We start from the raw sequence: 144,179 nt of genomic DNA, 5'->3' as shown, positions 1-144,179 counted from the left end.
AGAGGACATTCCGAAAACTGCTTTTCGGACACGTTATGGTCATTACGAATTTTTGGTCATGCCGTTTGGGTTGACAAATGCGCCAGCTGTATTCATGGACCTCATGAATCGAGTTTGTAGTCCATATTTAGATAAGTTTGTTATCGTTTTCATTGATGATATTCTTATCTATTCCAAGAGTGAGCAAGAGCATGAGCAGCATTTAAGGTTGATATTAGAGTTGTTGAGAAAAGAACAGCTATATGCTAAATTTTCTAAATGTGCTTTCTGGTTGAAAGAAGTGCAATTTCTTGGCCACGTTGTTAGTAGCAAAGGAATTCAGGTTGATCCAGCAAAAATTGAAGCCATTGAAAAATGGGAGACTCCTAAGACACCAACGCAGATACGTCAATTTTTGGGTTTAGCCGGTTATTATAGAAGGTTTATTCAAGATTTTTCCCGAATAGCTAAGCCGTTGACAGCGTTAACGCAAAAAGGGAAGAAATATGAATGGACTTCTGAGCAGGAGAGTGCATTTCAATTACTAAAGAAGAAGTTAACTACGGCGCCTATTTTATCGTTACCATAAGGGAACGATGATTTTGAAATATATTGTGACGCTTCGCGACAAGGTTTTGGTTGCGTTCTTATGCAACGAAAGAAAGTTATTGCATACGCATCCCGACAATTGAAGATTCACGAGCGGAATTATACGACGCATGATCTAGAACTGGGAGCAGTCGTGTTTGCATTGAAGATATGGAGACACTACTTGTATGGGGTTAAATGCACTGTGTTTACTGATCATAAAAGCCTTCAACATATTTTTGATCAGAAACAGCTGAACATGAGACAACGTAGGTGGGTCGAGTTAATAAACGACTATGATTGTGAAATTCGTTATCATCCCGGGAAGGCGAACGTGGTGGCCGATGCTTTAAGCAGAAAGGAACGAGAACCAATTCGAGTACGAGCGATGAACATAAAAATTTGCATGAATCTCAACTCACAAATCAAAGAAGTTCAACGAGAAGCACTTACTAAAGAAAATATAGGAAATGAAATAATGAAGAAGTATGAGAAGCAACTCGTTATGCGGGAAGATGGAATTCGATATTTTACAAATCGTATTTGGGTACCGAAGTTGGGTGGATTAAGGAAGTTGATATTAAATGAGGCACATAAGACAAGATACTCGATACATCCTGGAGTTGGAAAGATGTACCAAGATCTTAAGACACATTATTGGTGGCCTAATTTAAAGACAGACGTTGCAACATATGTTGGGGAATGTTTAACTTGTTCCAAAGTCAAAGCTGAACACCAGAAGCCGTCAGGGTTACTTCAACAACCAGAAATCCCAGAATGGAAATGGGATGGTATTACCATGGATTTCATCACGAAGTTACCAAAGACTGCCTGGGGATACGACACCATTTGGGTGATTGTTGATCGTCTCACCAAGTCTGCACACTTCTTGCCTATAAAGGAAACGGATAGAATGGAGAAACTATTACGATTGTATATAAAGGAAGTTGTTTCAAGGCATGGAATACCTATTTCCATTATATCCGATCGTGATAGTAGATTTACATCAAAGTTCTGGCAATCACTACAGGAGGCCCTAGGAACTCGTTTGGATATGAGTACCGCGTATCATCCGCAAACCGACGGGCAGAGTGAAAGAACGATTCAGACTCTTGAAGACATGCTCAGGGCATGTGTGATCGATTTTGGAAACGGATGGGATAAATATCTACCATTAGCAGAATTCTCGTATAATAATAGTTATCATGCGAGCATTAAAGCTGCGCCATTCGAAGCATTGTACGGAAGGAAGTGTAGATCTCCTATTTGTTGGAATGAAGTAGGAGATCGACAATTAACTGGTCCCGAGATCATACACGAAACGACTGAGAAGATAGTACAAATCAAGGAGAGATTGAAAACAGCCCGTAGTCGCCAAAAGAGCTACGCCGATGTTCGAAGGAAACCATTAGAGTTTCAGATCGGTGACATGGTTATGTTAAAGGTGTCACCTTGGAAAGGTGTAATACGTTTTGGAAAAAGGGGTAAACTAAACCCAAGGTATGTAGGCCCGTTCAAGATCATCGAACGCATTGGACCGGTAGCTTATCGACTCGAGTTACCGCAACAACTCGCCGGAGTACATAATACCTTTCACGTCTCAAACCTTAAGAAGTGTCTTGCAAAGGAAGACCTCACCATTCCTCTTGAAGAAATCCATGTCGACGAGAAACTACAATTCATCGAAGAACCAATCGAAATCATGGATCGTGAAGTTAAACGGCTCAAGCAGAGCAACATACCGATCGTTAAGGTTCGTTGGAATGCTCGAAGGGGTCCCGAGTTTACTTGGGAACGAGAGGATCAAATGAAACAAAAGTATCCACACTTGTTTCCCGATGACGCAAAATAGGTACAATTTTAAAATTTCGGGACGAAATTTATTTAACGGGTAGGTACTGTAATGACCCGCACTTTTTCGATCATTCTATACTTGTAAGATTAATATTTACATAAATTAAACCTTACCAACATGATAAGCAATCCAAATTGTTAAGATTTATGTTTTTGAAAAGAGTTTTACACAACGTTTGACCGTCTAGTTTGACCGATGATATCACGAACTATATAACATATGATAATTATACGTTTGTGTATATATATGTATATATACATATTTAACATGATCTAAGAATGTTTTAATATCTCATTTTGTATTAATAACAATAAGTTATATGTATATTTTGAAACTACTAACTTAAGTTTTCAAAACGATAACCATACGCAACATTATTTGACTTAAATACTTATGACCTATAATGTTTATACATATATCGTATAAGTAATGAATTTAATCACTTTTAAGAACTTAAATACATAAAACCATATAAGTGTATTCACAAAAGATAGCTATATTTGAATCCTCATTCCATTTTTCACAAAATTTCTATACGTATATCTAGAGTATATGTACTCGTATCATACGCAGCTTCTAGATGTATTTACTATTGGTATATACCAATAAAAATCTGCTCCTTAGCAGCCTTAAATGATTAAGAAACATGTGGAACCAACCATTTGTCAAGTAGCATGAATTATTTAGCAAGAAAACAAAGTTAGGTATCTTTTTTTTCCTTTATAACCTAAAAACGTTTTTATGCATGCACACCATTTCTTCACCCCATTTTCTCATACTTACACTTCCATTTCTCTCTCAAAATACTCTTAACTTCATACTTGATCATCTCCAAGCATTTTCTCCATCATTTAGCTTCAAAAACAACACTTAAATTGAAATGTCCCGTTCTTATTGATTAAAAACGTTCCATATTAATTGATTTCGTTGCGAGGTTTTGACCTCTATATGAGACGTTTTTCAAAGACTGCATTCATTTTTAAAACAAACCATAACCTTTATTTCATAAATAAAGGTTTAAAAAGCTTTACGTAGATTATCAAATAATGATAATCTAAAATATCCTGTTTACACACGACCATTACATAATGGTTTACAATACAAATATGTTACATCGAAATCAGTTTCTTGAATGCAGTTTTTACACAATATCATACAAACATGGACTCCAAATCTTGTCCTTATTTTAGTATGCAACAGCGGAAGCTCTTAATATTCACCTGAGAATAAACATGCTTTAAACGTCAACAAAAATGTTGGTGAGTTATAGGTTTAACCTATATATATCAAATCGTAACAATAGACCACAAGATTTCATATTTCAATACACATCCCATACATAGAGATAAAAATCATTCATATGGTGAACACCTGGTAACCGACAATAACAAGATGCATATATAAGAATATCCCCATCATTCCGGGACACCCTTCGGATATGATATAAATTTCGAAGTACTAAAGCATCCGGTACTTTGGATGGGGTTTGTTAGGCCCAATAGATCTATCTTTAGGATTCGCGTCAATTAGGGTGTCTGTTCCCTAATTCTTAGATTACCAGACTTAATAAAAAGGGGCATATTCGATTTCGATAATTCAACCATAGAATGTAGTTTCACGTACTTGTGTCTATTTTGTAAATCATTTATAAAACCTGCATGTATTCTCATCCCAAAAATATTAGATTTTAAAAGTGGGACTATAACTCACTTTCACAGATTTTTACTTCGTCGGGAAGTAAGACTTGGCCACTGGTTGATTCACGAACCTATAACAATATATACATATATATCAAAGTATGTTCAAAATATATTTACAACACTTTTAATATATTTTGATGTTTTAAGTTTATTAAGTCAGCTGTCCTCGTTAGTAACCTATAACTAGTTGTCCACAGTTAGATGTACAGAAATAAATCGATAAATATTATCTTGAATCAATTCACGACCCAGTGTATACGTATCTCAGTATTGATCACAACTCAAACTATATATATTTTGGAATCAACCTCAACCCTGTATAGCTAACTCCAACATTCACATATAGAGTGTCTATGGTTGTTCCGAAATATATATAGATGTGTCGACATGATAGGTCGAAACATTGTATACGTGTCTATGGTATCTCAAGATTACATAATATACAATACAAGTTGATTAAGTTATGGTTGGAATAGATTTGTTACCAATTTTCACGTAGCTAAAATGAGAAAAATTATCCAATCTTGTTTTACCCATAACTTCTTCATTTTAAATCCGTTTTGAGTGAATCAAATTGCTATGATTTCATATTGAACTCTATTTTATGAATCTAAACAGAAAAAGTATAGGTTTATAGTCGGAAAAATAAGTTACAAGTCGTTTTTGTAAAGGTAGTCATTTCAGTCGAAAGAACGACGTCTAGATGACCATTTTAGAAAACATACTTCCACTTTGAGTTTAACCATAATTTTTGGATATAGTTTCATGTTCATAATAAAAATCATTTTCTCAGAATAACAACTTTTAAATCAAAGTTTATCATAGTTTTTAATTAACTAACCCAAAACAGCCCGCGGTGTTACTACGACGGCGTAAATCCGGTTTTACGGTGTTTTTCGTGTTTCCAGGTTTTAAATCATTAAGTTAGCATATCATATAGATATAGAACATGTGTTTAGTTGATTTTAAAAGTCAAGTTAGAAGGATTAACTTTTGTTTGCGAACAAGTTTAGAATTAGCTAAACTATGTTCTAGTGATTACAAGTTTAAACCTTCGAATAAGATAGCTTTATATGTATGAATCGAATGATGTTATGAACATCATTACTACCTTAACTTCCTTGGATAAACCTACTGGAAAAGAGAAAAATGGATCTAGCTTCAATGGATCCTTGGATGGCTCGAAGTTCTTGAAGCAGAATCATGACACGAAAACAAGTTCAAGTAAGATCATCACTTGAAATAAGATTGTTATAGTTATAGAAATTGAACCAAAGTTTGATTATGATTATTACCTTGTATTAGAATGATAACCTACTGTAAGAAACAAAGATTTCTTGAGGTTGGATGATCACCTTACAAGATTGGAAGTGAGCTAGCAAACTTGAAAGTATTCTTGATTTTATGAAACTAGAACTTTTGGAATTTATGAAGAACACTTAGAACTTGAAGATAGAACTTGAGAGAGATCAATTAGATGAAGAAAATTGAAGAATGAAAGTGTTTGTAGGTGTTTTTGGTCGTTGGTTTATGGATTAGATATAAAGGATATGTAATTTTGTTTTCATGTAAATAAGTCATGAATGATTACTCATATTTTTGTAATTTTATGAGATATTTCATGCTAGTTGCCAAATGATGGTTCCCACATGTGTTAGGTGACTCACATGGGCTGCTAAGAGCTGATCATTGGAGTGTATATACCAATAGTACATACATCTAAAAGCTGTGTATTGTATGAGTACGAATACGGGTGCATACGAGTAGAATTGTTGATGAAACTGAACGAGGATGTAATTGTAAGCATTTTTGTTAAGTAGAAGTATTTTGATAAGTGTATTGAAGTCTTTCAAAAGTGTATAAATACATATTAAAACACTACATGTATATACATTTTAACTGAGTCGTTAAGTCATCGTTAGTCGTTACATGTAAGTGTTGTTTTGAAACCTTTAGGTTAACGATCTTGTTAATTGTTGTTAACCCAATGTTTATAATATCAAATGAGATTTTAAATTATTATATTATCATGATATTATCATGTATGAATATCTCTTAATATGATATATATACATTAAATGTCTTTACAACGATAATCGTTACATATATGTCTCGTTTAAAAATCATTAAGTTAGTAGTCTTGTTTTTACATATGTAGTTCATTGTTAATATACTTTATGATATGTTTTCTTATCATAGTATCATGTTAACTATATATATATCCATATATATGTCATCATATAGTTTTTACAAGTTTTAACGTTCGTGAATCACCGATCAACTTGGGTGGTCAATTGTCTATATGAAACATATTTCAATTAATCAAGTCTTAACAAGTTTGATTGCTTAACATGTTGGAAACATGTAATCATGTAAATATCAATCTCAATTAATATATATAAACATGAAAAAGTTCGGGTCACTACAGTACCTACCCGTTAAATAAATTTCGTCCCGAAATTTTAAGCTGTTGAAGGTGTTGACGAATCTTCTGGAAATAGATGCGGGTATTTCTTCTTCATCTGATCTTCACGCTCCCAGGTGAACTCGGGTCCTCTACGAGCATTCCATCGAACCTTAACAATTGGTATCTTGTTTTGCTTAAGTCTTTTAACCTCACGATCCATTATTTCGACGGGTTCTTCGATGAATTGAAGTTTTTCGTTGATTTGGATTTCATCTAACGGAATAGTGAGATCTTCTTTAGCAAAACATTTCTTTAAATTCGAGACGTGGAAAGTGTTATGTACAGCCGCGAGTTGTTGAGGTAACTCTAGTCGGTAAGCTACTGGTCCGACACGATCAATAATCTTGAATGGTCCAATATACCTTGGATTTAATTTCCCTCGTTTACCAAATCGAACAACGCCTTTCCAAGGTGCAACTTTAAGCATGACCATCTCTCCAATTTCAAATTCTATATCTTTTCTTTTAATGTCAGCGTAGCTCTTTTGTCGACTTTGGGCGGTTTTCAACCGTTGTTGAATTTGGATGATCTTCTCGGTAGTTTCTTGTATAATCTCCGGACCCGTAATCTGTCTATCCCCCACTTCACTCCAACAAATCAGAGACCTGCACTTTCTACCATAAAGTGCTTCAAACGGCGCCATCTCAATGCTTGAATGGTAGCTGTTGTTGTAGGAAAATTCTGTTAACGGTAGATGTCGATCCCAACTGTTTCCGAAATCAATAACACATGCTCGTAGCATGTCTTCAAGCGTTTGTATCGTCCTTTCGCTCTGCCCATCAGTTTGTGGATGATAGGCAGTACTCATGTCTAGACGAGTTCCTAATGCTTGCTGTAATGTCTGCCAGAATCTTGAAATAAATCTGCCATCCCTATCAGAGATAATAGAGATTGGTATTCCATGTCTGGAGACGACTTCCTTCAAATACAGTCGTGCTAACTTCTCCATCTTGTCATCTTCTCTTATTGGTAGGAAGTGTGCTGATTTGGTGAGACGATCAACTATTACCCAAATAGTATCAAAACCACTTGCAGTCCTTGGCAATTTAGTGATGAAATCCATGGTAATGTTTTCCCATTTCCATTCCGGGATTTCGGGTTGTTGAAGTAGACCTGATGGTTTCTGATGCTCAGCTTTGACCTTAGAACAAGTCAAACATTCTCCTACGTATTTAGCAACATCGGCTTTCATACCCGGCCACCAAAAATGTTTCTTGAGATCCTTGTACATCTTTCCCGTTCCAGGATGTATTGAGTATCTGGTTTTATGAGCTTCTCTAAATACCATTTCTCTCATATCTCCAAATTTTGGTACCCAAATCCTTTCAGCCCTATACCGGGTTCCGTCTTCCCGAATATTAAGATGCTTCTCCGATCCTTTGGGTATTTCATCCTTTAAATTTCCCTCTTTTAAAACTCCTTGTTGCGCCTCCTTTATTTGAGTAGTAATGTTATTATGAATCATTATATTCATAGATTTTACTCGAATGGGTTCTCTATCCCTCCTGCTCAAGGCATCGGCTACCACATTTGCCTTCCCCGGGTGGTAACGAATCTCAAAATCGTAATCATTCAATAATTCAATCCACCTACGCTGCCTCATATTCAGTTGTTTCTGATTAAATATGTGTTGAAGACTTTTGTGGTCGGTATATATAATACTTTTGACCCCATATAAGTAGTGCCTCCAAGTCTTTAATGCAAAAACAACCGCGCCTAATTCCAAATCATGCGTCGTATAATTTTGTTCGTGAATCTTCAATTGTCTAGACGCATAAGCAATCACCTTCGTTCGTTGCATTAATACACAACCGAGACCTTGCTTTGATGCGTCACAATAAATCACAAAATCATCATTCCCTTCAGGCAATGACAATATAGGTGCCGTAGTTAGCTTTTTCTTCAATAACTGAAACGCTTTCTCTTGTTCATCATTCCATTCAAATTTATTCCCTTTATGCGTTAATGCAGTCAAGGGTTTTGCTATTCTGGAAAAGTCTTGGATGAACCTTCTGTAGTAACCAGCTAGTCCTAAAAACTGGCGTATGTGTTTCGGAGTTTTCGGGGTTTCCCACTTTTCAACAGTTTCTATCTTTGCCGGATCCACCTTAATACCTTCTTTGTTCACTATGTGACCGAGGAATTGAACTTCTTCCAACCAAAATGCACACTTTGAAAACTTAGCGTACAATTCTTCCTTCCTCAATACTTCTAACACCTTTCTCAAATGTTCACCGTGTTCTTGGTCATTCTTTGAGTAAATAAGTATGTCATCAATGAAAACAATGACAAACTTGTCAAGGTATGGTCCACACACTCGGTTCATAAGGTCCATGAACACAGCTGGTGCATTAGTTAAACCAAACGGCATGACCATAAACTCGTAATGACCGTAACGTGTTCTGAAAGCAGTCTTTGGAATATCATCTTCTTTCACCCGCATTTGATGATACCCGGAATGTAAGTCAATCTTTGAATAAACAGACGAGCCTTGTAGTTGATCAAATAAGTCGTCGATTCTCGGTAGTGGGTAGCGGTTCTTGATGGTAAGTTTGTTCAACTCTCGGTAGTCGATACACAACCTGAATGTACCATCTTTCTTCTTGACAAACAAAACAGGAGCTCCCCACGGTGATGTGCTTGGTCGAATGAAACCACGCTCTAAAAGTTCTTGTAATTGGCTTTGCAGTTCTTTCATCTCGCTGGGTGCGAGTCTGTAAGGAGCACGAGCTATTGGTGCAGCTCCTGGTACAAGATCTATTTGAAATTCAACGGATCGATGTGGGGGTAATCCCGGTAATTCTTTCGGAAATACATCGGGAAATTCTTTTGCAATGGGAACATCATTGATGCTCTTTTCTTCAGTTTGTACTTTCTCGACGTGTGCTAGAACAGCATAGCAACCTTTTCTTATTAGTTTTTGTGCCTTCAAATTACTAATAAGATGTAGCTTCATGTTGCCCTTTTCTCCGTACACCATTAAGGGTTTTCCTTTTTCTCGTATAATGCGAATTGCATTTTTGTAACAAACGATCTCCGCTTTCACTTCTTTCAACCAGTCCATACCGATTATCACATCAAAACTCCCTAACTCTACTGGTATCAAATCAATCTTAAATGTTTCGCTAACCAGTTTAATTTCTCGATTCCGACATATATTATCTGCTGAAATTAATTTACCATTTGCTAATTCGAGTAAAAATTTACTATCCAAAGGCGTCAATGGACAACTTAATTTAGCACAAAAATCTCTACTCATATAGCTTCTATCCGCACCCGAATCAAATAAAACGTAAGCAGATTTATTGTCAATAAGAAACGTACCCGTAACAAGCTCCGGGTCTTCCTGTGCCTCTACCGCATTAATATTGAAAACTCTTCCACGACCTTGTCCATTCGTGTTCTCCTGGTTCGGGCAATTTCTAATAATGTGGCCTGGTTTTCCACATTTATAACAAACTACATTGGCATTGCTTGCTCCGACAATACTTGCTCCGCCATTACTCGTTCCGACACCATTTGTTCCTTTCGTTCTATTAACCCCTGGTCCGTAGACCTCACACTTCGCCGCGCTATGACCATTTCTTTTACACTTGTTGCAAAATTTGGTGCAGAACCCCGAGTGATTCTTTTCACACCTTTGGCATAGTTGCTTCTGATTGTTGTTGTTGTTGCGGTTATTATTGTTGTTGGGATGATTGTTGTAGTTGCTGTTGTTGTTGTTGTTGTTGGGCCGTTTGTTGTAGTTGCGATTGATGTTGCGATTGTTGGGATAATTGTTGCGATTATTGTTGTAATTGCTGTTGTTGTTGTATTGGTGATTCTTATCACCGTTTTCCTCCCACTTTCTTTTGACTTGCTTTACATTGGCCTCTTCAGCAGTCTGTTCTTTAATTCTTTCTTCAATCTGGTTCACTAGTTTGTGAGCCATTCTACATGCCTGTTGTATGGAGGCGGGCTCGTGTGAACTTATATCTTCTTGGATTCTTTCGGGTAATCCTTTCACAAACGCGTCGATCTTCTCTTCCTCATCTTCGAATGCTCCCGGACACAATAGGCACAATTCTGTGAATCGTCTTTCATACGTGGTAATATCAAATCCTTGGGTTCGTAACCCTCTAAGTTCTGTCTTGAGCTTATTGACCTCGGTTCTGGGACGGTACTTCTCGTTCATCAAGTGCTTGAATGCTGACCACGGTAGTGCGTACGCATCGTCTTGTCCCACTTGCTCTAGATAGGTATTCCACCATGTTAACGCAGAACCTGTGAAGGTATGCGTAGCGTACTTCACTTTGTCCTCTTCAGTACACTTACTTATGGCAAACACCGATTCGACCTTCTCGGTCCACCGTTTCAATCCGATCGGTCCTTCGGTTCCATCAAATTCCAAAGGTTTGCAGGCAGTGAATTCTTTGTAGGTGCATCCTACACGATTTCCTGTACTGCTAGATCCAAGGTTATTGTTGGTATGTAGCGCAGCCTGTACTGCGGCTATGTTTGAAGCTAGAAAAGTACGGAATTCCTCTTCATTCATATTCACGGTGTGTCGAGTAGTCGGTGCCATTTCCTTCAAAATAGTTAAATGGAACAAGTTAATCATACAGAATATTAAGAGTAGTTAATAGTATTTCGTAGCATAATATGAACTCATTTATAAAAGCTTTTTCTTCATATTAGCGTTTTATAAGTTTAAATTCGGGTAGTACCTACCCGTTAAGTTCATACTTAGTAGCTAATATACAATTCAACTACTACAATTCTATATGAAAAACTGATTGTAATAATATTTCGCGTTCAAACTTTTATACAATATTTTACAAACTTACAATACCGCTTATTTTACATAAAGCATGAAATATAGCACACAATAACTTTGATACAAGATAGTTGTGAAGACAATTCTAGCTAGTACACAAGTCGTTCGGCAAAGGCAATAAAGACACGTAATTCATACGTCCAGAAACAAGTCATGCATTCTGGTTTTACTAGGACTACTTCCCATCCTTGGTCTTGTGCAACATAACCGTTATGGCCGTTGATAAGACAGCGTGTTGTAACGTCATCAAAGGGACGAGGGTTACGTAATGTCCAACAGTCCCGTAATAATCTAAAAACCTCATTTCTTACCCCAATTACCGACTCCGTCACTTGTGGAAACGTTTTGTTTAATAGTTGTAGCCCGATGTTCTTGTTCTCACTTTGGTGAGAAGCGAACATTACTAATCCGTAAGCATAACATGCTTCTTTATGTTGCATGTTAGCCGCTTTTTCTAAATCACGAAGTCCAATATTCGGATATATTGAGTCAAAATAATTTCTTAACCCGTTGCGTAAAATAGCATTTGGGTTCCCCGCAATATATGCATCAAAGTAAACACATCGTAACTTATGGGTTTCCCAATGTGATATCCCCCATCTTTCAAACGAAAGTCTCTTATAAACCAAGACATTCTTGGAACGTTCTTCGAATGTCTTACAAACTGATCTCGCCTTAAATAGTTGTGCCGAAGAATTCTGGCCGACTCTAGACAAGATTTCATCAATCATGTCTCCGGGTAGGTCTCTTAAAATATTGGGTTGTCTATCCATTTTGTGTTTTTAAACTGTAAAATAGACAAGAGTTAGTTTCATAAAAAAATACTTATTAATACAAGCAATTTTTACATATATCATAAAGCATAAGAACACTATATTACATATATTACACCACACGAATACAACTATCTTATTCCGACTCGCTCGTTTCTTCTTCTTCGGTTTTGGTTCGTTTTGCCAAGTTTCTAGGGATATATGATGTTCCCCTAATACGAGCCGTCGTTGTCCACATTGGTTTAGAAAAACCTGGTGGTTTAGAGGTTCCCGGGTCATTGTTACAACTTAAGGACTTCGGGGGTTGACGATACATATAAAGTTCATCGGGGTTGGAATTAGATTTCTCTATTTTTATGCCCTTTCCCTTATTATTTTCTTTTGCCTTTTTAAATTCAGTTGGGGTAATTTCTATAACATCATCGGAATTCTCGTCGGAACCCGATTCATCGGAGAATTGGTAATCCTCCCAATATTTTGCTTCCTTGGCGGAAACACCATTGACCATAATTAACTTTGGTCGGTTGGTTGAGGATTTTCTTTTACTTAACCGTTTTATTATTTCCCCCACCGGTTCTATTTCTTCATCCGGTTCCGATTCTTCTTCCGGTTCCGATTCTTCTTCCGGTTCCGACTCTTCTTCCGGTTCCTCTTCGGGAATTTGTGAATCAGTCCACAAATCATTCCAATTTACATTTGACTCTTCATTATTATTAGGTGAGTCAATGGGACTTGTTCTAGAGGTAGACATCTATCACATAATATCAAACACGTTAAGAGATTAATATATCACATAATATTCATATGTTAAAAATATATAGTTTCCAACAAAAATGTTAAGCAATCATTTTTAAAGAAAACACGGTCGAAGTCCAGACTCACTAATGCATCCTAACAAACTCGATAAGACACACTAATGCAAATTTTCTGGTTCTCTAAGACCAACGCTCGGATACCAACTGAAATGTCCCGTTCTTATTGATTAAAAACGTTCCATATTAATTGATTTCGTTGCGAGGTTTTGACCTCTATATGAGACGTTTTTCAAAGACTGCATTCATTTTTAAAACAAACCATAACCTTTATTTCATAAATAAAGGTTTAAAAAGCTTTACGTAGATTATCAAATAATGATAATCTAAAATATCCTGTTTACACACGACCATTACATAATGGTTTACAATACAAATATGTTACATCGAAATCAGTTTCTTGAATGCAGTTTTTACACAATATCATACAAACATGGACTCCAAATCTTGTCCTTATTTTAGTATGCAACAGCGGAAGCTCTTAATATTCACCTGAGAATAAACATGCTTTAAACGTCAACAAAAATGTTGGTGAGTTATAGGTTTAACCTATATATATCAAATCGTAACAATAGACCACAAGATTTCATATTTCAATACACATCCCATACATAGAGATAAAAATCATTCATATGGTGAACACCTGGTAACCGACAATAACAAGATGCATATATAAGAATATCCCCATCATTCCGGGACACCCTTCGGATATGATATAAATTTCGAAGTACTAAAGCATCCGGTACTTTGGATGGGGTTTGTTAGGCCCAATAGATCTATCTTTAGGATTCGCGTCAATTAGGGTGTCTGTTCCCTAATTCTTAGATTACCAGACTTAATAAAAAGGGGCATATTCGATTTCGATAATTCAACCATAGAATGTAGTTTCACGTACTTGTGTCTATTTTGTAAATCATTTATAAAACCTGCATGTATTCTCATCCCAAAAATATTAGATTTTAAAAGTGGGACTATAACTCACTTTCACAGATTTTTACTTCGTCGGGAAGTAAGACTTGGCCACTGGTTGATTCACGAACCTATAACAATATATACATATATATCAAAGTATGTTCAAAATATATTTACAACACTTTTAATATATTTTGATGTTTTAAGTTTATTAAGTCAGCTGTCCTCGTTAGTAACCTATAACTAGTTGTCCACAGTTAGATGTACAGAAATAAATCGATAAATATTATCTTGAATCAATCCACGACCCAGTGTATACGTATCTCAGTATTGATCACAACTCAAACTATATATATTTTGGAATCAACCTCAACCCTGTATAGCTAACTCCAACATTCACATATAGAGTGTCTATGGTTGTTCCGAAATATATATAGATGTGTCGACATGATAGGTCGAAACATTGTATACGTGTCTATGGTATCTCAAGATTACATAATATACAATACAAGTTGATTAAGTTATGGTTGGAATAGATTTGTTACCAATTTTCACGTAGCTAAAATGAGAAAAATTATCCAATCTTGTTTTACCCATAACTTCTTCATTTTAAATCCGTTTTGAGTGAATCAAATTGCTATGATTTCATATTGAACTCTATTTTATGAATCTAAACAGAAAAAGTATAGGTTTATAGTCGGAAAAATAAGTTACAAGTCGTTTTTGTAAAGGTAGTCATTTCAGTCGAAAGAACGACGTCTAGATGACCATTTTAGAAAACATACTTCCACTTTGAGTTTAACCATAATTTTTGGATATAGTTTCATGTTCATAATAAAAATCATTTTCTCAGAATAACAACTTTTAAATCAAAGTTTATCATAGTTTTTAATTAACTAACCCAAAACAGCCCGCGGTGTTACTACGACGGCGTAAATCCGGTTTTACGGTGTTTTTCGTGTTTCCAGGTTTTAAATCATTAAGTTAGCATATCATATAGATATAGAACATGTGTTTAGTTGATTTTAAAAGTCAAGTTAGAAGGATTAACTTTTGTTTGCGAACAAGTTTAGAATTAGCTAAACTATGTTCTAGTGATTACAAGTTTAAACCTTCGAATAAGATAGCTTTATATGTATGAATCGAATGATGTTATGAACATCATTACTACCTTAATTTCCTTGGATAAACCTACTGGAAAAGAGAAAAATGGATCTAGCTTCAATGGATCCTTGGATGGCTCGAAGTTCTTGAAGCAGAATCATGACACGAAAACAAGTTCAAGTAAGATCATCACTTGAAATAAGATTGTTATAGTTATAGAAATTGAACCAAAGTTTGATTATGATTATTATCTTGTATTAGAATGATAACCTACTGTAAGAAACAAAGATTTCTTGAGGTTGGATGATCACCTTACAAGATTGGAAGTGAGCTAGCAAACTTGAAAGTATTCTTGATTTTATGAAACTAGAACTTTTGGAATTTATGAAGAACACTTAGAACTTGAAGATAGAACTTGAGAGAGATCAATTAGATGAAGAAAATTGAAGAATTAAAGTGTTTGTAGGTGTTTTTGGTCGTTGGTGTATGGATTAGATATAAAGGATATGTAATTTTGTTTTCATGTAAATAAGTCATGAATGATTACTCATATTTTTGTAATTTTATGAGATATTTCATGCTAGTTGCCAAATGATGGTTCCCACATGTGTTAGGTGACTCACATGGGCTGCTAAGAGCTGATCATTGGAGTGTATATACCAATAGTACATACATCTAAAAGCTGTGTATTGTACGAGTACGAATACGGGTGCATACGAGTAGAATTGTTGATGAAACTGAACGAGGATGTAATTGTAAGCATTTTTGTTAAGTAGAAGTATTTTGATAAGTGTATTGAAGTCTTTCAAAAGTGTATAAATACATATTAAAACACTACATGTATATACATTTTAACTGAGTCGTTAAGTCATCGTTAGTCGTTACATGTAAGTGTTGTTTTGAAACCTTTAGGTTAACGATCTTGTTAATTGTTGTTAACCCAATGTTTATAATATCAAATGAGATTTTAAATTATTATATTATCATGATATTATCATGTATGAATATCTCTTAATATGATATATATACATTAAATGTCTTTACAACGATAATCGTTACATATATGTCTCGTTTAAAAATCATTAAGTTAGTAGTCTTGTTTTTACATATGTAGTTCATTGTTAATATACTTTATGATATGTTTTCTTATCATAGTATCATGTTAACTATATATATATATCCATATATATGTCATCATATAGTTTTTACAAGTTTTAACGTTCGTGAATCACCGATCAACTTGGGTGGTCAATTGTCTATATGAAACATATTTCAATTAATCAAGTCTTAACAAGTTTGATTGCTTAACATGTTGGAAACATGTAATCATGTAAATATCAATCTCAATTAATATATATAAACATGAAAAAGTTCGGGTCACTACATAAATCTCATAAGAAAACCTTACAAAAACACTTCAAGAAATCCTTCCAAGAACACAAACTTACTTCCAATCTTTCATCCAATTCCATCACCCTTTTGGTTCTAGGTTCTTACTCCTCTTTTACAGAAACCTTGTCCAAGGAACTTGAGGTAGTATCTATGTTCATAACCTTATTCGATTCATATATATATAGCTATCATATTTTGTGGTATACAATTTTAACAACAAGAACATAGTTTGAATGTTTTCAAACTTGTTTGCAAACTAAATAGATCCTTCTAACTTAACTTTTAAAATACTTCAATACCTGTAATATAACTTAAATATATGCTAATTTAACAAGGTATAACTTGGTTTTTCAAAGAACACCTTAAAAACTGTTTTTACGACGTCGGAGTGTAACCGGGGGCTGTTTTGGGTTGGATAATTAAAAACCATCTTAAACTTTGAATTGAAGGTTTATGTTCTGGAAAAATTATTTTTACTATGAATATGGTAACACATAAAAATTTCATGATTTAATTCAAAGTATAAGTATTTTTAGAAAAATAATCATTTAAGGTTGCCTACATAAAGGAAAAGGTTTAACTTCATAAGTTTCACTAAAGTTTCACCTATGCCGTGTGATTTTGAATACAAACTAAGATATTTACAGTTCATAGTCTTAAAGAGGAACTCGATCCAAGGAGATGGCAAGTTGAATCAACGAAAACGGAGTTGTAACGAAGAAACTATGACCGAAACAAAATTGGCTATCCAAGACTAGTTTAACTTCGGGATTAATTGAAGAAAATTAAAATAAATCACATCTTTTTAAGATAACATGATATTTTATATATATGTACTCATAATTCAATTTTATATGGTTCAGGATCACCCGTAAACAACACGAGAAGATTAATCATAAGATCCCATGTTTGTACGCAACACGTCATTTGACAACACCGGTACTTTATGTACGCAACACGTCATTTGACAACACCGGTACCGTGGGTCAAGATTAATCTCGACCAATACATATACGATGGGGTTTTATTTATTTCGTTGGGGGTTTTATTTATTTCATTGCGGGTATATTAAACATCTAAAAATGAACCATTAAAATTGAATTACTAACAACGAACTGCTAACTACGGACTAAGGAATTATTCAAAGTATTAAAAGTATAACAAGTATATATATGTGACGTTTGTTTAAAAAGAAAAGGTATTGATATATTATATATGGATAGGTTCGTGATATCAACCGGGAGACCAAGTCAAAATATATATATCTTCAAGACGAAAGTGAGTATATAGTCCCACTTTTAAACTCTAAATATTTCGGGATGAGAATACATGTATTTTATGTTTTACGTTATGGACACAAGTAACTGAAAAATATATATTCTACGTTGAGTTGTACCACTGGCATACTTCCCTGTAGCTTGGTAACTGTTATTTACAGCGGTATTGTAAACGCGAATCCTGTTGATAGATCTATCGGGCCTGACAACCCCAACCGGACTGGACGACCAGTATTCAACGGTTGCACAGTACTTCGTTTTGTGACTACACTTGGTACGGTGTAGTAAGATTTCATAATAAAGGGAATATGCGACGTGATTAAATGTTAAGTATGGTTACCAAGTGCTCAACCACTTAGAATATTTTTATTAAAATGTTTATATATGAAATCTTGTGGTCTATATATATATTGCTGCCGGCATTAAACCTATATCTCACCAACTTTATGTTGACGTTTTAAGCATGTTCATTCTCAGGTGATAATTAGAAGCTTCCGCTGCAACATGTTGAATGTAAACAAGATCTTGAGTATGCATATTTGTGTCAAAAATAAAACTGCATATCGGAGGATTTGTAATGTAAAATATGCTAGAAATCGTATTGTTATCATCACATGTAAAGTTTGTAAGTCTAAGATTATCGCTAAACGATAATCATCTTTATATTGTCTAAAGCTTGTATTATCATAAGAGTTATGGTTTGTAATGTAAAATAAATGCAGTTGTTCTTTTAAAAATGTCGCATATAGAGGTCAATACCTCGCAATGAAATCATACGTTATCTAACACGTTCTTATGGTTAAGGACGGGTTATGACATGTGATTACCCTTTTGTTACCGGAGAACCTTTCATATTCCACCACATTAGAAATAAACTTACCAACAACTTCACTGATCTTGGGCATTCCGAAGAATCTTTATATTTATCGAAACCTCATCATTTACTCATCTGCCTCTTGTAACGAGAATTGCCATACGAATCATTGGGAATTAGCAATCAGTATTTTGAAATCTCACAGCATGTTGACGCCAACAGTTATACATAACGTCTATTTCCAAGGCTTACATACTTCGAATGTGAAGTTTCTGAAAAACACTCTGAACCGCGAACTAGTTCTCGAAATGCTGATGAAGCAACAAAAACTGTAAACGACCTTAGTAGTAAAAAGTTTGATGATAAAGATTAGTGTATTAACAAAGCTCAGAAATAGAGAAGTTTTGGAACTGGAAAACGGATTGAGCAAAGTATGAAGGAGGCTGTGGACAAATCACAAAGACTGAACCTGCCTTCAAAGAATTCAAATGATTCAGTGTCTGCTGAATTCATTAACAAATACCTTGCTCCTGATACAAAACCCTTACAGACAATATTCTTCATCATTCTCTGATATTAGAAATTTTAAGATATCATCGTATCTTTAATTATAAATATCCTCCATATTTCTGAAGATATTTCCGTAACTATTCTTATCTGGAATCATTTATCTCTTTGCGCTATTTGTATTACATCAAAAAGGAAACTGTTTAGTTCCTATACTCTGTAAACCTTTGAGTTTAAAATATGAATGTTTTTGAAGTGGTGTTGGAAACTGAAGCATGAGTTAGTATAATATAATGACACTTGATCAACGTGATTATATTACAGTAATTCATGCTGAGTTTCTAAATGGAACGTGATGATTCACAGATCATAACATCATCATGTGCCATGTTATACGACTCTTTTATTCTATTTAACCTCTAAAATATCAAGAAAATATTTCTTGATGATTCGGCCTTTTCCAAGGTATTCTAGTAATTTGACAAGTCAAGATCGTGACATCACAATTTCCTTCCTAGAACATTAACAATGTTCATTCCGAAATTCATATCTGTGAATTCTGGACCATTACAAGCGGTGCTTAATCGCAAGAAAAAGAAACGAAAGGACAAAACTCCGAAATAGAAATTGGGGTATAAATTGCAGCAAATAAAAGAGAGCATTAACTATGGATACCAATGATTATAAAAGATAGAAACAGAGACTTTGAAATATAAGGGAAGATATAAAGCCCAACGACAAACCAAAAAAATTATAAATCATATATATCGATGCATATAGCAATATAAAGACACGGGAGAACTAGAAACACTATAAACCCAAGAGTATAGTAGAAGTAAATAGATTCTTTCGGCGGTAGATGAAAAAGAAGAATGACCGATATGAAAGTTATAAGTATATCGAGAATCAGAACTGGATGGAGCATACTGATGAATACTTTAAAATATGAGTTGAGGGGGAAAGAATAGAAGGTGATGAAACATGACTAGGAACTTAGAAATCAACAGATTTAACTCACACAATGACGAAATAAGTTAATCAAACCCTCTAGTGAATAGGTTAAGCTTTTTGGGATTAATTTAGTCATACCACAACTAAATCAAGTGTGATTAGATCAACACCTAGAGCTATTATTCACCACCTGGGTGATTTGGGTTGAGAGAGAATTAGAGGAGCTCACCATATCTGAGTGTGTGTAACAAATGAGAGGCTTAACCTAAAATGAAGAACATAAGACTTTATATACCCCTGCTGTTGACTCACCCGTACGATTCATCCAACACACATACGAGTTGGCTTCATCAGCCGTACGGGTGATCACTCACTCGTGTCTTCTCATTTTGGTTGTAATTGTGACTTAGCTCAGCATCAACCGTGCGTATGAGCCTGTCATCCGTACGAGTGAGGCTTCAATCGGACGTCTGACTAAGTCTAACATAGTCAAACATCTAAATCTCCTTCCTGTAGTTGCTGTAACCACATACAAACACGGATAGGATAATAACGAACGATCATGGTGGCCTATAAACTGTTGTACCTGCAATGGATGTGGGTAGATGTCCAGGGACTTGCATAAAATGCATCAACAGAAGGTGTGAGTTGTAAGAAAACGAAGGAGGTGAATTTATAAGAAAATCTCCGACAGAACAATTAAAATGGACGATCGCATTTAAAGTGAATCCTAATTCCTTTTGTTACCGGAGAATCAAATCTTATTACAAAGATTTTCTTCAAATCCCTTGAAATCTGGAAATCAATCATATCTACGTCAAATGATAAGATGAATCTACACTTACTCATTTCACTCTTCTATGTTAGCTTCATTCGTACTCTTCATATAAATGGATTGTTTATCTAAATTATTCGCTGATGATAAAACTCTAATTTTCAGCCTGTATGCATCATGAAAACATAATTATTATCATTCACGACCTTTCCACTCAAATTTCGGGATGAAATTTCTTTAACGGGTAGGTACTGTGACAACCCGGAAATTTCCAACCAAATTTAAACTTTATCTTTATATTATCCCGACACGATAAGCAAAGTTTGTTAAGTTAAATCTCAAGAATTTTAAATTGTGTTCATACATTCATTATAACCTCGACCAAATTCCGATGATTCACGAACCGTTATATATAAATAAATATGTATATATATGTATATATATATTATAACTTGAGAATATTAATAAAGTATTAAACGTATAATACTTTACATGAACGTATTTGTTTCAATATGTTTATCGATGGTATTAGAAGATAATATCAAATGATTGATTTATCAGATACATTATGATATCATTACGGGTCTATGTTATGAGGTCCACTGTGATTTAAGAAATCTATTCTTTTTGACAACATTCGGAAAATGGTAAAGTGATTTATAAGTAAGAACGTGAAGTGTAAATAACTTAGATGTTGGATATCGACAAGTTAAGTAACTCGACATTTTTCATTAAGATGATTTCATACGTTTATTTAACCTTTGAACTTTATCCCATGCTTCACCAACAAACTGTAATTTAAAAACTTGAAACCTATTATGAATATATATGATTCTACTTTTCTAAAATATTTTATGATATATAACGATTTCCATTATTTTAACCTTTAAACAAAATGATTCTTAAAAATATATTTAGTTTTGGAAAACAAAATTATTATATTTATTTGATTTAGTTTCAAACGTACAAAAACGTTTTCAGTTTAAAAAGAACTTTATTATTAAAACGTATATAACTTTTATAAATATCTAGAACCACTTTTGACAACTCATTACTTAACCAGTATGATAAAGATAATGATATTTATATTTTATTTTATTAAATATATATAACGATTTAAATTAATATTATATATATTTATACGCGTATTATACGTACATAGTTTTATACTTTTACTATACTTAAACTTTATCTTTACTTTATTTTTACTTTACTTTAACTTTAATAATTCACTTTAATAATTCATACTTTAATAATTCATACTTTAATAATTCACTTTAATAATTCATACTTTAATAATTCACTTTAATAATTCATACTTTAATAATTTACTTTAATAATTTACTTTAATAATTCATACTTTAATAATTCACTTTAATAATTCAAAAATCTATTATAAATAGAATTCAATAGGTTTCATTATTTCATAGAAACTTGAAAATATTTTTTCTCTAAACTCTAAACTCTCTCAATCGATTTACATATATATATTTACTCCGTATTATTTCAAGATATTATTAGTATACATAAAATATTACGCCAGAGTGTTGTCCGAGTGATTTCGAAATTGTTTTTCGAGTGGGATTGGATTAAGAAAATTATGGGTTATAGCTATGGAGGTGATTGGGTATGGTTCATGGGTATGCTAGTGAGGTCAATATAGTGTTTATCATCTCCGTTGCGTCTACGTACCTTTCCTGCAATATTGAATCTCAATATTGATACGTGAGTACTCATAATTTAACTTTTACATACTAACAGTGTATCCTTGACTAGTGCTCGAGTATATAGGATTATGCATGTTTGTACTTTTGATATTGCCTTTAGTTAGGTTATGTTGAATCCTGAATTAGTTATATATGCGACTGAGATAAGGTATAAGATATGCATGTCGTTGGAAAGCTAGTGAAAAATTAAGAACTTTTCATTTAGATATCGAATGATTTCGATGAACGGATTTGAAGTTATAGTCCCACTTTTAAAATCTAATATTTTTGGGATGAGAATACATGCAGGTTTTATAAATGATTTACAAAATAGACACAAGTACGTGAAACTACATTCTATGGTTGAATTATTGAAATCGAATATGCCCCTTTTTATTAAGTCTGGTAATCTAAGAATTAGGGAACAGACACCCTAATTGACGCGAATCCTAAAGATAGATCTATTGGGCCTAACAAACCCCATCCAAAGTACCGGATGCTTTAGTACTTCGAAATTATATCATGTCCGAAGGAGGATCCCGGAATGATAGGGGATATTCTTATATGTATCTAGTTAATGTCGGTTACCAGGTGTTCACCATATGAATGATTATTTTTTGTCTCTATGCATGGGACGTATATTTATGAGAAATGGAAATGAAATTCTTGTGGTCTATTAAAAAGATGGAAATAAATGATTATGATAAACTAATGAACTCACCAACCTTTTAGTTGACACTTTAAAGCATGTTTATTCTCAGGTGTTAAAGAAATCTTCCGCTGTGCATTTGCTCATTTTAAAGATATTACTTGGAGTCTTTCATAGCATATTTCGAAGAACGTTGCATTCGAGTCATTGAGTTCATCAAAGATTATTATTAAATCAATTTATAGTTGGACAGTGGATATTATGAAATGGTATGCATGCCTGTCAATTTTTGATGTAAAGAAAGATTGTCTTTTAAAAACGAATGCAATGTTTGTAAAATGTATCATATAGAGGTCAAATACCTCGCAATGTAATCAACTATTGTGAATCGTTTATAATGTATATGAACGGGTCCTTTCAATTTTATCCATATTTCTCAATCATGATAAAACCGTATGAATCAAATTATATTCGTCATAATAACATTCTTATTGTTAGCCATGACGACCTCAATCAAATTTCGGGACAAAATTTCTTCAACGGGTAGGAACTGTGACGACCCGAAAATTTCCGACCAAATTTAAAGTTAATCTTTATATAATTCCAACTTGATAAGCAATGAATTTTAATAAATCTTGAACCTCCGGAAAGAGTTTTACACAAGATTTTGGTCACCCTTTTATTCCGACGATTCACGAACGTCATAACTTGATTTAATTGTTTAATTGTTTAATTATTGTGTATATATATGGCTTTATATATATTTAACTTGAAAATATGATAATTAAATATCTCATTAAGTATATTAACAAAGTATTTTATATATATATATATATATATATATATATATATATATATATATATATATATTCATACTACTAATTTAAAGAGTTTTTGAACAATATATATGTTACTATTTAAACGACGAAATTAACTTATGTTAAAATGTATTTACATATAATGTATTACGAGTGTAAATACATCCTTACAAGTATTGAATACACTTTATAATATACCAATACATATAAAGGATAGCTATACTCGTATTTCTGTTCAATTTCCTCAAGAATTCTACTCGCATTCATATGGTATTTTTACCTGTATTATACACAGCTTCTAGAAGTATTTACTATTGGTATATACCAATAGAAATCTGCAATTATTTGTGTAATATGTCATCCATGACTTAATCAATTTAATATGTCATGCATGACTTAATATAATTTAACTTATCTTAGATATTTTCACTAAAAGCCAAAATTATAAGCTTATAAATAAGGACCATTTTAATCCATTTTTACTCCATATTTTCTTAAACTAAAAACACACACTTGAATGCTCTCATATCATACTTCAATCTCAGCAACTTTCCTCTTCATAATCAAGGTAAAATACTTCTCAAAATCCTTGTTCAATCCCTTATATAGTTGCTATCTTATTATGCTTATAAAACTTGTACAAACTAGAACTTGTTTTGGTGAACACCAAGTTTGTTTGAAAACTAAGTTAATCCTTCTAACTTAACTCTAATAACATTTATTTATATGTATTATGATGTTATATTAAGTTAACATAAGAACTTATAACTTTTACATATGAAGAACACCTTGAAACTTAACAAATATCCTTTAATCTCCATTCGGTAAAAAGCGGGCTGTTTTGGGTTGGGAATTAAAAACCTATCTTAGACTTTGAGTTCGTGGCTAAGACTTTGGAAATATGTTAATATATGTAAATAAGACTTCCAGTATTTTTTTCATGATTTTAGACAAAGTGGAAGTATTTTATCAAAAATCATATATTGGGTGGATGCCGGGATTTTTCCAAATCTGTCCACCGACACAAAAAGAGGGTAAAGCTCTAAAAATTACTACTTGGGATGAAATTTTCGAATTGATTTTGTAAAATTCACTTCTTAAGGAATCCATAGCACTTTGATTCACTTTAAACGGAGTTCTAATGAATATTTGGCGAGCAAAACAAAATCTGCTAAAATTAACGTTGTATGGACGAAATTTATATTACAAAAACTATATTAAACATATTCTTGTTAACTTTTCCTATATCCTATATATATTTGGACATGTTATTAGTAGTATAACAAAATATTATAATCTTGGTTAATTCTGTGATTGTATATATGTATAATAATATTCTTGGTACGTCCTAACACAATAAGTATACAATACGTTTTGATAAATCCTAAGACAATACGTACACAATACGTCTTAGTTAATTCTAAGACAATACGTATACAATACGTCTCTGGGTTGATGCAAAGACAATATGTATACAATACGTCGTGGGGTAATTCTAAGATTATATATATATAATATATATATATATATATATATATATATATATATATATATATATATATATATATATATATATATATATATATACCGATTATTGGACTGTTGGACTTTTCGGACTATTTTGGACTACTAACAAAGGACTACTAACAATGGACTACTAACATAAAATGTTAAAAATTATTATATAAGTATTCTATGAACTTACTTTATTTTATTCATATGTCGTATCATTATCTGAATCGTTATTATTGTTATAGGTTCGTGAATCCAAGGACGACGGTCATATTTTTAATAAGTTGAAAACTTATTATTAATATATTTTTACTACTGTGAGTATATAGTCTCATTTTTAAACTCTAAAAATATTTTGGGATGAGAATACATGCATTTTATGTTTTACGCCATAGATACAAGTACTTGAAATATATTCTACGTTGAGTTGTACCACCTTGCATATCTTCCCTAATAGCTTGGTAACTAATATTTACATGTTGTAAGAACATGTAAGCGCGAATCCTATTGATAGATCTATCGGGCTAGACAACCCCAACCGGGCTAGTCGCTCTAGTATCGTAAACGGTTGCATAGTACTTCGTTTTTACTACACTTGGTACAGTGTAGGGAGATTTCATAATAAAGAGAATATGCTACATTAATGGTTAAGTATGGTTACCGAAGCGCTCAACAACTTATAGAATACTTTTATACACTTGCGAGTGTACATATATTTATAACTATGAAATCTTGTGGTCTATATTTATATCGATGTCAAACCTATATATCTCACCAACCTTTGTGTTGACTGTTTAAGCATGTTTATTCTCAGGTCCTTAAGAAAATCTTCCGCCGTTGCATTATATGAGCAAGCTGTGTATGGAGTCTCATGCTTTTGTTTAAATGAAATGTTGCATTCAATAAAACCTTTGTCATGTATTATATTCGACTGTTATATCACGTGTGTAATATTTGGAAACCGATGTATTATGAGGATTATTTCTTAAATAATCGTCCACTTGTTTAAAACATGCATTATTTTATGAAACCGACTGTTATTTTATGTTTAAAACATGCATTAAAACATGCATTATAATAATAGTGTGCTTTTTATGAAACGAATGTAATATTTTCTAAAACGTATCATATAAAGATCAAATACCTCGCTATGGGACTAATGAATAACGTACTACGTTTATAGTAATATAGACGAGTCGTTTCATTTAGAGTCTAGTCTTATCACTCATTTACATTAGGCCTCTATAACACCTATTGTGTTGTAAAAATCATATTTGAATTGGGTCGTAATAAATGATATGATTGACAACTCAAAGTTGTAGATTATCATTTTGGAACAAGAGATCCAAAAGCAGACTATCATTTTAGGGGTCCGATCTAATTAATCAAAATTGGTCCAAAACTCGGTCAACCATCGATCAAATAGAATAGAAATTAGAAATTAATAAGTCAAAGTAGCGACTAATCAGTCACATAAATGAGGGAATAATCGGGTTTGACTAGTCAAGGTTGAAATTAATTGGCCAAAATTAATCGAAGTCAAACTTAGTAGCCAATAATCGGGGTTTGCCAATTACTCCATCCCTCCCTCCAAGGACCTAGCTAATTAATCCCCAATATCGATTTCTGCAACCTTGACCGTGTTTAGTATCTTGAAATGTGGCACAAATAAATGTAGTAGAAAAACATAGCATAAAACACAGCAAGGCAGGTAAGATAATCGCACTACAGAGCATGACGTAGGTTCAAAACAATACAGAAATAAAGTTTCACTCAAATGTTAAAAGCATAAGTTGGATAGTAGCATAATAAAGAAACTAAAGACGGCATTTAGAAACAAACTAGACCCATATAAAACCAAGCTTCATCCCGAAGATCCGTCTTTCACATACAAACTCCTCTGCAAGAAGATGATACTCATGAAGAAAGATTGGTAGAAGCCACAGTACAGTCTTATGTTGATTTCCCTACTTGGATCTTTGTCTCATCTTTCGGCGCTTCCTCTTTAGCCTCCTCATTCTCTTCTTCTTCCACTACAAAACATTTAAATTCATTAACTTGGTACAACTCATCTTACAATAATTAATATTAATATCTAAACACAAAACAAATCCCTAATTGATTTACACCATTTGCCTAAATATACACCTAACAATGCATAACCAATTTCAGCGGTACAACAAAGCGCCTAACGATGCATAACAAATTTCACTTGTAATATACATGTGTAAAAGAACTAGTTATAATATGCTCACTTCAAACATAATATAGTTAACTCGTCGTTTGATAATAATGAAAGTCTGTTTAGCTTAATTTAAGAAACTCGAGCTCGTTTAATAAACATCTTCAATATATACTCCTATCTTCTAATAAACCATCTTCAATTTTAATGAGTAGAGCTCGAGCAGCTAGCGAATAGCTGGAATCATCTAAACCCTAGTTTGAAGTTGTATGCATTAAGAATGTATTTAGGTCTTTATTTAATTTATATCGCATTTATTTCAAAGGATAATTTGAGTAGTTTTATATATACTACTCGTTTAGGGTTCACAGCTTCATCAAAAGCTACTTTTTACAAATCCTTAACAGCCTCAGCTCAAATCGATCGACTTGATAAATAAAAACAATGACAAAAAAGACATGAACACATATAAATAAACACCTCATATCAATTGATAGAAATCATACTTACATAAGTGTTACAAACTTCATTTTCTAGCACAAATAATTAACTAGACAAACAATTATATAATAATCTAGACTAAACAAATTACAAATATATAAAATGAAAGAATAAAAAAAAATGAATGTAGATTTACCTTGGCACGCATCTTGGCGAAAGCTTGATGTGGTCTGATTTACTCCGAGTTTATGTTTTGCAGAAGCGGCTAACGATGAAATAAAATGTAGAGGATATAGGATTGTTGTATTTATAGCTAGGGCAACACTAGCTGAATGGGCCGGGCGTTATTATCATCATGGATTATTGGGTGATTAGTAACTTCATGGTTAGCCCAACTTCAGTTCGCATGAACGAGCTGATTAAAGTGAAATTCTTCATGAATTTGATTTGATGGTTCATATAATCATTGATCTAATCTAATCTAAAATCTGAAATCTAAATAATTTTTTAGCTAACATGAAAATATATCATCGGTTGAAATGTACACAAAATTATTTACATGTGAAAATGAACTATAATAACCATGCAGGAGTGGCCACCGAGTTGCCCAATGAAACACATAATTCAGGTTCGATTCTTGACTATGCAAAATCGTTCAGAAAGATAATGTGACTACAGGGTGCGTATAATGCGCAATTCACCCGGTACACGGTCTCAGATCGAAGGGTTTGATTACCTGAGGTTTACCCTATATGGGAGAGCTATTGTGCTCGTTTATAGGGAGGTTTTCTTGCTAATTCAAAAAGAAAAGTGAACTATAATTTTACAGGGTTTTGGTAATTAGTACTATTAGAGTTAGATGTGCACCGATTAGAAATTAATTATAATTTTTGAGTCGTAAGTTTATATGAGTTCGTAATATACATAATTGAATTTTATTTGTGACTGTTATGTTCTTTCAAATATGAATTAGAGTTTGATTAATATGATTCTTAGTTGTTTAGATTAGACCAAACGATGATAATATGTTTAACTAAAGTATTTCGTTAAATAATACGGTTGATAATAAAATTAGAACATGTGAGTTAGACCATATGTTTGAGGTTCAGGTGAATTTATAATACACTCGCTCATCAATCAACTTGAAACTAAGCTAATATTGTGTACTTCAAAATAAGAATATGCCACGGAGCAACTTTTAGAGGGTTGGATGGGAAAATTTATGGAATGAACTAAAAAATAAAACAGGAAAAGTGTTGGTAAGAGATCAACTTAAAAACTATACGGACTCGATGAAGAGAGGCTGGAAGTTATATGATCGACTAACGAGAATTGAAGTTATTAAAGGTACACATGTGAGAGCTATTGACGGTAGATAATAATCAACTTAGTAACCTACAAAGCTTGCTTATAATTACCTAATACCTTGTGCTTATTGAATTGCATTGGACCTATTTATGGTACACATGTGAGAGCGCCTGCTCCAGAGCATGAACAAACTAAATCTATAGGTAGAAAAGGATATCCAACTAAAATATTATGGCATCATGTGATTTTTAACATGTGTTTTACATTTTCCTAGGCGGGTGAGGAAGGTACGACATATGATTTCAAGAATTTTTCTAGAAGCGTTATGGAGGCAAGAAGTGAATTTTCCACGTCCAATGGGAGGTTAGTTAATTTATGTATTTTAATATCATGTTTTTTTTTTTTTGTTATTGTTTATATTTAGTTATGTATATACCAATAATGTTCTATTTATTTCATAATAGATAAATACTATGTTGTTAATGTTGGCTATTTAACTACAAGGGATATCTTGTTTCGTATAAAGGAAACAATATTCATTATCATATACCAGATTTTCGTCGCGGTGAAACGGCTGCCAAGCGTGCTCCTAAAGGAACGAAAGAGACATTTAACTATAACCACTCATCATTAAGAAATGTGATTGAACGAACGTTTAGAGTATGGAAGGCAATATGGACAATATTAAAAGACACGCATGTAAATTACTAATATGAAACACAAGTTAATAATGTAATAGCATATGTGGCAATTCATAATTATATCATAATGAAAGGTCATATTAAGCATTTGACACGGGACAACAAGAAAATTATCTTCCAACTCAGGATTTAGATATAGGATCGTCTACTAGTAGTAATGTAACTCAAGGAGAGCCCGATACACAATGTAGAAATGATGATTTATATATGAGTGATAGTAAGAGAGAATTGTAAGAGATCTTATGAAGTCTAGGAATAATTACCATTGTATGAAAGAATATAATATAAAGACAAAATTACTCTGTTAGTCCTTGTGGTTTGTTGCGTGATAGCTCCTGAACTTTTTTTCGATGTGACTGGTCACCCGTATTTGCAAAAGTCATGTGGTTGGTCTTTAAGTATAACGTTCATTAGCGACCTACCATTAAGTCACCCCATGTGCGTGGAACATGAGGGTATTTATATCATTTTCATCAATTATTAACATCATACGGATAAATGCGTATCTTCTTGAAACTTTCGTCTTTCATTCTTCATCTTCTTCCCAAATGAAAACACCAAAACTCATTTTCATCCTAAAATGACATACAAATCATAGTTAATTACAAATCAATTTTTAAATCCAAAATTAATTAAAAAATATAGTTGTCCTATTAAAAGTTGTTTACGTTCCCAATATTGTTGATCAAAATGAATTTCAACAAACCAATTTCCAAATCAAAATCAATTTCAACAAACCTATATGTATGTCAAAAATTCAACAATTCAAACTCAGTCTTCAAACCCAACCTCACAATGCATTTCACACCACAAAATCAAAATCATATGCTCTTACATCGTGCACTATGATGTTGTAGTTGGCGAATCGGTGGTGACCATTTAATTTTTAAAGTTGAAGAGAGCCCTTCATATGGATTAATAACAATTTAGTAACATATGAAGATTCTCACATAGATGAAGATTTTAACGAGTTTTTACGGCAGTTGTTGGAGCTAATCGGTTGATGAGTGTCCCACATCGAATACGTGAAGAAACATTGTGTGCATAGGAACCTCCCTCTACTAACATATGGTTTTAGAGTACTAGGGAACTCAAAGGCTTATATGCAGAATGATCATATACATAGTATTGTATATGTATATTTTATTGGCTAAAGGCCAAAGGCAAAACTACGCGAATTATAATGCAAAGCTATGGAATATTCGCTGAAAGTAAGTACAGCGGTTATGTTTTCGCATTAATACAAGACCGCGGTTTAATCCGCTGAGTTTCCGCGGATAGTTAAGTAATTCACAAACCGCGGATAGTTAAGTAATTCGCAAACCGCGGATATTTCGAATACTATAAATAGGGAGCTTGGCCTCTCATTTATGGGTTGTTGATTCTCTACCATTTTGCCCAAGCCTTTGTAATTTCCACTTGTGATCTTGCCCAAGGGATTTTTACATCCCGCAAAGGTGAAATATGCTAATTAACAATCAAGACCGGGTCGGGGTGGTTGATCACTTGATAGTTAAAGTGAAAGACGATCATCGGGGCCCAAAATAATCATCAAACATTCCATCCTCCATTATAATCTTATTGCACTCAATCCGTAATTAAGTAACATCATTAATTAAGGATTGATCAATTGACGCCATCCGTGGGACACGTTTTACAAATTAAATTGAAAATTTTTTGTTTCGTGCCATCAAACAATTAATTTGTCGGTTTAATTTCAATCGTGTTTTTGTTGTGATGATTTGCAGGTGCATACATCTAAAATCGGCGGTGAATTGCTTGATTGCTTAGAATAATGTGTAATATTGGAAATAATAGTGATGTAGTAGTCGCTGTGCGAGCGAATGCCCAAAAAAGAGGAAAAAAGCGAAAGTCCGCTAAAATGTATCATAATTGGCAATTTGCGCCAATTAGATTTCCGAAAATGCAGAGCGATGATTTTTCTGAAATGCCGATAGTAGTATCGTGCAAAATCGCGGACGCTGACAATGGCAGTAGCGTCGATATTATTTACGAACAATGCTTCGCTCAATTGCCAGAAAGTATTAAAACAAACCTGCAAACAACCGCAGTTTCGCTAACCGGTTTTGCAGGAGAATCTTCATTACCTATAGGTGTTCTGCCATTAAACATCGAGTTAGCTGATGTTAATGATGACGCTTTGGTGCGACAAGCGCGATTAGATTTTTATGTTATGCGAGCCTCATCTCGCTATAACATGTTGCTGGGAAGAATCGCTATAAGTAAATTTGGAATTGTCCCGTCCACAATTCATGGCATGATTAAGTTTCTAACATATAAGGGAGTCGCCACAATATGTTCAATGAGCATAATGCCTATTTGTGCGGCTGTTAACGTAAAAACCGCAGGGAAAGAACCTGTTGATGGTGCGGATGCTATGGAAAGAATTAATCCCGCATATCTAGAGCAGAAAATCAAAGTAGGACAATTTGACAAGTTGCGAAAAATAAACATGAAGCTTAATCCGCTAAAATGTGGTTTTGGCGAAACGGAGGGGAAATTTTTGGGATATCTTGTTACAGAACAAGGTATTCAAACTAATCCAAAAAAGATCGCGGCCATAGAAAATATGACCGCGCCAAAAACGGTTAAGGAAGTGCAAAGTTTGACGGGCAAATTAGCAGCATTAACGCGTTTCTTGTCTAAAGTCGCTGAAAGGCAGTTGCCATTTTTCAAAACCCTAAAAGGATGCTTGAAGCAAAAGAATTTTGTTTGGTCCAGCGAAGCAGAATCTGCGTTTCAAGAGATGAAAAAGTTGTTAAAAACTTTGCCTACACTAACAGCGCCGGTTCATGGCGAAACTCTTTATCTTTATATCTCAGTAGCAAACGAAGCTTTTGGCTCAGTTTTGATCGCGGAAAGAAACAAAATACAAAAGCCAGTGTATTTTGTTAGTAAAGCTCTTACGGGAAGTGAAATAAACTATGCGCCGATTGAAAAGTTTGTGTATGCGCTCATTTTAACAACGCGAAGGCTACGAAGATATTTTCAAGGGCATCCGGTGCATGTATTAACTGATCTGCCAATCAGGCAAGTCTTAACAAAGCCAGAGATATCTGGTAGACTCGCATTATGGGTGGTAGAATTAGGTGCTTATCAAATATCTTACCTTCCGCGTAGCGCTGAAAAAGGACAAGTTATGGCGGATTATCTCGCTGAACTATCTAGAGAGTTGGAGGTGATTAACGAGCGAACCGCACTAAAACCTGAACACGGTGACACTTGGGATTTATTTACTGATGGTGCTTCGTGTACAGAAGGTGCAGGTGCGGGTTTAGTTTTGGCAAGTTCAAATGGTGAGGAGCATACTTACGCATTACGATTTAATTTTGACGTGACAAACAATGAGGCAGAGTATGAGGCATTGCTTGCAGGCTTAAATATTGCGCGAAAGATGAATATTGTTAAGTTGCGTGCATTCACGGATTCACAGCTAGTATCAAATCAGTTTAGCGGAACTTTTGAAGCACATGATCCTTCTATGCAGAAGTACTTGCAGTTATTAAAGGAACTGCAGCGTGTTTTGAACATTTTGAACTCGCGCAAGTGCCAAGAAGTCAAAACAAGAAAGCGGATGCTTTAAGCAAATTAGCCGCTTTAACTTTTTCGCATTTTCAAAAGCAAGTATGGGTTGAAAAATTGCCAAGTAAGTCGATAGATAGTGACTTGATGGTTGCATCTGTTATAGAAGAACAGCCAAACTGGATGGAGCCAATCCTACAATATATCCGCAGTAATATTCTGCCAGAGGATAGTCGCGAAGCTCGATAAGTGCGAGAGCGAGCGCCAATGTATATCATTCAAGATGATATCTTATATCACAAATCATACTGCGGACCAATGATGCGATGTGTTGGCCCAATCGAGGCAGAAATGATTGTTGAAGAAGTACATAATGGTACTTGTGCACTGCATTCTGGTTACAAAACTATCGCAGCAAAAATTATGCGGATGGGATACTTTTGGCCATCCCTATACCGCGATGTAGCTAAAATTGTTAAACGCTGTAAAAGTTGCCAACGGCATGCTCCGCAGAATCGAATGCCACGACATGACATGATCCCCGTTAATTTGCCGTGACCATTTAATAAATGGGCTATTGACATTGTAGGGCCATTTCCTGCAGGGCCCGGCAATGTTAAATTTCTCATCGTTGCAATCGATTATTTTGCCAAATGGGTTGAAGCTAAGGCGGTTCGCACTATTACTGGTGTGCAAGTGCGAAATTTTGTTTGGGAGTACATTGTTTGCAGGTTTGGTATTCCGCGGGAATTGGTTAGCGATAACGGTGCACAAATAGCGAAAGATCCTTTCAAGACATGGTGCGCTGATCTAAATATAATACAAAAGTTTACGTCAGTGGCGCACCCGCAAGCCAATGGACTGTGCGAAGTAACCAACCGCGATATTGTCAGCGGTATTAAAAAGAGGTTATGTGAAAGGCGAACTGGTTGGGTAGATGAATTACCCAATGTGTTATGGGCACATCGCACTACTTTCAAAAAGAGTACAGGCGAAACACCTTTTAGTTTGGTGTATGGTTATGAGGCAGTAATCCCCGCAGAAATTCTGGTACCAACGCATCAAATTGCTAACTTTGATGACGAAGCAAATGATGTTGCGTTGAGCGAAAATCTAAATTTCATAGAAGAGCGGAGATTAATGGCGGCTATCAGAGAAGCGAATAATAAACAGCAAATCGCTAAATATTTTAATAAAAGAGTGCGTGCTTTATCCTTCGCTATAGGTGAATGGGTGCTGCGAAATAATGAAGCAAGCAGAGCAGAAAAGCCAGGTAAATTGGGTCCTAATTGGGAAGGCCCTTATCAGATTGTGGCAATTAATGCGGCAGGATCATATAAGCTTGCAGATATGGAAGGGCGAACTTTACCTAATGCATGGCATGCTGTTTTGTTAAAGCGATATTATGCATAGTTTTGCTTAAACTATCAGATATATATGTATAAAGTGCGAAATTGGATACAAGGCATATGGCTAATGTACTTATTAAGTGTTCTTGTTTTTAATTTTTTGCAAGTCTTGATCACACTTGACGAAATTTCAAAAATAAACACTTATAAAAGTATGCGAAAAGCTTATATATGAAATGAGAATAGTTATGAAACATTTTGCAGTCTGTTTCATAATGTTATAGTATTTCGCAGTGTTTAAAAAGCAAAGTGATGAAATTGCCCACTTTAGCATGCAAATTATTGCGAAAAGAGTGATATATCCTAAATATTTGATCTTGCCAATATTTAGATGCTTTGCAATGCTAATTAATAGCCTAAGGATCGTTTCGGTGGACTTAGAAGATTCATAACGTATACGCATATACGCATACAAATTGTTTCGCAAAAGTACGCGCTTATTATGTACACAATAATAAGAGCTGGAAATTGCAAAGGACAAGTTTGTGTTATGAATATTGTTGATAAAAGCGCTATATAAATAAAGAGTACTAGCGAATAAATATGAAAAAATAAAGTTGCATTAATAACGGCGCAGAGATAGCTGCGCGCTAATTTCTACAATATTTTATTCTAGCTTAGACAAGTCAAGATCAAAGATGTCTTTTAAAGTGGCATCATCTTGTTGACTTATTGCAGTAACTTTGTCGATTGGAATATCCGCTAAGCTTACTTGTGCGGTAGCAGCTGCTTCGCGTACATCTGTAAGTGAACAAACGCGATCTCCAATGGCGGGAGGTAGTGGATCTGGTATGGTGCAATGTGGAGCAATTTCATCCAGAAACTCTACTCTCTCGCGCAGTCGTAAAGCAGCTGCATAAGTGGAAAACAGAACATTCACGGGACGTGAATTGAGAACCTTTTTAGCAAACTCCGGTAGGTGTTGGCGGAGTTGCGTGAACTCAAGCTTCGCGGAAGCTACTGCGGCCACAGCGGTGTCTCTCTCTACAGTAAGCCTTGAAACCTCCTCTTGCAATGAAGAGATTGTGGTTTCAAAATTCTTTTGTTTGTCAGCTGCAGTAGACACCTGTAGTTTTAATTCATCTACCGCGGTTTTGGCCGCGGTAAGCTCGTAGGAGAGGTCAACACAGTGTTTCTCGCTGTTTTCAGCCTTGATCCTCTCAGCATTTTACTTTTGCTGTTCAGCTCCAAGCACATTGAAAAATTGTTCTTGCCGGCATATCATATCGTACGCCGAGTTGAAGCACATATAGAAGTTTTGCATGAAACGGTTGTGCGCATCAAGCGCAGAAAGTTTGGAGAATTCGCGGCGAAGCTCGCCGAGAATTGCTAATTTCATTTGCTGACGCTGATCCAGAGCAGCGCTAGCAGATGCATAGATATAACCGGATAGGCCGTCAATCCGCACTCCATAAGAATCAGGGGGAGTGCGGAGTAGCTCGGTGATTTGTGCCGCAGAATCTGGGCTAGGAAACACCGGGTTAAAGGGCGAGTCTCCTGCAAAAAATGCAAATGTTATATCAATAAACGTACATATTTCATAAAATGATATGCGCTAAACATGATTGATTCATACCAGTTTGCTGGCCTCCTTCATAATTCGTTATGACCGGATTATCGTATAAAGGAGTGCTTTGCTTGAGCTTCTTGCTCTGCATTGATGGCGGTGTTTGAAATGGTCATTTTGCAGAGCCTGTTTGTGATGACGGTGACTTTGTCGTCAAATCAACAAGGGGAATGGCCTGTTTCTCCTGTTTGATTTGATGACCGGAGGATGTCGCCGATTTAGCCTCCGGACTAGTTAGCAATTTGTTAATCAAGGCCTTGGGGGTCCACCTTGCGATCGACTTCGTCAATCTTCATTTTTAATTAAAGTGGAGAGGTTGTGATTGAAGAATTCGTAAGGGTTAAGCGTGAAGGTATGTAATTGCGAATTGTGGTGAGGAAAGCAGATGGAGAATTAAGTGATTATGAGGCACGGTATATATAGGGGAAATAAGGACGGTAATTGATTGCGTTAATTAACCGTTGTGACAACTCAAACGGTAATACTGGCCGCAATGGATAAAAACGGTAACTTTTTCCTATAACGGTAACTAGGTTAATGCGAAATTCCTCAATGCGAATATTGGCTGCGATAACTGCGAATTTTTAGAGTTTATCATGATACATTTGTTTCGCAATATGTATCATAATAAACTGGGGGGACTTGATCATATACATAGCATTGTATATGTATATTTTATTGGCTAAAGGCCAAAGGCAAAACTACGCGAATTATAATGCAAAGCTATGGAATATTCGCTGAAAGTAAGTACAGCGGTTATGTTTTCGCATTAATACAAGACCGCGGTTTAATCCGTTGAGTTTCCGCGGATAGTTAAGTAACTCGCAAACCGCGGATATTTCGAATACTATAAATAGGGTGCTTGGCCTCTCATTTATGGGTTGTTAATTCTCTGCCATTTTGCCCAAGCCTTTGTAATTTTCACTTGTGATCTTGCCCAAGGGATTTTTACATCGCGCAAAGGTGAAATATGCTAATTAACAATCAAGACCGGGTCGGGGTGGTTGATCACTTGATAGTTAAAGTGAAAGACGATCATCGGGGCCCAAAATAATCATCAAACATTCCATCCTCCATTATAATCTTATTGCACTCAATCCGTAATTAAGTAACATCATTAATTAAGGATTGATCACAGAACATGTTGGTGGGCCTAAAACGATTCTACAAGTTGGTATTAGAGCGATACGACACTGTAACATCTCGTTTTCCCGTACGTATCGAAAGGTACTTACTTAATCATTTGTACGTTTATAACTCGTTAGCTTATGCGTAAATGTATGAATATATGTGTAGATATATATATATATATATATATATATATATATATATATATATATATATATATATATATATATATATATATATATATATATATACATACATATATGTATACTTGATAATGTGTGCATGTATAAGTTTAAACATGGGTTTGGTTAGCGTTAAGTCTTGTGAGACTATTGTTGAAGGCTAGGTGAATAAAGGAAGCGGGTTTGGAATGTACAAATTAAATAAAATCGATAATTGTTTAAGTTGGTCGAGCTGTTCAGATACAGCCTTAGGCCGTGCCGCGACAATTGAGTCCGCGCCGCGGCATATCAAGCAAATCTGGATCAGAAGTTGGGTTAAAAGGGGTCGTTTTTCCTTTGATAAGTCGCGCCGCGACAAACGGGCCGCGCCGCGGCATCTCTGCTGTTCTGACTCCGATTTCTACTCAATTTAAAAGGGTTTTAGGGGTAATTTGGTCTTTTTGCTTGTAGATCAGATTGGAGCATTAAATCACAGCCACTTATTCCATTTATTTCATTTCCTTTTCTCTTTTCTTTCCAATTTCTCTCCCAAAACACAAAACCCACTTAGAATAAACTTAAGATTTGGAGGTGAAGATTTGTGGATCAATCCTAGGAGCAAGAGTTAAAGTTGTTCTCCTTGTTGTTAGCTACAAGAGGATAGTCTTGGTAAGTTCTAACCTTATGTTTTAAGTTTTAATTGGTTAATGGCTAGGGTTTTGGTTACTAGAGATTTTTATGACCCATTTGAGGGTAAAATGGGTGAATTTGGGTTGTGTTGTTGTAATGAAACCCTAATAGCCACAATCTAGGGTTTTGGCATTAGGATTTGAGGTTGTAAGTGTCAAATGGTGTTGTTAGTCACTAATGCACTTTAAGATTAATGAAAGAAGTGTAAATGGGTAAGTTTGACTTGATTGTGAGTCTAAGTAATATAAATGGGTCAAAATGTACTAGTTGACCTAATTAGATGAAATGGGTATGGATTACCCTAAGTTTTGTGTTAATTGAAGTTAGTAGACTTTAATTCACTAGCCTTAGTGATTAAAGTCGAGTCTTGGCCATTTATGGGCGGTTGTGTGTAGTTGAGTCAATTAATGCAAATTGGGTCATTAAATGCTCAAGTGGAAGTATCGTGGTTAATCCCACTAGTTGTGAAATTGAATGTGCACTTAATGATTTAGGTACATTGCGTTGAAACTCAAAAGTGCTAAATCATCATCCTTGTGACAAGGTGAGTGGAGTAATTATACGTGTGTGTATATAGCGTATTTATTTGTGAATGTTATGGTATGAACCACCGAGCCGGTAGTGCCATAACATGTGTGGGTTAGGATGTGAACCACGAGCCGGTAGCATCGAGTGTGAACCACGAGCCTGTAGCACTATAAACTAAGATGTGAACCACGAGCCGGTAGCATCGAGTGTGAACCACGAGCCGGTAGCACTATAAACGAGTATGACTCAAAAGCGTATGGTGTGAACCACGAGCCGGTAGCACCATAGCGATATTGGTTAACCATATTGAGATTGTTGTTTTGTTTAGCATATTATAGATATATATTGAGTTGAGTATATGTTAATGAAGTGGTGTGATAATGTACGACTTGTTAGTGTTACGGGTATGTTGACATGCTATTTGAGTTACAAGTTCGTATGAGGTATTTGGTATTGTTATTGCAAATGGATAGGTTATATATATGTATGTATAATTGTTGCACTCACTAAGCATTGCTTACCCTCTCGTTGTTTATCATTTTATAGGTTCTGGCTTGGACAAGGGTAAGGGCATACGGTTGGATTAGTTGTCTCCCGTTTATGTTGACAGGGGGTGCTTTTGGTGTTAGCTTTTGAAGTTGGCCTAACGTTTTGGGTAGTTTAGCCCCAAACCGTGCTCGAGTGTCGTTTAGATTATAAACTATCATTGTAGTGGGTCAAACTTGTATAAAACTTAATTAATGGCCTTCGTGCCTTTTGTAAACATTTAAATTGATGTACGTTTAAATGGAACTTGTGGAATAGTTTACATATTTAATTGGCGCGTAAATGTGTATTATATAAAAAAAAATTATCGTATGGAATACGGGTTGGGTTGTTTCAAGTGGTATCAGAGCATGGTCTAAGGGGTTTAGGCGACTTGAGATAGGTGCCTAGACTTAGACTTTATTGTGTGAGCGCTTTATGCGGGACTTGTAGGACTTTGGGTCTAATCGGGAATTGTTAGTGCTTTGGTTTATGTGAGCTAACCTGGTGCTAATTGTTTTGTGTTGTGTTTAGCAATCATCAAGCAAGACGGACGTTGTACTAGCAAGTTAATGTGACGTGCTCACGTAACAACGATTAGCTACCGTTGTTACGGGTGCAAATCGTGTCAAACGAGTAATGTACGACGATTGTTGAGCAAGATGGAGTAGTGTGGTGTGCATGTATATACTTACGTGTTATGCCTTTCGTTCATGGTTTAACCTTTTTCGTTTTATAGAATGAAGACGAGAAACGGACACGATAACGATATCGGTGGTACAAGCGAGGACCCCAAATTCACGGCCAAAGTTGAGGCCATCTTGAAGAACTACAAGGAGAATTTTCTTGTTAGCGTGAGAAAAGTTTTCAAGGAATCGGTTGACGAGCAGATAATCGATTTAATTAATGAACGAATGAAGGCCACTGTCGATGAGGCTCTTGATGCTAGAAACATTTATCCTCGTGGTGAAGGAGGTGAAGGAAGGCGGGACTTCCACTACAAAAACTTCAAGGATACTCAACCTCCGATGTTTAATGGGGTGAGGGATCCATTGAAAAGCACTTGATGGATTTCCGATATCGAGGGGGCGTTCTGTACCGCGGAGTGTCCTCCCGAGAAGAAGACGAGGTATGGGTCTAGCATGTTACGTGAAGAAGGCAAATTATGGTGGGACGATAAAATCAATTTATATGGTGAAGAGCAATGCATGAGCTTGACATGGGATGAGTTTAAGAAGGAATTTTTCCAAGAATACCGAACTTCTTCCGACCTTGATAGAATCCGGGACGAGTTGCATCATTTGCAACAAGGTTCAATGGACTTGGTTACTCTCAAGTCTACCTTTTTGGCAAAGACTCATTTTTGCCCGGAATATGTTAGTGACGATCACAAGCTAATGAAAGATTTCTACCGTACCTTGAACAATGAGTTAAAGGGTAAGATTAGTCGGGGAATGGCTAAGACCTTTGAAGAGCTATTCGAGTTGGCTCGGGGTTTTGAGCCGGAGGTTCCAAGGAAGAGTGATTTCACTTTTTTAAAGAGAAAGTTTGAAGGTTCGAGTATAGTGTGAAGAAGGGTACTTCCGGGGGTTTCGGACCCACGTGTTATAATTGTAACCAAAGAGGGCACATGGCCCGTGATTGCACCAAGGCGTCGACCAAAATCACTTGCTTTAATTGTGGTAAAGAGGGGCACAAGAGGCCGGAATGCCCCGATTTGAATAATGATCATGCTAAGAAGTTAGAGAAGGCGGCGGGCACGGTTAGGGGTCGCAACTACTTGATGACCAATGACGAAGCCAAACAATCCAACGAAGTTGTCTCAGGTACTTTTATGGTTAACTCTAATCCGGAAAGGATTTTATTTGATAGCGGTGCAAATTTGTCGTTTGTGTCTCCAAAATTTGTGCCTAAACTTGATAGACCGTTAGCTAAGTTAAGTCGTCTGGTAGAAGTTGAAATAGCGGACGGCAAGATGGAGCTAGTGGTTGATGTGTGTAAAAATTGTGATGTTGTTTTTGGTGCCGAAAACTTTAAAATTGATCTTATCCCTATGACCTTGGGCGACTTTGATATTGTTGTGGGCATGGATTGGCTCGATCACAATAGAGCCGATATTGCATGCCATGAGAAGTTTATTCGTGTGAAGACCCCTAGTGGGGGAGAGTTAATTATTCACGGCGATAAACGAAGAAGACTTGTGCCGATATGTTCTTTTGCACGGGCACGTCGTTTTCTTGTTAGTGGTTGAAAGGACCCTTCCTAATCCATCCGGACGAAGCCCATATCGATTATAAACGATTCACAACAGTTGATTACATCGCGAGGTACTTGACCTCTATATGATACATTTTACAAACATTGCATTCGTTTTTGAAAAGACAATATTTCATTACATCGAAAGTTGACGGCATGCATACCATTTTATAATATCTAACTATAATTGACTTAATAATAATCTTGATGAACTCAACGACTCGAATGCAACGTCTTTTGAAATATGTCATGAATGACTCCAAGTAATATCTTTAAAATGAGCAATTGCACAGCGGAAGATTTCTTTCATACCTGAGAATAAACATGCTTTCAAGTGTCAACCAAAAGGTTGGTGAGTTCATTAGTTTATCATAATGAATCATTTCATAATTTTAATAGACCACAAGATTTCATATTTCCATTTCTCATAAACATACGTCCCATGCATAGAGACAAAAATATCATTCATATGGATTGAACACCTGGTAACCGACATTCACAATATGCATATTAGAATATCCCCATCATTCCGGGATCCTCCTTCGGACATGATATAAATTTCGAAGTACTAAAACATCCGGTACTTTGGATGGGGCTTGTTGGGCCCGATAGATCTATCTTTAGAGTTCGCGTCAATTAGGGTGTCTGTTCCCTAATTCTTAGATTACCAGACTTAATAAAAGGGGCATATTCGATTTCGATAATTCAACCATAGAATATAGTTTTAAGTACTTGTGTCTATTTCGTAAATCAGTTATAAAAACATCGCATGTATTCTCAGTCCCAAAAATATATATTGCAAAAGCATTTAAAAAGGAATTAATGAAACTCACGCATATAAATATTGTAAAAACAATTAATAAAGCATTTGCATGTATTCTCAGTCCAAAAATGTAAAGAGTAAAAGGAGCAAATGAAACTCACAGTAATGTATTTTGTAGTAAAAATACATGTGATGACATGGAACAATGCAGGGTTGGCCTCGGATTCACGAACCTATATTAATTTCATTTCTATCAAAACATATAATGGAAATATCATAATTTTATTTATTAATATGTATTATCTATATATATTGTATAGTTATATAAGGTTTATACTAGTTTTCTTTTTAAGAAACATATACCTTATGTTATATCCTAAATTATATGTTATATATTTATTTTGTATATGTATTTAAAGTGATAAATATAGTTATATTAATATCTATATATAATTGGGATTATATATATATATATATATATATATATATATATATATATATGTATATATATAAAGTACCAAATTTGTTGTATGTAAGTTTTATATAAGTGTTGTTATTAATAAAAAGGATACTAACAATATTAATATAGTTTTAGTGATAACAAGATGTTAATCATACAATAATACTTATTGGTACTACTTAATAACAAAACAATATTCCTAATTATAATTATTCTAATGATAATATTAAAAATACTTGATAATGTTAATAAGTGGTAACTTTTAGGAATGCACCTATACTAGTAATAATAATTATAATTATGATACTTGTGATGATAACAATAATTTATATTATTATCTATAATAATAACAATAATTATGATTAATAACAATAATAATAAAAATAAAGAAAGATAGACTACCTCATGTGATGACCCGGAAATTTCTGATCAAATTTAAACTTAATCTTTGTATGATTAACATTTCTGACGTGATAAGCAAAGTCTGTAAAACTGAATCTAAAAATTTTTGAACTACTTTCATATATTCAAATACCTTTCGGTTATTTTCGACGATTCGCGAACAATTATATGTAAATAGATACATATATACTATAACTTGAAAAGGTAACAATGTATTAATTGTTTGATACCGTACATTAAACTTATTGGTTTAAATATCTATTTGAATATATATGATAAGTTGAAATATTTATTATTAAAATTTATTTATAAATAACTTCCAATGTGTATTTAAAAACTGATTTATGTATATTAAAAAGATATATACATATATATAATTTCAAGTTATTTAGTAAACGATAGTAACATTCGTTTATTGATTCGATTGATATTTAGATAAGTTAACTAAAGCATTTAAGATGAACCAGTAAAACACTAATTTGCTACAGTATTTTCAAATTGCTTACAGTACCCAAAATGCTACAGTGTTTTCGAAAATCACTATTTGCTACAGTGAATTGCTACAGTGAAATGTATTTAAAATGTATTTTAACAAATAGCGAGACGATGATTTATAGATGTAAATGACCAAAACACTCAAATGTATAAGTTATATTTTGAGTGATATAATTTAGGGATAATTTAAGGCTATATTTTGACTAAGGTACGTGTCCCAAAATGTAATGTACAAGTTTTCTCAGCGTACGAAGGGACATTCGAAAAACCGGAACCGGGACATAAGTCGAGTCACGACGTACGACTTATCGAAACAAAAATTACAAATCAACTATGCACGAGAATAAAATATAATATATAATTAATTAATTTAAATTATATATTATATATATTATAAAAATATGTCGACGAGCTAGTTGCCAAAACATTGTGAGCTAGAAAAGTTTCCCATGCGATCGCATGGGAATTACACTCCCCATCCATGCGATCGCATGGAAGTGGAAATCAGGCCAGGTCTATAAAGCTCGCAAGTTTTGTTCGAATATATTTACTTTTTTCTCAAAATCTCTCTGTCTCTCAAATATATATATATATATATATATATATATATATATATATATATATATATATATATATATATATTATTAAGATTAATATTATTATTATTATTATTAATCTTATTATTTTATTAGTAATATTATTAGTATTATACATAAAATACTACGACGAGGTTATGTCCAAACGATTTCAAAACAAGTTTACGAGCAAGCTAGAGTTAAGAAAATTATGGGTTATTGCCAAGGAGGTTATGGGTAATGTTCGGGGGTATATTTGTGAATCAAACCTAGTGTTTATCATCTCCGTTACGTCTACGTACTTTTCTACAATATTAAATCTCAATATTGATACGTTGAGATCTATGGTTATTCGATACTCTGAGTTTCGATGACATTACGATGAATGACTTTATATGCTGATAAGGTGAGTTTCATATGATCCCTTTTACCCTTTACATTTTTGGGCTGAGAATACATGCAAATGCTTTAATAACTGTTTTACAATAATTATAAAGTGTGAGTTTCATTTGCTCCCTTTTTAATTGCTTTTGCAATCTATATTTTTGGGCTGAGAATACATGCACTTTATTTTAAACGCAATGGATACAAGTACATACTAAATTCTACACTGAGTTTGAACCGAAAATCCCTTAGCTTTGGTAACTGTTAACTGCCAGTTATAAGAACTGGTGGGCGCGAGTAGTAGTATATGGATCCATAGGGCTTGATATCCCCGTCCGAGCTAGAGCACTAGCCTTTTAACGGACGTATGCTATTTGAGAAGCGTACACGTTGGTTTGCGTGTATTATTAAGATGATTATACAAAGGGTACAAATTATATATACGTTAAGTTTAGTTACCAGGGTGCTCAATCTTGTAGAATATTTTGATAAACGTTTCTGGATGAAACAACTGAAATCTTGTGATCCACCTTTATATACAGATTATACGAAACATTAAAACTATGAACTCACCAACCTTTGTGTTGACACTTGTTAGCATGTTTATTCTCAGGTTTCCTAGAAGTCTTCCGCTGTTTGCTTATATGTTAGACAAGCTATGTGCATGGAGTCTTACATGGCATATTTATCAAAGAAACATGCATTCACCAAATCATCACCATGTATGTTATTTTGACTGCATTGTCAATGGAAGTACTATTGTAAACTTATTTACGGTGATTGTCTATATGTAAAAATTATCAGATGTCGAAAACCTTTGATTTAAATATTCATTTATGGTGTGCCTTTTCAAAAGAATGCAATGTTTACAAAACGTATCATATAGAGGTCAAATACCTCGCAATGAAATCGATGAATGACGTGTTCGTCCATATGGATTTGGAGCGATCGTCACACCTCAAGGTGTTTAAAAAAAAAAATAACAGACCAGGTAGCCCAGGTAGAGACTCGAACTCGCGACCATTAGCTCACACACCAACAACCATGACCATCAAACCAATTTTATTTTTCTGATATTAATCTCATCAGTTTATCTATAACCCGTATATTCACTGTTATCTTTCTTCTTCTTCTTTAACACAAGATCGACTGAGAACTAACTTCATAAACCAAATAATGAATTTAAACTTTTGTCTAAGACTTATAAATAACCTGTAAAGTACATATATGTGTTCACAAACGAAAAAAATAAAAATAAAAACAAAATTAAAGAGCACCGCTGCTTCGGTAATGAAGTGAGAAAAAAAAAATCAAATTTGATTTCGAGATCAATTTAGACATAACTCATAACATGAAATAGGTTTCAGTACACTCCTAGAATCTTTCCCAAACATCAATTTAACTTGAATCATAAAAACGAATTCGAATTTCGTTGAAGAACAATTGTTGACTTTTACATTTTTAAACTATGACTTTGAAATTCAAGCTTGATTTGAGGAATTAAAGATTGAGAATTTACAGAGAGATTAAAGAGATGTTTCCTAAGACATCTGCATTTAAAAATTTTGAAGATTGGTTCGAAATCGAGATTTGGCCAAAAAGTGTGGAACCGTCGGTTAAAAAAAAATAATAAAAAAATATAAATGAACAAATAATCTCTTCTCCAATTCTGTTTGTAGGTGACATCTGTGACAACCCGGAAATTTCCAACCAAATTTAAACTTTAATCTTTATATGTTTCCGACACGATAAGCAATATTTGTTAAGTTAAATTTCAAGAATTTTAAACTATGTTCATACATTCATTCAACCTCGACCAAGTTCCAACGATTCACGAACCATTAAACGAATATGATTATATATGTATATGTGTATATATATTATAACTTGAAACGTAAACAAAATATTAGATTAAATACTTTATATGATTGTATCTATTTCAAAATGTTTATCAATGGAATTAGAAGATAAGATCAAATGATTGAATTATCAGATATATTGAATTATGATTACAAGTCTCTGTTGAAAGGCCCACGTTGATTTGAGAAATCTTTCTATTTTAACAATATTCGGAAAATGGTAAAGTGATTTATAAATAAGAACAAATTGTTAATCATTGAGAACTAGACAAAGGATAGTGGAAGATTGAATCTCATAAAGACTCGATTGATCTATTTAGTTTCAAACGTACAAAAACGTTTTCAATTTAAAAAGAACTTTATTATTAAAATGTATATAACTTTTATAAATATCTAGAACCACTTTTGACAACTCATTACTTAACTAGTATGATAAGATAACGATATTTATATTTTATTTTATTAAATATATATAATGATTTAAATTAATATTATATATATTTATACGCGTATTATACGTATTATGTAGTTTTATACTTTACTATACTTAAACTTTACCTTTACTTTATTTTTACTTTACTTTAACTTTAATAATTCACTTTAATAATTCATATTTTAATAATTCACTTTAATAATTCATACTTTAATAATTCACTTTAATAATTCATACTTTAATAATTCACTTTAATAATTCATACTTTAATAATTCACTTTAATAATTCACTTTAATAATTCAAAAATCTATTATAAATAGAATTCAATAGGTTTCATTATTTCATAGAAACTTGAAAATATTTTTCTCTAAACTCTCTCAATCGATTTACATATATATATTTACTTCGTATTATTTCAAGATATTATTAGTATACATAAAATATTACGACGGAGTGCTGTCCGAGTGATTTTGAAATTGTTTTTCGAGTGGGATAAGATTAAGGAAATTATGGGTTATACCTATGGAGGTGATTGAGTATGGTTCATGGGTATGCTCGTGAGGTCAATATAGTGTTTATCATTTCCGTTGCGTCTACGTACCTTTCCTGCAATATTGAATCTCAATATTGATACGTGAGTACTCATAATTTAACTTTTACATACTAATAGTGTATCCCTGACTAGTGCTCGAGTATTTAGGATTATGCATGCTTGTACTTTTAATATTGCCCTTAGACAGGTTAGGTTGAATCTTGAATTAGTTACACTTGCGGTTGAGATAAGGTATAAGATATGCATGTCCTTAGAAAGCTAGCGAAAAATTAAGAACTTTTCCTTTAGATATCGAATGGTTTCGATGAACGGATTAGAAGTTATAATCAATTGAATTTTCGATATTTTTATTAAAAATGATTATTATTATCGTCGTTTTTATCGTCGTTCTAGTTTTATCTTATTATTATCATTATTATTATCTTTATCAATAAAAGGGATTTATCATTAAAAATTGTTATTTTTTATTATTATTATCGTTAAAGTTATAATTAGTATTATTATTATTATCCAATTATTATTATTATTATTATTATTGGTATTATTATTATTATTATCATTATTAATATATATATATCATTATTTAAAAATAGTTATTGTTATTGTTATTATTATTATTACTATATTATCATTAAGATAATTATTAGTATTATCGTTAATAATGTTATAGTGACTATCATTATTAATATTAGTGTAATTAAAACAAATATTTGTAACACCTAATTATTTTGATTACTATTATTATCATTATTATGAACACGATATAAAAGACGATTAAAAGCTATTAAACGAAACGATTAGGAAATAATGGGTAAGAGTTTCATGATGAAATTAAAATATTATAAGATATTGATTTAGATAAAATTATCGTTCTTATTATTTTTATCATTACTATTATTATTAAAAGTATCGTTAGTATTAAAACTATCATTTTAACAAAAATTATCATTTTAATAGAAATGTCATTGTTACTATAAAATATCATTATTATTATTATTATTTTAAATAGAATTATTATTTTAAAGATAATATTAAAAATTATCGTAAATATTAAAGTTATCATAATTAGAATTATCGTTTTATCATAATATCATCTTAGTAATTATAAATATTGATATTTTTATAATAATAATTATTATTACAAAATAATACAACTTTTACTTACTATCATTATAGATATTATTTTATCAAATAAATATGTGATACAAACATATTTTACTACGTGTAATAACTTACTTTAATAATACCTATCATATTATCTTTATGATATTAAATGAACCCTATAAATTTTATTACTTAAATATATATAAAAGTATATTTTATTATATAAATTTAATATAAAATTTTATTTATTAATAAATAAATTATATTATTTACTCTAATAAATCTTTTAAAAATATTTAAAAATATAAAACGACGATATTTAAACTATATATTAATCATGTATAGATTTTTGGAAATTATTTTGAGTCAAATTTACTTTTGTTGACTTTTGCATATTAGTCTCGAGCATTAGGATTGTGGTACACTATGACTTGACCTAATTTGTTAGACAAATATTGACCAACACATAAATATATATAATTAATTTAGGTTCGTGAATCCGAGGCCAACCTCGCACTTGTTCAATGACGTTATATGTATTTTTACTACGAAATACAGTATGGTGAGTTTCATTTGCCTTTTTACCCTTTATATTTTTGGGACTGAGAATACATGCGCTTTTATAAATGTTTGACGAAATAGACACAAGTAATTGAAACTACATTCTATGGTTGAATTATCGAAATCGAATATGCCCCTTTTTATTAAAGTCTGGTAATCTAAGAATTAGGGAACAGACACCCTAATTGACGCGAATCCTAAAGATAGATCTATTGGGCCTAACAAACCCCATCCAAAGTACCGGATGCTTTAGTACTTCGAAATTTATATCATGTCCGAAGGAGGATCCCGGAATGATAGGGGATATTCTTATATGTATCTAGTTAATGTCGGTTACCAGGTGTTCACCATATGAATGATTATTTTTGTCTCTATGCATGGGACGTGAAATGTCCCGTTCTTATTGATTAAAAATATTCCATATTAATTGATTTCGTTGCGAGGTTTTGACCTCTATATGAGACGTTTTTCAAAGACTGCATTTATTTTTAAAACAAACCATAACCTTGATTTCATAGATAAAGGTTTTAAAAAGCTTTACGTAGATTATCAAATAATGATAATCTAAAATATCCTGTTTACACACGACCATTACATAATGGTTTACAATACAAATATGTTACAACAAAATAAGTTTCTTGAATGCAGTTTTTACACAATATTATACAAGCATGGACTCCAAATCTCGTCCTTATTTAAGTATGCGACAGCGGAAGCTCTTAATAATCACCTGAGAATAAACATGCTTAAAACGTCAACAAAAATGTTGGTGAGTTATAGGTTTAACCTATATATATCAAATCATAATAATAGACCACAAGATTTCATATTTCAATACACATCCCATACATAGAGATAAAAATCATTCATATGGTGAACACCTGGTAACCGACATTAACAAGATGCATATATAAGAATATCCCCATCATTCCGGGACACCCTTCGGATATGATATAAATTTCGAAGTACTAAAGCATCCGGTACTTTGGATGGGGTTTGTTAGGCCCAATAGATCTATCTTTAGGATTCGCGTCAATTAGGGTGTCTGTTCCCTAATTCTTAGATTACCAGACTTAATAAAAAAGGGGCATATTCGATTTCGATAATTCAACCATAGAATGTAGTTTCACGTACTTGTGTCTATTTTGTAAATCATTTATAAAACCTGCATGTATTCTCATCCCAAAAATATTAGATTTTAAAAGTGGGACTATAACTCACATTCACAGATTTTTACTTCGTCGGGAAGTAAGACTTGGCCACTGGTTGATTCACGAACCTATAACAATATATACATATATATCAAAGTATGTTCAAAATATATTTACAACACTATTAATATATTTTGATGTTTTAAGTTTATTAAGTCAGCTGTCCTCGTTAGTAACCTACAACTAGTTGTCCACAGTTAGATGTACATAAATAAATCGATAAATATTATCTTGAATCAATCCACGACCCAGTGTATACGTATCTCAGTATTGATCACAACTCAAACTATATATATTTTGGAATCAACCTCAACCCTGTATAGCTAACTCCAACATTCACATATAGAGTGTCTATGGTTGTTCCGAAATATATATAGATGTGTCGACATGATAGGTCGAAACATTGTATACGTGTCTATGGTATCTCAAGATTACATAACATACAATACAAGTTGATTAAGTTATGGCTGGAATAGATTTGTTACCAATTTTCACGTAGCTAAAATGAGAAAAATTATCCAATCTTGTTTTACCCATAACTTCTTCATTTTAAATCCGTTTTGAGTGAATCAAATTGCTATGGTTTCATATTGAACTCTATTTTATGAATCTAAAAAGAAAAAGTATAGGTTTATAGTCGGAAAAATAAGTTACAAGTCGTTTTTGTAACGGTAGTCATTTCAGTCGAAAGAACGACGTCTAGATGACCATTTTAGAAAACATACTTCCAGTTTGAGTTTAATCATAATTTTTGGATATAGTTTCATGTTCATAATAAAAATAATTTTCGCAGAATAACAACTTTTAAATCAAAGTTTATCATAGTTTTTAATTAACTAACCCAAAACAGCCCGCGGTGTTACTACGACGGCGTAAATCCGGTTTTACGGTGTTTTTCGTGTTTCCAGGTTTTAAATCATTAAGTTAGCATATCATATAGATATAGAACATGTGTTTAGTTGATTTTAAAAGTCAAGTTAGAAGGATTAACTTTTGTTTGCGAACAAGTTTAGAATTAACTAAACTATGTTCTAGTGATTACAAGTTTAAACCTTTGAATAAGATAGCTTTATATGTATGAATCGAATGATGTTATGAACATCCTTACTACCTTAAGTTCCTTGGATAAACCTACTGGAAAAGAGAAAAATGGATCTAGCTTCAATGGATCCTTGGATGGCTCGAAGTTCTTGAAGCAGAATCATGACACGAAAACAAGTTCAAGTAAGATCATCACTTGAAATAAGATTGTTATAGTTATAGAAATTGAACCAAAGTTTGAATATGATTATTACCTTGTATTAGAATGATAACCTACTGTAAGAAACAAAGATTTCTTGAGGTTGGATGATCACCTTACAAGATTGGAAGTGAGCTAGCAAACTTGAAAGTATTCTTGATTTTATGAAACTAGAACTTTTGGAATTTATGAAGAACACTTAGAACTTGAAGATAGAACTTGAGAGAGATCAATTAGATGAAGAAAATTGAAGAATGAAAGTGTTTGTAGGTGTTTTTGGTCGTTGGTGTATGGATTAGATATAAAGGATATGTAATTTTGTTTTCATGTAAATAAGTCATGAATGATTACTCATATTTTTGTAATTTTATGAGATATTTCATGCTAGTTGCCAAATGATGGTTCCCACATGTGTTAGGTGACTCACATGGGCTGCTAAGAGCTGATCATTGGAGTGTATATACCAATAGTACATACATCTAAAAGCTGTGTATTGTACGAGTACGAATACGGGTGCATACGAGTAGAATTGTTGATGAAACTGAACGAGGATGTAGTTGTAAGCATTTTTGTTAAGTAGAAGTATTTTGATAAGTGTATTGAAGTCTTTAAAAAGTGTATAAATACATATTAAAACACTACATGTATATACATTTTAACTGAGTCGTTAAGTCATCGTTAGTCGTTACATGTAAGTGTTGTTTTGAAACCTTTAGGTTAACGATCTTGTTAAATGTTGTTAACCCAATGTTTATAATATCAAATGAGATTTTAAATTATTATATTATCATGATATTATCATGTATGAATATCTCTTAATATGATATATATACATTAAATGTCTTTACAACGATAATCGTTACATATATGTCTCGTTTAAAAATCATTAAGTTAGTAGTCTTGTTTTTACATATGTAGTTCATTGTTAATATACTTAATGATATGTTTACTTATCATAGTATCATGTTAACTATATATATATCCATATATATGTCATCATATAGTTTTTACAAGTTTTAACGTTCGTGAATCACCGGTCAACTTGGGTGGTCAATTGTCTATATGAAACATATTTCAATTAATCAAGTCTTAACAAGTTTGATTGCTTAACATGTTGGAAACATTTAATCATGTAAATATCAATCTCAATTAATATATATAAACATGGAAAAGTTCGGGTCACTACAGTACCTACCCGTTAAATAAATTTCGTCCCGAAATTTTAAGCTGTTGAAGGTGTTGACGAATCTTCTGGAAATAGATGCGGGTATTTCTTCTTCATCTGATCTTCACACTCCCAGGTGAACTCGGGTCCTCTACGAGCATTCCATCGAACCTTAACAATTGGTATCTTGTTTTGCTTATGTCTTTTAACCTCACGGTCCATTATTTCGACGGGTTCTTCGATGAATTGAAGTTTTTCGTTGATTTGGATTTCATCTAACGGAATAGTGAGATCTTCTTTAGCAAAACATTTCTTCAAATTCGAGACGTGGAAAGTGTTATGTACAGCCGCGAGTTGTTGAGGTAACTCTAGTCGGTAAGCTACTGGTCCGACACGATCAATAATCTTGAATGGTCCAATATACCTTGGATTTAATTTCCCTCGTTTACCAAATCGAACAACGCCTTTCCAAGGTGCAACTTTAAGCAAGACCATCTCTCCAATTTCAAATTCTATATCTTTTCTTTTAATGTCAGCGTAGCTCTTTTGTCGACTTTGGGCGGTTTTCAACCGTTGTTGAATTTGGATGATCTTCTCGGTAGTTTCTTGTATAATCTCCGGACCCGTAATCTGTCTATCCCCCACTTCACTCCAACAAATCGGAGACCTGCACTTTCTACCATAAAGTGCTTCAAACAGCGCCATCTCAATGCTTGAATGGTAGCTGTTGTTGTAGGAAAATTCTGCTAACGGTAGATGTCGATCCCAACTGTTTCCGAAATCAATAACACATGCTCGTAGCATGTCTTCAAGTGTTTGTATCGTCCTTTCACTCTACCCATCAGTTTGTGGATGATAGGCAGTACTCATGTCTAGACGAGTTCCTAATGCTTGCTGTAATGTCTGCCAGAATCTTGAAATAAATCTGCCATCCCTATCAGAGATAATAGAGATTGGTATTCCATGTCTGGAGATGACTTCCTTCAAATACAGTCGTGCTAACTTCTCCATCTTGTCATCTTCTCTTATTGGCAAGAAGTGTGCTGATTTGGTGAGACGGTCAACTATTACCCAAATAGTATCAAAACCACTTGCAGTCCTTGGCAATTTAGTGATGAAATCCATGGTAATGTTTTCCCATTTCCATTCCGGGATTTCGGGTTGTTGAAGTAGACCTGATGGTTTCTGATGCTCAGCTTTGACCTTAGAACACGTCAAACATTCTCCTACGTATTTAGCAACATCGGATTTCATACCCGGCCACCAAAAATGTTTCTTGAGATCCTTGTACATCTTCCCCGTTCCAGGATGTATTGAGTATCTGGTTTTATGAGCTTCTCTAAGTACCATTTCTCTCATATCTCCAAATTTTGGTACCCAAATCCTTTCAGCCCTATACCGGGTTCCGTCTTCCCGAATATTAAGATGCTTCTCCGATCCTTTGGGTATTTCATCCTTTAAATTTCCCTCTTTTAAAACTCCTTGTTGCGCCTCCTTTATTTGAGTAGTAATGTTATTATGAATCATTATATTCATAGATTTTACTCGAATGGGTTCTCTGTCCTTCCTGCTCAAGGCATCAGCTACCACATTTGCCTTCCCCGGGTGGTAACGAATCTCAAAGTCGTAATCATTCAATAATTCAATCCACCTACGCTGCCTCATATTCAGTTGTTTCTGATTAAATATGTGTTGAAGACTTTTGTGGTCAGTATATATAATACTTTTGACCCCATATAAGTAGTGCCTCCAAGTCTTTAATGCAAAAACAACTGCGCCTAATTCCAAATCATGCGTCGTATAATTTTGTTCGTGAATCTTCAATTGTCTAGACGCATAAGCAATCACCTTCGTTCGTTGCATTAATACACAACCGAGACCTTGCTTTGATGCATCACAATAAATCACAAAATCATCATTCCCTTCAGGCAATGACAATATAGGTGCCGTAGTTAGCTTTTTCTTCAATAACTGAAACGCTTTCTCTTGTTCATCATTCCATTCAAATTTCTTCCCTTTATGCGTTAATGCAGTCAAGGGTTTTGCTATTCTGGAAAAGTCTTGGATGAACCTTCTGTAGTAACCAGCTAGTCCTAAAAACTGGCGTATGTGTTTCGGAGTTTTCGGGGTTTTCCACTTTTCAACAGTTTCTATCTTTGCCGGATCCACCTTAATACCTTCTTTGTTCACTATGTGACCGAGGAATTGAACTTCTTCCAACCAAAATGCACACTTTGAAAACTTAGCGTACAATTCTTCCTTCCTCAATACTTCTAACACCTTTCTCAAATGTTCACCGTGTTCTTGGTCATTCTTTGAGTAAATAAGTATGTCATCAATGAAAACAATGACAAACTTGTCAAGGTATGGTCCACACACTTGGTTCATAAGGTCCATGAACACAGCTGGTGCATTAGTTAAACCAAACGGCATGACCATAAACTCGTAATGACCGTAACGTGTTCTGAAAGCAGTCTTTGGAATATCATCTTCTTTCACCCGCATTTGATGATACCCGGAACGTAAGTCAATCTTTGAATAAACAGACGAGCCTTGTAGTTGATCAAATAAGTCGTCGATTCTCGGTAGTGGGTAGCGGTTCTTGATGGTAAGTTTGTTCAACTCTCGGTAGTCGATACACAACTTGAATGTACCATCTTTCTTCTTGACAAACAAAACAGGAGCTCCCCACGGTGATGTACTTGGTCGAATGAAACCACGCTCTAAAATTTCTTGTAATTGGCTTTGTAGTTCTTTCATCTCGCTGGGTGCGAGTCTGTAAGGAGCACGAGCTATTGGTGCAGCTCCTGGTACAAGATCTTTTTGAAATTCAACGGATCGATGTGGGGGTAATCCCGGTAATTCTTTCGGAAATACATCGGGAAATTCTTTTGCAATGGGAACATCATTGATGCTCTTTTCTTCAGTTTGTAATTTCTCGACGTGTGCTAGAACAGCATAGCAACCTTTTCTTATTAGTTTTTGTGCCTTCAAATTACTAATAAGATGTAGCTTCGTGTTGCCCTTTTCTCCGTACACCATTAAGGGTTTTCCTTTTTCTCGTATAATGCGAATTGCATTTTTGTAACAAACGATCTCTGCTTTCACTTCTTTCAACCAGTCCATACCGATTATCACATCAAAACTCCCTAACTCTACTGGTATCAAATCAATCTTAAATGTTTTGCTAACCAGTTTAATTTCTCGATTCCGACATATATTATCTGCTGAAATTAATTTACCATTTGCTAATTCGAGTAAAAATTTACTATCCAAAGGCGTCAATGGACAACTTAATTTAGCACAAAAATCTCTACTCATATAGCTTCTATCCGCACCCGAATCAAATAAAACGTAAGCAGATTTATTGTCAATAAGAAACGTACCCGTAACAAGCTCCGGGTCTTCCTGTGCCTCTGCCGCATTAATATTGAAAACTCTTCCACGGCCTTGTCCATTCGTGTTCTCCTGGTTCGGGTAATTTCTAATAATGTGGCCCGGTTTTCCACATTTATAACAAACTACATTGGCATAACTTGCTCCGACACTACTTGCTCCGCCATTACTCGTTCCGACACCATTTGTTCCTTTCGTTCTATTAACCCCTGGTCCGTAGACCTCACACTTCGCCGCGCTATGACCATTTCTTTTACACTTGTTGCAAAATTTGGTGCAGAACCCCGAGTGATTCTTTTCACACCTTTGGCATAGCTGCTTCTGATTGTTGTTGTTGTTGCGGTTATTATTGTTGTTGGGATGATTGTTGTAGTTGCTGTTGTTGTTGTTGTTGTTGTTGGACCGTTTGTTGTAGTTGCGATTGATGTTGCGATTGTTGGGATAATTGTTGCGATTATTGTTGTAATTGCTGTTGTTGTTGTATTGGTGATTCTTATCACCGTTTTCCTCCCACTTTCTTTTGACTTGCTTCACATTGGCCTCTTCAGCAGTCTGTTCTTTAATTCTTTCTTCAATCTGGTTCACGAGTTTGTGAGCCATTCTACATGCCTGTTGTATGGAGGCGGGCTCGTGTGAACTTATATCTTCTTGGATTCTTTCCGGTAATCCTTTCACAAACGCGTCGATCTTCTCTTCCTCATCTTCGAATGCTCCCGGACACAATAGGCACAATTCTGTGAATCGTCTTTCGTACGTGGTAATATCAAATCCTTGGGTTCGTAACCCTCTAAGTTCTGTCTTGAGCTTATTGACCTCGGTTCTGGGACGGTACTTCTCGTTCATCAAGTGCTTGAATGCTGACCACGGTAGTGCGTACGCATCGCCTTGTCCCACTTGCTCCAGATAGGTATTCCACCATGTTAACGCAGAACCTGTGAAGGTATGCGTAGCGTACTTTACTTTGTCCTCTTCAGTACACTCACTTATGGCAAACACCGATTCGACCTTCTCGGTCCACCGTTTCAATCCGATCGGTCCTTCGGTTCCATCAAATTCCAAAGGTTTGCAGGCAGTGAATTCTTTGTAGGTGCATCCTACACGATTTCCTGTACTGCTAGATCCAAGGTTATTGTTGGTATGTAGCGCAGCCTGTACTGCGGCTATGTTTGAAGCTAGAAAAGTACGGAATTCCTCTTTATTCATATTCACGGTGTGTCGAGTAGTCGGTGCCATTTCCTTCAAAATAGTTAAATGGAACAAGTTAATCATACAGAATATTAAGAGTAGTTAATAGTATTTCGTAGCATAATATGAACTCATTTATAAAAGCTTTTTCTTCATATTAGCGTTTTATAAGTTTAAATTCGGGTAGTACCTACCCGTTAAGTTCATACTTAGTAGCTAATATACAATTCAACTACTACAATTCTATATGAAAAACTGATTATAATAATATTTCGCGTTCAAACTTTTACACAATATTTTACAAACTTACAATACCGCTTATTTTACATAAAGCATGAAATATAGCACACAATAACTTTGATACAAGATAGTTGTGAAGATAATTCTAGCTAGTACACAAGTCGTTCATCAAAGGCAATAAAGACACGTAATTCATACGTCCAGAAACAAGTCATGCATTCTGGTTTTACTAGGACTACTTCCCATCCTTGGTCTTGTGCAACATAACCGTTATGGCCGTTGATAAGACAGCGTGTTGTAACGTCGTCAAAGGGACGAGGGTTACGTAATGTCCAACAGTCCCGTAATAATCTAAAAACCTCATTTCTTACCCCAATTACCGACTCCGTCACTTGTGGAAACGTTTTGTTTAATAGTTGTAGCCCGATGTTCTTGTTCTCACTTTGGTGAGAAGCGAACATTACTAATCCGTAAGCATAACATGCTTCTTTATGTTGCATGTTAGCCGCTTTTTCTAAATCACGAAGTCCAATATTCGGATATATTGAGTCAAAATAATTTCTTAACCCGTTGCGTAAAATAGCATTTGGGTTCCCCGCAATATATGCGTCAAAGTAAACACATCGTAACTTATGGGTTTCCCAATGTGATATCCCCCATCTTTCAAACGAAAGTCTCTTATAAACCAAGACATTCTTGGAACGTTCTTCGAATGTCTTACAAACTGATCTCGCCTTAAATAGTTGTGCCGAGGAATTCTGGCCGACTCTAGACAAGATTTCATCAATCATGTCTCCGGGTAGATCTCTTAAAATATTGGGTTGTCTATCCATTTTGTGTTTTTAAACTGTAAAATAGACAAGAGTTAGATTCATAAAAAAATACTTATTAATACAAGCAATTTTTACATATATCATAAAGCATAAGAACACTATATTACATATATTACACCACACGAATACAACTATCTTATTCCGACTCGCTCGTTTCTTCTTCTTCGGTTTTGGTTCGTTTTGCCAAGTTTCTAGGGATATATGATGTTCCCCTAATACGAGCCGTCGTTGTCCACATTGGTTTAGAAAAACCTGGTGGTTTAGAGGTTCCCGGGTCATTGTTACAACTTAAGGACTTCGGGCGTTGACGATACATATAAAGTTCATCGGGGTTGGAATTAGATTTCTCTATTTTTATGCCCTTTCCCTTATTATTTTCTTTTGCCTTTTTAAATTCAGTTGGGGTAATTTCTATAACATCATCGGAATTCTCGTCGGAATCCGATTCATCGGAGAATTGGTAATCCTCCCAATATTTTGCTTCCTTGGCGGAAACACCATTGACCATAATTAACCTTGGTCGGTTGGTTGAGGATTTTCTTTTACTTAACCGTTTTATTATTTCCCCCACCGGTTCTATTTCTTCATCCGGTTCCGATTCTTCTTCCGGTTCCGATTCTTCTTCCGGTTCCGACTCTTCTTCCGGTTCCTCTTCGGGAACTTGTGAATCAGTCCACGAATCATTCCAATTTACATTTGACTCTTCATTATTATTAGGTGAGTCAATGGGACTTGTTCTAGAGGTAGACATCTATCACATAATATCAAACGCGTTAAGAGATTAATATATCACATAATATTCACATGTTAAAAATATATAGTTTCCAACAAAATTTGTTAAGCAATCATTTTTCAAGTAAACACGGTCGAAGTCCAGACTCACTAATGCATCCTAACAAACTCGATAAGACACACTAATGCAAAATTCTGGTTCTCTAAGACCAACGCTCGGATACCAACTGAAATGTCCCGTTCTTATTGATTAAAAACGTTCCATATTAATTGATTTCGTTGCGAGGTTTTGACCTCTATATGAGACGTTTTTCAAAGACTGCATTCATTTTTAAAACAAACCATAACCTTGATTTCATAGATAAAGGTTTTAAAAAGCTTTACGTAGATTATCAAATAATGATAATCTAAAATATCATGTTTACACACGACCATTACATAATGGTTTACAATACAAATATGTTACAACAAAATAAGTTTCTTGAATGCAGTTTTTACACAATATTATACAAGCATGGACTCCAAATCTCGTCCTTATTTAAGTATGCGACAGCGGAAGCTCTTAATAATCACCTGAGAATAAACATGCTTAAAACGTCAACAAAAATGTTGGTGAGTTATAGGTTTAACCTATATATATCAAATCATAATAATAGACCACAAGATTTCATATTTCAATACACATCCCATACATAGAGATAAAAATCATTCATATGGTGAACACCTGGTAACCGACATTAACAAGATGCATATATAAGAATATCCCCATCATTCCGGGACACCCTTCGGATATGATATAAATTTCGAAGTACTAAAGCATCCGGTACTTTGGATGGGGTTTGTTAGGCCCAATAGATCTATCTTTAGGATTCGCGTCAATTAGGGTGTCTGTTCCCTAATTCTTAGATTACCAGACTTAATAAAAAAGGGGCATATTCGATTTCGATAATTCAACCATAGAATGTAGTTTCACGTACTTGTGTCTATTTTGTAAATCATTTATAAAACCTGCATGTATTCTCATCCCAAAAATATTAGATTTTAAAAGTGGGACTATAACTCACATTCACAGATTTTTACTTCGTCGGGAAGTAAGACTTGGCCACTGGTTGATTCACGAACCTATAACAATATATACATATATATCAAAGTATGTTCAAAATATATTTACAACACTATTAATATATTTTGATGTTTTAAGTTTATTAAGTCAGCTGTCCTCGTTAGTAACCTACAACTAGTTGTCCACAGTTAGATGTACATAAATAAATCGATAAATATTATCTTGAATAAATCCACGACCCAGTGTATACGTATCTCAGTATTGATCACAACTCAAACCATATATATTTTGGAATCAACCTCAACCCTGTTTAGCTAACTCCAACATTCACATATAGAGTGTCTATGGTTGTTCCGAAATATATATAGATGTGTCGACATGATAGGTCGAAACATTGTATACGTGTCTATGGTATCTCAAGATTACATAACATACAATACAAGTTGATTAAGTTATGGTTGGAATAGATTTGTTACCAATTTTCACGTAGCTAAAATGAGAAAAATTATCCAATCTTGTTTTACCCATAACTTCTTCATTTTAAATCCGTTTTGAGTGAATCAAATTGCTATGGTTTCATATTGAACTCTATTTTATGAATCTACACAGAAAAAGTATAGGTTTATAGTCGGAAAAATAAGTTACAAGTCGTTTTTGTAAAGGTAGTCATTTCAGTCGAAAGAACGACGTCTAGATGACCATTTTAGAAAACATACTTCCACTTTGAGTTTAATCATAATTTTTGGATATAGTTTCATGTTCATAATAAAAACCATTTTCGTAGAATAACAACTTTTAAATCAAAGTTTATCATAGTTTTTAATTAACTAACCCAAAACAGCCCGCGGTGTTACTACGACGGCGTAAATCCGGTTTTACGGTGTTTTTCGTGTTTCCAGGTTTTAAATCATTAAGTTAGCATATCATATATATATAGAACATGTGTTTAGTTGATTTTAAAAGTCAAGTTAGAAGGATTAACTTTTGTTTGCGAACAAGTTTAGAATTAACTAAACTATGTTCTAGTGATTACAAGTTTAAACCTTTGAATAAGATAGCTTTATATGTATGAATCGAATGATGTTATGAACATCATTACTACCTTAAGTTCCTTGGATAAACCTACTGGAAAAGAGAAAAATGGATCTAGCTTCAATGGATCCTTGGATGGCTCGAAGTTCTTGAAGCAGAATCATGACACGAAAACAAGTTCAAGTAAGATCATCACTTGAAATAAGATTGTTATAGTTATAGAAATTGAACCAAAGTTTGAATATGATTATTACCTTGTATTAGAATGATAACCTACTGTAAGAAACAAAGATTTCTTGAGGTTGGATGATCACCTTACAAGATTGGAAGTGAGCTAGCAAACTTGAAAGTATTCTTGATTTTATGAAACTAGAACTTTTGGAATTTATGAAGAACACTTAGAACTTGAAGATAGAACTTGAGAGAGATCAATTAGATGAAGAAAATTGAAGAATGAAAGTGTTTGTAGGTGTTTTTGGTCGTTGGTGTATGGATTAGATATAAAGGATATGTAATTTTGTTTTCATGTAAATAAGTCATGAATGATTACTCATATTTTTGTAATTTTATGAGATATTTCATGCTAGTTGCCAAATGATGGTTCCCACATGTGTTAGGTGACTCACATGGGCTGCTAAGAGCTGATCATTGGAGTGTATATACCAATAGTACATACATCTAAAAGCTGTGTATTGTACGAGTACGAATACGGGTGCATACGAGTAGAATTGTTGATGAAACTGAACGAGGATGTAGTTGTAAGCATTTTTGTTAAGTAGAAGTATTTTGATAAGTGTATTGAAGTCTTTCAAAAGTGTATAAATACATATTAAAACACTACATGTATATACATTTTAACTGAGTCGTTAAGTCATCGTTAGTCGTTACATGTAAGTGTTGTTTTGAAACCTTTAGGTTAACGATCTTGTTAAATGTTGTTAACCCAATGTTTATAATATCAAATGAGATTTTAAATTATTATATTATCATGATATTATCATGTATGAATATCTCTTAATATGATATATATACATTAAATGTCTTTACAACGATAATCGTTACATATATGTCTCGTTTAAAAATCATTAAGTTAGTAGTCTTGTTTTTACATATGTAGTTCATTGTTAATATACTTAATGATATGTTTACTTATCATAGTATCATGTTAACTATATATATATCCATATATATGTCATCATATAGTTTTTACAAGTTTTAACGTTCGTGAATCACCGGTCAACTTGGGTGGTCAATTGTCTATATGAAACATATTTCAATTAATCAAGTCTTAACAAGTTTGATTGCTTAACATGTTGGAAACATTTAATCATGTAAATATCAATCTCAATTAATATATATAAACATGGAAAAGTTCGGGTCACTACAGGACGTATATTTATGAGAACTGGAAATGAAATTCTTGTGGTCTATTAAAATGATGGAAATAAATGATTATGATAAACTAATGAACTCACCAACCTTTTAGTTGACACTTTAAAGCATGTTTATTCTCAGGTGTTAAAGAAATCTTCCGCTGTGCATTTGCTCATTTTAAAGATATTACTTGGAGTCTTTCATAGCATATTTCGAAGAACGTTGCATTCGAGTCATTGAGTTCATTAAAGATTATTATTAAATCAATTTATAGTTGGATAGTGGATATTATGAAATGGTATGCATGCCTGTCAATTTTCGATGTAAAGAAAGATTGTCTTTTAAAAACGAATGCAATGTTTGTAAAATGTATCATATAGAGGTCAAATACCTCGCAATGTAATCAACTATTGTGAATCGTTTATAATGTATATGAACGGGTCCTTTCAGTTGGTATCAGAGCGGTGGTCTTAGCGAACCAGGTCTGCATTAGTGTGTCTAACTGATAAGTCGATAGGATGCATTAGTGAGTCTGGACTTCGACCGTGTCTGCATGTCAAATGTTTTGCTTATCATTTTGTGTCCAAAATTAACTACTTATCATCCTCCGGAAATTACCTGCTTATCATTTTTAGTCTAAGACACGTCTTGCTGCATTGATTGCATGAATAGTGTATAGACAAAAATTCATATCTTAGCATATCTGCTAAATCATATCTTATAATATCTGTTACTTTAAACTTTGCCTGACATATCCCGCAAAGTCCTCCGTAATCTACGAAATCTTTTGATCTATATATATATATATATATATATATATATATATATATATATATATATATTCTATGTAATTAGAATACCATTCGATAGCCAAAAAATCATTTCATATCGAAAAACCCTTTATTCAATCGTATGAAATGGAATTCGTCATTAGTTCAAGTTCCTCAGATTATGAAATGGAATCCCACTCAAGATCCGAAAGCAGTGTGACCGGAATGGATCAACCAATCAGTCATCACCTATTCTGGATGAATTGGGGATGGGTTCGTAGCCTCCTCAATCATTGGAGACAAGAAGAAGGTGATCCCTTCCATCCACCACATTGTCCTCTTGACGAAGAACCTGATGCACTTACCGGCGAACCTGTCCGAAACACTATTTTCTCTCTCATTTCCAGATTATCTCGTCACGATTATATACTACATCAAATTCTAGATTTTATTTATCCGCTTGTCCCAACCGACAATCATCCCGGTGTAATAGAAGAAGTCAACGAGCTTCGCGCTCGGGTAGTGGCTTTGGAGAATATGGTGCAAAGGTTACAAACACCAGCAGCAGCACCAGCAGCATAATCAGTACCACCAACATCAACGTCAACAGTACCATTACCACCCCCAACCACAACTGCGTCGTAAACCTTAACTCCACAATCTGTCCCACGAGTATCAAGGTCATACGTCCTATAAATAACATGGAAGACCAACAACAACAAACGATGAAGTATTAATTCATGACTTCATCGGAGAAATATTTTACGGTGATTATGTAATCTCTAAAATTTTAGAGATTACTTATTCTAGATCTAACCATAAATCAGATGAGTGGACCGAAATGATAAAAGAAATCCTGACCAGAATGGTGCACGATTTACAAACTAGACTTGTTTTACCAACAGCATCAACAGTACCGCCAGCATCACCAGCATCGTCAGTGTTGTCAGCATCAGCATTAGCAGCACCTATAACCTCATAAGCTCCGTCAGTTCAAGAATCACCGCGGACATCATTATGAATCAACAACGAGTATATTGTATCAACGAGTTATGAAGAATTAACTCATTTCCACTGAAGGATTTATATGTATATCTTATATATAAATCTTTAAACCATAATAAATCTTTCCGTACTAAGCTATTATGTGTGAATCTTAACTACTCGGTTAATTCATATTACTAATATGCAATAATGCACGTCCTTCGTCCGCAACTTAACTATCGTTAACTACAACCTCTGTCTCAATTCAATAAATTCCAATTCATAATAAATCAAGTGTATTATTCAAATATATGTTGATTTTACACTTTCGTCATCAATGTACTCGAAACTTTTCAGATAACATCATTCGTACTTTGCGAAGTTCACAAGAATTTAATGAAAACCAACATCATGCCCCAACAAATAACGAAGTATTGATTCATAATTTCAATATTATTGAAGTAATACTTATGTAATCTCTAAAGCCTTTAAGGGATTATTCAATTCTAGTTTCAACCGTAAATTAAATGAGTTTAATTTAATATTAACTCATTAAATCGATATTACATCTGAAGAAAATATACATACATACATATATATATATATATATATATATATATATATATATATATATATATATATATATATATATATATATTTCAAAAAGACTGTAATAAAAATTCTTTTGTACAAAATATTAATTGTGAAATATTTTTTTAACGGGTAGGTAATACCCGAGAGATATATAAATTCACAATTAATATGTTACATTCTTCGAATCTGATTCAGCAATCATCAACTATACTCACTATTTTCTCAAACAATATATATTCTTTTATAGAAATCAAAACAACCATACTCATTCAAAATTTAATTGCATATTCTGATTTTGAAATCTCAGAATTCAACTCGAGATATGACCGAAATCATCACTCTTAGATCCTTACATCTTTCACAAGCTATACTTTGACTTCAAAACTGTGTTAGAACATCATATGTATATTAACGATTACAATCTGTGTTCAAAACCCTTCAAAATTCCTGAAGACACTTCAAATAATAAACAATCGAGATGATGATCCAACCACATATTAACCACAGTCTTGCATCTGAAAAACTCTCGAAACCAGAGTCACAATTTAACACGTATCCGTGTCAGACCCTTTGGCATTTATTAGCAAAAATAACTTTGCGATTCCTTTTCAAATTAGTCAGTTTTGTCACAGCTTTAGCAAGTCAACTTCGACTTTTCAGTTGAAACAGTCTTATTATAACCTTGATATAGACGTTGCCCTTTCATTATCGTTACCGGAGAACCTTTTATGTCTCACCACATTAAAAATAAACTTACCAACAACTTCACTGATCTTTGACTTTCCGAAAAGTCATTATATTTATCGAAACTCCATCATTTACTCATCCGCATCTTGTAACAAGAATTGTCATGCCAATTACTGGGAATCAGCAATTAGTATTTTGAAATCTTGCAGCATGTCTCTGCCAATAGTTATAGGTGTATATATAACGTCTATCTCCTAGACTTATGTACTTTGAATGTGAAGTTTCTGAAAAACACCCTAAACTGCGAACTAGTTCTCCGAAGTTTGGAAAATGCTGATGAAGCAGCAAAAACTGTAAACGACCTTAACAGTCAAAAGTTTGATAATAAAGGATAGTGTGTTGGAAAAGCTTAGAAAAAGAGAAGGTTTGGAACTGGAAAACGGATTAAGCAAACCATGAAGGAGACTATGGACAAATCACAAAGACTAAACCTGCCTTCAAAGAATCCAAATGATTCAGTGTCTGCTGAAATTATTATCAAATACCTTACTCCTGACTCTAAACCCTTGTGAATAATATTCTTCATCATCCTCTGATCTTAGATATTCTAAAATATCATCATATCTTTCATTATAAATATCCTCCATATTTCTGAAGATATTTTCTTAATTTTTCTTATTTGAAATCATTTACCTCTTCGCGCTATCTGTATTACATCATAAAAGAAACTATTTTAGTTTCTAAATTCTGAAACATTCAAGTTTAAAATAGAAATATTTTGAAGTAGTGTTGGGAACTGAAGCATGAATTAGTATAATATAATGACACTTGATCAACGTGATTATATTACAGTAAGTCATGCTGAGTTTCTAAATGGAACGTGATGATTCACAGATCATAACATCATCATGTGCCATGTTATACGACTCTTGTATTCTATTTAACCTCTAAAATATCAAGAAAATATTTCTTGATGATTCGGCCTTTTCCAAGGTATTCTAGTAATTTGACAAGTCAAGATCGTGCAATCACAATTTCCTTCCTAGAACATTAACAATGTTCATTTCGAAATTCATATCTGTGATTCTGGACCATTACAAGCGGTGCATAATCGCAAGAAGAAGAAACGAAAGGACAAAACTCTGAAATAGAAATTGGGGTATAAATTGCAGCAAATAAAAGAGAGCATTAATTGTGAATGATAATGATTATAGAAGACAGAAGCAGAGACTTTGAAATATAAGGGAACATATAAAGCCCAACGATAAACCTTAAATTATAAACCATATATATCGATGCATATAGCAATATAAAGACACGGGAGAACTAGAAACACTATAAACCCAAGAGTATAGTAGAAGTAAATAGATTCTTCCGGCGGTAGATGAAAAAGAAGAATGACCGATATGAAAGTTAGAAGTATATCAAGAATCAGAACTGGATGGAGCATATTGATGAATACTTTAAAATATGAGTTGAGGGGGAAAGAATAGAAGGTGATGAAACATGACTAGGAACTTAGAAATCAACAGATTTAACTCACACAATGGCGGAATAAGTAAATCAAATCCTCTAGTGAATAGGTTATGTTTTTTTTGATTAATTTAGTCAAATCACAGCTAAATCAAGTGTGATTAGATCAACACCTAGAGCTATTATTCACCACCTGGGTGATTTGGACTGAGAGAGAATCGGAGGAGCTCACTAGATCTGAGTGTGTGTAACAAATGAGAGGCTTAACCTAAAATGAAGAACATAAGACTTTATATACCCCTGCTGTTGACTCACCCATACGATTCATTCATCACACGTACGAGTTGGCTTCATCAGCCGTATGGGTGATCACTCACTCGTGTCTTCTTATTTAGGTCGTAATTGTGACTTAGCTCAGCATCAACCATGCGTATTAGCCTGTCAGCTGTACTAGTGAGGCTTTACTCGTATGTCTGACTAAGTCTAACATAGTCAAACATCTAAATCTCGTTCCTGCAGTTCCTGTAACCACATACAAACACGGATAGTATAATAACGAACAATCATGGTGGCCTGTAAACTGTTGTACCTGCAATGGACGTGGGTAGATGTCTAGGGACTTGCATAAAATGCATCAACATAAGGTGTGAGTTGTAAGGAAACGAAGGAGGTGAATTTATAAGAAAATCTCCGACAGAACAATTACAATGGACGATCGCATTTAAAGCGGATCCTAATTCCCTTGATTACCGGAGAGTCAAATCTTATTAAGAAGATTTTCTTCAAATCCCTTGAAATCTGGGAATCAATCATATCTACGTCAAATGATAAGATGAATCTACACTTACTCATTTCACTCTTCTATGTTAGCTTCATTCGTACTCTTCATATAAATGGATTGTTTATCCAAATTATTCGCTGATAATAAAACTCTAATTTTCAGCCCGTATGCATCATGAAAACATACTTATTATCATTCACGACCTTTCCACTCAAATTTCGGGATGAAATTTCTTTAACGGGTAGGTACTGTGACAACCCGGAAATTTCCAACCAAATTTAAACTTTAATCTTTATATGTTTCCGACACGATAAGCAATATTTGTTAAGTTAAATTTCAAGAATTTTAAACTATGTTCATACATTCATTCAACATCGACCAAGTTCCAACGATTCACGAACCATTAAACGAATATGATTATATATGTATATGTGTATATATATTATAACTTGAAACGTAAACAAAATATTAGATTAAATACTTTATATGATTGTATCTATTTCAAAATGTTTATCAATGAAATTAGAAGATAAGATCAAATGATTGAATTATCAGATATATTGAATTATGATTACAAGTCTCTGTTGAAAGGCCCACGTTGATTTGAGAAATCTTTCTATTTTAACAATATTTGGAAAATGGTAAAGTGATTTATAAATAAGAACAAATTGTTAATCATTGAGAACTAGACAAAGGATAGTGGAAGATTGAATCTCATAAAGACTCGATTGATCTATATAGTTTCAAACGTACAAAAACGTTTTCAATTTAAAAAGAACTTTATTATTAAAACGTATATAACTTTTATAAATATCTAGAACCACTTTTGACAACTCATTACTTAACTAGTATGATAAGATAACGATATTTATATTTTATTTTATTAAATATATATAATGATTTAAATTAATATTATATATATTTATACGCGTATTATACGTATTATGTAGTTTTATACTTTTACTATACTTAAACTTTACCTTTACTTTATTTTTACTTTACTTTAACTTTAATAATTCACTTTAATAATTCATACTTTAATAATTCACTTTAATAATTCATACTTTAATAATTCACTTTAATAATTCATACTTTAATAATTCACTTTAATAATTCATACTTTAATAATTCACTTTAATAATTCATACTTTAATAATTCACTTTAATAATTCAAAAATCTATTATAAATAGAATTCAATAGGTTTCATTATTTCATAAAAACTTGAAAATATTTTTCTCTAAACTCTCTCAATCGATTTACATATATATATTTACTCCGTATTATTTCAAGATATTATTAGTATACATAAAATATTACGACGGAGTGCTGTCCGAGTGATTTCGAAATTGTTTTTCGAGTGGGATAGGATTAAGGAAATTATGGGTTATAGCTATGGAGGTGATTGAGTATGGTTCATGGGTATGCTCGTGAGGTCAATATAGTGTTTATCATTTCCGTTGCGTCTACGTACCTTTCCTGCAATATTGAATCTCAATATTGATACGTGAGTACTCATAATTTAACTTTTACATACTAATAGTGTATCCCTGACTAGTGCTCGAATATTTAGGATTATGCATGCTTGTACTTTTGATATTGCCCTTAGACAGGTTAGGCTGAATCTTGAATTAGTTACACTTGCGGTTGAGATAAGGTATAAGATATGCATGTCCTTAGAAATCTAGCGAAAAATTAAGAACTTTTCCTTTAGATATCGAATGGTTTCGATGAACGGATTAGAAGTTATAATCAATTGAATTTTCGATATTTTTATTAAAAATGATTATTATTATCGTCGTTTTTATCGTCGTTCTAGTTTTATCTTATTATTATCATTATTATTATCTTTATCAATAAAAGGGATTTATCATTAAAAATTGTTATTTTTTATTATTATTATCGTTAAAGTTATAATTAGTATTATTATTATTATCCAATTATTATTATTGGTATTATTATTATTATTATCATTATTAATATATATATCATTATTTAAAAATAGTTATTGTTATTGTTATTATTATTATTACTATATTATCATTAAGATAATTATTAGTATTATCGTTAATAATGTTATAGTAACTATCATTATTAATATTAGTGTAATTAAAACAAATATTTGTAACACCTAATTATTTTGATTACTATTATTATCATTATTATGAACACGATATAAAAGACGATTAAAAGCTATTAAACGAAACGATTAGGAAATAATGGGTAAGAGTTTCATGATGAAATTAAAATATTATAAGATATTGATTTAGATAAAATTATCGTTCTTATTATTTTTATCATTACTATTATTATTAAAAGTATCGTTAGTATTAAAACTATCATTTTAACAAAAATTATCATTTTAATAGAAATGTCATTGTTACTATAAAATATCATTATTATTATTATTATTATTATTTTAAATAGAATTATTATTTTAAAGATAATATTAAAAATTATCGTAAATATTAAAGTTATCAAAATTAGAATTATCGTTTTATCATAATATCATCTTAGTAATTATAAATATTGATATTTTTATAATAATAATTATTATTACAAAATAATACAACTTTTACTTACTATCATTATAGATATTATTTTATCAAATAAATATGTGATACAAACATATTTTACTACGTGTAATAACTTACTTTAATAATACATATCATATTATCTTTATGATATTAAATGAACCCTATAAATTTTATTACTTAAATATATATAAAAGTATATTTTATTATATAAATTTAATATAAAATTTTATTTATTAATAAATAAATTATATTATTTACTCTAATAAATCTTTTAAAAATATTTAAAAATATAAAACGACGATATTTAAACTATATATTAATCATGTATAGATTTTTGGAAATTATTTTTAGTCAAATTTACTTTTGTTGACTTTTGCATATTAGTCTCGAGCATTAGGATTGTGGTACACTATGACTTGACCTAATTTGTTAGACAAATATTGACCAACACATAAATATATATAATTAATTTAGGTTCGTGAATCCGAGGCCAACCTCGCACTTGTTCAATGACGTTATATGTATTTTTACTACGAAATACAGTATGGTGAGTTTCATTTGCCTTTTTACCCTTTATATTTTTGGGACTGAGAATACATGCGCTTTTATAAATGTTTGACGAAATAGACACGAGTAATTGAAACTACATTCTATGGTTGAATTATCGAAATCGAATATGCCCCTTTTTATTAAAGTCTGGTAATCTAAGAATTAGGGAACAGACACCCTAATTGACGCGAATCCTAAAGATAGATCTATTGGGCCTAACAAACCCCATCCAAAGTACCGGATGCTTTAGTACTTCGAAATTTATATCATGTCCGAAAGAGGATCCCGGAATGATAGGGGATATTCTTATATGTATCTAGTTAATGTCGGTTACCAGGTGTTCACCATATGAATGATTATTTTTGTCTCTATGCATGGGACGTATATTTATGAGAACTGGAAATGAAATTCTTGTGGTCTATTAAAATGATGGAAATAAATGATTATGATAAACTAATGAACTCACCAACCTTTTGGTTGACACTTTAAAGCATGTTTATTCTCAGGTGTTAAAGAAATCTTCCGCTGTGCATTTGCTCATTTTAAAGATATTACTTGGAGTCTTTCATAGCATATTTCGAAGAACGTTGCATTCGAGTCATTGAGTTCATCAAAGATTATTATTAAATCAATTTATAGTTGGATAGTGGATATTATGAAATGGTATGCATGTCTGTCAATTTTCAATGTAAAGAAAGATTGTCTTTTAAAAACGAATGCAATGTTTGTAAAATGTATCATATAGAGGTCAAATACCTCGCAATGTAATCAACTATTGTGAATCATTTAAAATGTATCATCAAAGATTATTATTAAATCAATTTATAATGTAATCAACTTTTAAAAAGAGTTGTTAAATCAAATCCAAGAGCTACTTGAAAAGGGTTTTATCCGACCAAGTGCTTCGCCATGGGGCGCTCCGGTTTTATTCGTGAAGAAGAAAAATGGTAGTATGCGGATGTGCATCGATTATCGGGAGTTGAACAAAGTGACGATCAAGAATCGTTATCCATTGCCTAGGATTGACGATTTGTTCGACCAACTCCAAGGTGCAACGTATTTCTCTAAAATCGACCTACGGTCCGGCTATCACCAAATGCGGGTCCGTGAGGAAGACATCGAGAAAACGGCTTTTCGAACACATTATGGGCATTTTGAATTCGTAGTTATGCCTTTTGGTCTTACGAATGCACCGGCGGCATTCATGGATCTTATGAACCGAGTGTGCCAACCTATGTTGGACAAGTCGGTAATTGTGTTCATCGATGACATACTTGTCTATTCGAAGAGTATGAAGGAACATGAACATCATTTGCGGAGTGTGTTAAAGACATTGCGGAAGGAGAAGTTGTATGCTAAATTCTCCAAATGTGAATTTTGGCTAAGGGATGTTTAATTCCTTGGCCACATTGTGAACGAAAATGGTATTCAAGTAGATTCGGGGAAGATAGAGACGGTAAAGAGTTGGGGACGACCGACTACGCCTACTAGTATTGGGTTGCCACCTTATGAGATGCTTTATGGGCGTAGGTGTCAAACCCCGATTTTTTGGGGTGAAGTGGGACAAAAGGAAATCGGGAGTACCGATTTGGTTTTAGAGACGAATAGCAAGATTGATATATTCGAAAGCATTTGAAGAAGGCTCAAGATAGGAAAAAGTCGTATGCCGACAAACGTAGACGAACGATCGAATTTCAAGAAGGTGACATGGTGATGCTTAAGGTTTCGCCATGGAAAGGTATTATTCGATTCCGGAAACGAGGAAAGTTAGCTCCTCGGTTTATTTGACCATTTAAGGTTTTAGCTCGTGTTGGTGAAGTCGCGTATCGTTTGGAATTACCAAAAGAGCTTGCGGGGATCCATAATACATTTCATGTTTCCCATCTCCGTAATGTCTTGCGGATGATTCATCTTGGGTGCCATTAGACGAGATTGAGCTAAATAATAAGTTAGAGTATATCGAGGAACCGATTGCCATACTTGATGAGAAGGTCAAAAGGTTGAGGCATAAAGAGGTTAGGACTTTTAAAGTTCAATGGCGTCGTAGTAAGGGTTTCGAGTTTACTTGGGAGCCCGAAGAGTTTGTGTTGGTTTATCTTCCTTCTTGTCATGCGGCTTGGATCGCGAGGACGCGCTCCGATTCAAGTGGGGGAGAGTTGTAACATCCCGTTTTCCCGTACGTATCGAAAGGTACTTACTTAATCATTTGTACGTTTATAACTCGTTAGCTTATGCGTAAATGTATGAATATATGTGTAGATATATATATATATATATATATATATATATATATATATATATATATATATACATATATGTATACTTGATAATGTGTGCATGTATAAGTTTAAACATGGGTTTGGTTAGCGTTAAGTCTTGTGAGACTATTGTTGAAGGCTAGGTGAATAAAGGAAGCGGGTTTGGAATGTACAAATTAAATAAAATCGATAATTGTTTAAGTTGGTCGAGCTGTTCAGATACAGCCTTAGGCCGCACCGCGACAATTGGGTCCGCGCTGCGGCATATCAAGCAAATCTGGATCAGAAGTTGGGTTAAAAAGGGTCGTTCTTCCTTCGATAAGTGGCGCCGCGACAAACGGGCCGCGCCGCGGCATCTCTGCTGTTCTGACTCCGATTTCTACTCAATTTAAAAGGGTTTTAGGGGTAATTTGGTCTTTTTGCTTGTAGATCAGATTGGAGCATTAAATCACAGCCACTTATTCCATTTATTTCATTTCCTTTTCTCTTTTCTTTCCAATTTCTCTCCCAAAACACAAAACCCACTTAGAATAAACTTAAGATTTGGAGGTGAAGATTTGTGGATCAATCCTAGGAGCAAGAGTTAAAGTTGTTCTCCTTGTTGTTAGCTACAAGAGGATAGTCTTGGTAAGTTCTAACCTTATGTTTTAAGTTTTAATTGGTTAATGGCTAGGGTTTTGGTTACTAGAGATTTGTATGACCCATTTGAGGGTAAAATGGGTGAATTTGGGTTGTGTTGTTGTAATGAAACCCTAATAGCCACAATCTAGGGTTTTGGCATTATGATTTGAGGTTGTAAGTGTCAAATGGTGTTGTTAGTCACTAATGCACTTTAAGATTAATGAAAGAAGTGTAAATGGGTAAGTTTGACTTGATTGTGAGTCTAAGTAATATAAAATGGGTCAAAATGTACTAGTTGACCTAATTAGATGAAATGGGTATGGATTACCCTAAGTTTTGTGTTAATTGAAGTTAGTAGACTTTAATTCACTAGCCTTAGTGATTAAAGTCGAGTCTTGGCCATTTATGGGCGGTTGTGTGTAGTTGAGTCAATTAATGCAAATTGGGTCATTAAATGCTCAAGTGGAAGTATCGTGGTTAATCCCACTAGTTGTGAAATTGAATGTGCACTTAATGATTTAGGTACATTGCGTTGAAGCTCGGAAGTGCTAAATCATCATCCTTCTGACAAGGTGAGTGGAGTAATTATATGTGTGTGTATATAGCGTATTTATTTGTGAATGTTATGGTATGAACCACCGAGCCGGTAGTGCCATAACATGTGTGGGTTAGGATGTGAACCATGAGCCGGTAGCATCGAGTGTGAACAGCGAGCCGGTAGCACTATAAACCAAGATGTGAACCACGAGCCGGTAGCATCGAGTGTGAATCACGAGCCGGTAGCACTATAAACGAGTATGACTCAAAAGCGTATGGTGTGAACCACGAGCCGGTAGCACCATAGCGATATTGGTTAACCATATTGAGATTGTTGTTTTGTTTAGCATATTATAGATATATATTGAGTTGAGTATATGCTAATGAAGTGGTGTGATAATGTACGACTTGTTAGTGTTACAGGTATGTTGACATGCTATTTGAGTTACAAGTTCGTATGAGGTATTTGGTATTGTGATTGCAAATGGATAGGTTATATATATGTATGTATAATTGTTGCACTCACTAAGCATTGCTTACCCTCTCGTTGTTTATCATTTTATAGGTTCCGGCTTGGACAAGGGTAAGGGCATACGGTTGGATTAGTTGTCTCCCGTTTATGTTGACAGGGGGTGCTTTTGGTGTTAGCTTTTGAAGTTGGCCTAACGTTTTGGGTAGTTTAGCCCCAAACCGTGCTCGAGTGTCGTTTGGATTATAAACTATCATTGTAGTGGGTCAAACTTGTATAAAACTTAATTAATGGCCTTCGTGCCTTTTGTAAACATTTAAATTGATGTACGTTTAAATGGAACTTGTGAAATGGTTTACATATTTAATTGGCGCGTAAATGTGTATTATAAAAAAAAAAAAAATTATCGTATGGAATACGGGTTGGGTTGTTTCAGACACAGTTGTAATCATTGTGGCAACGGGGAACCGAGATGACTGTGGACGTGGTCGGGGGAGGTCGGGTGGTCCGGGAAGAGTCAAGATGGTGTTGAACGGGTCCGAGAAAAAGCCACATTATATGATACAAGTGCATGAACAAACCGATTATGGTGGTGATTGTTTGAGCTAATTGGTTAATGGGTGTCCCATATCGGATATGAGAAGAAACAAATGTGTGCATATAAGTCTAGGGGAGCCTCACTCCACTACCAATTGATTTTGGAGTACTTAGGAACTTATTGACGTATATGTAGGACATGTTGGTAGGCCTAAAACGATCCTACAACGATGACGATTTAACCTTTGAGATCAGTTAATTAGGATGAGGAAACTAAAATTGCTACAATTATTTCATATCTTGAGTGTTATAGCAAATGGAACAATTTGTTTTTTAAATTGATGAATGTTGGTGGAAAACAATGTATCTTGAGTAATAGTGAGGTAATAAAATTGATTTTAGTTGGTGGTGGGTGAGAACTAAATCGAAGCGGATAAATAATTATATTCAAAGATAGAAATGGGTAGAAAGATGTGAGGGTGAGAATCGTTAGATATGAAAAAGTTAGGTTTTTGATAAAAACGAGGGGAAGAAAGATGTGAAGGAAAAGAAGAAAAATCAAATGTTGAAAATACCCTCACATGGATGACACGTGACTGAATTTAACGGATTGTTTTGATAGATGCTTGACTCAATGAACAACTGCATAACTTTTGCAAAGTGAAGTGACTAGCCATGTTAGAAAAAAGTTTAGGGGCTATCACATAATTTGCAGCAAACTACAGGGATCAACGACGTAATTTTCTCAAATAGTGAGTATAAAATAAGTAATACTATATGGGCCTTAAGCCCAATTTCAAAACCGGCTTTTGGTCCACGAGTAGACAATTTGGGGCCCGGAATGTGTTGCCGTAAGAAATGCGCTATACAATTGGGTTACCGGGAGTCCGGAGGAGATCACCGCCATGGCGTTCCCGGCCGTCGACGGTGATGGTATAATCTAATGTACAGAATGCTCCACGTCAGATAGACTTTTACCGCGGTAATCCGTAATCCATTGCATGTATTATCGTTAAATATCGTGCATTTTAATATGTCATGTTTTCATTTATATTCCGTATAAGATATAAATATTCTCAGATTTCGCTTGATCAATTTTAAACTAATTTGTAATCACGCAATTTACCTAAACTGAATTCTATATGTAATTAACTAATGATGTACAGTAGTCATTATAGATAGTCTCTAAACTACTGGTAGCTAGCTAGGTTGAGGTGATTGTTAATTTGTTACAGAGTATTTAATAATGATGTTATAATGGAAAGTAACTGTTTGTGTTATACAGAGTCCGGGTTTCCTCCATGGCAGTAGTTGGGGGCGGGTTATGCAACTACGAGATATGAACGCGTGGGTGGTTAAGTCCCCTGGGTGATCCCAAATCGATGTCAAAAAAAAATAAAGTTGTTCAACTACTTCAAAACTACAAAACCTATAGTTTAATTATGGCAGGTGTTACTCGGTCTCTGCATTTGTTAATCTACTAGTCTACATTCCTCTTGTCAATGGCAATACTTAGGTTGATAAACTGCTTGCAACAAACTAATAGCTGAAGCCTTTGAATTGATGTGCAGATTTCAAACCAACCAAATAAACAGTCATAATACAGCCTAACAGTTTTTATTTATTTATTTATAATATTAAAGTTATAATCCCTTCAAACATTCTCTATATATAATTCTGACCTTTGTGGCATCTTCTTTCAAGTTAAGCAATATCATTTCTTTCTACCTCTCAAACACTCTCTTGTCTTCTTAATCTAATCGCGACAATCCCACCATGGCTTCCACCAACTACTTTTACATTCTTGTTCTTGCGGTATTCTTCCTTACAAACAACGAAATGTCTTATGCTTCACGAAATTTGTAGCAAGCAACTCCAACACTGCCACAACCACAAATACCAAACATGCCAACATTACCGCAACCACAGATGCCCTCAATCCCAACTCTCCCACAGCCACAAATGCCCACCATTCCATCACTTCCACAACCACAAATACCCACCATCCCGAACATGCCCAAGGTTTCATTGCCGCCATTGCCATCTATGCCAACCACAATGCCTACAATCCCAAACTTCCCTAATACTCCTTTTTTCGCTCCACCACCATCCAAGAAGTAGATGATGGAAAATGCAATACTACTACATAAGAAGAAACACGGTGTTACGTATTAATATATATATATGCTCAGCTTTAGCTAATATTGCTGTTATTGGGGGTCTTTTGTTCCAGTTGTTTATATTTCCATTGTAGCTTTTACATGTGTGATTGGTTGCTAGGTTTTCATTGACGGAAAGTGTTATTGTCTATTCCGTATGTCTTTGTGTACTACGTGTTGTTGTAAAAGATTATTTTGTAATATTTCGATGCTGCAAAATTGAATGATTTGATTATTACAAGATAGATTCTTACATCCTCTCTTTTATACTGTGGAGTAGGTGGATAGTTGACTGCTGTAACTTTTCTAACTAACTGGATCCGTTTAACACTAACAAGATTATTCAATATAGACTTAGATAAGTAATAGATATCATGGTAGAACCATATAACGGTCGATCATTAGGCCAAAACATCATGTCACTTTACAAACTGAACTTTCTAATATATAATAAAATCCTTTCTTCTTGATCTGGGGAATAAATATGAAATTATTAAATCGTATCAAAATAGAATTACTGAAGATGTTAGTGTCTCTGAATTATAAGACGGTTTGAGAAGGTGATTTAGTCTCAGCGATAGTCTCGAAATACTGGTAGGTAGATTGAGATGGTTCTGTTAGAGTTCTGTGTCATGATGAAAAGAACGCATGTGGGGTTTTAGTCATGATGATGAAACAGTTCTTAATTTATGTTAACTAAGTACATGAATGATGCAGGCTATGAGTGGAGTCCTTTGATTGTATTATAAATGGACATGCTAATAGGGGAAAGTCGGTTGCTTATACTGATCTAATCGTTTTGAGGATCCTTCGTTAAATTGTTTACATATAATTTGATAGTACTGTTTTTTCACATATGGGACATGTTTACATGATTGGTGAGTATTTCTTATGTGTTAACAGCTCGAAACCTATACTTGAATTGTTTTTATAACAGGTCACCAGGTGTCATTGTTTTTTCTGCATTTGCTTATCTACTTGAATGTTTTTCCCTTGACCTCGACTTGTGAATATATAGCTAGGTTGATAAACTGCTTACAACTGTTAAGAGTTTTAATTAATGAATTTAGGATTTGCAGACATGTGATATGTGTCAAGTTAAGTGATTTGTTATTAATTGGACTACATGGGAAGAATACAGTAGAGATTGTTGCTAAAGTCAGTGAGTTTTGAGGTTGTTTAACAAATTCCAACCTAGAATACATAACAACAAATCTCTATTTCTGTGGCAAAAAAATGCTGATAGGCTAGGTACAACCATCAATATTGACTTGCAACCTGCATCATATCCAACCAACCAAAGTAAAGTCTTAACAAAGTACTAATGACCTTTTCATATAGTTTTATATTCATTCATAGTTATCTCCTACTTTTCCTATATATACTTGCTGATAACTTATGCAAACTCATTCACAAATTGATCAAGTTCATTGATCTCCAGTCTTTTCCTCTAAAAAACTCTCGAGCCGTCTAAGTATCTTCCAGTCATCCAACAATGGCTTCCACGTACCACATTTACATTTTTACACTTGTACTATTCTCCATCACAACTAATGAGATGTGTTCTGCTCGCAATTTGTTGCAAGCAACCCCATCACTGCCACAACCACAGATACCGACAATCCCAACGCTGCCACAACCACAAATGCCCACAATCCCGACACTGCCACAACCACAGATACCCACAATGCCAACGCTACCGCAGCCACAGATGCCCACCATCCCAACAATCCCTAATATGCCCAAACTTTCATTTCCTCCATTGCCTTCTATGCCTACCATCCCCAACCTTCCAACAAGTCTTCCAAATATTCCTTTCTTTGCTCCACCGCCTTCAAACAACTAGACTTTCAGCAAATGTGTTGCTTCTAATTTGATGAATTTGGTAGCTTCTGCTGATCTGGTCATCAGAAGGGTTCCCGATTCTACTATTTTTACCTATATTTTTCTTTCTGTTGTGTTTCCACATATGGGATACCTCGATAGACTACATTTGTTTGGCTATATGATTTGCGAGTGTATTATTGTGTATACTGTTTTTCTTTTTCTGCAGTTTGATATACTTTATTGTAATATATTGTTAATTTCATATATTATATTCTATTATTTTGATCTGAACTCCTGGCATGATCTGAGACATCCTCTTTGAAAGCAATATCCCAATCTAAATAGTTAGGGCTATTGACCAAAACGCCCATTTAACCAACGAACTATAACAATTCGCTGTCCAAAAAAAAGAAAATTGCCAAAATGCCCTCGCAAGCCGCAAGGTGGCTCGCAGACCTTGCGACTTGGATGAATATATGTAATAAGCTTTGTAAACTTTGAAATGTCATATCTTTTGACTCGTGCTCTGATTTACGCACTTTTTTTAATTGAAATCGTGTATCTTTTTGAGTCCAATCCGTTGGCAAACGGCCGAAGGCGGTTTGTCTGAATTTTTTTTCTAAATATGGTCTCGAAGACCTTTGATTTTGCCGTTTTTCGTTGTTTTTACTTTAAAACGCACTTTGACTGCTCTTAAGTTACAATAGAACATTCTAATTTGTGATTCGTTTAATTCTACACCTTCATTGACTAAAACTAAATGAATCCCTCAATCATTTTGAACAAAATTACAATCGCAATTTGTAACACGTGGTCAATTTTTAATTAAAATTGGAACTTTAGTTTTAATAAAAACATATAGATCTCTAAAGATTATACACTTAAAAAAAAAACGGTGCCTAAATACGAGCCACGGATTAAAAGTTATCGCGTTATGAAATTTCGATCCCGCCCGGTCCAGCCAGTCGCAAGGTGCCTTGCCGAGCATTGCGACTGGGTCATGCGAGGAAATTTTGGCAATTTTATTTTTTGAGGGCGAATCGTCATAGTTCGTTGGTAAAATGGGCGTTTTGGTCAATAGCCCAAATGGTTAATGTATTAAAAGAAAGTAGTGCGTCTGTTCCATAACCATGCTGCTCAAAAAATTCATAAGTTTGCAATACCAACTCTTCCAACAAATATTTTTGAATTACTTTTCTATTTTTTCCTTTTTTTTTTCTAGTCTGAGCAATAAGAAAAGTTCACCATTCAATGACCATGCTTCTTCTAATGCAGGTAAGAACATAAATCAATTAATAATCTCAAAATCAAACATTTCTTCGATCGTCAAACCTTATAATTACACGAGGTGTGTTATAAAGGGTGAATTGTAGCGACATCGTAGATTGTCTCAAAATCCTACTTATAACTTATAAGAGGTTATTACTACAGAGTTGGTCTGCATACGATGACCAGCCTATTTTATGTTTTATGTTAACATATGTATGCAAAATATACGAAGAGTATAGAGGTATCTGTCCTAAATAAGATAGACCAAGTCCCTTGCAAGTATTGTTATTATTGCCTTTCCATTCCCGGATGTATATAAATTAATAAGGGATAAAAAAACATATAAAGAAAGGCGAACAAAATTTCAAGTATCTTTATGGAGTAAACCTGTGCTTGCGTTGTTTTTAGGAACACCAATTCAATAATACAAGTACGTACAGATCGAGGTTGTTGAACAACTTAAAACCTATACTTGTGTTGTTTTTATACCAGCTGTCATTGTTTTTGTATGCATTTGCTTATATACTTGAATGTCATTCCTTTGACTTGTGAATATATAGGTTGATAAACTGCTTACAACTGTTAAGAGTTTTGCCACCTTTGAGATTCCAACCAACCACTTAATACTTCAACCATAATCATCTTAAACATTCTCTATATATATTCAGTTCATTTGTGCATTCTTCTTCACATTTAATCAAGTTGTACAGAAAAAGTTCCAAGCCTTCTTTAGCTAATCAATATATATCCTGCAATGGCTTCAACCAGCTACATTTACATTTTAGTCCTTGCAGTAGTACTATTCCTTACAAACAACGAGGTGTGTTATGCTTCACGTAATTTATTGCAGGCAACACCGACACTCCCACAACCACAGATGCCCACAATTCCAACGCTCCCACAACCACAGATGCCCACCATCCCAACACTCCTGCAGCCACAGATGCCGACCATCCCGTCACTACCACAACCACAAATGCCAACAATCCCAACTCTTCCAAACATGCCCAAAGTTTCATTGCCTCCATTGCCTTCTATGCCAACAATCCCAAATTTCCCGACAACTCTTCCTAAAATTCCTTTCTTTGCTCCACCACCTTCCAAGTAATCAACTACTGAAAAACCATTGATGTAAGATCAGATTAAAAGTCATGAATATGATACACATATGCGTTTTCTAGAGATTGGGAGGTTTGATTGATTTGGTTGTTGGAGGGTCTAGGTCTTTGGTTCTATTGTTTTTTTACAGTTATGTATTTCTTATTATGTGAGTCACCAAGTTAGGTTACATGATCAGTGTTTGTTGTATTATGTAGAGTTTGGTTCTATTGTTTTTTTACAGTTATGTATTTCTTATTATGTGAGTCACCAAGTTAGGTTACATGATCAGTGTTTGTTGTATTATGTAGAGTTGTTGATTTATGTACCCTTTATAATTTGTTGCTATACTTTGCTTAAATATAATGTCAATTTTATGTTACAAAATGTGATCAGTTCTGTTCGGCATCCTCGTTCTCTTTCTTATTATAGAGTTAATTTTAGTAGAAAGCAATCTATGAGTGCTTAAGTCTCGTAAATAGAAACAGAAGGCGTATTCAATCCACTTTCTTCATGGTTTAGAACACATAAACTTCAGATATTTTATCGTAACAAGGGTGCTTTAACTTTGTACAAACCCACATAATTTAGTTTAGGGATGCATTTTTAATGAGGTGTTGTGACGATCGCTCCAAATCCATATGGACGAACACGTCATTCATTGATTTCATTGCGAGGTATTTGACCTCTATGTGATACATTTTGTAACATTGTATTCGTTTGAAAAGGTATTTCATAAATGAATATATAAATTCCAGGTTTTTAACATCTGATGATTCCTACGTATAGACAATCACCATTTAAATAGTTTACAATAATACATCTGTTGACAATACAGTCAAAATAAGATACATGGTAATGGTTTGGTGAATGCAAGTTTCTTGTATATAGCATGTATGACTCCAAGCACATATCTTGTATCACGTATAAGCAAACAGCGGAAGACTTCTAGAAACCTGAGAATAAACATGCTTCAAGTGTCAACACAAAGGTTGGTGAGTTCATAGTTTTAATATTACACATAATCCGTATATCAATGTGGATTACAAAAGTTCAGTTGTTTTATTCAAAACGTTTATCAATAGGTTTTACATAAAAGGTGGATCACAAGATTTCAGTTGTTTCATTCGAAACGTTTATCAATCGGTTCTACAAAATTGAGCACCCTGGTAACTAAACTTTAATGTTTATATCATTTGTACCCTTTGTATAATCATCTTAATAATACACGCAAACCAACGTGTACGCTTATCAAATAGCATACGTCCGTTAAAAGGCTAGTGCTCTAGCTCGGACGGGGATATCAAGCCCTATGGATCCATATACTACTACTCGCGCCCACCAGTTCTTATAACTGGCAGTTACTAGTTACCAAAGCTAAGGGATTTTCGGTTCAAACTCAGTGTAGAATTTAGTATGTACTTGTATCCATTGCGTTTAAAATAAAGTGCATATATTCTCAGCCCAAAAATATATTGAGTAAAAGGGATCATATGAAACTCACACTTTATAATTATTGTAAAACAGTTATTAAAGCATTTGCATGTATTCTCAGCCCAAAAATGTAAAGGGTAAAAGGGATCATATGAAACTCACACTTTATAATTATTGTAAAACAGTTATTAAAGCATTTGCATGTATTCTCAGCCCAAAAATGTAAAGAGTAAAAGGGAATCAAATGAAACTCACACATATAAATCTAGTATTTTCAGTATTTATAAACAGTCGCATGTATTCTCAGCCCAAAAATATATTGAGTAAAAGGAATCATATGAAACTCACACAAAATCAGTTTTAGTATTTGTATCCATTTAGTAAAACAGTTTATAAAACTGCGCATGTATTCTCAGCCCAAAAATATAGTTTGAAAAAGGGATCATATGAAACTCACAGTTTAATATTGATATACAATATTGCAGGAAAGCACGTAGACGCATCGGAGATGATAAACACGAGGTTTGATTCACAAAAATACCCCCGAACATTACCCATAATTTCCTTGGCAATAACTCATATTTTCCTTAGCTCTTTCCCGCTCGAAAACATATTTTGAAAATTACTTGGACAGCACTCCGTCGTAATATTTTTTGTACATTATTATTTTTGTATCGCAAAAATAATAACACTAATAATAATAAAAAATAATAAGATTAATAATAATCTTATTAATAATAATAATAATAATAATAATAATAATAATAAATATTAAATAATATTACGGAGTATATATATATATTTGTGTATGTGTGTGATTTAAATCGAGCGAAAACACTGAAATTTATAGATGTGGCCTGAAATCTGGAGTCATGCGACTCGCATGGAAATGGCCTTCTGGCCATGCGACTCGCATGAGGACCAGGGACAGCTCACATTGTTTTGGCTCCTAGCTTGTCGACATAATTAAATATTAATATAATATATATAATTTAAATAATTAATTATATATTATATTAAATTCACGTGCATAGTTGACTTGTAATTTTTGTTCCGATAAGTCGTACGTCATCACTCGACTTATGTCCCGGTTCTGGTTTTTCGAATGTCCTTTCGTACGCTGAGAAAACTTGCATTTTACGTTTCGTGACACGTACCTTTGTCAAGATATAGCCTTAAGTTATCCATAAACTATACCACTCATAGTATATCTTAAACTTTCGAGTATTTTGGTCATTTACTTCTATAAATCATCGTCTCGTTATTTGTAAAAAAATACATTTTAAAATAGTGTTTTACTGTAGTAAAGTTACTGTAGCAAAGTCAAATTTTACTGTAGCAATTCACTGTAGCAAAGTCAATTTCACTGTAGCAAAGTCAATTTCGAAAGCTTGACCCAGTTGACTCAAATTTGAGAATATGGGTCTTAATTGCCAGGTATTAGTATAATCATCTCACAGTATAAGGTCAATGAACACAGTAAAAACAATTCCTTTCTTTAATATGTAGTTTTTGTTTACATATAAGGTTACTCATTCTTTTGCCATTTTCAGTTACTAGATGTTTTGTCTACGCTTAAGTTACTATGTTGTGTTTGACCTCCATTTATAATTTTCTGATGAAAAATTGACTTTTTATTGACCTTCAACTGTAGTTTTAATTAATTTAGGATCTGCATTGACATGTGATAGATGTCAAGTTAAGTAAATTGCTATTGGACTACATGGGAGGAACACATTATATATTGTTGCTAAAGTCAGTGAGTTTGAAGGATGTTTAACAATTTCCAACCCATAACATTATTACAATAAATCTCATCTTTGTGGGAAAAAAAATGCAGATAGACTAGGTACAACCATCAAGATTGACTTGCAACCTGCATCATATTCAACCAACCAAATTAATGTAAAGTCCAAACAAAAGTACTAATGACCTTTATTTCACATGGTTTTATATTCATCATTATCTCCTTACATTTCCTATATATACTTGCTGATCACTTGTGCAATCTCATTCACAAACTGATCAAGTTCATTGGTCTCCACTCTCTTCCGATTATAAACCTTGATCCATCTAAGCAGCTTCCATTTATCCAACAATGGCTTCCACATACCACATATACATTTTCGCACTTGCACTATTTTCCATCACAACTAATGAGATGTGTTCCGCTCGCAATTTGTTGCAAGCAAACCCATCACTACCACAACCACAAATGCCGACAATCCCAACTCTGCCACAACCAAATATGCCAACAATCCCGACACTGCCACAACCACAAATGCCCACAATGCCAACGCTGCCACAACCACAAATGCCTACCATCCCAACATTACCGACCGTCCCCACAATTCCTAATGTGCCCAAGCTTTCCTTCCCTCCATTGCCTTCTATGCCTACCATCCCCAATCTTCCAACAACTCTTCCAAATATTCCTTTCTTTGCTCCACCACCTTCAAACTAGTAGAATTTCGGCAAATGCGTTGTTTTTTCAGAGAAGTTGGTAGCTTCTGCTGATCTGGTCATCAGAAGGGTCCTTGATTCTACTCTTTTTTATCTATATTTTTCTTTATTTTGTGTTTCCACATATGGGATAGACCGATACACTACATTTGTTATGGCAACATGATTTGCCAATGTATTATTGTGTATTATTTTGACTCTTTCTGCAGTTTGATATACTTGCTTGTAATATACTGTTGATTTCATATAAATGTATTCCATTATTTTTATCTGAACTCCTGGCATGGTCTGAGGCGTACGCTTGAAAGAAAGTCTGTTTCGTATTATATAGCTTGTGTCTGTAGATTGATGCTAAAGGTCTCAATAGATTGTGACTCATTTAGGACTCCAATAGTAAGTAGTTACTGAATTTAAATTAAAGTAGTGTCTCTGTTCTATGATCATGCAGCACAAAATTTTGTTGAGTTTGCAAGAGCAACTCTCACAAATTCGATATATTTATTTATTTTTTCCCTTTTCTAAACTAAATCAACAAGAAAAGTGCACTATATAAAGATCATGCTTCTTCTAATGCAGGTATGTACATAAATAAATAAATAAATAAAATAATCTCAAAAACATCTATTCAAGTGTCAAATCATTATAGTTACATGAGGTTTTATAAAGGGTGAATTGTAGCCACGATGTAGATGGTTCCAAAATCCTGCTTGTAAGAGGTAACTACTACAGGTTGGCGTGTATCTGATGACCTGCCTGTTTTATGTTAACATGATAAATGTAGAATTCAAACAAGTGTATATATAACTCGATGAAGTGTGCTAACAAAATACTGCATTTCATACATTAAAGAAAGGTATGCAGTTAAAATATTTACATGGTTAATTACTTGTTTAGCTGTGCCAGTTACGTGAAGCTGTTTTTGAGAAAAATAGATAAACTCTAGCTTTCAGGTTTAGATGTTCTCATGAGAATACTTTATGTTTCTTATCGTGCGCCATTAGTAGTTATTGTTGTATGCTCCTGGCTTTTTTCCTGATTTAATTTTGCATAAGACTGTTTCTAATTTTGACAGTAACGTCAGAGTCAAACGGTGTATTTTTTGGTAATGTGACAACGTCATGAAGTTAAATATAGAGGTGTGTCAAATTTGAGTGTTAAATTTGTGATGGGTGATGTGGTAAAATATGATTGGTAGTTTGGTATAAAATAAATAAATTAATAATATATAAAAAGTAATGTTGGATTCTGATTGGCTGAAAAATCTTTGACAGATTAATTTTTTTCCTTCAGATTCTCAACTGACGCCCCTTCATCGTCAGAGGTGACACCCCGTTAGAGGCGTCAGGGGCGTCAGACATGTGCCATGTGGGATTCCACCTCATTTGACGAAAAAAAAAAATGTCAAGCTCCTTTAGGAATAGTCTAATAATACTCTTTTTAAATCATGATTGGCTTAGTTGTCTCAAATTTAACTTTACTTTAAATGGGTTATATTTACACGTTCAATGACATCAACCGTAAACCAATTGAAAATGTTGACCAATGTAATAATATATGACTCGGTAATGTGTTAGAAAACTTTCTTGGTATATTTAGGAATAACAGGTTACCAATAATTATAGGATGATCAAACAAATAATAGACTCTTCCTGTTTGGAGGTTGTTTAACAACTTCAAGTCTACAAACCCAATAATATCCTAACAATCTAATGCTAAATGTTTTGTTGCAGGTGCTAATATACCGGTGACTTATTTCTGGTAATTGTGATGACTAACCACAACCATCAAGACTTGTCACCTGTAAGACTGTATAGTTTCCAACCAACCAAATCAAAGTCATAACAAATCTCATTGACTTTCTCACAAATATAATATTTTACTTAAATCAACTTCTCTACACATCCCCTATATATATAGTGTTGTAAAAAACCCGATTACTCGCCGATTAATCATTTTTATGAGCAATCCGTTCCGATTTCAAAAAATCCGTTTAATTAAACGGTCAACGTCAATTGATGGATCAAAATCGAATTTGGTAATCAAAGTCAGTCAAAGTTAAAAATGGTTACCATTTTAACATAAATTTAAACAAAAATTTTATAGTTTTGAAACAAAATAAACAATTTTTGACAATTATGTTAAAAATTATCTTTATATTTATGGTTTTTTTCTATAGTTAAACATATAATTTTAAAATTTTAATATTTAAATGTATACAGTACAATCCGATTAATCTCCGATTAATCCCCGAATTTCCGATTAATCATTCCAAAGTCCCGACCGATTAATCCCCGAATAGCGAATTTTGCAACCTTGCCTATATATATACCTACTCCTTTATACATTATCATTCACAACTTAATCAAGATCAAAAGCCTTTTCCCTTCTAAAAAAACACTTGAGCTATCTTTAGCAACTACATACCGTTTATCCTACAATGGCATCTACATGTTACTTTTACATTTTTGCACTTGCACTATTCTCCATTACATGCAATGACATGTGTTGCGCTTCCCGCAATTTGTTGCAAGCAACTCCAGCTCTGCCACAACCACAAATTCCGACAATCCCAACTCTACCACAACCACAGATGCCCGCAATCCCGATGTTACCCCAACCACAAATGCCTACAATCCCGACACTGCCAACCATTCCTACACTTCCTAACATGCCCAAAGTTTCATTGCCGCTATTGCCATCTATGCCAACTATCCCAAACTTTCCTACAACTCTTCCCAATATTCCTTTCTTTGCTCCACCACCTTCCAAGTAGACTATGAACAGATGTACGATGCTGCTGCATCACGAGACAGCTGGCAGTACTATATATTGTTATTACATGTTCTTCTCCTTAGCATTGTGTTTCTTCACACATGGGATAGAATATACATTTCATAGTTTAAATGAGTGTTGAGTATAAGTTTAAATGAGTGTTGAGTATTTAATCATTGTATTGTTTATTATCTTGTAATCATTGTGTGGTTTGATATACTTTCTTGTACTATACTGTATTTTGTAAATTTTAAATTAAATGAATCCTTTTTTCTAGAGTTCAAAATGGTAGCCGTGTTCTGTAAACCACGTTCTGTCTTTGATGTTATTAATGGATCTGCAAGTGCTGAGCCTTATAATTACATGTAGAATGTACGTAGTTACTTTCTTTTCAGATTAGGAAGTTTAGCACTATGATCACAATACATAAACCATTCCAAAATCAACGTATAATAAAATGACTGTCAACATTTAAGATTACACCAGGCTTGAGTAAGGGATTTAGCTGAATAAGTAATGACCGAACTATACAAAATTAAATATTTTTTGATACTCAGCATCTCTACTTTCTACCTGCACATTCTCTCTCTCTCTCTCTCTCTCTCTCTCTCTCTCTATATATATATATATATATATATATATGCTCCATTATACAATATTAGTGAAATGACCCGTGGAATTACAGGTTTGTTTAAACGAAACAGTTTAATGATATGTTTTATGTATTAAGTGAATGTAAATGTTAAAGTCATTTAGTTTAATGACCCGTGGAACCACGGATTTCGACTAAGAAACTTGTCGTTGTTTTTACAAACATATTGATGTACTTAACTTAGTCAAGATAAATGAACTACATCCATTCTCTCACCACTCTCTTTCAATTTTCATCACAATTATTATTTTCTATGTCATAAGCCTACATTACAACCTTTTATTGAGATATATATTTCGCATACATATATAACGTAATTAATCCCGTAGAGAGAACTCATATTATTAATAGAAATTATAGATAATAATAATAATTATTATTATAATTATAATAATCTATCTATATATATATTCTATATATAATAACAAAACTAAAAATAGGTCATTTTAAAAAGCTAAATTTAATGTTAGCCATTCATTTAATTAATAATCATTAATCTAGACCATTAAATTTTACCTAATCTGAATTGTGGCCTTGATTTATTTGATGACCAAATTACCCCTCTTAAGAAAAAGAAACGCGGACTAATTAAAAAAATAGGGTTCACCTTTGTAGTTCTCATTCGTCAAGAAAAATAGGGCCAGATTCAACCTGAATCCGAAACCCAACTGATTCATCTATACGATCGAATCTATGAAAATCGGATACTTCTTCATCATCAGCAAAAATATGATTCCGTATAAGAGATAATCGGGTGCATAGCGTTTATTTCTTCTGAGTTCTATCTATATACCTAATCAAATTTTGTTTAGGTTTTTTTCTGTATCAGATGCAATCGCAAATCGTATTCAACACCAACGATACAATCAAATCGATTTCTTCAATTCTATCTGTATCAGATGCAATCGCAAATCGTATTCAACACCAACGATACAATCAAATCGATTTCTTCAATTCTATTAGGGTTCTTCAGTGTTGTTGCTATTCTACATCATTAATATCAGGTATGTTGATTTGTTGTCTTTTTATTTAATCTGAATTTGAAAATGTTTGAGAAACCATCTTTCTTCTTTAAAACATCTTAAAAAATGAGGACAAATAAAGTAGGATATGAGATATATTATGATGCAGGTTTGATCCAATATATGGATATTTAATAACTAATAATTTTGTAGTTTGTTTATTTTTTACAGTTAGAAATCAAAGGTAAAAGGTATAAAATCTTAATTAATCAAAATTTCGTTAGAATATGTAATCAACCAATCATTACAACATAAGTATACAAATAGGGTGTGTGTTTGTTTGCTGTTCAAAAAATAAAAGATAACTAAATGGCTTATTAATTCTTATTATTGGTTTTTATGTTTGCCAGTGCACCAAAACGCAACATGCTATACACCCGAAAATATTGGTATAGCACTGAAGACAAAACATTACCGATTTCTCGAGAGGATCCAACAGTAGTTGCAGACTACCAATACCCTCGGGGGATCTGTCTGCTGCTCATTCTACAAGGATCGATGTTCTACCGAATATATGTTGCTGCTGGCTCACAACTCAAAACGTTGGAATCAAAAATGGTGTTTCTGTTTCTGGAAGCACGGCCCACAATCGGATATGGTTCAGTTTCTTCTTTTAGTTGCTTGGAGTGTGACCTGCACCAATTGAACGGAACACTACTCAATGACAATTCTTTGTTCGGTTTTACTACTGGGTCCCATGTCTCAAAACTTTGGTCTATCCTGCTAACTTCACCAATAGTTAGTTCTGGTACGTCTTCATTTATAAAAACTCTTTTACACATAACTTAATGTGGCAATTTCAACCCGTCAAATATAAATGGGTCAATTTCTTTTCTGTGGTGACTATCTCAAATCGGTCAGATTAGCTACTAAGGTAATTGAGTTTGTTATATTCTTTTTATGGTATATGTCAGTATGCCCGGGAGTTTTTTTAGTACTGACATGCTGTTTCACGATGTAACAGTGACAGTTAATGGGGAAGCAGATGGCCTTAAAAAGTCAAATCCATCACTCAACCATGTTGAGTTAGGTATGTTTATGCTGGGGAACTTTCATAATTTTGTTAAATTTATCGAATGTTTGTTTATTTTTGCCTGATATGAGTAATATAAATACTTAAAAAAAATTGTTTACGAGGTTTGTTTATATATATGCAAGAATCTGCCCTGTACAAAGTGATTGTTCCTGAGAGTTGTACTATTTAATCTCATCAAGTGTCAAAATGGGCGAATCTTTTTGGTTGGGTTTCAGGCCGAAACAAGATATTTGAAATGTTTCAAAATGGGCAGGGTTTTTTGGTTAGGTTTCACACCGAAGCAAGATCTTTGAAATGAATCAAAATGACAATATTTGGAATAATTATGAATAAAATGCAGAAAAAAACATCTTAGTAGAGTGTCATAACTGAAAACTCAACTCGTGGAACTTTGTATAAGTATTCCACCACACTTGCATAAATGTAAAGTTAAAGTGGGACATTATGAATTTATGTTTGTCCTTGATCACTTGCAAAAATGTTCCTCCACTGCATTTTTTGTGAATTTATGTTTGTCCTTAACCGTACTTCTTGCATTTTTTTAACCCTACTCCTATTTTTTTCATCCTCTGAAACTGCCTATTAATCAGTATATACATGTTCACATTTTATCTATAGCTAGGTTTTTATTAATTGTAAATGAGATAACTATAATTTAATCAATTAAGTTTGTTCACGCTGTTGTGAGAGGAGCAAATGAAGAGGAAAATGATTGTAAACACTTACGGTTCTGACTTTCCTTTGAAATATGAGTTTGATTGGAAAGTTCTATAGGTACTTATGTATGGTATGTGTAATAATATTTTAACATCTGTGAGTGATACATCCATGACTGTATATAGTAAGATTTTATATCCATGTTTTCAAGTTAATTTGTTTCTTAAGTTAAGCTAGGAATTTAAGGTATCTGGATGTTATGTTGCTTATTACAAGAAATGCTATTGTAAGTGATACTGTTAAATTAGACTTTCTTTCTTTTTTTTTTTTTTTTTTTTAAAGAGGTATGCTCAATTGAACAAGTGTTACTGTCTCTTGATTATTCTTTTTATCCTTTGATGCATTTTCCATTTGTTAAGTTTAAGGTGTTGATAGTACTTTAACCATTAGTTTCTTCTTTTTTTTTTTTTTTTTTTTTTTTTTCTATTTTCTATTTTAGGGTATTTTGTTTATCTAAATTTGTCTTTTCATTTTTTTAGTAGCTGCCATTTTCAGAATATCGGGTTTTCATCTGTTCTTAAGAGGTACACAATTATTATGGGCATCTCTTTTTAGTTAATTTTAATGCAAGTTTATTGGTTTGATAATTTGAATGTTGAAGTCATCTCTAAGGAACTTCTTTTACATAGATGACTTAAACAGGGATCTAGTCCCAAGTATTTAATCATCTTTCATCATACAAATGCTTATGCATTATGGTCTTTTATGTATTCATCATAAATTCAATTTAATTTAAAGTTTTAAGCTTACTATACTTTATTTTTTTATGAAATGCAGGTTACTATACCGTTTTTCGTACAAGAAAAAAATGAACAAACAAAGAATATGTATATCTCTAATTCCTTGATACTATTTTATTATATAACTTTTTCTCGACCAACTTATAACATTTGTAATTCAATTCAGATTGAGTGGTGTCAAAATGGGTCAAAACAAAGGATTCAGAATATAGGTGCAGGTTTGTTCCATGCCTCTATGGAATGAAGTTTTGAATGGATGGAAGTCATGACAATGGCTGAATCTATGGAATTCACGCCACTTAACATGATTAGCAAGGAACAAAACGACTGGAAAGTTAAAATCAAGGTCATCAATCAATGGAACAAAACAGCATATATGAAGCCAGACTCAATATTATCATATGAATTTATCCTTGAGGATTTTGAGGTAAGCAAATTCCATTCATATTTGCATTATACACTATACACTATAATGATTATAATGCATACTTAATTTAGCAATCCGTTCCGATTTCAAAAAATCCGTTTAATTAAACGGTCAACGTCAATTGATGGATCAAAATCGAATTTGGTAATCAAAGTCAGTCAAAGTTAAAAATGGTTACCATTTTAACATAAATTTAAACAAAAATTTTATAGTTTTGAAACAAAATAAACAATTTTTGACAATTATGTTAAAAATTATCTTTATATTTATGGTTTTTTTCTATAGTTAAACATATAATTTTAAAATTTTAATATTTAAATGTATACAGTACAATCCGATTAATCTCCGATTAATCCCCGAATTTCCGATTAATCATTCCAAAGTCCCGACCGATTAATCCCCGAATAGCGAATTTTGCAACCTTGCCTATATATATACCTACTCCTTTATACATTATCATTCACAACTTAATCAAGATCAAAAGCCTTTTCCCTTCTAAAAAAACACTTGAGCTATCTTTAGCAACTACATACCGTTTATCCTACAATGGCATCTACATGTTACTTTTACATTTTTGCACTTGCACTATTCTCCATTACATGCAATGACATGTGTTGCGCTTCCCGCAATTTGTTGCAAGCAACTCCAGCTCTGCCACAACCACAAATTCCGACAATCCCAACTCTACCACAACCACAGATGCCCGCAATCCCGATGTTACCCCAACCACAAATGCCTACAATCCCGACACTGCCAACCATTCCTACACTTCCTAACATGCCCAAAGTTTCATTGCCGCTATTGCCATCTATGCCAACTATCCCAAACTTTCCTACAACTCTTCCCAATATTCCTTTCTTTGCTCCACCACCTTCCAAGTAGACTATGAACAGATGTACGATGCTGCTGCATCACGAGACAGCTGGCAGTACTATATATTGTTATTACATGTTCTTCTCCTTAGCATTGTGTTTCTTCACACATGGGATAGAATATACATTTCATAGTTTAAATGAGTGTTGAGTATAAGTTTAAATGAGTGTTGAGTATTTAATCATTGTATTGTTTATTATCTTGTAATCATTGTGTGGTTTGATATACTTTCTTGTACTATACTGTATTTTGTAAATTTTAAATTAAATGAATCCTTTTTTCTAGAGTTCAAAATGGTAGCCGTGTTCTGTAAACCACGTTCTGTCTTTGATGTTATTAATGGATCTGCAAGTGCTGAGCCTTATAATTACATGTAGAATGTACGTAGTTACTTTCTTTTCAGATTAGGAAGTTTAGCACTATGATCACAATACATAAACCATTCCAAAATCAACGTATAATAAAATGACTGTCAACATTTAAGATTACACCAGGCTTGAGTAAGGGATTTAGCTGAATAAGTAATGACCGAACTATACAAAATTAAATATTTTTTGATACTCAGCATCTCTACTTTCTACCTGCACATTCTCTCTCTCTCTCTCTCTCTCTCTCTCTCTCTCTCTCTCTATATATATATATATATATATATATATGCTCCATTATACAATATTAGTGAAATGACCCGTGGAATTACAGGTTTGTTTAAACGAAACAGTTTAATGATATGTTTTATGTATTAAGTGAATGTAAATGTTAAAGTCATTTAGTTTAATGACCCGTGGAACCACGGATTTCGACTAAGAAACTTGTCGTTGTTTTTACAAACATATTGATGTACTTAACTTAGTCAAGATAAATGAACTACATCCATTCTCTCACCACTCTCTTTCAATTTTCATCACAATTATTATTTTCTATGTCATAAGCCTACATTACAACCTTTTATTGAGATATATATTTCGCATACATATATAACGTAATTAATCCCGTAGAGAGAACTCATATTATTAATAGAAATTATAGATAATAATAATAATTATTATTATAATTATAATAATCTATCTATATATATATTCTATATATAATAACAAAACTAAAAATAGGTCATTTTAAAAAGCTAAATTTAATGTTAGCCATTCATTTAATTAATAATCATTAATCTAGACCATTAAATTTTACCTAATCTGAATTGTGGCCTTGATTTATTTGATGACCAAATTACCCCTCTTAAGAAAAAGAAACGCGGACTAATTAAAAAAATAGGGTTCACCTTTGTAGTTCTCATTCGTCAAGAAAAATAGGGCCAGATTCAACCTGAATCCGAAACCCAACTGATTCATCTATACGATCGAATCTATGAAAATCGGATACTTCTTCATCATCAGCAAAAATATGATTCCGTATAAGAGATAATCGGGTGCATAGCGTTTATTTCTTCTGAGTTCTATCTATATACCTAATCAAATTTTGTTTAGGTTTTTTTCTGTATCAGATGCAATCGCAAATCGTATTCAACACCAACGATACAATCAAATCGATTTCTTCAATTCTATCTGTATCAGATGCAATCGCAAATCGTATTCAACACCAACGATACAATCAAATCGATTTCTTCAATTCTATTAGGGTTCTTCAGTGTTGTTGCTATTCTACATCATTAATATCAGGTATGTTGATTTGTTGTCTTTTTATTTAATCTGAATTTGAAAATGTTTGAGAAACCATCTTTCTTCTTTAAAACATCTTAAAAAATGAGGACAAATAAAGTAGGATATGAGATATATTATGATGCAGGTTTGATCCAATATATGGATATTTAATAACTAATAATTTTGTAGTTTGTTTATTTTTTACAGTTAGAAATCAAAGGTAAAAGGTATAAAATCTTAATTAATCAAAATTTCGTTAGAATATGTAATCAACCAATCATTACAACATAAGTATACAAATAGGGTGTGTGTTTGTTTGCTGTTCAAAAAATAAAAGATAACTAAATGGCTTATTAATTCTTATTATTGGTTTTTATGTTTGCCAGTGCACCAAAACGCAACATGCTATACACCCGAAAATATTGGTATAGCACTGAAGACAAAACATTACCGATTTCTCGAGAGGATCCAACAGTAGTTGCAGACTACCAATACCCTCGGGGGATCTGTCTGCTGCTCATTCTACAAGGATCGATGTTCTACCGAATATATGTTGCTGCTGGCTCACAACTCAAAACGTTGGAATCAAAAATGGTGTTTCTGTTTCTGGAAGCACGGCCCACAATCGGATATGGTTCAGTTTCTTCTTTTAGTTGCTTGGAGTGTGACCTGCACCAATTGAACGGAACACTACTCAATGACAATTCTTTGTTCGGTTTTACTACTGGGTCCCATGTCTCAAAACTTTGGTCTATCCTGCTAACTTCACCAATAGTTAGTTCTGGTACGTCTTCATTTATAAAAACTCTTTTACACATAACTTAATGTGGCAATTTCAACCCGTCAAATATAAATGGGTCAATTTCTTTTCTGTGGTGACTATCTCAAATCGGTCAGATTAGCTACTAAGGTAATTGAGTTTGTTATATTCTTTTTATGGTATATGTCAGTATGCCCGGGAGTTTTTTTAGTACTGACATGCTGTTTCACGATGTAACAGTGACAGTTAATGGGGAAGCAGATGGCCTTAAAAAGTCAAATCCATCACTCAACCATGTTGAGTTAGGTATGTTTATGCTGGGGAACTTTCATAATTTTGTTAAATTTATCGAATGTTTGTTTATTTTTGCCTGATATGAGTAATATAAATACTTAAAAAAAATTGTTTACGAGGTTTGTTTATATATATGCAAGAATCTGCCCTGTACAAAGTGATTGTTCCTGAGAGTTGTACTATTTAATCTCATCAAGTGTCAAAATGGGCGAATCTTTTTGGTTGGGTTTCAGGCCGAAACAAGATATTTGAAATGTTTCAAAATGGGCAGGGTTTTTTGGTTAGGTTTCACACCGAAGCAAGATCTTTGAAATGAATCAAAATGACAATATTTGGAATAATTATGAATAAAATGCAGAAAAAAACATCTTAGTAGAGTGTCATAACTGAAAACTCAACTCGTGGAACTTTGTATAAGTATTCCACCACACTTGCATAAATGTAAAGTTAAAGTGGGACATTATGAATTTATGTTTGTCCTTGATCACTTGCAAAAATGTTCCTCCACTGCATTTTTTGTGAATTTATGTTTGTCCTTAACCGTACTTCTTGCATTTTTTTAACCCTACTCCTATTTTTTTCATCCTCTGAAACTGCCTATTAATCAGTATATACATGTTCACATTTTATCTATAGCTAGGTTTTTATTAATTGTAAATGAGATAACTATAATTTAATCAATTAAGTTTGTTCACGCTGTTGTGAGAGGAGCAAATGAAGAGGAAAATGATTGTAAACACTTACGGTTCTGACTTTCCTTTGAAATATGAGTTTGATTGGAAAGTTCTATAGGTACTTATGTATGGTATGTGTAATAATATTTTAACATCTGTGAGTGATACATCCATGACTGTATATAGTAAGATTTTATATCCATGTTTTCAAGTTAATTTGTTTCTTAAGTTAAGCTAGGAATTTAAGGTATCTGGATGTTATGTTGCTTATTACAAGAAATGCTATTGTAAGTGATACTGTTAAATTAGACTTTCTTTCTTTTTTTTTTTTTTTTTTTTAAAGAGGTATGCTCAATTGAACAAGTGTTACTGTCTCTTGATTATTCTTTTTATCCTTTGATGCATTTTCCATTTGTTAAGTTTAAGGTGTTGATAGTACTTTAACCATTAGTTTCTTCTTTTTTTTTTTTTTTTTTTTTTTTTTCTATTTTCTATTTTAGGGTATTTTGTTTATCTAAATTTGTCTTTTCATTTTTTTAGTAGCTGCCATTTTCAGAATATCGGGTTTTCATCTGTTCTTAAGAGGTACACAATTATTATGGGCATCTCTTTTTAGTTAATTTTAATGCAAGTTTATTGGTTTGATAATTTGAATGTTGAAGTCATCTCTAAGGAACTTCTTTTACATAGATGACTTAAACAGGGATCTAGTCCCAAGTATTTAATCATCTTTCATCATACAAATGCTTATGCATTATGGTCTTTTATGTATTCATCATAAATTCAATTTAATTTAAAGTTTTAAGCTTACTATACTTTATTTTTTTATGAAATGCAGGTTACTATACCGTTTTTCGTACAAGAAAAAAATGAACAAACAAAGAATATGTATATCTCTAATTCCTTGATACTATTTTATTATATAACTTTTTCTCGACCAACTTATAACATTTGTAATTCAATTCAGATTGAGTGGTGTCAAAATGGGTCAAAACAAAGGATTCAGAATATAGGTGCAGGTTTGTTCCATGCCTCTATGGAATGAAGTTTTGAATGGATGGAAGTCATGACAATGGCTGAATCTATGGAATTCACGCCACTTAACATGATTAGCAAGGAACAAAACGACTGGAAAGTTAAAATCAAGGTCATCAATCAATGGAACAAAACAGCATATATGAAGCCAGACTCAATATTATCATATGAATTTATCCTTGAGGATTTTGAGGTAAGCAAATTCCATTCATATTTGCATTATACACTATACACTATAATGATTATAATGCATACTTAATTTAGCAATCCGTTCCGATTTCAAAAAATCCGTTTAATTAAACGGTCAACGTCAATTGATGGATCAAAATCGAATTTGGTAATCAAAGTCAGTCAAAGTTAAAAATGGTTACCATTTTAACATAAATTTAAACAAAAATTTTATAGTTTTGAAACAAAATAAACAATTTTTGACAATTATGTTAAAAATTATCTTTATATTTATGGTTTTTTTCTATAGTTAAACATATAATTTTAAAATTTTAATATTTAAATGTATACAGTACAATCCGATTAATCTCCGATTAATCCCCGAATTTCCGATTAATCATTCCAAAGTCCCGACCGATTAATCCCCGAATAGCGAATTTTGCAACCTTGCCTATATATATACCTACTCCTTTATACATTATCATTCACAACTTAATCAAGATCAAAAGCCTTTTCCCTTCTAAAAAAACACTTGAGCTATCTTTAGCAACTACATACCGTTTATCCTACAATGGCATCTACATGTTACTTTTACATTTTTGCACTTGCACTATTCTCCATTACATGCAATGACATGTGTTGCGCTTCCCGCAATTTGTTGCAAGCAACTCCAGCTCTGCCACAACCACAAATTCCGACAATCCCAACTCTACCACAACCACAGATGCCCGCAATCCCGATGTTACCCCAACCACAAATGCCTACAATCCCGACACTGCCAACCATTCCTACACTTCCTAACATGCCCAAAGTTTCATTGCCGCTATTGCCATCTATGCCAACTATCCCAAACTTTCCTACAACTCTTCCCAATATTCCTTTCTTTGCTCCACCACCTTCCAAGTAGACTATGAACAGATGTACGATGCTGCTGCATCACGAGACAGCTGGCAGTACTATATATTGTTATTACATGTTCTTCTCCTTAGCATTGTGTTTCTTCACACATGGGATAGAATATACATTTCATAGTTTAAATGAGTGTTGAGTATAAGTTTAAATGAGTGTTGAGTATTTAATCATTGTATTGTTTATTATCTTGTAATCATTGTGTGGTTTGATATACTTTCTTGTACTATACTGTATTTTGTAAATTTTAAATTAAATGAATCCTTTTTTCTAGAGTTCAAAATGGTAGCCGTGTTCTGTAAACCACGTTCTGTCTTTGATGTTATTAATGGATCTGCAAGTGCTGAGCCTTATAATTACATGTAGAATGTACGTAGTTACTTTCTTTTCAGATTAGGAAGTTTAGCACTATGATCACAATACATAAACCATTCCAAAATCAACGTATAATAAAATGACTGTCAACATTTAAGATTACACCAGGCTTGAGTAAGGGATTTAGCTGAATAAGTAATGACCGAACTATACAAAATTAAATATTTTTTGATACTCAGCATCTCTACTTTCTACCTGCACATTCTCTCTCTCTCTCTCTCTCTCTCTCTCTATATATATATATATATATATATATATATATATATATATATATATATATATATATATATGCTCCATTATGCAATATTAGTGAAATGACCCGTGGAATCACAGGTTTGTTTAAACGAAACAGTTTAATGATATGTTTTATGTATTAAGTGAATGTAAATGTTAAAGTCATTTAGTTTAATGACCCGTGGAACCACGGATTTCGACTAAGAAACTTGTCGTTGTTTTTACAAACATATTGATGTACTTAACTTAGTCAAGATAAATGAACTACATCCATTCTCTCACCACTCTCTTTCAATTTTCATCACAATTATTATTTTCTATGTCATAAGCCTACATTACAACCTTTTATTGAGATATATATTTCGCATACATATATAACGTAATTAATCCCGTAGAGAGAACTCATATTATTAATAGAAATTATAGATAATAATAATAATTATTATTATAATTATAATAATCTATCTATATATATATTCTATATATAATAACAAAACTAAAAATAGGTCATTTTAAAAAGCTAAATTTAATGTTAGCCATTCATTTAATTAATAATCATTAATCTAGACCATTAAATTTTACCTAATCTGAATTGTGGCCTTGATTTATTTGATGACCAAATTACCCCTCTTAAGAAAAAGAAACGCGGACTAATTAAAAAAATAGGGTTCACCTTTGTAGTTCTCATTCGTCAAGAAAAATAGGGCCAGATTCAACCTGAATCCGAAACCCAACTGATTCATCTATACGATCGAATCTATGAAAATCGGATACTTCTTCATCATCAGCAAAAATATGATTCCGTATAAGAGATAATCGGGTGCATAGCGTTTATTTCTTCTGAGTTCTATCTATATACCTAATCAAATTTTGTTTAGGTTTTTTTCTGTATCAGATGCAATCGCAAATCGTATTCAACACCAACGATACAATCAAATCGATTTCTTCAATTCTATCTGTATCAGATGCAATCGCAAATCGTATTCAACACCAACGATACAATCAAATCGATTTCTTCAATTCTATTAGGGTTCTTCAGTGTTGTTGCTATTCTACATCATTAATATCAGGTATGTTGATTTGTTGTCTTTTTATTTAATCTGAATTTGAAAATGTTTGAGAAACCATCTTTCTTCTTTAAAACATCTTAAAAAATGAGGACAAATAAAGTAGGATATGAGATATATTATGATGCAGGTTTGATCCAATATATGGATATTTAATAACTAATAATTTTGTAGTTTGTTTATTTTTTACAGTTAGAAATCAAAGGTAAAAGGTATAAAATCTTAATTAATCAAAATTTCGTTAGAATATGTAATCAACCAATCATTACAACATAAGTATACAAATAGGGTGTGTGTTTGTTTGCTGTTCAAAAAATAAAAGATAACTAAATGGCTTATTAATTCTTATTATTGGTTTTTATGTTTGCCAGTGCACCAAAACGCAACATGCTATACACCCGAAAATATTGGTATAGCACTGAAGACAAAACATTACCGATTTCTCGAGAGGATCCAACAGTAGTTGCAGACTACCAATACCCTCGGGGGATCTGTCTGCTGCTCATTCTACAAGGATCGATGTTCTACCGAATATATGTTGCTGCTGGCTCACAACTCAAAACGTTGGAATCAAAAATGGTGTTTCTGTTTCTGGAAGCACGGCCCACAATCGGATATGGTTCAGTTTCTTCTTTTAGTTGCTTGGAGTGTGACCTGCACCAATTGAACGGAACACTACTCAATGACAATTCTTTGTTCGGTTTTACTACTGGGTCCCATGTCTCAAAACTTTGGTCTATCCTGCTAACTTCACCAATAGTTAGTTCTGGTACGTCTTCATTTATAAAAACTCTTTTACACATAACTTAATGTGGCAATTTCAACCCGTCAAATATAAATGGGTCAATTTCTTTTCTGTGGTGACTATCTCAAATCGGTCAGATTAGCTACTAAGGTAATTGAGTTTGTTATATTCTTTTTATGGTATATGTCAGTATGCCCGGGAGTTTTTTTAGTACTGACATGCTGTTTCACGATGTAACAGTGACAGTTAATGGGGAAGCAGATGGCCTTAAAAAGTCAAATCCATCACTCAACCATGTTGAGTTAGGTATGTTTATGCTGGGGAACTTTCATAATTTTGTTAAATTTATCGAATGTTTGTTTATTTTTGCCTGATATGAGTAATATAAATACTTAAAAAAAATTGTTTACGAGGTTTGTTTATATATATGCAAGAATCTGCCCTGTACAAAGTGATTGTTCCTGAGAGTTGTACTATTTAATCTCATCAAGTGTCAAAATGGGCGAATCTTTTTGGTTGGGTTTCAGGCCGAAACAAGATATTTGAAATGTTTCAAAATGGGCAGGGTTTTTTGGTTAGGTTTCACACCGAAGCAAGATCTTTGAAATGAATCAAAATGACAATATTTGGAATAATTATGAATAAAATGCAGAAAAAAACATCTTAGTAGAGTGTCATAACTGAAAACTCAACTCGTGGAACTTTGTATAAGTATTCCACCACACTTGCATAAATGTAAAGTTAAAGTGGGACATTATGAATTTATGTTTGTCCTTGATCACTTGCAAAAATGTTCCTCCACTGCATTTTTTGTGAATTTATGTTTGTCCTTAACCGTACTTCTTGCATTTTTTTAACCCTACTCCTATTTTTTTCATCCTCTGAAACTGCCTATTAATCAGTATATACATGTTCACATTTTATCTATAGCTAGGTTTTTATTAATTGTAAATGAGATAACTATAATTTAATCAATTAAGTTTGTTCACGCTGTTGTGAGAGGAGCAAATGAAGAGGAAAATGATTGTAAACACTTACGGTTCTGACTTTCCTTTGAAATATGAGTTTGATTGGAAAGTTCTATAGGTACTTATGTATGGTATGTGTAATAATATTTTAACATCTGTGAGTGATACATCCATGACTGTATATAGTAAGATTTTATATCCATGTTTTCAAGTTAATTTGTTTCTTAAGTTAAGCTAGGAATTTAAGGTATCTGGATGTTATGTTGCTTATTACAAGAAATGCTATTGTAAGTGATACTGTTAAATTAGACTTTCTTTCTTTTTTTTTTTTTTTTTTTAAAGAGGTATGCTCAATTGAACAAGTGTTACTGTCTCTTGATTATTCTTTTTATCCTTTGATGCATTTTCCATTTGTTAAGTTTAAGGTGTTGATAGTACTTTAACCATTAGTTTCTTCTTTTTTTTTTTTTTTTTTTTTTTTTCTATTTTCTATTTTAGGGTATTTTGTTTATCTAAATTTGTCTTTTCATTTTTTTAGTAGCTGCCATTTTCAGAATATCGGGTTTTCATCTGTTCTTAAGAGGTACACAATTATTATGGGCATCTCTTTTTAGTTAATTTTAATGCAAGTTTATTGGTTTGATAATTTGAATGTTGAAGTCATCTCTAAGGAACTTCTTTTACATAGATGACTTAAACAGGGATCTAGTCCCAAGTATTTAATCATCTTTCATCATACAAATGCTTATGCATTATGGTCTTTTATGTATTCATCATAAATTCAATTTAATTTAAAGTTTTAAGCTTACTATACTTTATTTTTTTATGAAATGCAGGTTACTATACCGTTTTTCGTACAAGAAAAAAATGAACAAACAAAGAATATGTATATCTCTAATTCCTTGATACTATTTTATTATATAACTTTTTCTCGACCAACTTATAACATTTGTAATTCAATTCAGATTGAGTGGTGTCAAAATGGGTCAAAACAAAGGATTCAGAATATAGGTGCAGGTTTGTTCCATGCCTCTATGGAATGAAGTTTTGAATGGATGGAAGTCATGACAATGGCTGAATCTATGGAATTCACGCCACTTAACATGATTAGCAAGGAACAAAACGACTGGAAAGTTAAAATCAAGGTCATCAATCAATGGAACAAAACAGCATATATGAAGCCAGACTCAATATTATCATATGAATTTATCCTTGAGGATTTTGAGGTAAGCAAATTCCATTCATATTTGCATTATACACTATACACTATAATGATTATAATGCATACTTAATTTAGTATATACATCTCCTAATGAATATACTTTTGCTATGATTTATTTATGTTATTAATCAAATATGTAATTTGTATATTATGATGTAATTATGATATACTTGTTTATGTTTTTATTTAAAATATGTATATGTATATTATGATGTACTTATGCTATTAATTGTTTAAATTGTTTATGATTTTTTTTAGTATTTATGATGTAATTATGATATAATTGTTTATGGTGTATTTTAAAATCCGAATATTATGATATATTTATTTAGGATATAATTGATTATGGTTTTATTTAGGGTTAGTGTTTAGTTTTAAAGTTTAGGGTTTAGAGATTAGGGTTAGGGTTTAGGGTTTAGGTGTAGGGTTTTGGGCTTATATTTTGGTTTAGAGTTTAGATTCTAGGGTTTAGGGTTTAGGGTTAGGGTTTAGAGTTTTTAGGGTTTAGGGCTAGGGTTTAGAGTTTTTGGGGTTTAGGTTAGGGTTTAGGGTTTAGATTTAGGGTGTAGGGTGTATGGTTTACGTTTAGGGTTTTGGGTTTAGGTTAGGTTTTAGATTTTAGGTTTAGGTTTAGGGTTTAAATTTACGGTTTAGTTTGAGGTTTAGATTATAGGGTTTATATATTAGGGCTTAAGATTTAGGGTTTAGGGTCTCGGTTTAAATTTAGTTTTTAAATCAAAGGATTTAGAAGAGTTTAGGGTTTAACTGAGAAAAAAATTGAGAAACTTTAAAGTCACTCATTTGGCCATCATTTTAATTATTATCCCTTTATGCAACTTTTCAATAATTGTGTATGTCATATCAATTAGATTATCTTCTTAGTTATGACATATGTATCGTAAAAGACAATGTTTATTTTTTTTGTTATGACATACGTTGAGAATCTCGATCTATTTTTATTTGCTCTCTCACCATTTTACTGCGATATTCAACTTAGAAGAAACCAGACATCAATGACGAAAGCAGAGGTATTTGTGTTTAGTTGATTAACCGTAATTTTTAATTGCAATAATAGATGGAAAACATGCTGAAATTATTAGAAGCTCTTTCTGTGTTGGGTTGGAGACTAGGTCAGGTGAATGGTTGATGCAATTAATTATTGAATGGTTGATGCAATTAATTATTGAGTTGTTTTCTAATCAACCTAACAACAAATACTATGTAAATTGCTATTAATGGGACAAATAAAAATTTGATTTGGTGGCTGTTATTTTGAAGTATCACCATTTAGTGGCTGAAATTGGGTTGTTGAACCATACGTTCATGGTGTAGGTACAAATGCCTGCTTTGAGTTTACGTCATTGCATTGGGAAAAAAAATGGAACCGACTGAAGAAGGTGGCTTTCTGGATTAGTTGGTCTTCGAAAAAGACCATGTCAAACAGAGTCATTTTTGGAACTGTTCGTGTCAAAATGGTCATGTTGTATAGGGTTGTGTTAAAATGGGACATTTTTGGAACGGGGCATTGACATTTTCTTATAGTAAGTTCCTTTTTAAATTTTAAAAACCCAAATGTATCTGTTTTTTAAAACTTAGCTGAAAACGTGCCAAAAGGGTTTTTTTTTGTTCAACGGGTCAGAATTCACCAAGTTCTCCAATGCATAATATCTCATTAATTACTTAATTACACGTGTTATTCAAAATTCTGTATTTTTCAATCGTTTCTCTACTTAATACATGAAATCTTGTGATGCAGACTTGGTGAAAGTCAGTAAGTGAAAGGATGCCAAATGAAGTGGATAACAAAAAGTAACTTTAGGCCCACGAAGCATCAAAATCAGTGTTACTAAAACTGATAAAGTTGGTTTTAGTAATTATTCAGTTAAGTAAAGATTATCAAAGTTTCAAGTAGCCAATTACCAGGAAACACGATGAAGGTTTCTCTTAGTAATAAGGGACTAATCGATAGAATCGGTTCCATCTCTTCCCTCCCGTTGGATATTGCAAAGATGGGAAAGCCGGAAAGGTATATTCTTGATTAAAGTACGAGCTCTTACGTTTCATGACATCCAAAAGATATTATTAATCAAACAAAAGGCGTTTTCTATCTTCACAATTCATCAACACATTAAGAGATTACAATCATGGAATAACTTGTGGGAAACAAGTCCTATAGTATAATAGAAATGATAGACTTTGTGTTACTAATATTCGCAGTTTGAATTCTTTTAGTTATGGAAATTCCATATTATCTTTTTACCTTTAACACCAATTATTAAAAATATATATTCACAAACATACACTTAAAAAAACCCCGCGAAGTCGCGGGCTTTAAGCTAGTAAATAGTAATAGTAATAATAATAATAATAAAGTTTGGTTAAAAATTAATTATTTATATTTTAATAATAAATGTCTACTGAAATTTTTTCAAAAATTAAATTATTATATAAAGATTTTACAATATGCTTCAAAGTTTGTACATGTGTTCATGAGGTGTTTTGTGTTTGAATTGATAAAACAATGAGAAGAGTATTGATCGTTTTATTGATTGCTTTGAATTGATAAAACTAGAATTGGTACTTTTATCATTTACAATGGATCCTATATATACAAAGGAGACTAACGGCTATATGCCTACAAGAATGGAAAGAAATTTTCTATCTTTGGAAGGCTGGCTGTATTGATCCATACGTTGCTGTATCCTTGCTGTCATTTGGGGGAAATGATGATAATTTTCTGATCCCCAAAGTTTACAATATTCACACTAATTTTGATTTCTAACACTCCCCCGCAAGTTGAATGGTGGGGTTCCTAATATTCAACTTGAAGAGTATATCTTTGAAGAGTCTCCCATTACCTGACTTGGTTAAAATATCGGCTAGTTGGTCTTCGGATCGAACTGATGGTAGAGATATTATTTCGGCTTCGAGCTTTTCTTTGATGAAGTGTCGGTCAATCTCTATATGTTTGGTTCGATCTTGTTGAACTGGATTTTCGGAGATAGCTATTGCAGCTTCATTATCACACATAATCTTGATAGGAGCCTTCGGAGGAAACCCGATTTCTGTTAAGAGTTTCCTAATCCATAAAGCTTCAGTTACACCTCTAGCAATCCCCCTAAATTCGGCCTCGGCACTTGATAGGGCTACAACCTTTTGTTTCTTGCTTTTCCTTGTGACCAAGTTACCTCCGACGAGAGAAAAATACCCGGATGTTGATTTTCTATCTCCTTTCTCTCCCCCGTACCCGGCATATGTGTATATTTGTGTTTCTAGGTGATTGTTTTTGCTGAATAAAACCCCATCTCCTGTGCTTCCCTTTAGATATTTGATTATCCGCCATACCGCTTCCATATGATGATATTGGGGTTGATGCATGAATTGACTAACGACCCCAACAGCATGAGCAATGTCTGGACGAGTATGGGCAAGATAGATGAGTTTTTCCACGATCCTTTGGTATTGACCTCGATCAGCTAAGCTAGCCTTTTCTTCCATATGAAGTCTTTGATTTGGAATCATCGGAGTGTCAGTTGGTTTGCAATCGATCATACCTGTTTCAGCAAGAAGGTCGAGTATGTATTTCTTTTGACAAATAAAGATCCCTTGATGGGATCTCAAGACTTCAATCCCTAGGAAGTATTTAAGACCGCCCAAATCTTTCATTTCGAATTCTTTAAACAAATTTGCTTTTAACTTTGAAATTTCTTTTTGATCGTTCCCCGTAATAATCATGTCATCAACATAGATTATGAGACACGTGATAAGATTATTTCTTCGTTTCAAGAAAAGTGTATGATCCGAATTACCTTGTTTGAAACCGTATTTTTTCATTGCTATGGTAAACCGCCCAAACCAAGCCCTAGGAGATTGTTTTAAGCCATAAAGAGATTTTTTAAGATGACAAACTTTCCTTTCTTTAAAGATAGACGTGAATCCGGGAGGTCCTTCCATGTACACCTCTTCCTTGAGTTCTCCATGTAGGAAGGCATTTTTTATGTCGAATTGATGAAGTGGCCAATCTTTGTTTGCTGCGATTGAGAAGAGGATTCTGATCGTATCAATCTTGGCTACTGGTGAGAAGGTTTCTGAGTAGTCAACCCCATATGTCTGAGTATATCCTTTTGCAACGAGTCGAGCTTTATATCTTTCAATGGTTCCATCGGCTTTATGTTTGATTGTGAACACCCATCGACATCCAACTGGTTTCTTTGATTCTGGAAGCATGCAATTTTCTCATGTGTTGTTAGCAATAAGAGCTTTCATTTCGTCTTCCATTGCCTTTTTCCAGTTGGGTGATTTTAGGGCTTCCTCAACAGTGTTTGGAATTTTTTCAGAGTATATCGCGGAAGTGAATTGTTTTGCTTCATGTGATAGATTACCTTTGGTAATGTTCGCCATTGGATATATTGACTTTGGATTTTCTCTTTCGGGAGAATACCTTTTTGGTGGAATTCCCCGGTTAATTCTTGAAGGGAGAACATGTGAAGACCCGTCCTAATCCATCCGGACGAAGTCCATATCGATTATAAACGATTCACAACAATTATTACATCGCGAGGTACTTGACCTCTATATGATACATTTTACAAACATTGCATTCGTTTTGAAAAGACAATCTTTCATTTCATCTAAAGTTGACAGACATGCATACCATTTCATAATATATCCAAGTATAATTGACTTAATAATGATCTTGATAAACTCAACGACTCGAATGCAACGTCTTTTGAAATATGTCATGAATGACTCCAAATAATATCTTTAAAATGATCAAATGCACAGCGGAAGATTTCTTTCGTACCTGAGAATAAACATGCTTCAAAGTGTCAACCAAATGGTTGGTGAGTTCATTAGTTTAAGATAAATAATCATTTCATAATTTTAATAGACCACAAGATTTCATATTTCCATTTCTCATAAACATACGTCCCATACATAGAGACAAAAATATCATTCATATGGATTGAACACCTGGTAACTGACATTCACAATATACATAAAAGAATATCCCCATCATTCTGGGATCCTCCTTCGGACATGATATAAATTTCGAAGTACTAAAGCATCCGGTACTTTGGATGGGGCTTGTTGGGCCCGATAGATCTATCTTTAGAGTTCGCGTCAATTAGGGTGTCTGTTCCCTAATTCTTAGATTACCAGACTTAATAAAAAGGGGCATATTCGATTTCGATCATTCAACCATATAATGTAGTTTTGATTACTTGTGTCTATTTCGTAAAAACATTTATAAAAATTGCGCATGTATTCTCAGCCCAAAAATATAAAGAGTAAAAGGGAGCAAATGAAACTCACCTAATGTATTTTGTAGTAAAAATACATATTACGAAACGGAACAACAGAACAATACAGGGTTGGCCTCGGATTCACGAACCTATATCATTCATATATGTATTAAAACATATACTTGTACTCGAATAAATATATATTATTTTTAGTGATGTAATTATTTTATTTGTTAATTTATAGGTTTCATTATTTATTTATATATTTTTATTTTGTACATAATAATATTAATATAGTTAAGTTATGTATTTTAAATATATCTTTATATATATATAATTTTCAATTTTTATACTTATAATCTTACTCATGACTTTTAACTTTTATCTTTATAATTGTAATCGTTTTAATAACAATAGTAATATAGATATTACTGATAATAGTAATAATGATAGTTTTATTGAAAACGAAATGATAGTTTTAGTAATATTGGTCATATTGATATTAATAACAATATTAATAATAATAGTTATGTTAATAATAATAATAATAATGATAATATTTATAATAATACATATGTTACTAATAATAATAATAGATTTTTATTATCTTCATAATAACAATAATCATAATCATAATAATGATTGTAGTAATAATAGTTTTAAGAAAAATAGTAATTTTAGAAAGTTACGATTTTTTTAATAATAATGATTATAACACTACTTATATTTATAATAAGGATACTAAAAATAATATTTATGAAAATATTAACAATTTGTATTATTTCATAATGATAGCAATATTAATAATCCTAATCATAACAATAATAATAATAATAATAATAACTAGTAGTTCATAGTTAATATTAATAATAATTATAATAACACTATTAGTAATAATTATAATACTTGTAATAAAACCAATTAATAATAACAGTATTAATAATAATAATAATAATAATAATAATAATAATAATAATAATAATAATAATAATAATAATGATGATGATGATGATGATGATGATGATGATGATGATGATGATGATGATGATGATGATGATGATGATGATGATGATGATGATGATGGAAATGGAAATGGAAATAAGAATAAGAATTGTATACCCTTCTAAAAATATATTTCTAAAAAGAATTGCTCCAGACGGGTCTCGAACCCGAGACCCTTCGTTCCTCAGCCCAACACTCTGACCACCTGATCTGTCCCGTTTTTCTGTTTTAATCCCATCCCATTAATTTATATTCCGTATTTATTCAGTTTCCATTTTCCTCTTCTTCTTCTACTAACAACTCGATTAAAGCCTCAAAATCAAAATAACAAATTTTGTGATATAAATAAGGACTTGTCATTAAATTAATATTAATCAGTGTTATTTATTTCTGTAAAAAAAAAAATAAAGAAAACAGGAAGCTGTTGCAGTTTGCTGCTTAAAAAAAAATACAGAATTCCATGTTGCGAATGTTTTTAAACAAAGGTTATAAAACGAATTTGTATTTTTGTTTGTGACCTGTAATCATTATAACATAAAAGATATGTGATTGTAAAAAAATAAAAAAAATAAAAAAAAAACTCGAAGAGCAATGATCCTGCTGTCGCTGCAGTTTAAAAAAAAAAAATAATGAATTTTGATTTCAAGAACGAATTAGGCCAAGCTTATAACATGAAAGAAGTTGTAAATCCTTCTTAAAAACTTTAGAAATCGTCAATTGTTTCATAAACTCAAAAACGAACTCGAATTTCTTTATGAACAATTCGTTTGACTTTTTAATTTATATGTTTGACTCAAAAATTCGAGTTCGATACAAGAAATTGAAAGTTGAGATTTTAGATAAAGCTTACATGAACGATTCCTAATACTTCTGCAATATTAGATTTTTGGATTTGATTCGTAATCGAAGCTTTTGGAAAAATGACCCAAGAATGGAGGGAGTAAACAGATTCGATCTAATACTTTCTGTATCCTTCTTTAACTGCAGTTCCTAATCGATATATAACAAATATGTATGTATTAATTCAACATTGGAGCAGTAAACTAACTTGTTGTTTAGTGTTAGTGGTTGACAGGTTTATCACGGGTGGGAACAAGAAGACAGGAGAGAAAGAAAGCAGATAGAGAAAAATAATAAATCTAATAATTGAAAAGAAAAATTACGCGTATGATTTGTATCTGCATCCTATATATCAGAATTTTATATATCTTCCTTTTATATATTACTCTTAATATTTAATAAATATAATAATAATATTAATACTTTTAATATTATAAATATAAATACTACTACATAAAAAAAATGATATTAATAACATAAAAATAACAATAGTACAATATTAATAATAATAACAAAAATAATAATATAGGTTCAACAACAAAATTTTAACTTGAAATAAAAATTTACAATACTAATCTTGTCATTTCTTTTAATATATTAATGTCGCAATTTATTACTTAAGTAGTGTTTACTAATAATATAATATATAAATTAATATTTATATTCTATATATATATTACAATATACCTCTAATCATAATTATACATAGAATTCATATTTATTTAGATTCTTTTTAAATACAAAATAATTATTTTATACTTTGTTTTACATATTTAATTCTAATGTTTAAGTTATATTTTTATGAAATTCAATTTGTTATATATACTTTTGTTTATATTTGCATATATACTTATATACATAAATATATATGTATATATATATATATATATATATATATATATATATGTATATATGTATGTATATATGTATATATGTATATATGTATATATATATATATATATATATATATATATATATATATATACATGTTTATTTACAACAATTGTTCGTTAATCGTCGGGAGTAGTCAAAGTCAAATGCATTCATTAAAAAAAATAGTTCTAACATTTTGAGACTCGGTCTAACAGACTTTTCTTATCGTGTCGGATTTATATAAAGATTACGTTTAAATTTGGTCGGAAATTCCCGGGTCATCACAGAACATATTGTTCATGTGGAGGTTCGGGTTCAGGTTCAGTTGGTTGATCGGGTTGACTTTGTTGGTTAGGTTGTTCCTCAGTCTGACCTATTTCCTGTACTGATGAATCCACCTCATTTTCAAGGTTAGTAATAATAGGTTCAAAGGATTCAGAACTGACCTCAGTCGTATTGGGAAGATCACTGTCGGAAGTACTGGTAGGAGGGTTACTATGAGTCACTTCTTCAGATGACGGCAAATCTAGCCAACTCACAGAGTCACCTGATTCTGAATCCCCCTGACTTGTGTGTTGGGTATAGTAGTACTCAGTCTCCAAGAAGTCGCAATTCATAGAGGTGAACATATGTCTCCTTTTTGGACTGTAACACCTATACCCCTTTTGATTAATCCCGTAGCCCACAAAGACACATTTTTCAGCACAAGGGTCGAGTTTAGTTCTTTCCCCTTTGGGAATATGAACAAAGACCGTGCGTCCAAATATTCTAGGTTTTAGAGTAAGGTTTGACGGGGGTTTTAAAATTTAACAAGAGTTTCAAGGGGATTCTTATACTCTAAGGCTTTGGTTGGAAGTCTGTTAACAAGGTAAGTGGCAGTAGCAAGAGCTTCGGGCCAAAACGACCTCGGAACATTTGACTCTATCATCAAAGCTCGAGTAATTTCAAGAAGGATCCAATTTTTCCTTTCGAAAACACCGTTTTGTTGGGGAGTATGAGGGCACGAAGTTTGGTGAATAACCCCTCTTGTTTCGTAAAAAAGTTTCATTTGAGTGTTGACAAATTCTCCGCCATTGTCAGATCTTAGAATTTGTATTTTAGTTTTAAATTGTGTTTCAATCATGGAATAAAAGGTTTTGAATTTTTCAAATTTTGTTAGTTAAAAAATATGTCCATGTCATTCTCGTGCAATCATCAATAAAGAGTACAAAATATCGAAGGTTATGCCCCCCATTTACCCTTGCGGGTCCCCATACATCTGAATGAACCAAGGTAAAAGGGTGATCAGATTTAGAATCACTAGTTTTAAACGAGTTTTGATGGCTTTTAGCCAAAATACAAATTTCACATTCAATAACTTTATTTGAAAAAAGATTCGAAAATAAAATCTTTAAATAACCAGCAGACGGATGTCCTAGACGTCTATGCCACAACCAACCTTGTCTATTAGGAGTCCCATGAGCTAGCATGATTGTACCATCTTGAGTGACTTCATCCACACAGTATAACCCATCCCGTTCAGTACCACGACCAATGATCTTCCCGGTCCTGATGTCCTGCAAGATACAGAACCTTGGGTGTAATAATACGGTGCAGTTAAGCTCTTTGGTCACGTGGCTAACGGATAAGAGTTTATGTGACAGTGCGGGGGTGTAAAGGCAATTTTTTAATTTTAACGTTGGTGATATTTCAATAGCCCCCCCTCCCTTAACTTGAACACTTCCTCCATTAGCCGTTTTAATTTGAGTTTTATTTGGTTTTGACTCCGAATAAAAATCAGTTTTATCAAATGTCATGGTGTCGGTGGCACCACAATCGATAATTCATTCCTCGTTTTTTGTTTCGTTAGACATAACATTAGCAAATGAAACGTCGTTAGTCGAAAAGGACCTGTTTTGTAAAAAAAATTGACACTTAGGGTTACTTTTGTGCTCATGGGACTGTTCAAGATATTCACAATCTTTGGAGGGGTTGTTGGGTAAATTTAGATTAACCAGGGGTTGTTTTTTGTCAAGAGTTTCACAAGAGGGGTTAATTTCTAAAGGGAAATTAGGTGAGGGGTCTTTATGCAATAAATGATACTTATTTTGGGTTAAATAACCCGTCTCCTCCCCATCCGAATATTGAACGGGTTTGGATGTAAACCCTAACCCTAACCCTAATTTACCTCCACCTGGGAAGATGATGCAGGTTTTTCAGCCGCCATCAACCCAAATCTTCCTTGAGCAGTGGTGGTACCGGAGTTGGTAGTCTCTTGATTGCCTCTGGTTGCCGTCATTCCTGCTGCCATTGATGCTTTTCCCTTTTTGTGACCATCGTTCCACCATTCGGGATACCCAACCCGTCGAAAACATTGATCTTTGGTGTGCCGTTTCATCCCACATTCTTCACATACGAGATTATCTTTATATTTGGATGAAAGGTAATTTGATCTACGCTGGTTTTTGAATACAAGCCTTGGCCATCGGTCTCTTTGGTTTTAGATGCAGGTGCAATTAACCCAGAGGCTATGCCTGAGTGGTTTGTGGACTCGATCTTGTTGTTAAAAATATTCCGGTGAGCATTTTCTTTCCTAATTGCAGCATATGCTGTCTCAACGGTTGGTAAGGGTTCGATTCAAAGCAATTCCCTTTTGATATTATCATGCTTGTGATCCAGAGCGTTTAAAAATTGAAAAAGTTTTTGCTCTGATCTGATATTGTTGTATTTGATAATATCATTTGGGTGTTCCATGGGGTTTGGATCCCTTGTTTCAATCTCACCCCAAATCCCTTGTAATTTTAACCACAGATCTTCGATTGACTTACCTTCCTGCTTAATGTTGTTTGCTTTGACGTGTAGATCAAACGTTTGCAACTTATCTTTGCCTGAACTGTAAGTTGTGATGAGGGCATTCCAAAGAGTCTTTGTAGTTGGGAATTGAGTAAGATTGCTTGCAATTTGTGGTCCAATGTTTTGAATCACCCACGAAAAAACAACCAGGTCATCCTGGTTCCATTTTTGATTATCACTTGCTGGTGGGTCTTCTGTGAGATGTTTAAGGAGGGTCTCGGATTTGCCTCCGATAACAACCTTAATTATCCTAGACCACAATGAAAAATTGGAATTGTTGAGGTTAACATTGATTTCAAAGAATCTGGTAACCTTTGTGTTTGATTGTCATTATTGGACTGAAGTAACCTAGCCAATTGGCTGGTTAGTTCAGTAATAAGCTGGTTGTTGGGATTACTGTCTTCTCCAGACATTGTTGGTTATTCGAAAAAAGATGAATATGATGAAAAAACAGATGTTAAATGATCCAGGATCATTAACAAAGCTCTGATACCATGTTTGAATTGATAAAACAATGAGAAGAGTATTGATCGTTTTATTGATTGCTTTGAATTGATAAAACTAGAATTGGTACTTTTATCATTTACAATGGATCCTATATATACAAAGGAGACCAACGGCTATATGCCTACAAGAATGGAAAGAAATTTTCTATCTTTAGAAGGCTGGCTGTATTGATCCATACGTTGCTGTATCCTTGCTGTCATTTGAGGGAAATGATGATATTTTTCTGATCCCCAAAGTTTACAATATTTACACTAATTTTGATTTCTAACATTTTGTAAAATATTGTACAATTTATTTTAGAGTTTGTAAATATGGTAATGGAAGTGTTTTATCACAATGTTGTACATAATGTTTCAAATATTATACATATAGTCATGGAGGTGTTTTACGATAAGATTGTACATAATACTTCAAATATTATACATATGGTAATGAGTGTATTTTGTTATAAGGTTGTACATGATACTTCATATATTATACAATTAACATATTAATATTATCTAACATATATAAAAAAATAATAAACAATCACACATATTTTTAATCATGTAACTAAACAATCGGTTTAAAATTAAAAATGCAATTGAATAGCCGGATAGGAGTTGCAATTCTAGATAACTTCTAAAAGTTCTAACGTTATCCGTAGAAACAAAGTCAACTTGTTTGTATAGACCGAATACACGTTAAAGTTTTTTGAATAATCTAATAAATCTTAATTTTTTTAATTGTAATTAAATTGATTAATGACATCATCTAGATGTCCTCTAATTTATTATTGTTTGTTTTGAATTATTTTTAACAAAGGAAATAACTTATTTATGATGTTATCAAATTAGAGATTTAATAGATATTATAGATTATAGATAGATAGATATCATCATAATCAGCTCATAAGCCTTTGTCTCTCAAATGATATGCTACATTTAGAAGGTTAAACGATTTTATTTTCTATCAAGTACGAAGTATTATTAGTTACTGTAATCACTCTGATTAATTTGATATACTTTCTTATAATATACTTTTTTTAACGACAATATTGACATTGAATTCTCTCATTATTTGTCACTCACACACACGTTAGGAGAAAACTATTCACACACCATCGCGTCACTGGGTACCTGATGTGCTTTGGATTAAACTAAGAGGTTTAAGGCATGCACCATATCAACCCAACAGAATCCTTGAGAAAACCCCCTCCCAGGATTCGAACCTCCACATATAATTTCAAGGACGTGGCCCGGGATCAACATGGGAGTTGTACCATTCAACAGTGGTGAGTTTACATGGTGTCCCGTGGGGTCACGGGAAACCGTTAGTTCGGAAATTATTGTTAGAAAATATTCTGTAAATTGTGTAGGACACCACTAAATATAACTGGAGAACCCCATATCTTTTTCGAAGTTATATTTTTTTTCCTTTAAAATGTATAGAACACCACTATATTTAACTACTCGGACGCAATATATTTTCCGAACTTCTAGTTTTTTGAAAGTAAATAACATTCAAATATAATTAGTTTTGAAAACAAAATTCATGACCCTATTGAGTTTGTATTCTGGAATCGTCACTGCCACTCAGGCAATGGCTCGGTGATTTCTTATAATATAATGTTGATTTTAGATTGATAGAAATCGTTAGTATTATTTTATAGTAACATAATTTGAAGGGCAAATGGCCCGAAAAGGTAACCTATGTTGTCAAATTTGACAATAAAGGTAACCAAAATTAAAAAGATGCCCGAAAAGGGTTTTAATTTTAAAAACTTCGGAGAAAAGGTAACATCGTCAAATTCATTAACAATCATCAGTCAAAATTACACAATTGATCCCTAAAGTTTGTCAAAAGATTGCACCAATAACCTCTCATCATCTTCAATCCCAATCTTCATCCTCTTTTTCAAAACCTAATTCCATTGCACATTCAAACTACTAAATTTCAAGATTCAGAACCATCGATCATCCTTTTCTGAAATCAACAAACAACCCAAACAAGCATAAATAATCAGTTGAAACATCATCGCAAGCAAAGCTCAAAGTCTGTTTACCTCAATACGTAAAGCTTCAATCAAATATTAGATGACAAATACATGCGGATATATATATACAGAGTACGCCAAATATCAGATCCCCAAAAATTTTTAAAAAATCGAAAAGAACCAAAACGATTAACCTCATCTTCTTCGATTTGTGGCGATGACGATTTGAGATTAACCTCATCTTCTTCGATTTGCGGTGGTGACGGATTGTAATTTTGAATTACCAATACATCATGTTCCAGTTTAGTATCATCATCGTAACCATCCCCTTCAGTTTAATGGTGGTGGTACGGGGTTCATAGACCCGGAAGATATGGCAGTGAAACTCATATCTAATCAATTTATGTCAAAATCCACTCATATTCAAACCAATTTATCTTGATTGTAATTATGAGATTCTAAAACAGATGATGGTGACATGCAAGAAATCGAATGAACAAGGTGATGGCGGCGAGATCTGTTTTAAATTGGATCGAATGAACGATGATGACGAACGATGAACGATGATGACGAACACAATGGCTCTTGTGAGCAGATATGTTTTAAATTAAATTAAAAATTGATTTGTGTGGGTACTGGGATTTGCAATCGGAGTTTCACAACAAAGGTTCTGGGTTTTGGTGAGTATGTTACTCCAACTGAACAATTCTTCGCATCTACAAATCTATCGTCATATCTATATTTATTATATTTATCAAATGTTGTTAAGTACCTGTATAGTTATTAGTAATTAATAAGTTTGATTTTGTTGGAACATATAAATAATTAAGGAACAACATATACATCCAATTGAAATTTTATGATTCTGAATTATAAGATGAAGATGGTGATGAAAGATGATGAAAGAGGATGAGTGGTGCAATTTTTAAACAAACTTTAGGGACCAATTATTTATTTTTATTTAACGATCGTTAATAAATTTAACGAAGGTTACCCCAATTTTAAAATTTTTGAACACGCAATCCTTTTCTTGAGCAACAATAAAATTGAAATCTTTTTCGGGCTTATGCGATTTGGGGGTTACCTTGGTTGTCAATTTAGGTAACTTATGTTACCTTTTCAAACCATTTGCCCTAATTTGAATTTAGAATAATAGTCGTTTAGCACTCTGATCTTGTGTTAAAGACTTAGAAAGAAAACTAGAAAAAATTCCAAAATCATATTAAAAACTAGTCTCAAAATAGGGGCAATTAAGTTTAATTATACATTTGAAGTATGCATGTCACAAATTGACAAATACATACCCATTGATGAGGTAGACAAGCACATACAATTCAATGACTCATTTCAACATCTACAATAAAGCTTTCATCATTCAAAATATTCAAAACGTCGAGTACTTTTATGGTGCGTTTGATACAATTGAATGATTTAGTGCTGAATGATTCAGAATCTGAATGGTCCAGAGTCTCTGAATAAGGTTTGCTCTGAATGAAAATAAGATGTTTGATAATCATTTAGAATGAACGATATGAACTGATTACAACTACCTTATTAACGTGTGACATGAATAAAAAATTTAATATGCTTGTTAGTTATGTGATCAGGATTGAGGAGAATATTATAGATCATTTAGGCTCTTAATGGTTAAGAGAGTGTTTCATCTCTGAATGGTTCAGAGCTGAATTTCAGCACCATATGTCATTCAAATGTCAGAAATAAACGCACTGAATGCTAAATGGTTCAACATTCAGTGCTGAACCATTCCATTAAGAGGCAAACAAACGCACCATTAGTTAGATGTAATTGTTAGCGGACTCTTTTACCACTAGCTCATTGTTATTAGTTTAGCCCATTGTGTTTAGTTTGTAATAGGGCTTACTCTATTATATTGCTATATTTGATCGATGCTGTAACGATTTTAAAGATAAGGAAGACTATTCATTATTTCATGGAACAAGGCTTCACGTCATCCCTTTCCGTTTGTATGGTAATAAAATGGATAAAGTGAATTCTCCGTATTGATGAAATGAGGTGCTTCGGATCGGGAGTAACCACTAGGACCAGGGACAAAATTGGGGGAAGGATAAAAGCCAAGAGAAATGCAAGTCGAACATTGGTTTCGGGGAGCTGGCGGGCAGAAGGAAAAGAGGCTCCTAGCTAAAGGTAGCTTGTCTCGCCTAGGAGGTGAGAAGAGTTGAGAACAAAATGGCGAACGGGTGTGTAGCGCGTGAGAATTTGCCGAACACTTCGGGCCAAGTCCTGAAGAAAGCTAAAAAGCATTGTTTTATGAGCCTGCGTAATGTTAGGTAGTTGGTAAGGCTAACTAGATTATCACGTGACAACACTTTTAACGGTAATCAGTCTAACTCGATTATCACGTGATAACACTTTTAACATCTACAACAATACCACATTATGAACGAGTATTTCAAGCTAGAAGTACGCGCCGTAAACCGTTGAAACATCTACAACACTATCACCTTTATATACTATTCTTCTATTTCTAATAAATTGGGAAGATACCGAGGCATTGTCTGAGTGGTACAACTCTTATGTTGATTTCGAGCCCACGTCCTTGAAATAATAGGTGAGGTTTCGATTCCTCGGAGGGAAGTTTTCTCGAGGACTCTATTGGGGTGATATGGCGCATGCCTTAAGTGTCCTGGTTTAATCCAAAGTACACCGGGTACCCAATGGCCAATGCAGCGATAGTGTATGAAAAGTTTCCTCCTAATGTGTATGTGTGAGATAAATGAGAGAATTCGATTTCGATATCGTCGTTAAAAAAATTTTAATATCTTGTGGCAGTAGAAACCTGTGTTCGAAATAATTCGAATCCCAGCACACACACGTTATTCTTTTACAGGGCATTTTACTGGACCAAATAATTCACTACATTTTAATGGGCTTTATACACTCTCGGCCCAAGATCAGCCCAAAGCTAGAATTAAGGTTCCTCTCAAAACCCTAAATCGAACCAAACAACACAAACTAAAACCCTACTCGATTCGCTATATATGCCGCCACATCCTCCATAACCTACCATTCAGTTTCCACCTGTTATAATAATCATCACGATCCGCGATTTGGTACATCAATATCATTCGATTCGTGAGCTCTCTGTTTCTATTTCGTAATTCACTGTTTTTTTTTCATCATCTAACTTAATTGTAGTTGAAAATGATGTGAATTATTGTCGCCCCAGTCTTATGAGCTTCGTACACGTATGTAGATCACTGGTGATAGACATATTTTTTAATCTGATTCTTTTCAATTTTCTAATTTTAATTTCTAATTCAAATTTATATATGAAAATGATGAGAGTTGTTGTCGCCCCAGTCTCATGAGCTTTGTATAATTACATCGCTCTATGGTGATAGACATAATTAATTGTCTGATTCAATTGAATTTGTATAATTTTACATTTTTAATTTGATTTGATTTTTTTAAACCTGGAGATGAGCTGATTCTGAAGTAATAGATATGATGATTTATTTTACCCATTTATCTCTGTACTATCGAATGATGAACTATAATACATGCACTACCATCTGATCTTTATTTTGTAATCAACCATCTCTGTTTTTTTATAAACGTTATCTTCAATTTGTTTAATTTGTCTTATATATTAATTAGGAATATGGAGTATTGCAATCGATGATGCAAAAGAATTATTTACACTGATGTTTTACTGTGATTAACATTAATTTATCACCATCTTTCGGCTGAGATTGTGCATTAGTATATCAGTTATATGTTTTTATGTAATTAAAATTGAATACTTAATTGTTTGAATGCCTGATGGTATCTGATGCCTTGACTTAATTAATGTTGTAGGCATCTCGTTTTTACAGGCAAATAGCGATGAAAACAAATTTGCGACACAGTTTGCTGTTAATTGTCCAAAGCAAACTGTTATTTATTTCTGTTCACATTTCACTTTTAATTTTACTTTTGATTAAAATAATATTAAAAATTGGTTTTCAAGGGCTGTGATGATAACTTAGGAAAGTCATGCACCACTCTGATTTACTTTGTGATTGATAAACTTTCTCTACCCATATTTTTTTCTGAGCCCTTTTCTCTAATTAAATCTATATAAAATGTAATAAATATAATCTTGCTTCTCACTCTTTATATGATTAAATAAAACTTATTTGTATGTTATTAAATGATGATGAACCAGATGATGGAACCCTCGTTGAGAGTTCAAACCATGATGCGGACCGTATAGCTTTAATTAGCTGTTGGGGATAAATATTTGGTTGCTGATGGTTCTTTAAGTTTTAGCCTAGAAAAATCAAAATATTTGTATATAATGAATAAAATTGTACCTTTGAAAAGCTAAATAAACCTTAAATAGTCTATGAAATACGTAAATTCTTTTTCTTATTAAAAACATTAAGTGGTATTTTTTAGAAATGAATTTTTTAAAAAAATCTCATTCTAATAATCCTTCAAACATTAAACTTCATTTACATTTGAATTATAGCTTTAAGAACATTTTTAACGGTAGGGTGTTGGTGAAGTTTGACATTTTTTTTAATTTCTTTGAAACTAACATTGCATTCAAAAGAAATTTTGTCCCAACATTCTGCGCCTCATCAATTTTATGAACTATTGTCAACTTGTTCGTCCACATCGACCACCTTGACGAAAACAAAAAAGGATCCGACACAGCCAACAAAATAACTTCGCCAGCGAAGCGTTGACCATTAAAATAAACTTAAGCTGTGCACCTCGCACTTTTAACCAAACATGATGGATAAAGCCATTAGCTTTGGCTGATATAGGAGAGACCGATACGAGTTCTGGTGCACAACTCAGAGCACGAGCCAACCCATCGTCACTAAGGCACATCATATAATACAACCTTACAAGCCAAATTTGTTGCAGCGGGTCACCGAAATCTTACGGCTAAGCAGGGAGGATTTCACTTCGCAGGTACAAAGTTCACTAAAAAACTAGAACCTTTGAGGTTAATAACTGCTGAACGTCCACTCAATGAAGATACAAAGGTCATGAAAGCATACCTTCGTGCACACCAAACTTTAACCTATGTTCTAGATCTTGGTTTGTTTACAGATCTTATGTAGTGGATAGTCTTGTTCCTTATCTTGAAAATTCAAGGACAATTTGACACTGAAAATTATTTGCTGTTAAAATTATGTGGGTTATACATAACTAAATTTTATTGAAATAATAGGCCTTAAATTTATATATACTCGTATAACAATAATAACATAGATATTCCAATGTTCAAAAAGAATATTAAAACTTGATAAAATGACATTTTTGGCATGTAGAGATTGCGAATGGCAAGACTCTTTCAGTTCTTTGGGCCGTTTTATTGTGATCTTGTGAATTTCAGCTGAATTGAAAATAAAAAATTACGCACAGCCAAATGCTACCTAATTTGGCGACGTATAATAACGAGTTGAAATGTGTTTAGTGAAGTGACATTAAATTCAAAGTTATACAAGTTATATATAATTATACTTTTAAAGGAAACTAGAAGCATTGCCCGTGCGTTGCACGGATGTTTTTACGCTTTGCATTTTTTATTTTAAAGTAAAGTATGCGGTTGTCTCGTACGTAATAGTTCTTATTGGGAGGACATATATAATAACGACCATATGAAACAAAGAGTTCTTAACAGTCCATAATAATGCTTTAAAAAAAAGTCCATAATAATCGTAATAAATAAGCAAAAACTTCCACGAACATCAAAATAGGTAATTGATTTGAACTTTTTTAACATATATATTTTTATACTATACTATTTAATAATTAAAAGGATAGAATTGTAAGAAAATTTATATAAGAAATTTAAATTAACTTAAATATATAAATACAATTATACAATATAATAATCACATTATAAACATTAAAAAAAAGAATCTTCGAACGAATTCATCTAACATAGAGCCAACCACGTGTCTTCTTGGCAAGTCTACATTTGACATTTTTTTTTAATTCAATGTTTCTTCAGTAGCTACAAAAACAAACAAACACGCATTATATTTAATTATATAATTATATATGTATATAATTATATATGTGTATATAATTATATATCAATATTATACACACACACATATATATATATATATATATATATATATATATTAAATAATATTTTAAATCGTAAATAATTTACATACTACATATATTATTAAAATAATCAATGAGAGACTTTTGATGATCCGTATATTTAAATATAAAGTGATGTTTTATTCATATAAACATATAAAATGATATAAGTGATGAATGATAACAATTTAATGAAAAACTCAAAAATTATAATTAATATATATATATATATATATATATATATATATATATACACACACACACACACACATATACATATTCAAATACACACACACACACACACACACACACACACACACACATATATATATATATATATATATATATATATATATATATATATATATATATATATATATATATATATATATATATATATATATTAAATAATATTTTAAATCATAAAAGAAAATATAGATTACACATATTTACCTCATGATACATAACTTGAATATTCATCTTTTAGTAATATGGCGTGATCTTCTCATTATATGATTGCTACTGAAAAGTGGAGATGTAGGATACAAAACAAATTACAGTATATATATATATATATATATATATATATATATATATATATATATATATATATATTCTGAAAATATATACTTCATGATTAAATCATTGTTATATATGTACATTTATCTACGTATATATATACATATACATATTTGAATATATATTACATATATTTACCTCATTATACATATCTTGAATATCCATCTTTTAGTAATAATATGATGTGATCTTCCCATTGTATGATTCCTATTGAAAAGTGAAGATGACATACATATTTATAGGCTAGTAAAAAATAAGTTAATTTAGTAAGAAGATGAAAGGTTCGTATATTTATTGTTCATTTTTGGTTTACCATATATTTATTATTTATTTTACTACTATTTAATTCTTTATTTATCATTTAATTGATATTGAATAAATAATAAATATATATTATATGTAAGTTACTAATATTGATTTAATCCGGTTCATAAAATTAATATTAAATCTTATATTCATTTATATATATATATATATATATATATATATATATATATATATATATATATATATATTATTTTATTACAATTATTTAATTTAATTTAAAAATTGTATTTAATACATTAACACATGATTAAGTAAGCTTATTTATTATTCATTTTTTATATATAGATATATTATTTTATTTCATTTATTTAATCTAATTTAATAGGAATTCTATTTAATACACTAACATGATTAAATAAGCTTATTTATGAGTTATGACTCTTGGGGTCACTTTTAAGATTATTTATTTATGAAAGTTTTTTTTTTTTTAAAACTGAATTTATATGTATTTTTTTATAGATTATATGGGTAATAATAGATAATTGAAATAGAATTTAATGTAGCTAATTTATGACACAGTGTGTCAATATTTAGGTAGTAATAGATAATTGGCCTTAAATTTATATATCAATCGAAGTCAGAGATAATAATAAGATAGAAATTTTAACGTTTAAAAAAACATTAAAAATCAGAAAAATATCATTTTCGGCATCTAGATGGCAACACTCTTTTCAAAGAGTGTTGCTCGTTGAGCTGTTTTAGGGTATTTTTGGGAATTTCAACACAATCAACCAATTTAGCGGCGTATAGTGTGTGTGATTAGTGAAGTGACATTAGATTCAAAACTATATGACTAATTAAACTTTTAAGAAAATAATAAGCCTTAAAATTATATATATCATTCTAAGTCATGCGTACACAGAGATAATAATAAGATAAAAATTTCAACGTTTAAAACGAACATTAAAACATAGTAAATTGTCCTTTTTAGCATCTAGACTACCTTGAATGGCAAGACTCTTTGAGAGAGTCTTGCTTGTTGGGTCATTTTATGGTGATCTTGAAAATTTCTGGACAATATGACATCGGAAATTATTCTCCGCCAAATTTTAACCAAATTTGCGGCGTATATTAATGAGTTGAAACGTATGTTTAGTGAAATGACATTAGATTCATAATTATATGAGTTATACATAATTATACTTTTGGGGAAATAATAGGCCTTTACATTATATAAAATAATAAGTCTTTAAATTATATATACCAATCTAAGTCATGTGTACACAAAGATAATAATAATTTAAAAATTCCAACGTTCAAAAAAATATTAAACTCAGTAAATATACGACATACGACATCTAGAAGACCTCGAATGGCAACACTCTTTCAGAGTGTCATGCTCTTATGGCCGTTATAGGGTGGTCTTGTAAATTTCAGCTCATTCTGAAACCGAAAATTATTCGTCGCCAAATACTACCAAATTGACGGCGTATATTAATAAGTAGAAATGTGTGTTTAGAGAAATTAGATTAGATTCAAAATTATATGAGTTATACATAATTACACTTTTGAAAAAATTATAGACCTTAATATTATATATAACATTCATGGGTACATAAAGATAATAATAAGATAGAAAATTTCAACTGTCAAAAATTACATTAAAATTTAATAAAATGTCATTTTCGACGTCTAGACGGCCTCTGAAGGCAAGACTCTTTCAGATAGTCTTGCTCGTTGGGACGTTACGAATTTTAGTTCAATCTGAAACCGAATTAATATGCCTTTAAATTATATATACCGCTCTAAATCATGCGTACACAAAGATAATAATAAGATAAAATTTTCAACTTAAAAAAAACATTAAACTAAGTACAATTTCTTTTGCAGTATTTAGACGACCTCGAATGGCAAGACTCTTTTAAAGAGTCTTGTTCTTTGGGCCTATTTAGGGTGATATTGTGAATATCGGTACAATTAAAACGAAAATTATTCGGCGCCAAATGCTATCCTATTTGGCGTTGTGTATTAATGAGTTGAAATGTGTATTTAATGAAGTGATGTTAGATTCAAAATTATATGAGTTACTAGTGGACAAAGCCCGTGCGTTGCACGATTTGTCCCACGTTTTAATATTTTAATCTTCACAAATAGTTGCATAATCGAGTTAGCTATAATCCTATAAGACCAAGGATGTTACTATAGTCAATGAAAATTTCCTATCATTTTTAAAAGTTACATTGATTGAATAATTCCACATATTCTAAAGTAATGAGAGTAAATTAAAGTGGTTAAATTACTTCTCGAATTCTTATCATGATGGTCTTACACTTTATTAAATGTGACCTTATTACGTATTTATTTTAATAGTTTTAATTCAGATAGTTTAGAATCGCGACATAATAATTAAGATCATGAATTCATAAATGTAATATACTTTCAACTTAACCACTAACATGAGTAGCTTAAGAAATATAACTAACATCAGTTCATAAGTTAATTATTAAGAAAAGACATCAATTAATGACTTGTTTTAGAAACTTACAGGACTAATCAATAAGCGAAGATGAAAAAGTAGTTTTGGTTGGAGAATAATCAACTCATTAACAATTACCCCGTACTATTTACGAAAAACTTCAAATACTTTATATTTAATAATTTGATCTTAAATATCAATTCTATGTTCTTAAATGTCAAGAGTATGTGTTTTTGACGTGTTGATAATACTTTTAACTGTACTATAGTTTGTTTAGTGTTGTAGGACTTTTTGATAAATACGTGTTAGTGTAGTTTTTATTATATTATGGGTATTATTTGTATAGTGATTTCATTGAGTTATATATGGCTTTCACTTTTTGATTAATTCATAATTATCATTATATATATCGAAGATCGATAGTCAAAAATCAGTGTAATAATTTTGTTTTCACATTATCAAAACATTTATAAAGCAAAAAATAATTCAACAATGAAATATTTTAACAAACAATTTATAAAGTAACATTAGAACATGCAAAGTATTATTAAGCTAATACAATCCAAGAAAATCGATAGTGCAACTCACCTTGAAATTTTTGGATAGCTCTTAATTTACTACGATGAGGACATATATGACTTTAGTATATCCACTTCTCGTTCTGTCTCAATCAAACTCATTCTTACATTTTTTTTTTTTTTTTTTTTGTATTTAACTAAAATAATGTACACTTACTTTGAAATGTTCATCTTCTTCCATGACTATTATTGTAAACCTAATGCTAACCAACCCCTTTAACGCTTGCTAACATACTTAACATGAACATGTTTATAACAATATAACACACGAAATTTAACCGATCGGATTCTATAATGTGTACAAAACTGAAATAAGTATTATACCGTTAAACGAAAATAAAAAATGGACTTGTAACCTGCAACCACATGGTGACTAAACAACAACTCGTTTTCCTGTTGATTTTTATCGCTTCTCTCTCAAGTAGTTTGCATTTTAAGTTTCTCTCAACGTCATTTTCTTCTAACATATAACCCATTGTGAATTTGTATATTAAATAATCCAAGTAGAAGGAGTACTGAAAAGGCAAAAATGAGGTTATGATAGCCCTAAGGCCGGTTAATACATAACCTCTCACAACATTCTTAAATTTTCAACCTTTCAATTACATAAGTTATTACTATTACCGTTTTACTGTTTTATTACATAGTTATAGATTATTATATAATTCATAAATACGGAGTAATTCACAAAGAATATGAAAAGCGAAATGTCTATAAGTTCTATTTAATGACACTTAATTTCAAGTTAGATTAGATTTTAAAATATTAAAAAGTTTTACCATATAGTTAAATGCTTATTTTGGGTAAGAAAATCAATAGTAAATGAATTGGATTAATAGGCTTATTTATGACACCTGGAGTCAAAATTTAGATATATATATAGATACATAATCACACTTTTAGAAATATTATAGGCTTTAAAATTATATATGTTAGTCTAAGTCATTTGTACACAAAGATAATAATTAATAATGATAATAATAAAGAAAATAATAATAATAATAATAATAAAAATAATAATAATAATAATAATAATAATAATAATTATAATAGTAATAATAATAATAATAGTTGAATTTAGTTTGTCCACTTATTAACAACCGCTAATCAAAATTCGTTAAATACCCATTTCATCAAATTTCATTACACGGTTGGTCCATGAAATAAAAAAAATTAATAAAAAAATGGTCATTTCGGTATACTTTTTTTATTTAAAAAAAAAGGTTTTTTTATTTTAAAAAAAAATGTTTTTTTATTTTTTATTATTATTTTTATTTATTTAAATATATATTATTTTGTTATTATTTTTATTTATTTAGTTTTATTTTATTATTATTTTAAATTTTGTTTATTTTACTTTTTTATTTACTTTTAAAAATTTTACTGTTTTACAACTTTTATTATTGTTATCTTTTACTTTTTTTATTTTTATTCTGGGAACCAATCGTGTAACGAATTTGAGTACTTATTAAAATTTTATGACTAACGATCGTTAATAGGTTGAACAATATTACCTCAATTTCACACATTTTAAAATCACAAATTTTTTTTTAAATAAATCAAAGGACATTATCCTTTTAAAATATAAAAAATATTATATTAACTTGATTGATAATTTTAAACACTTATATTTAGGGATGGCAAAGAAATTCGTACTCGATGGGAAAACCCGAAACCCGATTATTTTGGGCCGGATTTGGGCTGGTTAAATGGGTATAGGGTCGGGTATGAAGATAGTTTCTAATTTTTCCGTGGGTTCGGGTCCGGATGGTTTTTGACACAAACCCGATTACCCGCCCCGTATAACCGAGAAAAGACCCTAGTCCATACACCCGGACCGTATACCCGATTATTCGCTCCGTTTATCCAACCCGTATACACAATTACCCGACCCGTATACCCGAAAAAAGACTTGAATAATCATGGAATAACTCATTTTATTCAATATATTTAATAGTTCTGACCTTTAAATTCCTTTTGCTATTACCTTTACGTTTGTTGTACTACTCCTATTTGGTGTAATTTGAAGATTATTCCTAGATTTTTAAGAGTTATTGATTGCTAGTCGTAGGAAATATAAATCAATACATCAATATTATATATTATTGGGTTCTCTTAACATAAACATAAATTTTATTACTGTTTTCTGTCTATTTGAAGCTATTAAGCGGCTAGTATTGATTGGCTAGGCTAAGTATACTAAGTTTTCGTTCGAGTAGGATCTTTTAACGATTTAGATTTCTAGTGTTTTATCTGTAGAGTATAGAACGTTCCTTAAGCTTGTTTTTTGTTACGCTACTTGCCAAATTCTTTTTATTTGTGGGCTTTCATATAGATTAACTTTGTTGGTTTTTTCCTTTTTCTGTTTTTTATTTTTATTCGTTCTCGTTTCATAGGGTAAGATAGACGCTAGTCATTCTCATGGTTACCTGAGGTCATGTCCTTCGAGCTCTGGGTCGGGTAGGTTTATAGGATCTAGAAGCGGCAACAGGTTAGTGAAGCCTGTTAGGATTAGAGCGGGTAGTTGGAATGTGGGTACTTTGACCGGCAAACTTTATGAACTAGTGGAGACTTTACGTAAACGTAAAGTGGACATCTTGTGTGTTCAAGAGACTAGATGGAAGGGTCGAGGGGCGGTTAAGATCAAGGACTACAAGCTATGGTTCTCGGGATCGAGAGTAGCTAGAAACGGTGTTGGAATTATTATTGGCCCACCCCATAACGAGAATGTCGTGGATGTGAGCAGACGGGGCGATAGAATTATGTCGGTTAGGTTAGTAATCTAGGAGGTGATCTACACGGTCATTAGCGCTTATGCACCTCATGCGGGCCTTGGCGCAGCTGAAAAGAGACTCTTCTGGGAATCGTTAGACGAGGTTGTGAGGATGTGCCCTCCTGACCATCGATTACTTATTGGGGGAGACCTAATTGGTCATATAGGAACAAATGTCGAGGGTTATCCGGGGCCCATGGGGGTTTTGGGTACGGAGTAAGAAATGAGGAAGGGCTAAGAAATGAGGAAGGGCTCTCTATTCTTGATTTTGCTGTTGCTCACGATTTGGTTTTTGCAAATTCGTTCTTCAAGAAGACGAATGCTCAGTTAGAAACCTTTCATAGCGGGGGTAATAGTACCCAGATTGACTATTTGTTACTTCGCAGAGGGGATCTTAGGACATGTGGGGACTGTAAGGCCCTGACTGACTTGACATGCTCCTCCCAGCACAGATTGTTGGTCATGGATTTGGTTCTCCGGAGACGGGTCACCATGAGTGTAAGGCCCGTCCAACCTATAATCCTATGGAAGAAGTTGAACGGAGAGAAGGCAGAGACTTTTAAGACTTTAGTTGTAGAAAGAGTGGAGGCAGAAGTGGAAATGGTATCTCATGAAGATGCGGACCAGATCAGGAATTGTCTGGAGTCCACCATTAGAGAGGCAACCAACGAAGCCTTGGGTGTGGCAGTAGGAACTTCGAGAGGACATAGGTCGGATAGAGAATCATGGTGGCTTAGTGATGAAGTTCAAAGCAAAGTCGCTCTTAAGCAACTAAGGTAAGGGAGCTCATAACTTGTCGGGAGGGGACCCCGGCGGTTAGAACTAGGGTTGAAGAGAGATATAAAGAAGCCAAAAGAGAAGCTAAGAAGGCCGTAGCACGTGCAAAAGATAAGGCATACGAATATTTGTATAGGAAACTAGACTCCAAAGAAGGAGCTAATGATATCTACAAGATAGCCAAAGCTAGGGAGCGAAGGCGCAGGGACCTAGATAACATCAAGTTTATCAAAAATGAAGCTGGTCAAACCTTAGTAAAGGAAGACGAAATTCGAAAAATATGGGAAGGGTACTTCTCATCCCTTTTCACCGGAGGAAGACCTGAATGTCTCGAAGACCCGCAAGAATCTTAGATAGAACAATCCCAGAACAACATAGATTTTGGGAGGATCAACCACGAGGAAGTGAGATCGGCACTACGAAAAATGGGGAGAAATAAAGCTGCAGGACCTGACCAGATCCCCATTGAGGCGTGGCGGTGCCATGGCGACAATGGTGTTAGGTGGCTGACTTGCCTTTTCAACAAAATGTATTGAAGCTCTAAAATGCCTATGGAATGGAGAGTGAGCGAGACTATTCCCATTTATAAGAACAAGGGGGATGCTCAAACCTGCGGTAACTTTAGAGGCATAAAATTACTTAGCCACACTATGAAACTTTGGGTGAGAGTGATTGAGACTAGACTTCGACGTGTAACAAATGTTTCGGAAAATCAATTTGGTTTCATGCCAGGGCGCTCTTCGATTGAGGCAATCAATATTATTAGGAACCTTATGGAGAAGTATAGAGAAAAGCAAAAGAATCTCGAGATGGTATTCTTAGACTTGGAAAAGGCCTACGATTGCGTCCCACGAAATTTGATTTGGAAGACCCTTAGAGGTAGAAGTATCCCGAGTAGATATATTAGTGTTATTAGGGATATGTACGAAGGGGCGAAGTCTTGCGTTCGAACGCCGGTGGGAAATACAGAAGTTTTCCCAATAGAAGTAGGCCTGCATCAGGGATCGGCCCTTAGCCCTTTTCTTTTCGCTTTGATCCTTGATGAGCTTTCTCGAGGGATACAAGAGTGTATCCCTTGGTGCCTAATTTTTGCCGATGATATTGTGCTTGTTTCCGAATCTAAAGAGGAACTTAATAGAAGACTGGAGCAATGGAGGGTAGCCTTATGTAGCGACCCGACTAAATCATGTTTGACGGCGCCGACTACTTGGGTCCCGTTACGTGGTCATAAGTCTTTAACGTGACGTTTGACCAAAATATGTCGCATTCATTTCATAAGTAAAAGGATGTTTCAAGCTTACAAAAGTAGTTCAATGAATAGTTACATTTCAATGTTGAACGTACAAATGAAACCTATGCGACACAATTTATAAAAGTAGTCAAAAGACGCCCCAACTATGCACGTATACTCGACATCCAAGCAAGTATCAAAAAGTAAGCAGAAGCATGTATCCTTAAGCATTCAAGGACCTGAGAAAACATATAGAAAACTGTCAACTAAAACGTTGGTGAAATCATAAGTGTTTTAGTAAACGTTGTATTTGAACCACAAGATTTAATATAAGATGATTATCAAAATCATTTGCATTCCAAAGTTGTTATTTGTTTCGCGGGCACCCAATTATCAAACTTAACTATTTTGTACCCTGTTACGTAGTGTTAGAACATACACTATACTCGAAAATATATTTCATCCGCTAACGGTAGCGAACCGTCCGAATGAGGCTCGTCAAGCCCATGTGATCACATAATATAAGTTCTCGTTTACACCCTGCAAGTGTAACTAATGATAATTGAATTGAGGATTTTTGTTCAAATCCGTACGTGGAATGTTCGTTTTCGTACTTGTGTTCAAAGCGTAAAAGTATGATACGTATATGTTTCTCATCCCATAGTTTAAAGTATAAAAGTTGTTTGAAAGATGGGACTATGATCTCACCTTGTGTGCACGAGTAATAAGTACTTCAACAAGTAATGTGTGCAAAGAACAATGCTAGTATTGACCTAAACAAATAGGTCGTATCAATAACGGTAACATGATAGGTCAAAGATGTTCAATTAGTCCTATGGCTCGTTACGACTCGATTATGTAGCATGTGAATCAATTTGTCAAGTTTCATGCAAGATACAAGTATAGAAACAAGTTAGAAAGATTGCATAATCATTTGGTTAAGTTTGACAAAAAGTCAAACTTTGATCGGTCAAAGTCAACGAAAAAGTCAACACGTTCGGGTCGGGTCCCGAACTATTTTTCTGTGCTAGTTATTCATATATAAGCATATTAGAACAAGTTTCATGTGAATCAGTGGTCCCTAGCATAGCAAACATTTTTCCTCTAAATGACAAGTTGGTCAGCCCACTTTGGCGTGCCGCGCGGGGTTATGGCGCGCCGCGCCAGTACCTGTACACAGAAATTCTGGCAGTTTTCAAGTTTAATGCACGAACCTAACTTCAAACAATCACCATTTATGACCCGCAAACAACCAAAACATGTATCTTATATCATCGGAAAGGTATTTTGACAAGGAAAACAGCTAAACACATTTCATCAATCACATTTACCTTTTCAACAACCAAAATCACATTCAAAGCTCCTCATTTAATGCATCCAAGTTCATAAATGCAATTCGATGATTCGGCAACTAATTTACATGAACGATATGCCGTTTGGAAGGTAATCAAGCATACAATACAACCTAACACTTACAAATAACATTTCATGTCATTCAAAGCATCAAAAGTCCATTTCAAGCTCATCAAACCCTAACCCAATTTCACCAAAATCACTAATCAAGTTCATGAAGTTTTCTAAAGCAACCTACACATCAAATTGAAGCTAGTGATACTAGGAACACATTTAATACATGCACTTTATCATAACAACAACATTTAAGCAAACAAATCATCAATCAAACACACCAAACTTTCAAGTTCATGCTAGTTACTAAAAATAACAAGATTAAACATATAAATCATATATTCATGTTAGACTTGAGCCATAGACACTAATTAACAACTTTATAAGTTAAAAACATCAAGAATACAAAATCTAGTGATTTTAGAAAGTTACCCAAATGAGATGTAATCGGTATGGAATCGAAGAGGAAGTTGCAAGGATTCCAAAAATGTAATTTGTTTAGATTGAAGCTTGCTAGATTTGAAATGGATGATGATTCTTTGAAATGAAGATTGAGAGAAATTGTGAAAGTAGTAAAAGAAAAGAGAAAAGAAAACGGAATAATGAATGGATGAGGTTGAAGGTTTGACTAGTTGACCTAGTCAAATCTTTGGCCTCTTGGCAAGTTTAGTCCCTCCACTTTGAATCGGGTGGTTGAATTACCTAAACGAGATAATTTAAAACGCGTATTAACGAAGGATGTTATAAACATATAACGGACTTTAAATAATTAAACTGAAAAGTAAACGGAAAAAGGCGGGATGTTACATTACCTACTCCTTAAAAGAAATTTCGTCCTGAAATTTAAGTAGGCGTAGTAGTCGTTGTTTCTTCCTCGGAATCTTGCGTTTTCGGAACCGGGAACAAGTGAGGATATTTCCTTTGCATTTGGTCTTGTCTTTCCCAAGTAAACTCGGGTGCTCTTTTGGCATTCCAACGAACCTTGACAATCAGGATTCGGCTTTGTTTCAACGTCTTGATGGAGGTGTCCACAATTTCAACCGGTTCCTCCACAAAATGAAGTTTGTCATCAATAGTAAGCTCCTCGAGAGGGATGACGATATCGGGTTAGGAAAGACACTTTTTCAAGTTAGATACATGGAAAGTAGGATGAACGGAGCTCAATTGAGGCGGAAGATCTAAACGATAAGCAACGGTTCCAATACGCTCCAAGATTTTGAAAGGACCAATATACCGCGGATTTAGCTTCTCGCGTTTCCCGAAACGGATTACACCTTTCCAAGGTGCGACTTTTAACATTACTCGGTCACCGACTTGAAATTCGAGGTCGTTGCATCTTTTTTCGGTATAGCACTTTTGACGACTCCAGGCCGTCCGAAGCCTATCTCGGATTTGAACGATCTTCTTGGTGGTTTCGTGAATGAGTTCGGGTCCGGTGATTTGTACGTCGCCTACCTCGGCCCAACAAAGAGGAGAACGATATTTGCGGCCTGTAACACTTCGAAAGGTGCGGCTTTTATACTCGCGTGATAACTATTGTTGTAAGAGAATTCGGCGAGAGGTAAGAGCTTGTCCCAAGCTTTTCCAAAATTGACAACACACGCCCGTAACATATCTTCCAAGGTTTGTATTGTGCGTTCGCTTTGCCTGTCAGTTTGAGGATGATATGCGGTGCTCATGTCCAATCGCGTTCCCAACGCTTCTTGTAAAGTACGCCAAAATCTAGAAACAAAACGGCCATCTCGGTCGAAAATAATCGATAAAGGTACACCGTGTCGGGCTACGATCTCCTTAATGTAAAGTTGTGCAAGTTTCTCCATTTTGTCGGTTTCTTTCATAGCGAGAAAGTGTGCGGATTTGGTGAGACGGTCAAAAATAACCCAAATGGTATCATAACCGCCCGTTGTCTTTGGTAACTTGGTGATGAAGTCCATCGTTATTCTTTCCCACTTCCATTGCGGGATTTCGGGTTGTTGAAGTAACCCGGACAATCTTTGGTGTTCGGCTTTGACTTTGGAACATGTCAAACACTTGGCAACATAAGTAGCTACGTCCCTTTTGATGTTCGGCCACCAATATTGTTCTTTAAGGTCGTGGTACATCTTATTGGCACCGGGGTGAATCAAGTATTATGACTTATGGGCTTCGTCTAAAATAAGGCTTCGCAAGTCCCCATGACTAGGAACCCAAATTCTTCCGGCGAAATATCGGAGTCCGGTTTCTTTAACTTCGAATCGAGAGGTGAGGACGTTCAAATGTTTGAGAGAGATGTTTTCATCCTTGAGAGCCTCGTCTTGGGCTACACGAATTTGACTATTTAGGTTGGTGTGAATGGTGATGTTTCAAGCTCGAACACGAAGAGGCACAGCTCTTTCTTTTCGACTCAAGGCATCAGCTACTACGTTTGCCTTCCCGGGATGGTAACGAAGCTGACAATCATAATCGTTTAAAGTTTCAATCCACCGTCGTTGTCTCATGTTTAGTTGCTTTTGATCAAAGATGTGTTGGAGACTTTTGTGATCGGTGAAGATAGTACTGTTGGTTCCATAAAGATAGTGTCTCCACATTTTAAGTGCGAAGACAACGGCTCCGAGTTCGAGATCATGTGTCGTGTAGTTTCGTTCATGAATTTTGAGTTGTCGAGAGGCATAAGCAATGACTTTCTTTCGTTGCATCAATACACACCCAAAACCATGTTTCGAGGCATCGCAGTATACAACAAAATCGTCATTGCCTTCGGAAAGTGAAAGATAGGAGCGGTGGTTAGCTTTGTTTTCAAGATTTGAAATGTCGATTCTTGTTCGGTTGCCCAAGTGAATTTTCTTCCCTTATGAGTTAACGCGTGATGTTATGCGAGGTGTATATAAAATAGCTATTAAATTTTACAAGAAAATACTATAAAATACGATACAATTTTACACAAGATATTTATTTATTTAGAGAATGGATATACTTAAACCTTGCTACAACACTTATAGGCAGTGTACCTAATCGTACAGTAGTGTAGTTTTTAGTAAGTTCGGTTCGTTCCACAGGGAAAATCTTTAAACAAAGCTTAACGCTATATTAGTTTACTTTTATAAAAATACAAATATATATATAAGTAATATTATTATTATAAAGGGGGGTTTTTACCGTTTAATGACTGGTTTGTCGATTTTAAAACTTTAGTCGCAGTTAAAACAAAATTTAAAATATTAAATAAATAAAAGACTTAATTTAAAGCATAAAGTAAATAACGATAATGAAATTGCGAATAATAAAAGTGCGATAAGATAAACTTGCGATAATTAAAAAGTACGATAATTAAAAGTGCAATTAAATATAATAACGATAAAATAAAATACGATAATTAGAAGTGCAATTAAATATAAAATAAAGGAAATTAAATATGAAATAAAAGAATTATGCTTATTTAAACTTCCGTAATCATGATGTTTGACGTGTTGATTTTAGTTTTATGCTCTTGGGTTAATTGTCCTTTGTCCTGGATTATTTAATATGTCCGTCTGGTTTTTGTCCATAACAGTCCATCAGTCATAAATATAAAGTGCGAGTGTCCTCGTCAAATTATCCTTATACCCGAAGTTAAATATTCCAACTAATTGGGGACTTAAATTGTAACAAGATTTTAATACTTTGTTTAATAATTACACTAGGTTATCGACTGCGTGTAACCCAAGGTTTTAATACTCTGTTATCAATTATGCCAAGTGTCCTTGTACATAATTTCACCCCTGTTTTAATAATTCTAGTGACTATTAATCCATTCCCGTGTCCGGTTAAATGAACGATTATTCGTACATATAAATATCCCGCCCATCGTGTCCGATCGAGTGTATATGGTTATTTATAGGGACGTTCAATTGTAAATATTTATATTAAAATTAACAAACTATCATTTAGTTAAACAAATATAAAGCCCATTAATAGCCCATAGTCTAATTTCCACAAGTGTCGTTCTTTTGTCCAAACCCCAATTATGGTACAAAGGCCAATTACCCAATTTTAGTAATTAGCCCAACATCATGATTACTTCGTTTTAAATAAGCATAATAATAACTTAGCTACGAGACATTAATGTAAAAAGGTTGAACATAACTTACAATGATTAAAAATAGCGTAGCGTTACACGGACAGAATTTCGACTTACACCCTTACAACATTCGCTAACATACCCTTATTATTAGGATTAAAATTAAAATTAAAATTAAAATATAAATTATAAATATAAATATTACGTATAGATAGATGGATGGATATATATTGATTTTTTTGCGATCAAACTGCGTTTGCTTTTATAGGCGGTTTCAGAATTTGGGGCTCCGCGACTCGCGGCAATTTTTGCCTTCAAACTCCGCGAGTCGCGGAGTTTGATTTTCCAGCTCACCAACTTTGGAGTCTTTCTTTGCCTACGAATTTTTAATATATTATAATATTTAAATAATTATAAGAATTATTTAAATATTATATTATATTTATGTGCATAGTTGACTCGTAATTTTTAGTCCGTTGCATCGAGCGTTGAGAGTTGACTCTGGTCCCAGTTCCGGATTTTCGAACGTCCTTGCGTACAATTTAATATCTTGTACTTTGCGTTTTGAATCTTGTACTTTTGTAATTTCGAGACGTTTCTTATCAATAATTGGAACCTCTTTGATTGTATTTTGTACTTTTGAGCTTTTTGGTCGTTTGCGTCTTCAATTCGTCGAATCTGTCTTTTGTCTTCACCTTTTATTATTTAAACGAATATCACTTGTAAATAGAACAATTGCAACTAAAAGCTTGTCTTTCTTGAAGAATAATGCTATGAAATATATGTTCGTTTTTAGCATTATCAAATATTCCCACACTTGAGCGTTGCTTGTCCTCAAGCAATATAGTCTTGAAATACTAGAATCACTTCTTTATTCTTCACACTTTATACATCAGTGATTTCTATACGGCGGTATAAGCAATGGTAGTAACGATATGGTTTACAGTCCCACATGACTATAAAAATTTAGATCCATTAAGGAAATTGGATCTTTATGAAAACATTTGATCTTTTAAAAATTAAATCTAGTTTTTACCCTAGATAAGTTTTCCGGAATAACCCTTCACTGGTGTTTGCAAAATATTTTTGTGGGTTTGGTGGGTTTCATATTTGAAAATTTTAGCTCAAAACTTATGGTTTTGTGTCACCCACTTGCTAACCTTGTATTAGGAAAGCAACACGTCCAGTTTACTTGTCCCGTATATTACCTTTCGGTAAACTACCGTCCGGTTGTAAAGGAAAGCGTTGAACAAACAACTGTTAAGACAATGTCTCCTGACATGCTTTTAATTATGGTCTATAACGTGTCGAACGCAATAACTATCCTTGGTAGGAGCAATAGTAAAGCTCACCCTTATGATTTTTCGGTCTGGCACAAGGTCCTGCCTTTGACCATGCTATGCAACCACCGTTCTTACGGTTGACACCTGATTTGGTTCAGGTGACCTAATGAATTCCAGGTGAATTCCTAGGATTTTACTTTCAATGGTAATGAACGCATTGAAAATGGGTTTTTAGAAAACAAATCGGTTTGTAATTTTGATCAAAATATTTTCTCGTTCAGGCTCGAGTTTAGATATCATTGAATTCCATGAGTTTGTAATTCTCAATCTTTAAGGTCAATCTCAAGGATTGAGTAATATCAGTCTTAAAAGCTGATTTTTAATCTTTAAGGAGATTATCCTTTCTGGGGATCTGATTCATTAGTCTTATCAAGCTAATTTGCACGGTGCCCCCCATTTTACGAGATAAATCCTTCTTATGGTTAGGATAAATCTGACCACTTGATGACCCTGTTTTATGCTGAGGTCCGTGGATTTCCTGCTGATTTTAGTGATGACTTTTCTAGATTTTTCGTCAACCTACAGCTGGTCTGGACGACAACTTCCTGACCTAAATCAAGAAGCGCGTGTCTTTTTCGGAAGACTTTACTTCCTTTTAATGATGGAATTGATTCATCGTGTAGATCCATCTTTCTTACATTAAATCAGGTAAAACTTTTTAGTTTAGTCCAAAGCAAAAGTATTTTCAGTTATTTGTACAAAAATATGTGATATATGTTTTGAATAACTTGGAGAATTTTCCCACACTTGGCTTTTATTTTCCTTTTTATTGTCCTCTATTCCATTTTAAATGAATTTTAACATTTTGGTTTGTTTCTCAATTTATGTTCTTTCCGAGGTAACAATAATTTCGGTGTGAACACCTAGTTTTATCGTTCATAAATATGTATAAACATGATTTTGAGTTCATTTAATTGAAAATTTTGAAAAATTTTACTAGAATTGGGTAGTCAGTATATAAGACTAGGGCTGTTCTTTATTATCAGAGAGCACTAGATTCTAATACAACTACTACTTTACTAGTATTTCTAATGGTAACCAAGTGTATAAAGTAAAAATTTTAAAATCCGAAAGAATTTAACCCCTTCCCACACTTAAGATCTTGCAATGCCCTCATTTGCAAGAAATCAGTAACAATTTAAATTATTGAAGGTGATTTGTGTGAAAATGATTAAATTTTACCAAAGTTTCCAAACATATTGCCGTTTGTTTGCTGAATGATAAATGGTGCATATCATTTGTTCATTCCGTCTTGATGTTATATCACATTTATTTTGCATCTTGTCGTCAAAATTAGTTGCTTTTGCTGAACTTAATGCCAGTCTTTGAAAATGCGTTGTTTTACCCTGTTGTGTACATAAGATAAACTGCAAACATATATACATATTTTTGAAGTTTGGTATATTACCCCACATTCAAAAATTATTAAAATCTAATAATAAAAGTTAGAAAATTATAAAAAGTATTACAATATTAACATAAGTATTAAATGTATCAACATTAGGGGTGATCATTAGTACCTAAATACCGAAATCGAACCGATACCGTACCGGTACCGTACCGAACCGGTACCGACCGAATATATACGGTACGGTATTCGGTATTTGATTTTGTATAAATTTGGTATGCGGTACTATGCGGTATGATACCGGTATTTACCGGGTTTCGTACCGGGCCCGATATTATGAGAGATTATTTTTGGGCCGTGTATATTCCTGTACCAAACTTGTATAGTTAACATAAACTGTTAACCCTAGCCTTTTTTATAATATCGTATATTAACTATTCTGTCATTCTGCCGTAAAAAATCCCTAGCTAAAGAATCAGAATTGCTATGATGAACAAGAAACTTGCTTCTACTCTTCAAGATATGAATGAAAGTCAAAATAGTAAGAAAGATTCGGTACGTTTCCTCTTCTTTATATGTTTATAATACTTTATATATGTATATTTATATATATATTTATTTAGATATCTTTAGCCTACTGACATTATGGGAAATTGGGAGTGAGCAAGAATGGTATATAACACTTTGTTTCCTTTTTATATATGATGGTACAGTGTATATATCTATGTGCAGTTGGTAGCTACATTATACATACTGGGCTCATACGACCCCATCGAATTTTACTCACGTATTATTTGAGGTTACCCATTTAGTATAAAGTGAATTGAGTTAGTAGTTCAAGCATCACATGATACTCCATTTTATTGTTGAAATAATTTTAATTTCAAGTAGACCAATCGTAGTGTATATTTTTATGCTCCCATATTATTCTATTAGTATTATTAGTAATATTTAGCAACTAAACTTAATAATGATAACAAAAAAATTACATTTTTATGCTCCATATGCCTTTTGTAGTTTTCATGTGATGATGGCATGATGTATGCATGCATATAATATATATGATATTTTGAGCAGGCGAATTATCAATATGTTTGGTTTTTCTTCATAAATTAATAATTTATGATTAATGGGGTAATGTTATAATAATAATAATAATATAGATATGGATAGTCAATTTTGGTGTATACATATAGTCAATTTTGGTACACAAAGTATGTATTTTTATATTGAGATTTTAGGCTATAAATACTCATGAATGCAAGCATTAAACTTGCACCATTTCTCACACTTACAAAGTGTTTCTTTCTTTCTCTCCATTATCATCATTGTTCTTACACTTCATTATTAGTATTCTAAATCAAGAATCAAATCACTAAAGGTAGTTATAAGCCTACTGAATTATAACATCAAGAATCAAACCACTAAAGGTAGTTATAAGCCTACTGAATTATAACATCAAGAATCAAACCACTAAAGGTAGTTATAAGCCTACTGAATTATAACACGTTATCAGCACGATAATCTTAATACTAAATATGGTTGGCTCTGCCACCAAAATGATATATGGTCGGTTATACCACCAAAATGATATATGGTCGGTTATACCACCAAAATGATATATGGTCGGTTATACCACCAGAATGATATAGGTCGGTTATACCACCTGAAAAAATATATGGTCGACACTGTCGCCAAATTTTCATTTATGTTTACTAATATTTATATTTTTGTTATATAACATTTATTTATGATTACTTACACATGGTCGACACTGTCACCTACTTATCATTTATGTTATATTAAATTTATGTTTAATGTTTATATACTTATGAATATAAATTGACTCTAATTTATCATGATGTTTGTTTTAATTTTTGATAATAGAAAATGTCGAATCTGGAAAAGCTTAAATTTACTCCTTTAGAATCAACTGGAAACAACTACATGCCATGGGTTATAAAAGTAAAAATGCATCTTAAATCAATGGGCATTCTTGAAACCATAAATGAAAACAACACTTGTTCTGAAAAAGAACAAGCTACGGCATGTTGCTTTATTCATCAACATATTGATGAATGCTTACAAAATAATTATGTGACTGTAGAAGATCCCCATGTTTTATGGGAAGGTCTCAAAAGCAGATTCAATAATCAAAGAGAAATTTTACTTCCAGCTGCAATGGAACAATGGAGAACATTAAGGTTCCAAGACTTTAAGAAAGTAAATGAATACAGCTCAGCTCTGTATAATACATGTTCACAACTTAAATTCTGTGGACATGAAATTAGTGATGCAGACATGATGGAGAAAACTTTCTCCACAATGAATGCTGCAAACATCACAGTGCAAAGAAATTTGAGAATGCTAAAGTTCAAAACATATCCTGAACTTAATTCATATCTCTTAGTTGCAGAGCAAAATGATGAGCTATTAATGAAAAATCAGCAATCCCGTCCTACTGGTACACTTGCAATCCCTGAAGCAAATACTGCAAATAATTATAAACAGGGACAAGGACGCGGGCAAGGTCGTGGTTATAATAACCATCACCATCATCATGCCAAAAGCCATAACTATGGTAGAAACCATCCTTATGGTAATGGTAATGGGCGTGGACGTGGTCGTGGTCGTGGCCGTGGTGGTCAAAGAAATAGTAATCCACGAAAATATAAATATCAACCACAAAACAAGCCCATTAAACAAGATGTTGAAGAAAATTCTTCTAAAAATTCTGAAGAATCTTGCTACAGATGTGGTAGAATGGGCCACTGGGCTAATACTTGCCGAACATCTAAACATCTTGTTAAGATGTATCAGGATTCGCTGAAAGGTAAAGAAAAGGAAGTAAATTTTGTGGATAATATTGATCCAACAGTCACTGAGAAACCATCTGATTTATATGAAGATTTCTTGAATGTTTAAGTTGTGTGTCTTTTGAAAAATAAACGATTTAATATCGTCTGTCTTTGTCATTATGTTTGCTAAATGTTTCAGTACTATCTATTTGCGTTTAAAATATTGTGTAATATTAATGTACTCACTATTTATTTCTTATATATGAAGTTCAATATGAATTTTGCTGGAATACAACATCAATCAAGTGGTGGAGATCTCTGTATAGCAGACAGTGGAACTACACACACTATACTTAAATCCGAGAAATATTTTATTGATCTAAAACCAACGGAAGGAACTATACATACAATATCAGGACCTGCTAACTTGATAAAAGGGATAGGAAAGGCAAATTTCATACTACCAAATGGTACAAAATTTTTAATAAATGATGCCTTATTTTCTCCCAAGTCAAGCAGAAATTTATTGAGTTTCTCCGACATATACCTTAACGGGTATGATTATCAGTCAGTGACAACAGAAAATGAGAAATATTTAAGTATCACTGACAAGAGTCATGTGGTTGAAAAACTGCCAAGACTTAGTTCTGGATTACATTATACACATATAAATGTACCAGAAATACATATGGTAGTTAACGAAAAATATATTGATCCTGGTGTATTCAGTTTATGGCATAACAGATTAGGCCATCCAGGATCAACAATGATGAAAAGGATTATTGAATGTACTCATGGACATCCACTAAAGGATAGAAAAATCCATCATGATACAATGGTTCCATGTACATCTTGCTCTCTTGGAAAATTGATAACTAGACCCTCACCACTTAAGGTTGAG

At 33.1% G+C, this 144,179-nt stretch overlaps 4 protein-coding genes, 1 long non-coding RNA gene and 5 other non-coding genes across 22 annotated transcripts; 9 read left to right on the top strand and 1 right to left on the bottom strand.

Moving 5' to 3' along the window:
- Positions 1 to 27,080: 27,080 nt before the first annotated feature.
- LOC139855921 (uncharacterized) lies at positions 27,081 to 28,339 on the bottom strand. The gene is made up of 2 exons (XR_011761603.1): positions 28,227 to 28,339; positions 27,081 to 27,440 (listed from the first exon to the last, which is right to left on the bottom strand). It is a non-coding gene; the product is annotated as an uncharacterized lncRNA (long non-coding RNA).
- Positions 28,340 to 90,260: 61,921 nt separating this feature from the next.
- On the top strand, positions 90,261 to 93,344 carry LOC139855416 (uncharacterized). 4 transcript variants are annotated; one of them, XR_011761436.1, is made up of 6 exons: positions 90,261 to 90,380; positions 90,749 to 91,272; positions 91,363 to 91,428; positions 92,634 to 92,675; positions 92,929 to 92,978; positions 93,058 to 93,344. XR_011761436.1 is itself a non-coding variant. In XM_071844639.1 (6 exons), the coding sequence occupies exons 2-5, from the start codon at positions 90,765 to 90,767 to the stop codon at positions 92,961 to 92,963; spliced, it is 525 nt and encodes a 174-aa protein (XP_071700740.1). In that variant the 5' UTR covers positions 90,261 to 90,380; positions 90,749 to 90,764; the 3' UTR covers positions 92,964 to 92,978; positions 93,058 to 93,344. The 4 variants fall into 4 exon arrangements, 2 of the variants coding, with proteins under 2 accessions (XP_071700740.1, XP_071700738.1); XR_011761435.1 differs by having other exon boundaries at positions 92,631 to 92,675; XM_071844639.1 differs by having other exon boundaries at positions 90,749 to 91,146.
- A 2,397-nt stretch (positions 93,345 to 95,741) lies between these two features.
- On the top strand, positions 95,742 to 98,825 carry LOC139855413 (uncharacterized). 4 transcript variants are annotated; one of them, XR_011761434.1, is made up of 6 exons: positions 95,742 to 95,861; positions 96,230 to 96,753; positions 96,844 to 96,909; positions 98,115 to 98,156; positions 98,410 to 98,459; positions 98,539 to 98,825. XR_011761434.1 is itself a non-coding variant. In XM_071844635.1 (6 exons), exons 2-5 carry the CDS (start codon positions 96,246 to 96,248, stop codon positions 98,442 to 98,444), a joined length of 525 nt encoding a protein of 174 aa, XP_071700736.1. In that variant the 5' UTR covers positions 95,742 to 95,861; positions 96,230 to 96,245; the 3' UTR covers positions 98,445 to 98,459; positions 98,539 to 98,825. The 4 variants fall into 4 exon arrangements, 2 of the variants coding, with proteins under 2 accessions (XP_071700736.1, XP_071700735.1); XR_011761433.1 differs by having other exon boundaries at positions 98,112 to 98,156; XM_071844635.1 differs by having other exon boundaries at positions 96,230 to 96,627.
- A 2,417-nt stretch (positions 98,826 to 101,242) lies between these two features.
- LOC139853089 (uncharacterized) lies at positions 101,243 to 106,415 on the top strand. Of its 7 annotated transcripts, none has more exons than XR_011761277.1 (8): positions 101,243 to 101,362; positions 101,731 to 102,128; positions 102,345 to 102,410; positions 103,611 to 103,655; positions 103,909 to 103,958; positions 104,038 to 104,298; positions 105,627 to 105,835; positions 106,051 to 106,415. XR_011761277.1 is itself a non-coding variant. In XM_071842455.1 (6 exons), the coding sequence occupies exons 2-5, from the start codon at positions 101,747 to 101,749 to the stop codon at positions 103,941 to 103,943; spliced, it is 525 nt and encodes a 174-aa protein (XP_071698556.1). In that variant the 5' UTR covers positions 101,243 to 101,362; positions 101,731 to 101,746; the 3' UTR covers positions 103,944 to 103,958; positions 104,038 to 104,330. The 7 variants fall into 7 exon arrangements, 2 of the variants coding, with proteins under 2 accessions (XP_071698556.1, XP_071698554.1); XR_011761278.1 differs by lacking the exon at positions 105,627 to 105,835 and adding an exon at positions 105,370 to 105,429; XR_011761276.1 differs by lacking the exon at positions 105,627 to 105,835.
- Positions 106,416 to 119,777: 13,362 nt separating this feature from the next.
- On the top strand, positions 119,778 to 131,468 carry LOC139853530 (uncharacterized). The gene is made up of 6 exons (XM_071842921.1): positions 119,778 to 119,868; positions 121,209 to 121,265; positions 121,410 to 121,486; positions 129,962 to 130,338; positions 130,506 to 131,114; positions 131,252 to 131,468. The coding sequence occupies exons 1-6, from the start codon at positions 119,778 to 119,780 to the stop codon at positions 131,466 to 131,468; spliced, it is 1,428 nt and encodes a 475-aa protein (XP_071699022.1).
- Positions 120,749 to 120,839, top strand: LOC139856486 (small nucleolar RNA U31b). The gene has a single exon (XR_011761968.1). It is a non-coding gene; the product is annotated as a small nucleolar RNA U31b (small nucleolar RNA).
- Positions 120,883 to 120,973, top strand: LOC139856487 (small nucleolar RNA U31b). Its single transcript, XR_011761969.1, has one exon. It is a non-coding gene; the product is annotated as a small nucleolar RNA U31b (small nucleolar RNA).
- LOC139856462 (small nucleolar RNA Z195/SNORD33/SNORD32 family) lies at positions 121,049 to 121,133 on the top strand. Its single transcript, XR_011761946.1, has one exon. It is a non-coding gene; the product is annotated as a small nucleolar RNA Z195/SNORD33/SNORD32 family (small nucleolar RNA).
- Positions 121,222 to 121,308, top strand: LOC139856463 (small nucleolar RNA Z196/R39/R59 family). Its single transcript, XR_011761947.1, has one exon. It is a non-coding gene; the product is annotated as a small nucleolar RNA Z196/R39/R59 family (small nucleolar RNA).
- On the top strand, positions 121,560 to 121,650 carry LOC139856471 (small nucleolar RNA Z221/R21b). The gene has a single exon (XR_011761954.1). It is a non-coding gene; the product is annotated as a small nucleolar RNA Z221/R21b (small nucleolar RNA).
- Positions 131,469 to 144,179: the final 12,711 nt, after the last annotated feature.

This window comes from Rutidosis leptorrhynchoides, chromosome 6, assembly GCF_046630445.1.
Source record: "Rutidosis leptorrhynchoides isolate AG116_Rl617_1_P2 chromosome 6, CSIRO_AGI_Rlap_v1, whole genome shotgun sequence".
In the NCBI taxonomy this organism is placed as follows: Eukaryota; Viridiplantae; Streptophyta; class Magnoliopsida; order Asterales; family Asteraceae; genus Rutidosis; species Rutidosis leptorrhynchoides.
The sequence above is the reverse complement of the archived record's forward strand: the minus strand, read 5'-3'. Positions and strand labels throughout refer to the sequence as shown.

Coding starts and splice junctions, on each gene's coding strand:
- LOC139855416 (XM_071844637.1), top strand. CDS start 90,765: ATGCTATACACCCGAAAATATTGGTATAGCACTGAAGACAAAACATTA. Junction 91,147..91,362: donor TTCACCAATAGTTAGTTCTG/GTACGTCTTCAT, acceptor ACGATGTAACAG/TGACAGTTAATGGGGAAGCA. Junction 92,676..92,928: donor TTTTCATCTGTTCTTAAGAG/GTACACAATTAT, acceptor TATGAAATGCAG/GTTACTATACCGTTTTTCGT.
- LOC139853530 (XM_071842921.1), top strand. CDS start 119,778: ATGGCGAACGGGTGTGTAGCGCGTGAGAATTTGCCGAACACTTCGGGC. Junction 121,266..121,409: donor ATTTACACTGATGTTTTACT/GTGATTAACATT, acceptor TTAATGTTGTAG/GCATCTCGTTTTTACAGGCA. Junction 130,339..130,505: donor GATAGAATTATGTCGGTTAG/GTTAGTAATCTA, acceptor TTGGTCATATAG/GAACAAATGTCGAGGGTTAT.
- LOC139853089 (XM_071842453.1), top strand. CDS start 101,747: ATGCTATACACCCGAAAATATTGGTATAGCACTGAAGACAAAACATTA. Junction 102,411..103,610: donor ACTCAACCATGTTGAGTTAG/GTATGTTTATGC, acceptor TCATTTTTTTAG/TAGCTGCCATTTTCAGAATA. Junction 103,656..103,908: donor TTTTCATCTGTTCTTAAGAG/GTACACAATTAT, acceptor TATGAAATGCAG/GTTACTATACCGTTTTTCGT.
- LOC139855413 (XM_071844634.1), top strand. CDS start 96,246: ATGCTATACACCCGAAAATATTGGTATAGCACTGAAGACAAAACATTA. Junction 96,910..98,111: donor ACTCAACCATGTTGAGTTAG/GTATGTTTATGC, acceptor TCATTTTTTTAG/TAGCTGCCATTTTCAGAATA. Junction 98,157..98,409: donor TTTTCATCTGTTCTTAAGAG/GTACACAATTAT, acceptor TATGAAATGCAG/GTTACTATACCGTTTTTCGT.